Genomic DNA, 120112 nt, shown 5'->3' on the forward strand with positions numbered 1-120112 from the left:
TGCTGGGAAACAAAACAAAGACAAGCATTCATTATAATAAGCGATTCAGTCACAATCAATTGCTATTTTAATTTTTTTTTTTAAATTATACTTTTGAAAACGTCCTGCTGTAAATTGAAATAGTCTCCAAAATCTGAATTCTTTCCTTGGTTCTAAGGTGACCAGATTTCCTAGAGAGTGAACCACACCACAAGAAAAAAGATATGATAAATATGTTTACATGGATGTGTTATTTTAATGTAAATCTTGTAAAATAGGCATTTCATTGAAATTATATATATTTGCATAAATTACTTTGCAGCATCATGAATGCCCTTGTTTTGAAAAGTAGGAGTAGTTAGTGTCAATTACTACTTATTATTAGTACAAATAAGTAATGAGATATTTTTTAAAAATTATAATTTTTAAATAAAGGTTTTATTTTAAATTAGTTTTAGAATCACACTGAAATTGGGAGGAAAATGCAGATTTCCTGTGTAGACCCAAACTAGTTTCCCCTCGTATTAACATATCAACGTGTATGAGATATGTTATTAACAATTTTTTTTTTTTTTTGAGATGGAGTCTTTCTTGCTCTGTAACCCAGGTTGGAGTGCAATGGCACGATACTGGCTCATTGCACCCTCTACCTCCCATGCTTAAGCAATTCTCCTGCTTCAGCCTCCCAGGCAGCTGGGATTACAGGTGCCCACCAGCACGTGTGGCTACTTTTTTGTATTTTTAGTAGAGACGGGTTTCGCCATGTTGGCCAGGCTGGTCTGGAACTCCTGAACTCAGATTATTTACCTGTCTAAGCCTTCGAAAGTTGTGGGATGACAGGCATGAGCCACCATGTCCAGCCTACTATCAGTATATTTGCTTCGGTTAGGTATCTGTTCAGATATTTACCCAGTTTTAAAATCACGTATGTATTTTGTAAATATCTTCTCTCATCTCTCTTTTCTTTTTGTTCTCTGAATACAGTTTTGCACAGTAGAATACTTAGTTTTATGAAGTCTGTTATCAATATTTTCATGAATTGGCATTTGACGTTTTGTGTTACAAGTCAACACCAAACTCGTCATATAGATTTTCTTTTAGATTTTTTATAGTTTTGCATTTAAAATTACAGTCTCTGGACTATTTTGAGTAGGTTTTTGTTTTTCTTAATTTGTGTATATATTCATTTTATTCTACATGGCTTCCAAAGTCTTCCATCACCGTCTTTGGGAAGGAATGGCTACAGTGGGCTTCATTTTGGTTTGAATTACTAAAATTATTACATTGAGTAAACTTAATATTGAATTTTATAGGTATTTCAGGACAGCCAGGCGGGGGTGCACATCTGCTGAGAAACTGAACAAGAGTATCTGTGCTGAGCTCTGGTGCCACCAGAGGGCGCGTGAACCCACCCCTGACCAACTTCCCTCTGAGGTGCCAGAAGCAGCGAGGAGCTTCGACTTCCTCGGGGCAGCACGACGGTGGTGTCAACTAAGTCTTGTTCATTGGTGAGTAAAAAGCTTCCTTTCCACGGCCCTGAGTGCAGAGAAGAGAGTCTTTAGAGTACTCAGCAAAGGAAGAAATTCATCTAGAAAAATGAAATCCCCAAATCCCATCATTACGACTACATCCTGATACCATTGTCAATATCCAGACACAGTGGCTGCTAAGATATGTTCTCACAGTGGCCTCTAATATAATAATCACACCGTGCCCTAACATTACTATGATATCCATACCGTACCCTAACACCAATATAATATCCACACCATATTCTAACGCTAATCTGATATCCACACTGTTGCTTCTAATGCTAATGTAATACTATCCATATGGTTCCCTGATGTTAATGTAATATCTGCACTGTTCTCCAACACCAATATAATACGTACATCATGTCCTAACACTAATATCCACACTGTGCAGTAAAACTAATGTGTCCACACAGCAGCCTCTAATACTAATAAGTATAATAATATCTACTAAGTGGAGTTGGTTGACATTGAGGCTTTTATAAGGGTTCACAGCTTTGGATGAAGAGTAGCCTCTATAGTGGATTTTGGTGATGTCTCTGCTTTTCTGGCATAGTATTGATATGGCTGTTTTAAAAGTAATTTACTTTTTAATAATGTCATACTTCTAGGAAACTTCCAGTAGCAGTGCAAAATATAACCTGTTTCTTTTCTTAGAGTCCCCACCAGTTATTGCTGTACCAGATTTGCAATATCCCACAAAATACTACGGTATATTTTATCCAAAGTGTGGAAACTCTCCTAGGTTACCACCGCATAACCCCTAGATCAAGAAATCAGCATGGTTCCTACATGATAATTCAGTTCACAAACTCATTTAGCTTTTACCTCTTGCCCCGCTTGGGAGTATAATATGTTTTTTCATTCTGATCCAGTTTTCCTAACACTGTTTCCAAGACTTTCCTGCATATTTATGATCTTGACACATTTAAAGAGCATGCAAGTTTTTGTTTGAACACCTGTTTTCAGGTCTTTGGGGCATATAGCTAGGAATGGAATCACTGAGTCATACAATAAATCTACTTGCAACCATTTGAAGAAACTTCAAATTAGTTCACAGGGCTCATCCCTCACTTCTATCACATTCACAGAGAAGGCTTCCCTGATTACCTTATCCGCCACCACCACTGCACCCCTGCTCATGCTAGTGCGCATTACACCCACATCTGATTTTGCTTTCCTTTCCTTTCATTTTCTTTCTTCTTTCCTTTCCTTTCCTTTCTCCTTTCCTTTCCTTTCCTTTCTCTGGTGTTGTATTTTATAATAACACCTTATTTTATAAGGACACTAATCTCATCAGGCCAGGGCGCAACCCTATGACTTCATTTAACTTTACTGACTTCCTTAGAGACCCCATCTCTAAATACAAACACACTGTGGGGTTAGGACTTGGACATATGAATTTGTGGGAGATACCAACATTCTATCTGTAGCACATGAAAACTTTTCAGAAATGTTAAATCTTGGGATATACCATGAAACTACTGTGTCAAAAACCCTAGGATTTGGGCTCAAATATCTCTTTCAATCAGGCTTTTTGGTGTGTCTGAGTTTGAGACCCAATAAGAGTCAATACAGGAAGTGGATGGAGGGGAGATGAAAGAAGTAGATTGTCAGCAGAACGTGGAGAACTTTGAGGCTCAAGAATGCAAAGGACATTAGTCAGTGGGACACCTAGAAGGAGAGGAGCTAAATCATTTATTTTGCCAATGGTTTGTGGAAGGAAGGGGAGGAAAGAAAGGAGGACAGAAGGAAAAATGGATGAAATTAAGAGAAAGGGAAGAAAGGAGAAAGAGAGGCAGGGAATAAGAAAGGGACAGAAGGCGGCCTTTTGGAAAACGGTTTCCCAGTTCAGGTGTTTACATTCTAAATACAGTAATGGAGAAAAGGGATAAATATGATGTATATGAAAATCTATAGCTCATTCCAGGGTCAAACCAGCAAAGGAGAAAGAGAAATCAGGGTAACTTGTAGATCTGTGCAACCTCCCACTGACAAAAATGTGGACGCTCAGATAGGAAGCTGATGTGAGGCACACATTCAGTTTTATTTATTTGTGCTGATGTTAACAGGAGGACATCTAAGTGACTGTGTTTACTAAGATAGAGATATAGTTAAGAGAGCAGTCAGTTCTGAAACTACCTTCAGAAGGTGATTACTGAATCTTGTGGATTCTCTGCAAGTTTGAGGAAGGACACACAGTGAGAGAGGGTAAATAAAGTCACAGAGAAAGTGACTGTTTTAAGGAAAGCAAAGACCCAGAATGAGGGTGAAGATGAGGGCAGGCTAAATAGCAACAACATTTAAAATTTTTTGCCAGTTAGCACCTCAAAAGGCATCTCAGTCTGAGCTCTGCAGAAGGGATGTGTTTGCAACTCATTGTGAGTCCTCTGAGTGAATCACTGACTGTGCCTATGAACGGGACCAACTGGCCAAAACTGTGAATCGTGATGACCACCACTATGTTAGGCTGAACCGTTGTTAAACAGGATAGTGGTTTTCAGTACCAGCTAAAAGAATTTTAAAATGTTCACCATTTATATTATTTAAGTAATGTGCTACCATTTATAGTCATTTATACTACATTAATATACTATTTATATCACATATGCCATTAAGTAAAATAAAGTCAACATTTATATTACTGAAGCAATGTGCTATAGAAACCCTAAAGGGGTTTCCATAACATTAAATTGATGGCTCTCTAGTGCAGTCCAGAATCACCTGTAGGGCTTGTTGGGCCACAGATTGCTGGTTTCCACTCAGTTTCTTATTCAGTAGGTCTGGGCGGGGTCTGAGAATTTGCATTTATAATAAGTTCTCAGGCACAACTGATGCTGCTGGTTAGGGAACCACAATATGAGAACTATGGTTAAGCCTCATGCCACAGCATTCCTATAACAAGAGCCACCTTTGCTAATTCAGGGTAACTGCAAACTGTAACCATAGGCAACTTCTTTAGCAATATAAACCTCTAGATAAAAGAAACACTTGACAATCGTAATAGAAACATATATGGTCAATGAAATATCTTTTTTCCAAATGGGAACATGTGTCTTACAGCCTCAAAAGAATATTTTCACCTAGACTGCACTAAAATAACAAGATAAATCTGAAACTAAAACTTAAAATGGACTTTATGAACAGAAACACTTTGACACTTCAGGTAAAGGGCTACATATTTCCCTCTGTATTTTCATACCTTAGCTTTAAGATGAAATGACATTTTCATTTTACTTATAATAGGAGAACCTACGAATAGGAGAACTTAAATAACATTGTCATTTTACTTAAAATAGGACAACCTAGAAACTTGATTCCCACTTATTAGTGCAAACCAAAGGGGTTATTTCCAAATATTTTCAGTTTAGTTTTTGTTCATGTGTAATATAAATGATTTAAAAGCCAGGTTTTGGGGGAAGCTGTCATAAATATGTTTAATAGCTGCTGCCTCAGCATCCATTTTCAGACCTGACCTAAGTTGTCTGAAGCCCAGTCTCACTGTATCCCCTCCGATCTGGGTAACCCTCCCCCTCCCTGAGTGGTTGTGATGTGGTCCATTTGTTCTTCATACCACTGAGTCAGAACCCACCCATCATACAGCTGCTGATCATGATAAAACCTAATGGTCAACACCAGAGCCCTGTAAATAAGCCCAGCTCCACGTGTTCTCTTTTTTTTTTTTTAAATCACACAAGTTTATTATCTTACAGTTCTGCAGGTGAGAAGTCCAACAGGAGTCTCACTGGGCTAACATCAAGGTGCTGGCAGGGCTGTGTTCCTTTCTGGGGGCGCTAGGGGGCATCCCTTTCCTTTTCTTTCCAGCTTTTATTTTATTTTTTCTAATTGCATATTAGGTTTTGGGGTACATGTGATGAACATGCAAGATTGTTGCATAGGTACACACATGGCAGTGTGGTTTGCTGCCTTCTGTCCCCTCACCTGTATCTGTCATTTCTCCCCATGCTATCTCTTCCCACCTCCCCACCCCCCGCCCCTCCCCCATTTCCCCCCAACGGACCCCAGTGTGTAGTGCTCCCCTTCCTGTGTCCATGTGTTCTCATTGTTCAACACCCACCTATGAGTGAGAATATACGGTGTTTGATTTTCTGCTCTTGTGTCAGTTTGCGGAGAATGATGGTTTCCAGGTTCATCCATGTCCCTACAAAGGACGTGAACTCATCGTTTTTGATGGCTGCGTAATATTCCATGGTGTATATGTACCACATTTTCCCCATCCAGTCTATCATCGTTGGGCATTTGGGTTCGTTCCAGGTCTTTGCTATTGTAAACAGTGCTGCAATGAACATTCGTGTGCACGTGTCCTTGTAGTAGAATGATTTATAATCCTTTGGATATATACCCAGTAATGGGATTGCTGGATCAAATGGGATTTCTATTTTTAGGTCCTTGAGGAATCGCCACACTGTCTTCCACAATGGTTGAATTAATTTACATTCCCACCAACAGTGTAAAAGTGTTCCTATTTCTCCACATCCTCTCCAGCAACTGTTGTTTCCCAATTTTTTAATGATCGCCATTCTAACTGGTGTGAGATGGTATCTCAATGTGGTTTTGATTTGCATTTCTCTGAAGACCAGTGATGATGAGCATTTTTTCATATGTTTGTTGGCCTCCTGTATGTCTTCTTTTGTAAAGTATCTGTTCATATCCTTCGCCTATTTTTGAATAGGCTTGTTTGTTTTTTTCTTGTAGATCTGCTTTAGTTCTTTGTAAATTCTGGATATCAGCCCCTTGTCAGATGGGTAGACTGCAAAAATTTTTTCCCATTCTGTTGGTTGCCAATTCACTCTACTGACTGTTTCTTTTGCCGTGCAGAAGCTGTGGAGTTTGATTAGGTCCCATTTGTCTCTTTTGGCTTTTGTTGCCATTGCTTTTGGCGTTTTGGTCATGAAGTCCTTGCCTACACCTATGGCCTGAATGGTTTTGCCTAGATTTTCTTCTAAGGTTTTTATGGTATTAGGTCTGATGTTTAAGTCTTTAATCCATCTGGAGTTAATTTTGGTGTAGGGTGTCAGGAAGCGGTCCTGTTTCTGCTTTCTGCACATGGCTAGCCAGTTTTCCCAACACCATTTATTAAACAGGGTGTCCTTTCCCCATTGCTTGTTTTTGTCAGGTTTGTCGAAGATCAGATGGTTGTGGGTATGTTGTATTTCCTCTGAGGCCTCTGTCTGTTCCATTGGTCTATATCTCTGTTTTGGTACCAGTACCATGCTGTTTTGATTACTGTAGCCTTGTAGTATAGTTTGAAGTCCAGTAGTGTGATGCCTCCTGCTTTGTTCTTTCTGCTTAGAATTGACTTGGCTATGCAGGCTCTCTTTTGGTTCCATATGAAGTTTAAGGTGTTTTTTTCCAGTTCTGTGAAGAAGGTCATTGGTAGCTTGATGGGAATAGCATTGAATCTGTAAGTTACTTTGGGCAGTATGGCCATTTTCACGATGTTGACTCTTCCTAACCATGAACATGGAATGTTTCTCCATCTGTTTGTATCCTCTCTTATTTCGTTGAGCAATGGCTTGTAGTTCTCCTTGAAGAGGTCCTTTACATTCCTTGTTAGTTGTATTCCTAGGTACTTTATTCTCTTTGTAGCAATTGTGAATGGCAGTTCGTTCTTGATTTGGCTCTCTTGAAGTCTGTTACTGGTGTATAGGAATGCTTGTGATTTTTGCTCGTTGATTTTGTATCCTGAGACTTTGCTGAAGTTGTTTATCAGTTTCAGGAGATTTGGGGCTGAGATGATGGGGACTTCCAGATATGCAATCATGTCATCTGCAAATAGAGACAATTTGATTTCCTCCTTTCCAATTTGGATACCCTTTATTTCTTTTTCTTGCCTGATTGCTCTGGCAAGAACTTCCAGTACTATATTGAATAGGAGTGGTGAGAGCGGGCATCCTTGTCTAGTGCCAGATTTCAAAGGGAATGCTTCCAGTTTTTGCCCATTCAGTATGATATTGGCTGTTGGTTTGTCGTAAATAGCTTTTATTGTTTTGAGATACGTTCCGTCAATACCTAGTTTATTGAGATTAATAAAAAAGAAAAGAGAGAATAACCAAATTGATGCAATAAAAAACGATAAAGGGGATATCACCACAGATTCCACAGAAATCCAAACCATCATCAGAGATTATTACAAACAACTCTATGCACATAAACTAGTAAACCTGGAAGAAATGGATAAATTCCTGGACACCTGCATCCTCCCAAGCCTAAACCTGGAAGAAGCCGAAACCCTGAATAGACCAATAACATAGTCTGAAGTCGAGGCAGCAATAAAGAGCCTACCACCCAAAAAAAAAGCCCAGGTCCAGATGGGTTCACAGCTGAATTCTACCAGACATACAAAGAGGAGCTGATACCATTCCTTCTGAAACTATTTCAGACAATCCAAAAAGAGGGAATCCTTCCCAAATCATTTTACGAGACAAACATCATCCTGATACCAAAACCCGGCAGAGACTCAACAAGAAAAGAAAATTTCAGGCCAATATCCATGATGAACATAGATGCAAAAAACTTCAATAAAATACTGGCAAACCAATTGCAACAGCATATCAAAAAGCTCATCCACCATGATCAAGTAGGATTCATCCCGGGGATGCAAGGCTGGTTCAACATAGGCAAGTCCATAAACGTAATTCACCACATAAACAGAACCAAAGACAAAAACCACATGATTATCTCAGTTGATGCAGAGAAGGCTTTTGACAAAATTCAACAACCTTTATGCTAAAAACCCACGTGTTCTCTTAAATCAGCAAAGCCACACCCTCATGGGAAAGCCTGAGAACAAAGCTTCAGGCCCTCCCTCTGCTCTCTGGTTCCTCACGGCCTTCAGACTGCCCCACGGGCTCCAGATGCTCCCTGAACTTCTCCAGGATGTGTAAGTTGGAGATTTCTTCTGTTCCTGTGTTTTGGTGTTGCCTCCTCCTTGTGCCTTACCTGACTGACACCCCAGAGCCTGCCTTTCCTCCTGGCCAGGGCTCTCCTGGCGATGGGCTGGTTTCTGGCCTCCTTTAAAGAGAGACCTCAAGACCAAATTAGAGAGAAACCTAAATAAATAAATCACAACAGAAAGCTTGGTTGTTTATTTACAATTCATATTTATAACATAAAATGTGTTTATGCTAGATTTAGAGCACACTAGGCCTGTTCTAGCTCTAAATTGCACTGCTATCTTGTGCTATGCAGTTATTCCTCATTTTATTTTCCACTTGAAGTCATTGTATTTCCTCAGTTTATAAACACCTTGAATTCTTTAGCTGAAAAGACAGGGTAACTTGATAGGGCATCCCCCTTAGGAACCATAACCCCCAATGCAGAACAAATTAAATGTGCAAAACTGTGAGCACCATGTCCTGTGTTATTAAAGATAGAATATAATGCTGAAAGGCAAGAAAGTCTTTATGAAGAAGTTTAAAGGAGTAGAAGAATGGACAGATGAACTGGAAATGGAAAAATCAGTTTTCCTTTCCTTTAGGAGTAAGCCCCTTTGGAAACTAGCTGGTAAATGTCACAGTCCCTTTAGATAGCAAGGTTAGTGAATACTAAGACAACACTAGGATACAAGTGTTCATTATGCAAAGCACACCTGTAACATTTCATCTGGTCTCTCAGTGACCCTATAAGAAACAAGAGATATTTTCAGATGAGGAGATTGGGCTTCAGGGTGAAATTAGGAGACAGGTAAGACTCACATAGAGAGTCAGTGGTGGAACGGAGTTCAGATCCACATTCTTCCAACTTCAAGCACAGGGCATTTTCCACTAATCAGTTCACTAACCCAAGAAATCTAATTTTTCCAAACATTTAAAATGATGCTGTGGCCATTTGAGTAAAACCAGTTTTGTCCTATACTTCTGATTCCTCATTACCAGCCTACCATTGTTTATCTGATATGGGCAGCAGAATTAAGATGTAATGAAGTCTAACAGAACCCCTCATTATCTGTGTAGGTACAGTAGTAACAGAGATGGTGATATCATTTGAATGTTTGGCCCCTTCAAATCTCATGTTGAAATGTGATCCCCAGTGTTGGAGGTAGGACCTGCTGGGGATGGAGGTGTTGGCTCATCGGGCAGATCCTTCATGAGTGCCTTGGTGCCCTCCTCACGGTGATGGCTGAATTCCTGCTCCCTTCACTCACTGAGATCTGGTTGTTAAAGTGTGATACTGCCCCCGTCTCTCTCTTGCTTCCTCTCTCACTATGTTAGGTGCCAGCTCCCCTTTGCCTTCTGCCATGATTGTAAGCTCCCTGAGGTCTCACAAGAAGCAGATGCTGGTGCCATGCTTCTTGGACAGTCTGTACAACCATGAGTCTTATCACCCTCATTTCCCTATAAATTACCCAGCCTCGGGTATCCCTTTATTACAGCAATGCAAATTGGACCAATACAGATGAAGAGATAAAGTATTAATTTAGAAGATGTTTATATATATATATATATGTGTGTGTGTGTGTGTGTGTGTGTGTGTGTGTGTGTGTGTATATATATATATATATATATATATATATATATATATATATATGTTTAACATTCTCACTGAGACTGGGAGGTGTTAGAGACACATAATTGAAAACAAAATCTCCTCCCAACCAAGAAAACTTCTCCACGAAGGTAAAAGAGAAAGAAATACTTTTTTTTTTTTTTTTTTTTTGAGATGGAGTTTCACTCTTGTTACCCAGGCTGGAGTGCAATGGCGTGATCCCCGGCTCACCGCAACCTCCACCTCCTGGGTTCAGGCGATTCTCCTGCCTCAGCCTCCTGAGTAGCTGGGATTACAGGCATGCGCCACCATGCCCAGCTAATTTTTTGTATTTTTAGTAGAGACGGGATTTCACAATGTTGACCAAGATGGTCTCGATCTCTTGACCTTGTGATCCACCCATCTCAGCCTCCCAAAGTGCTGGGATTATAGGCGTCAGCCACCGCGCCCAGCCAGAAATACTATTATTACACTTTAATTTCTGGGGTACATGTGCAGAACGTGCAGGTTTGTTACATAGGTATCCACATGTCTTGGTGCTTTGCTGCATCTGATCCTCCCATCAACTACATTAGGTATTTCTCATGTTATCCCTTCCCAATCCCCCCACCCCTGCCTGTTCCTCCCCACCCCTCCCCCACCACCCACAAGCCCCAGTGTGTGATGTTCCCCTCCCTATGTCTATGTGTTCTCATTGTTCACCATCCACTTATATTTTAGAAAAAATTATTATGTTTTAAGTTCTGCAATACATGTGCAGATCATGTAGGCTTGTTCAATAGGTATACACATGCCATGGTGGTTGTTACTTCATCCATTGCCCCGTCATCTACATTAGGTATTTCTCCTAATGATATTCCTCCCCAATTCGCCCACCCCCTGCTATTTCTCCCCTAGCCCCTCAGCCCCTGGGCCCCAGTGTGTGATGTTCCCCCACCTGTGTCTGTGTGTTCTCATTATTCAACACCCACTTATGAGTGAGAACATGCAATGTTGGGTTTTCTGTTCTTGTGTCAGTTTGCTGAGAATGATGGTTTTCAGCTTCATCCATGTTCCAGTAAAGGACATGAAGTTATTTTTTATGGCTGCACAGTATTCCATGGTGTATATGTGACATATTTTCCTTGTCCAGTATATCTATGATGGGCATTTGGGTTAGTTCAAAGTCTTTGCTATTGTAAACAGTGCCACAATAAACATATGTGTACACGTGTCTTTATAATTGAAAGTGTTATAATCCTTTGGGTACATATACAATAATGGGATTCCTGGGTCCAACGATATTTCTATTTCTATATCCTGAAGGAATCACCACACTGTCTTCCACAATGGTTGAACAGTTTACACTCTCAACAGCAGTGTAAAAGCATTCCTGTTTCTCCATATTGTCTCCAGCATCTGTTGTCTCCAGATTTTTTAATGATTGCCATTCTAATTGGCATGAGATGGTATCTCAAAGTGGGTTTGATATGCATTTCTCTAGTTATCACTGATGATGAGCTTTTTTTTTTTCATGTTTGTTGGCTGCATGAATGTCTTCTTTTGAAAAGTGTCTCTTCATCTCTGTCATAAAATATTTTGCCCATTCTTTTGGTTGCCAGTTCACTCTAATGCTAATTTCTTTTGCTGTGCAGAAGTTCTTAAGTTTACTTAGATCTCATTTGTCTGTTTTGGCTTCTGTTGCCATTGCTTTTGCTGTTTTAGTCATGAAGTCCTTGCCTATGCTTATGTCCAGAATGGTATTGCCTAGGTTTTTTACGGTGTTAGGTCTTATGTTTAAATCTTGAATCCATCCAGAGTTGATTTTCATATAAGGTGCAAGGAAGGGATCCAGTTTCAGCTTTCTGTATATGGCTAGCCAGTTTTCCAACACCATTTGTTACATAGGGTATCCTTTCCCCATGGCTTGTTTTTGTCAGGTTTGTCAAAGATCAGACAGTTGTGGCTGTGTGGTGTTACTTTTGAGACCTCTGTTCTGTCCCATTGGTCTATATATCTGTTTTGGTACCAGTACCACGGTGTTTTTATTACTGTGGCCTTGTAGTACAGTTTGAAGTCAGGTAGTGTGATGTCTTCATAATTGTGTGCTTAGGATTGTCTTGGCTATGTAGGTTCTCTTTTGGTTCCGTATAAAGCTTAAGGTGTTTATTTTCCAATTCTGTGAAGAAAGTCATTGGTAGCTTATGGAGATAGCATTGAATATGTAAATTATGTTGGGCAGTATGGCCATTTTCACAATATCCATTATTCCTAACCATGAGCATGAAATGTTTTTATATCTGTTTCTGTCCTCTCTTATTTTCTTAAGCAGTGGTTTGTCCTTCTTTTTGAAGAGGTCCTTCACATGTTTTGTTAGTTGTATTTCTAGGTATTTTATTCTCTTTGTAGCAACTGTGAATGGGAGGTCACTCATGATTTGGCTCTCTGTGTGTCTGTTGCTGGTGAATAGGAATGCTCATAATTTTTGCACATTGATTTTGTATCCTGAGACTTTGCTGAAGTTGCTTATCAACTTAAGGAGATTTGGGCTGAGACAATGGGGTCTTTTAAATATACAATCATGTCATCTGCAAATAGAGACAATTTGACTTCCTCTTTTTCTAATTGAATAACCTTTATTTCTTTTAGCATGAAACCAGAGTGAGATGCACTTCTCAGGAAATCAGCTCAGCAGTTGCAAAAACAGGAAAAAAAAAACTCACCTTTTTATATAAAAAGCAGATACAACCTTTAACATACAAATTCTCAAGGTAAGCAATAACTTGTCCTCAAGGGGACTTTACAGTCCCATTTGTCACACACCTTTCATTTTAAATTTTCTTAGTAATTGGGGTAACCATCTCTGTTAGACAATTGGCTTTTCCAAAGAAAAAATATACTTCTTATGTCTTTATAAAAGGAGGTTGTCTTGCAACTTGGAGTAAGATACCTGCTGAACTTACCCTCCCAGCCTCCTACTGAACCTGAGAAATGGAGGTGTTATCTTCCTTGATAATTTTCAAAGTGATGATTCCCAGGCTTTCAGAAGAGCATCCTTGGATCTTAAAACTAATGAGACTAAGTTATCTTTTAAGAATATTTACATACATTTCAAAATGACAAAGATGTACAAGCTTTCTAAAATAAATGCCCTAAACAAAAGGTGCTTCTTTTCTTATTTTTAACATGGAGAATATATGAGTCAGTTAGTAATTATAGGCTTCCTAACAAAATACTACAGATTGGGTAACTTAAACAACAGATATTTATTTCCTCAATGTTCTTGAGGCCGAAAGTCCAAGATGAAGGTGCCAGTGGGGTTGGCTTTTGGTGAGACTGCTCTTCCTATCTTGGAGACAGTTACCTTTTCACTCCCTCCCATGTGGTCTTTTCCCCATGCACAGGGAGAGAGATCTCTTGTGTCTCTTTCTCCTCTTAGAAGAACACCAGTCTTATCATACTGAAGCCCAATCCTTGTCATCTCATCTAACCTTAATTAACTCTTTAAAGGCCCTCTCTTCCAATAAATTCACACTGGAGCGTAGGACTTCCACATACAAATTTAGTGTGGGGCACAATTCAGTCTTTTACATAAAGTTGAGCTTCTTATTTTTAGTTGGCCTTTGTCCTTATGGGGATAAGAAGCCAGGCTGTGTCCTTCTCATCATGGGGCATGTATTAGAAGAAGAGATGATGAAAAGCAAGTATATTTATCACTTGCAAGTAATAATCAAGGAAAGAAACAGTGATGAGTGAAGGCGTGAGCTCCTGGTTAGCCAGGCAGTAAATCAAGCATTCCTGATGACTTGGAAAGAATGGAGCTAGAAAAACCAATTCATGGAAGCAGAATCATCTAGATAGTCAGTGATATAACTAAGTTGTATGTACTATTTAGGCCATCAATCAATAATTTATCAACATTCCACTTACATATTAACTCATTTGTTTAAGCACTCAACATTTAATCACCCCTAGATTCATTGTACACATCAGTATGGCTGAAAACTACCCAGATAATTTTTTCCTTCCTGCAATCACTTACTACCACTGTAGATTTTATGAAACTATTAATTAGGTTTGAACTTAGATTTCAGTTTCAACTGTTGTCATGTTGATTTTACACAAAGAGTTATGAGGTGACATGACAGAATTCTCTTCCTACCAGTACAGTTCACAAAACCCATGAAACATTTATATGGCTTGAAGCATCATATGTGCTCAGTTTATGGTGAGAAAACAGTTATCTGCATTTCTTCCCAGTTTAAAAAACAACCATCAACTAATTGAAAAAGCATAACTCACTCAAAATAACTGAAAGACGGTCTGGATAAATTTACAAGATTATGTACATCCACAGATAGATAGTAAACTTACATCGAAAGAGTTTGGGATGAGTCTTCACTCATGAAGTACTGAGTTTCAGAACTCAGTACTTCACTCTTCTCAATTTATGGCCATTCTGTTGGTAGGGTGGATTTTCATCACTGGAAGCAGATGTTACACTGCTCCTCCCCTCAGGCAATCTGGCTTAGAGGAAGGCAAGTGAAGGCCAGATGAGACTGAGCCTGCACCCAGCTCCCCATGCCCATCCAACCCTCTGATTCTCTACCCTGTGCATCTTGAAGTCAAGTTAGGTATATTTTAGTGACTGAGTCATATTTTAAAGAGGTGAAAGAGATGATGATTCATTGTGCATTTGTTAAACCAAGTTTCAGACATGATTAATGTGGGCCCTGGACACCAAGCATGGGTGAATCATTTTAGTCTCAGGAAGACAGGTTTTGTACTGTATTCTGTATTAGGCAGAATGAGAAAGTAGAGAGATTGGAGAGTCCTAGATAAGCTGATAGAGAATGGGTAGGACCCCACTGGCACCTTCTCACCCTTCTCCTGACCAGCAGACTGCTGGTTAACCCCGACTTTGGTCTCACCTAGCTTCCCACATGGTTCATCAGTAGCAGTGGGGCACAATGCATTATCTGCTGAAACACAAAGAAAACACTGATGCATTTTACATTTATTTCCTCAAGTCAATTGAGTTTTTCCCCTAAAATACGGTCACATTATTACTTTAAATCTTGGCTTTGCCACATATTATGTGTAACATTGAGTAAGTAATTTAACTTTTCTACGTCTCATTCCCTCATCTGTAAAAGGAGGTTGACAATAGTGTCCCCTGAGGGTGGTTGGTGAGAATATTAAATAAATCAATATATGTAAACCTCCTAGAATGATGCCTAGTGCATAACAAATACTTCATAAGAAGATTCTTTATTTTATTTTATTTTCCACAAATTATTGGGGTACAGGTGGTATTTGGTTACATGAGTAAATTCTTTAGTAATGTGTGAGATCCTAGTGCACCCATCACCTGAGCAGTATACACGGCATTGTATTTGTTGCTTTTGTCCCTTGTGCCTCCCCCCCTCCACCAAGTCACCAAAGTCCACTGTGTCATTCTTAAGCCTTTGTGTACTCACAGCTTAGTTCCCGCATATCAGTAAGAACATACAATATTTGGTTTTCCATTCTTGAGTCGCTTCACTTAGAATAAGTCACCAATCTCATCTAGGTTACAGCAAATGCTGCTAATTTATTCCTTTTTTGGCTGAGTAGTATTCCATCATGTATATGTATGCCAGTTTCTTTATCCACTCATTTATTGATGGGTATTTGGGTTGTTCCCATGATTTTGCAGTTGTGAATTGTGTTGCTATAAACATGCATGTGTAAGTATCTTTTTTCAAATAATGACTTTTTTTCTGAGTAGATATTCAGTAGTGGTATTGCTTGATCAAATGGTAATTCTACTTTTAGTTCTTTAAGGAACTCCACCCTGTTTTCCGTAGTGGCTGTACTAGTTTACATTTCTTCTAGCAGTGTAGAAGTGTTCCCTAATTGCCGCAACCATGCCAACATCTACTGTTGTTGTTGTTGTTGTTGTTTTTAAATTCTTTGATTATGGCCATTCTTGCAGGAGTAAAGTGGTATTGCATTGTTGTTTTGATTTACATTTCCCACATCATTAGTGATGTTGAGCATTTTTAAAATTGTTTGCTAGCCATTTGTATGTCTTCTTTGGAGAATTGTCTATTCATGTCTTAGCCCACTTTTAGATGGGGTTGGTTGATTTTTTCTTACTGATTTGTTTGAGTTTGTTGTAGATTCTGGATATGAGTCCTTTGTCAGAAGTATATATTGTGAACATTTTCTCTCACTCTGTGAGTTAACTGTTTATTCTGCTGACTGTTATTTTTGCCATGCAAAAGCTCTTTAGTTATCTCCCAGCTATTTATCTTTGTTTATATTGCAATTGCTTTTGGGTTTTTAGTCATAAAATCTTTGCCTAAGCCAATGCCTAAAAGGGTTTTTCCAGTGTTATCTTCTGGAATTTTTATAGTTTCAGGTCTTAGGTTTAAGTCTTTAATCTGTCCTGAGTTGATTTTTGTATAAGGTGAGAGATGAGGATTCAGCTTTATTCTCCTACATGTGGCTGGCCAGTTATCCCAGCACCATTTGTTGAAAAGGGTGTCCTTTCTCCACTTTACGTTTTTGCTTGCTTTACTGAAGATCAGTTGGCTGTAAGTATTTGGGTTTATTTCTGGATTTTCTATTCTGTTCCCATTGATCTATGTGCCTGTTTTTATACCAGTACCATCTGTTTTGGTGACCATGGCCTTATAGTTTGAAATCAGAAAGTGTGATGCCTGCAGATTTGTTCCTTTTACTTAGTCATGCTTTGGCTATGTTAGCTCTTGTTTGTTTCCATATGAATTTTAGAACTGCTTTTGTTGAACTCCCGACCTCAGGTGATCCACCCGCCTTGGCCTCCAAAGTGCTCAGATTACAGGCATGAGCCACCACGCCTGGCCTTAGAACTATTTTTCTAACTCTGTGAAGAATGATGGTAAAATTTTGATAGGAATTGCATCGTGTTTGTACATTGCATGTATTTGTACATTGCAGTATGCTCATTTTTACAATATTGATTCTACCCATCCAGGACCACGTGATGTGTTTTCATTTGTTTGTTTCATCTATGTTTTCTTTCATCAGTGTTATGTAGTTTTCCTACTAGAGGTCTGTCCACCCTTTTGTTAGATATATTCCTAAGTATTTTTTTTTATTCTTCTTCTTTTTTGGCAGCAATTGTGAAAGGGTTTGAGTTCTTGATTTGGTTCTCCATCTTGTCACTGTTGGTGTATAGAAGAGGTGATTTGTGTACATTAATCTTGTATTGGGAAATTTGCTAAATTCTTTTATCAGTTCTATGAGCTTTCTGGAGGAGTCCTTTGGGTTTTCAAGGTAGATGATCATATTGTTAGCAAACAGAGTAAGTTTGACTTCCTCTTTACCTGTTTGGATGCCCTTTATTTCTTTCACTTGTCTGATTGCCCTGGCTAGGATTTCCAGTACTATCTAGAAGAGGAATGGTGAGAGTGGCCATCCATGTCTTGTTTCCATTCTCAAGGGGAATGCTTTCAACTTTTCCCCATTGAGTATTATGTTGGCTGTGGGTATGGCATAGATGGCCTTTATTAAATTAAGGTATGTCCCTGTGTACTGATTTTGCTGAGGGTTTTAATCAGAAAATGATGCTGGATTTTGTTAAATGCTTTTTCTGCATCTATTGAGATGATCATGTAATATTTGTCTTTAATTCTGTTAATGTGGTACAGCACATTTATTGACTTGCTTGTGTTACCCCATCCCTGCATCCCTGGTATGAGTCACTTGATCATGGTAGATTATCTGTTTGATATGTTGTTTGATTTGCTTAGCAAGTATTTTATTAAGAATTTTAGCATGTATCTTTATCAAGGACATTGCTCTGTAGTTTTCTTTTTAGTTGTGTCCTTTCCTGGTTTTGGTAATAGGGTGATGCTGGCTTCATAGAATGAATTAAGGAGGGTTCCTTCTTTCTCTGTCTTGTGGAATAGTGTCAAAAGGATTGCTGCCAATTCTTCTTTGAATATCTGTTAGGATTCTGTGGTGAATCACTTCTTTTTATTGTTGGTAATTTTTAAATTACCATTTCAGTCTTGCTACTTGTTATTAGTTTGTTTGGGGCATCTAATTCTTTCTGATTGAAGCTAAGATGGCTGTATTTTTCCAGGAATTCATCCATCTCTTCTAGCTTTTCTAGTTTATTTCTGTCAAGGTGTTCATAGTAGCCTTGAGTGATCTTTAGTGTTTCAGTAGTGTGAGTTGTGATATCTTCTGTTGTGCTTCTCAGTGAGGTTATTGGGATGTTTCTCTCTTCTCTTGGGTAATTTTGCTAATGGCGTATCAATTTTATTTATCTTTTCAAAGAACCAGCTTTTTGTTTCATTTATCTTTTGTGTTTTTGTTTGTTTGTTTCCATTACATTTAGTCTGGTGTTGGCTATTTCCTTTCTTCTGGGTTTGGGTTTGGTTTGTTATGTTTTTCCTCTCATTCCTTGAGGCACGACCTTAGATTGTCTGTTTGTGCTCTTTCAGACTTTTTGACGTAGGTGTTAAGGGCTATGAAGTTTTCTCTTAGCACCTCCTTAGTTGTAGCTCAGAGGTTTTGATAGGTTGTGTAATTTAAATACGTCATTGAGTTTGATAAATTTTTACATTTCTATCTCAATTTGCTTTTGGACCCAGTGCTCTTTCAGGAGCAGGTTATTTAATTTCCATGTATTTGTGTGGTGTTGAAGGTTCCTTTTGGAGTTTATTTCCAGTTTTATTCCACTGTTGGTATGATAGAGTGCTTGATATAATTTCAGTTGTCTGAAACTTCCTGAGGGTCGTTTTATGGCCTATCATATGGTCTATACTGGAGAAAGTTCCATGCATTGTTGAATAGAATGTGTATTCTGTGGTTGTTGGATGAAGCGTTCTGTATATATCTGTTAAGTCTTTTTATTCCAAGGTATAGTTTAAATCCATTGTATCTTTCTTGACTTTCTGTCTTGATGACCTGTCTAGTTCTGTCAGTGGAGTATTGAAGTCCCCCACTATTATGGTGTTGCTGTCTACCTCATTTCTTAGGTCCCTTAGTAATTGTTTTATAAATTTGGGAACAAGGTCTTTTACCATTATGTAATATCTCTCTGTCTGTTTTAACTGCTGTTGCTTTAAAGTTTGTTTTGTCTGATCTAAGAACAATTATCCCTGCTCAGTTTGGTGTCCTTTTATATGAAATGCCTTTTTCCAGCCTTTTACTTTAAGTTTCTGTGAGTCCTTATGTGTTAGGCAAGACTCCTGAAGGCAGTAGATGGTTGGTTGGTGAGTTCTTACCCATTTTGCAACTCTGTATCTTTTAAGTAGAGCATTTAGGCCATTTACATTCGATGTTAGTATTGAAATGTGAGGTATCATTGCAGTCATCATGCTCTTTGTTGCCTGCATACTTTGTGTTGTTTTGTTTTGTTTTGTTTTTGCTTTTTACCTTGTATTTTTGTTTTATTGGTTTTGTGTGATTTATGCGTTAAAGAGATTCTGTTTGCATGTGATTCCAGCATTTTGTTTCAAGATTTAGAGCTCCTTTTATAGCGGTTCTTGTAGTGGTGGTTTGGTAATGATGAATTCTGTCAGTGTGTGTTTGTCTGAAAATGACTGTATCTTTCCTTCTTGAATAATGCTTAGTTTCACTGGATGCAAAATTCTTGGCTGCTAACTGTTTTGTTTGAGGAGGCTGAAGATAGGGCACCAATCCCTTCTAACTTGTAGGGTTTATGCAGGTAAATCTGCTTTTAATCGGGTAAGTTTTGTTTTACAGGTTACCTGGTGCTTCTGTCTCACAGCTCTTAAGAGTCTTTTTTTCCTCTTAACTTTGGATATTTTGATGGCAATATGCCTAGGCAAAGACCTTTTTGTGATGAATTTCCCAGGTCTTCTTCATGCTTCTTGTATTTGCATGCCTAGGTCTCTATCTAGGCCAGGAAAGTTTTCCTCAGTTATTTCCCTAAATATGTTTTCCAAACTTTTAGAATTTTCTTCTTCCTCAGGAATACCAATTATTCTTAGGTTTAGTCATTTAACATAATCCCATAATTTGTGGAGGCTTTGTTCATAATTTCTTATTTTTTCTTTGTCTTTGTTGGTTTGGGTTAATTCAAAGTCCTTATCTTTGAGCTCTGAATTTCTCTCTTCTACTTGTTCAATTCTATGGCTGAGACTTTCCAGAGCATTTTACATTTCTAAAAGTATGAACAAAGTTTCCTGAATTTTGGATTTTTTTTTCTTTAAGCTGTCTGTTTCCTTTAATATTTCTCCATTCACTTTTTTTTTTTTTTTTTTTTTTTTTTTGAGACGGAGTTTCGCTCTTGTTACCCAGGCTGGAGTGCAATGGCATGATCTCGGCTCACCACAACCTCCGCCTCCTGGGTTCAGGCAATTCTCCTGCCTCAGCCTCCTGAGTAGCTGGGATTATAGGCATGCACCACCATGCCCAGCTAATTTTTGTATTTTTAGTAGAGACGGGGTTTCACCATGTTGACCAGGATGGTCTCGATCTGTTGACCTCGTGATCCACCCGCCTCGGCCTCCCAAAGTGCTGGGATTATGGGCTTGAGCCACTGCGCCCGGCTCCATTCACTTCTAATATCATTTTTTGGATTTTTTTCCCCACCCCCACAGGGCTTTGCCTTTTTCTGGTCCCTCCCTGAGTAGCTTAACTAACCTCCTGAATTTTTTTTCAGGGGAATCAGGGATGTCTTCTTGGGTTGAATCCATTGCTGGTGAACTAGTGTGATTTTTGTGGGGTGTTGACACGCCTTGTTTTACCATGTTACCAGGGTTGGTTTTCTGGTTCTTTCTCATTGGTCTAGGCTGTGTTAGAGGCAAGGTCTAGGGCTGAAGGCTGTTCTGATTTTTTGTCCCATGGGGTGCTCCCGTGGGGTAGTATTCTCCCCGTTCTCCTGTGGATGTGGCTTCCTGTAAGCTGACTGCAGTGATTGTTGTCTCTTCTGGATCCAGCCACCCAGTGAGTCTACCTGGTTCTGGGCTGGTACTGGGGATTGTTTGCACAGAGTCCTGTGATGTGAACCATCTATGGATCTCTCAGCTGTGGATACCAGTGCCTGTTCCGGAGGAGGTGGCGTAGGGTGCAGCGAACCCATGAGGGTTCTAAACTTTGTTGATTTAGAGGTCTATTTTTGTGCTGATTGGCCTCCTGCCAGGAGGTGGCACATCCCAGAAAGCATCAGCTGCAGTAGTGTGGAGAGAAACCATTGGTGGGTGGGGCCTTAGAACTCCCAAGATTATATGCCCTTTGTCTTTCCCTACCAGGGTGGGTAGGGAAGGACCATCATGTAGGGCAGGGCTAGGTGTGTGTGAGCTCAGACTCTCCTTGGGCAGGTCTTGCTATGGTTGCTGTGGTGGGTGGGGATGAGACTCCCAGGTCACTGGCATTGTATACCTAGGATTATGGCTGCCTCTGCTGGGTCTTGCAGGTTTTCAGGGAAGTGGGGGAAAGCTGGCAATCACAGGTCTCACCCAGCTCCCAGGAAACCTGAAGGGCCAGTCTCACTCCCACCATCCCCCTGCAGCATCCCCGAGTCTGTTTCCAGGTGAATGACGAATATGGCTGGGAAACTTGCCAGAGGGTTTCCTTCTTTCAGCTTCAGCTTCTCCATTGGGAACGTGTTCCACTTCCACAGCTGGGTCTTTCATAGTATTGGGGTGTCTCTGGGGTCCTGAGGAAGGAGTCTGTTTTCTTCAGAGGGTCTGTCAGTCATCTCAGTATTGCTGGTTTGTTCTTGGAGTCAATCCGGAGCTAAAATTCACAGTGGAAGCCTCCACATGCTGCTCTGACTGGAGCTGCCACCTACTCCTGCCTCTCGTCTGCCTTGATCCATAAGTAGATTCCTAATTATGGAATTTGTGATTATTTTAAGTTATTTAAGGCAATTGTGTTCAGATCTTATTTTGCCACTAAAACTGCCTTGGAAATACATTCTCTACCACTCATGCTAAGAGTGGTTATAGTGACGCAGTTGCATAACAGTTTCTCCAGAAATAATTCAGAATTCTCAGACAGTTTTTATTTGTCATTCTTTGGTTTATTTGGACAGATTCTGTTTTCCCATGAATTATACTTGACCTTATACAGAAATGTAACCAAATAATGGAAAAGTAATTTTCTATTCATTATACTAGTTATTTAATCTCTTAAATGATTATATAAAATAAATTTCTTCAGAGCGTAAGAAATAGTACATATAAAAATGCCTTTAAGAACTTGAAAAAAAAAGTTTTCAAGAGGAGTTTTGGTTGTCTGCTTTAGCTTGGTTTGTTTTTACTAAGCTCATTGGTAATTTCTGTCCAACACCCAGCATGACTGAGTCTAGTTGAGTTGGACAGGGTGTGTGTACTGAGTGAAGGTTAAAATCAAAAATACATGTTGAATTCCATCTCAGAGGTTATATTTACCACAAAGTTGTATATTTTTCATGGCATATAATATGCCTGTCCCAAGTGTGGGTATTCTTTCTACCAAAAGCACTACATTAAAAAGGATCATTTCTATATCCCATGCCAAACATGCCTCCCTGTGAATTTTAGATAACTCATTTCCCACAAGGGAGGTGGCTATGGAGGCCAGCTTTGTTGTTGTTAGTTTCATGGGATTTTCTTCCAGGAACTGGAATATAAAGAGTATGGCCATGATGTGAACTTAAATGATGATAAGTCCCAGGCTTGCTTTGAGGAGTTACCACTGATATGCATATGCACACACCCACGTGCAACAAAAACTTCAGAGGCCGAATGACAGCACCACCAGCTTTATGTATGACCCTGATTGGAGGCACTGCACAGGTGTGAGAACTGGGGATATTGTTTGGATGTTTTATCTTTTCCGACTCTCATGATGACATGTGATTCACCCAGTGTTGGAGGTGCGGTCTAGCGGGAGGTGTTTGTGTTATGGGAGCAGATCTCTCATGAATGGCTTGATACCCTCCCCATGGAAATGAGTGATTTATTGCTCTATTAGTTTAGCTGGTTAAGAGTCTGGGACCTCCCTCTTCTCTTGCAATGTGAAATACCGGCTTCCCCTTTGCCTTCCACTATGAATAAAAGCTCCCAGAGGTCTGACCACTAGTTGAGCAGGTGGTGGTGCCATGCTTGTATTGCCTGCAAAACTGTGAGCCAAAGAAACCTCTTTTCTGAATAAGTTTCCCAGTCTCAGATATTCCTTTACAGCAATACAAAATGGACTAACACAACTGGGAAGTCCCATCCTTGGGAAGAGCTGTCCCTAATCTTTTTGACAACAGAGACTGGTTTCCATCTTGGGCAGCTTTATCCCAAAACCAGTTGGGATGGTTTTTGGATGAAACTGTTCTACCTCAGATCATCAGGCAATAGTTAGGTTCTCATAAGGAGTGCACAAGCTAGATCCCTCACATGTGCAGTTGACAACAGAGTTTATGCTCCTGTCAGAATCTAATGCTGGCTGATGTAACAGGAGGCAGGTCTCAGGTGGTAATGCTCACTTGCCTGCTACTTACCTCCTGCTGTACAGCCCAGTTCCTAGCAGGCCGCAGGCCAGTCTCAGTCCACGGCCTGGGGGTTAGGGACCCCTGCTCAGGAAGGTAAGAGCCAAAGGCAATTGTAGTGCCAGCAAAGAATTCTACCAGGTGCATTAGGAGATGGCTTAACACCTTTGGAATCCAGGGTCTTCTGATAGAAGGACATTCTACTGAACCTGCAGGTCAAAGTTTCTGTGCATGTAAGGGGCTTATTTTAGGTAGCCCAATGGGCATGGAGAATTGTCTCTGAGATGCTGCAGAAGAGGCAAGAGAGTCACCCCTGTGTAACACATAAGAATTAGAATAAAGAATTGAATTTTGATCTTTTTCATGGACTGGTAATCTACACGACATATACTAAGAATGTAAAATATTTGAGTAAATTAATTAGTAAATACTGTATTAATGTAAGAGTTGAGACTACTAACATTAATGATAATTTTGGGTGTTAAAAAGCAAATATGTATGTATTTTATTCTGAGGGTCTAAAAATACGTTATGTCCAGCTAATAATGTAAAAGATTTTCCAATTCTACCTAATTTTGATGGAGGACAATAATGACTTTTTTTTTTCCCCAAAACGGAGGCATTAAATGTGTTCCAGGAATACAGACTTTGTCTTAATATTTTACCAATGAAATAATAGTTTGGGCTACCTAATAAAAGAATATGATGCCTTTTTTTAAAGATGTTTATGTAATAGAGGGGAGTCTAGCTTTAAGACAGGTCAAATTTGTCCATGAATATTTTATAAGACTCCTAGAATGAGTGGAAGATTTTAACCTCTAAGGTCCTTTTGTAATTCTAAAATTCTATGATATTGAAGTGGGATTTAAAAATTGAGTGAAAAGCTGTTCGTGTACAGGGAGAGTTTGAAGCTCTCCAGAGGCACATCCAGGCACAGCACATATGATTTGGGTGGATTAAAGTTCTGTTGAATCAACCTGAAGGAAGCAACACTAGTAAGGGTTGAAGTTTTCTCAAAAGAATTCAATTGATATTGATTGAGTTCAAGCACTGTGAAGTTTAAGTTGTAAAAACTGAGTCAATTTCTATTAATTTGATGTCATAACTTTTACTAAGCATTCTAAATTTTCTATCTTTTTTAAAAGAAAACCTGGGCTCTTTCCATGTCAGAAAATAGTTTAAGCAAAAAGATTAAGCTCTGAGTGTTTATATGGAAACATTCATGCACTTGTTGTCTAGCCGGCACTCAGGAAATGTTAGCTGTATTGTACTGAGGCACAAACATGTATTTGACAAGAGTTTGCTTTCCTTCAATCACTGCAGGAGTATTTGTTTTGTTTATTTCTCTACCCTGGGAACCTGGTGCTCAACAAGTATTAAATGGAAAATCGGCAATTGTGCTGTGGTAAAATATAATAATATAGTAAAATGCTATTCTAATCATATTCTACTTTCCCCACCAAATTTCCCATAATCATACATTTCAGTAATAGCTCACTTTACTTTAGCAAATATGTTCATATTCATGACAGCATCTGGTCACACCTATATAGGTAGATAAGTATTATTCTCATCTTACCAATGGGGGAAAAACAGAGGTTCAGGGAGATTAAATAATCCCATTAGTGACTAGGATACACATCTCTGCTTCAAGATTCCTTGTTCAGAACATTTCTAATAAACATGAGGGTTTAGGCCGGCTTCAGAGGTACAGATCAAGAAATGAGAAAGGCTGAACAATTTCTTCTCCATTTGATGACATTTTGCTTGCTTTTGCTTTGACTTTTTGTCTTCTATAAACCTGCAGTGTAATCTCTATTTCTTCAGTATCTACTTGAAATCATTGTTACATTTTTATGTTATTTGTGGATAAAAATTGTAAGAACTATTTTTTTCACTCCAGTAAGACTATCCAACTTTCTAAATGTAAGATTTTTCCAAAGACACTTGTGCATGATGGATCTAGGGCAGGGGGAGGAGAGTCAAAGTGATTGTTTCTATAGTAGTAAAATGTTCCAACGAATTGAAACACATCGTTGTCTACATGGTTTTTGAAATTTCCTTTAAGAAGCTTGCTTCAGTGGTTAGCTGTGCAGTGAAAAATCCTTCCCCATATATAAACAAATTTTCTCTGGGTCTGTGTGAAGCCTATTACATCATATATTTCTGGTCTGTATGGCAATGAAGGACATCTGCTTCTTTGCTTCTTGAGTAGTACTTAGAACATTAAAAAATTGCATTCTCCTCACTCGTCTTTCCTCCGACCTCTTCCAAAGAATTGAAATTAAACTTGAAGAGAATAGTAATTACCTAGGCCACTTACATTAAAGACATTAGGAAGATTAACCTCTTCTCTTGCTTTTGTAGTAATTGTTTTAAGTACTTTGTTTTTTTAGGAAGAAATTTTTTAGGTCTAAAATAGCAGGTATATGACCATTTATTAACCTCTTATTCAACCAGGTGATTTGGAACAAAGAGAACAATGGACACCATTCTTTTACTCTAGGATAGTTTATGATCTAATTTGGCAGAACACAATAAATAAGTGTGGTACAGTGAGAGAGTCATTTCATGGTAACACATATTTGTGTGAGAACGTGGCAGGTCCGGGACTGTTTTTTGATCTTACCAAAGTGAGACCTCTCTAAATTCTGCAAGAATAGTGTTGTTATCTAGGGGACACTGTGTAGAAAAGGTGTATCTAGGGAGGGATTTTAATGGAGGCATATGATTTAGGGATTAGAGGATTTTTCCATGAACATTAAAAGGTGTCACCAAAGGCAAAGATGTATGAATGAGCAACCTGTATTCAGAGTATAGGGAAGTGGGCCAGATAAGCTGAAGTCGAAGGTCCAATTTGAGAACAAGATGAACTCAGCTAGCTTATGTTAGATTATAGGGGGCCTTCGAGATTCCTTTGCCCCTGTGGTACTGTCCTATTGCTAAATGCACAATAATTGTCAGATTTTAATATTCACTGTAACTCACTTTTTTGTACCTTATTTTTCAGATATTTATTGATCAATAACATGTCTGAATTATGGATTATTCTCACAAATCAGTGTTTGGTTTCTATCTTTTCTATAAAAAATGTGTTTTACCTTTGAAAACAAGTCTTTTTTGCTCTCATTGATTCCTTTATTTTGTTTATTTATTTTATTGTACTTTAAGTTCTGGGATACACGTACAGATCTTGCAGGATTGTTGTAAAGGTACACACGTGCCATGGTGGTTTGCTGCCCCCATCACCCACATCAGGCATTTCTCCCAATGTTATGCCTACCCAGCCTCCCCACTCCCTGCTGTCCCTCCCTTAACTCTGCACCCCCCAACAGAACCCAGTGTGTGATGTTTCCCTCCTGTGCCCATGTGTGCTTATTGTTCATCACCCTCCTGTGAGTGAGAACATGTGGTGTTTGGTTTTCTGTTCTTGTGTCAGCTTGCTGAGAATGATGGTTTCCAGATTCATCCACGAACATATGTGTGCATGGGTATTTATAATAGAATGATTTATAATCCTTTGGGCATATACTCAATAATGGGATGGCTGGGTCAAAATGAATTTCTATTTCTAGATCCTTTAGGAATCGCCATACTGTTTTCCACAATGGTTAAACTAATTTACACTCCCACCAACAGTGTAAAAGTGTTCCTATTTCTCCACATCCTCTCCAGGATCTGTTGTCTCCAGATTTCTTAATGATCACCATTCTAACTGGCCTGAAATGGTATCTCAGTGTAGTTTTGATTTGCATTTCTCTAATGACCAGAGATGATGACCATTTTTTCATATATTTATTAGTCTCGTCTATGTCTTCTTTTGAAAAGTGTCTGCTTATATCCTTTGTCCACCTTTGAATAGGTTCATTTTTTCTTGTAAACCTGTTTTAGTTCTTTGTAGATTCTGGATAGCAGTCCTTTGTCAGATGGGTAGGTTGCAAAATTCCTTTCCCATTCTGTTGGTTGCCAGTTCACCCTAGTGATTGTTTCTTTTGCTATGCAGAAACTCTTCAGTTTAATTAGATCCCATTTGTCTATTTTGGCTTTTGTTGCCAGTGATTTTGGTGTTTTAGTCATGAAGTCCTGGCCTGTGCCTATGACCTAGGCTTTCTTCTAGGGTTTTTATGGTGTTAGGTCTTATGTTTAAATCTTTGATCTAACTAAAGTTAATTTTTGTATAAGGTGTAAGGAAGGGGTCCAGTTTCAGTTTTCTGCGCATGGCTAGCCAGTTTGCCCAACACCATTCATTAAACATGGAATCCTTTCCCCACTGCCTGTTTTTCTCAAGTTCGTTAAAGATCAGATGGTTGTAGATGTGTGGAATTAATTCTGAGGTCTTGGTTCTGTTCCATTGGTCTATGTCTCATTTTTGGTACAAGTACCATGCCGTTTTGATTACTGTAGCTTTGAGAATGGTTTGAAGTGAGGTAGCGTGATGCTTCCAGCTTTGTTTATTTTGCTTAGGATTGTCGTTTTGTGGGCTCTTTTTTTTTTGTTCCATATGAAGTTTAAAGTTTTTTTTTTTTTTTTTCTAGTTCTGTGAAGAAGGTCAGTGGTAGCTTGATGGGGATAGCACTGAATCTATAAATTACTTTGGAAAGTAGGGCCATTTTAACGATACCGATTTTTCCTGACCATAAGCATGGAATGTTTTTCCATCTGTTTGTGTCCTCTCTTATTTCCTTGAGTAGTTGTTTGTAATCTCCCTTGAAGAGGTCCTTCACAGCCTTTGTTAGTTGTATTCCTAGGCATTTTATTTTCTTTGTGGCAATCGTAAATGGGAATTTACTCATTATTTGGCTCTCTGTTTGTCTTTTACTGGTGTATAGGAATGCTTGTGATTTTTGTACATCGATTTTGTATTGTGAGACTTTGCTGAAGTTGCTTATCAGCTAAAGGAGATTTTGGGCTGAGACAATGGGATCTTCTAAATATACAATCATGTCATCTGCAAATAGAGACAATTTAACTTCTTTTTTTCCTAATTGAATATCCTATATGTCGTTTTCTTGCCCGATTGCTCTAGCTAGAACTTCCAATACTATGTTGAATAGAAAGGGTGAGATAGAGCACCTTTGTCTAGTGCCAGTTTTCTTCTTTTTTTTAAATTTATTTTATTTTTATTTTTTTAATTGCATTTTAGGTTTTGGGGTACATGTGAAGAACATGCAAGATTGTTGCATAGGTACACACATGGCAGTGTGGTTTTCTGCCTTCCGTCCCCTCGCCTGTATCTGTCATTTCTCCCCATGTTATCTCTTCCCACCTTCCCACCCTCCCGTCCCTCCCCCATTTTCCACCAATGGACCCCAGTGTGTGGTGCTCCCTTCCCTGTGTCCATGTGTTCTCGTTGTTCAACACCCGCCTATGAGTGAGAATATGAGGTGTTTGATTTCTGCTCTTGTGTCAGTTTGCTGAGAATGATGGTTTCCAGGTTCATCCATGTCCCTACAAAGGACGTGAACTCATCATTTTTGATGACTGCGTAATATTCCATGGTGTATATGTACCAGATTTTCCCTATCCAGTCTATCATCGTTGGGCATTTGGGTTGGTTCCAGGTCTTTGCTATTGTAAACAGTGCTGCAATGAACATTCGTGTGCACGTGTCCTTATAGTAGAATAATTTATAATCCTTTGAGTATATACCCAGTAATGGGATTGCTGGGTCAAATGAGATTTCCATCTTTAGGTCCTTGAGGAATCGCCACACTGTCTTCCACAGTGGTTGAATTAATTTACATTCCCACCAACAGTGTAAAATTGTTCCTATTTCTCCACATCCTCTCCAGTATCTGTTCTTTCCAGACTTTTTAATGATCGCCATTCTAACTGGTGTGAGATGGTATCTCAATGTGGTTTTGATTTGCATTTCTCTAATGACCAGTGATGATGAGCATTTTTTCATATGTTTGTTGGCCTCCTGTATGTCTTCTTTTGTAAAGTATCTGTTCATATCCTTTGCCCATTTTTGAATGGGCTTCTTTGTTTTTTTCTTGTAGATCTGTTTTAGTTCTTTGTAGATTCTGGATATCAGCCCCTTGTCAGATGGGTAGACTGCAAAAATTTTTTGCCCATTCTGTTGGTTGCCGATTCACTCTACTGACTGTTTCTTTTGCCATGCAGAAGCTGTGGAGTTTGATTAGGTCCCATTTGTCTATTTTGGCTTTTGTTGCCATTGCTTTGGGTGTTTTGGTCATGAAGTCCTTGCCTACGCCTATGTCCTGAATGGTTTTGCCTAGATTTTCTTCTAAGGTTTTTATGGTGTTAGGTCTGATGTTTAAGTCTTTAATCCATCTGGAGTTAATTTTGGTGTAAGGTGTCAGGAAGGAGTCCTGTTTCTGCTTTCTGCACATGGCTAGCCAGTTTTCCCAACACCATTTATTAAACAGGGAATCCTTTCCCCATTGCTTGTTTTCGTCAGGATTGTCAAAGATCAGATGGTTGTGGGTATGTTGTATTTCCTGTGAGGCCTCTGTTCTGTTCCATTGGTCTATATCTCTGTTTTGGTACCAGTACCATGCTGTTTTGATTACTGTAGCCTTGTAGTATAGTTTGAAGTCCGGTAGTGTGATGCCTCCCGCTTTGTTCTTTTTGCTTAGAATTGACTTGGCTATGCGGGCTCTCTTTTGGTTCCATATGAAGTTTAAGGTGTTTTTTTCCAATTCCGTGAAGAAGGTCATTGGTAGCTTGATGGGAATAGCATTGAATCTGTAAATTACTTTGGGCAGTATGGCCATTTTCATGATGTTGATTCTTCCTAACCATGAACATGGAATGTTTCTCCATCTGTTTGTGTCCTCTTTTATTTCGTTGAGCAGTGGCTTGTAGTTCTCCTTGAAGAGGTCCTTTACGTTCCTTGTTAGTTGTACTCCTAGGTATTTTATTCTCTTTGTAGCAGTTGTGAATGGCAGTTCGTTCTTGATTTGGCTCTCTTTAAGTCTGTTACTGGTGTATAGGAATGCTTGAGATTTTTGCACATTGATTTTGTATCCTGAGACTTTGCTGAAGTTGTTTCAGGAGATTTTGGGCTGAGATGATGGGGTCTCCTAGGTATACAATCGTGTCATCTGCAAATAGAGACAATTTTATTTCCTTTCCAATTTGGATACCCTTTATTTCTTTTTCTTCCCTGATTGCTCTGGCTAGAACTTCCAGTACTATATTGAATAGGAGTGGTGAGAGAGGGCATCCTTGTCTAGTGCCAGATTTCAAAGGGAATGCTTCCAGTTTTTGCCCATTCAGTATGATATTGGCTGTTGGTTTGTCGTAAATAGCTTTTATTGTTTTGAGATACGTTCCATCGATACCTAGTTTATTGAGGGTTTTTTAGCATAAAGCACTGTTGAATTTTGTCAAAGGCCTTCTCTGCATCAATTGAGATAATCATGTGGTTTTTGTCTTTGGTTCTGTTTATGTGGTGAATTACGTTTATGGACTTGCGTATGTTGAACCAGACTTGCATCCCCAGGATGAATCCTACTTGATCATGGTGGATGAGCTTTTTGATATGCTGCTGCAATCGGTTTGCCAGTATTTTATTGAAGATTTTTGCATCTATGTTCATCATGGATATTGGCCTGAAATTTTCTTCTCTTGTTGAGTCTCTGCCGGGTTTTGGTATCAGGATGATGTTTGTCTCATAAAATGATTTGGGAAGGATTCCCTCTTTTTGGATTGTCTGAAATAGTTTCAGAAGGAATGGTAGCAGTTCCTCTTTGTGTGTCTGGTAGAATTTGGCTGTGAATCCATCTGGACCTGGGCTTGTTTAGGGTGGTAGGCTCTTAATTGCTGCCTCGACTTCAGACCTTGTTATTGGTCTATTCAGGGTTTCGGCTTCTTCTGGGTTTAGGCTTGGGAGGATGCAGGTGTCCAGGAGTTTATCCATTTCTTCCAGGTTTACTAGTTTATGTGCATAGAATTGTTTGTAATAATCTCTGAAGATGGTTTGGATTTCTGTAGAATCTGTGGTGATATCCCCTTTATTGTTTTTTATTGCATCAATTTGGTTATTCTCTCTTTTCTTTTTTATTAATCTGGCTAGTGGTCTGTCTATTTTGTTGATCTTTTCGAAAAACCAGCTCCTGGATTTATTGATTTTTTTGAAGAGTTTTTTGTTTCTCTATTTCCTTCAGTTCTGCTCTGATCTTAGTTATTTCCTGTCTTCTGCAAGGTTTTGAGTTTTTTTTTTAATCTTGCTCCTCTAGCTCTTTCAATTTTGATGATAGGGTGTCAGTTTTAGATCACTCCTTTCTTCTCATGTGGGCACTGAATGCTATATATTTTCCTCTAGAGACTGCTTTAAATGTGTCCCAGAGATTCTGGTATGTTGTGTCTTCATTCTCATTGGTTTCAAAGAACATCTTTACTTCTGCCTTCATTTCATTGTTTATCCAGTCAGCATTCAAGAGCAAGTTGTTCAGTTTCCATGAAGCTGTGCGATTCTGAGTTAGTTTATGCATTCTGAGTTCTAACTCAATTGCACTGTGGTCTGAGAGACTATTTGCTATGATTTCCGTTCTTTTGCATTTGCCGAGGAGTGATTTATTGCCAATTATGTGATCAATTTTAGAGTAGGTGTGATGTGATGCTGAGAAGAATGTATATTCTGTGGATTTGGGGTGGAGAGTTCAGTAAATGTCTATTAGGTTTGCTTGTTCCAGGTCTGAGTTCAGGTCCTGGATATCCTTGTTGATTTTCTGTCTGGTTGATCTGTCTAATATTGACAATGGGTGTTAAAGTTTCCCACTATTATTGTGGGGGGGTCTAAGTCTCTTTGTAAGTCATTAAGAACTTGCCTTATGTATCTGGGTGCTCCTGTATTGGGTGCGTATAAATTTAGGATCATTAGCTCTTCTTGTTGCAGTGATCCTTTTACCATTATGTAATGTCCTTCTTTGTCTCTTTTGATCTTTGTTGCTTTAAAGTCTATTTTATCAGAGATGAGAATTGCAACTCCTGCCTTTTTTTGCTCTCCATTTGCTTGGTAGATCTTCCTCCATCCCTTTATTTTGAGCCTTTGTGTATCCTTGCATGTAAGATGGGTTACCTGGATACAGCACACTGATGGGTTTTGGCTTTTTATCCAATTTGCCAGTCTGTGTCTTTTGATTGTGGCATTTAGTCCATTTACATTTAGGGATAGTATTGTTACGTGTGAATTTGATGCTGTCATTTTGATGCTACCTGGCTGTTTTGTTGGTTAGTTGATGCAGATTCTTGATTGTGTTGATACTCTTTTACCATTTGGTGTGTTTTTGGAGTGGCTGGTACTGGTTGTTTCTTTATATGTGTAGAGCCTCTTTCAGGAGTTCTTGTAGAGCAGGTTTGGTGGTGATGAAATCTCTGAGTGCTTGGTTGTTCACAAAGGATTTTATTTTTCCTTCACTTATGAAGCTTAGTTTGGCTGGATAGGAGATTCTGGGTTGAAAGTTCTTTTCTTTAAGGATGTTGAATATTGGCCCCCAATCTCTTCTGGCTTGTAGAGTTTCTGCTGAGAGATCTGCTGTGAGTCTAATGGGCTTCCCTTTGTGGGTAACCCGACCTTTCTCTCTGGCTGCCCTTAGCATTTTCTCTTTCATTTCAACCCTGGTGAATCTGACGATTATGTGCCTTGGGGTTGCTCTTCTTGAGGAATATCTTTGTGGTGTTCTCTGTATTTCCTGGATTTGAATATTGGTCTGCCTTGCTAGGTTGGGGAAGTTTTCCTGGATAATATCCTGAAGAGTATTTTCCAGCTTGGATTCATTCTCTTCATCACATTCAGGTACACCTATCAGACGTAGATTGTGTCTTTTCACATAGTCCCATATTTCTTGAAGATTTTGTTCATTCTTTTTTTTTTCATTCTTTTTGCACTGGTTTCTTCCCATTTTTGTGGATTTATCCACCTGTTGTCTTTGTAGTTACTGTCTTTCAGATTGGGTCTCTGAGTGAGCTTCTAGTTCATGGATGCTGAAGTTACTTCTTTTTTTTTTTTTTTAAGCTTTCCTTCTAACAGTCTGGCCCCTCTTCTGTAGGAGTGCTGCGGTCCTCTCTGGGCCCTGCTTGCCTGGGGCTCACCTGCAGCAGCTGCAGAACAGTAAGGGTTGCTACCAATTTCCTCTTCTGCTATCTTTGTCCCAGAAGGATGCTCGCCAACTGTCAGTCCGTTCTCTCCTTTATGAGGAGAGTCTTTGGATCTATGGGGGTCAGGGAGCTACTTGATGAGACAGTTTATCTTTTATTGGGGCTTAAGTCCTGAGCTGTGAGCTCTGTTGTTTGTTCAGAGCTGCTGGGCAGGTACATTTAGGTCTGCTGCAGCTGAACTCATAAAGCACTTTTTGTTCCCAGGTGCTCTGTCCTGGGGAGTTGGGGCTTTATGAGTTTCCGTTGCACTACTGCCTTTCTTTCAGGTCTGACCCGCCCAACTAGCAGCACGCCTAGCCACTGCCTGCCTGCAGAGGCTTTGCTGAGCTGCTGTGGGCTCCACCCAGCTGCCCTGTGCTTTGCCCTGCAGTCCTGTTTATATGGGAGTAGTTAGAACTGTCTGGGCAAAGGTGGCCCCGCCTCTGTTATGGAGGACTCTGTTGTGGCAGGTTGCCTCGGCAACGGCGGGTTGCCTTGGCGATGGCAGCCTGCCTCCGTAGTGGTGGAGAGCCTCAGTAATGGCGGACACCCCTCCCCCACCGAGCCGGACTATCCCGGGTTCAGCTGTGCTTGGTTTGAAGGGCTCATCCCAGAGCGTTTCCAATTACTGTTTTTGTTTTCGTTGTTGTTGGGGGTTGGGGGCTTGGACCAACCGAGGCTGATCACCTGACTCCCTGACTCAGAGTATTTTCTTTTTTTTTTTTTTTTTTTTTCCGAGACGGAGTTTCGCTCTTGTTACCCAGGCTGGAGTGCAATGGCGCGATCTCGGCTCACCGCAACCTCCGCCTCCTGGGTTCAGGCAATTCTCCTGCCTCAGCCTCCTGAGAAGCTGGATTTACAGGCACACGCCACCATGCCCAGCTTATTTTTTGTATTTTTAGTAGAGACGGGGTTTCACCATGTTGACCAGGATGGTCTCGATCTCTTGACCTCGTGATCCACCCGCCTCGGCCTCCCAAAGTGCTGGGATTACAGGCTTGAGGAGTATTTTCTTTTAAGTTGATGTACCCCGCATTCCAGTCGCTTGTTGAAAAGGCGCCAGGATCTCCCGTGCTGCGACTCACTGAGTCGGCTCGAACTGCGGCGCCGGCTCCTGGCGGATTTTTTGCCTAGGAATCTCCTGGCCTGACTCGCTATTTCAGATGAATCGGCAACTCTGCCGTCTCAGGGCTCTGATCGTCAGCTAAGAGGGCTCCCAGATCAGTGGCTTTTGTACCGAGAACCGCTGCAATGGGGCCTGGTCACAGCAGCCGCGGGGGCCAAATCAGCCACACCGGCTGGGACTGCGCTGCTGGCGACCCCTCTGCCTGGGTATCTCCTGGTCTGTGGGCAATAAAAATTCGTCTGGAAATGCGGCGTCCACTCACCCTCTGCACTTTCACTGGGGGCTGAAGTCCTGAGCTGTTCTTAGGTGGCCATCTTCCCAGCCTTAGGCAGCCATCTTCCCAGCCTAGTGCCAGTTTTCAAAGGGAATGCTTCCAGTTTTTGCTCATTAAGTTAGATGTTGGCTGTGGGTTTGTCATAAATAACTTTTATTATTTTGAAATATGTTCCATTGATACCTAGTTTATTGAGAGGTTTTTTTTTTAGCATAAAGTGCTGTAGAAGTTTGTTGAAGGCCAGTACTATATTGAATAGGAGTGGTGAGAGAAGGCACCCTTGTCTAGTGCCAGATTTCAAAGGGACTGCTTCCAGTTTTTGCCCATTCAGTATGATATTGGCTGTTGGTTTGTTGTAAATAGCTTTTATTGTTTTGAGATACGTTCCGTCAATACCTAGTTTACTGCGGGTTTTTAGCATAAAGGGTTGTTGAATTTTGTCAAAAGCCTTCTCTGCATCAATTGAGATAATCATGTGGTTTTTGTCTTTGGTTCTGTTTATGTGGTGAATTACGTTTATGGACTTGCATATGTTGAACCAGCCTTGCATCCCCAGAATGAATCCTACTTGATCATGGTGGATGAGCTTTTTGATATGCTGTTGCAATCGGTTTGCCAGTATTTTATTGAAGATTTTTGCATCTATGTTCATCATGGATATTGGCCTGAAATTTTCTTTTCTTGTTGAGTTTCTGCCGGGTTTTGGTATCAGGATGATGTTTGTCTCATAAAATGACTTGGGAAGAATTCCCTCTTTTTGGATTGTCTGGAATCGTTTCAGAAGAAATGGTATCAGCTCCTCTTTGTATGTCTGGTAGAATTCAGCTGTGAACCCATCTGGACCTGGGCTTTTTTTGGGTGGTAGGCTCTTTATTGCTGCCTCGACTTCAGACCATGTTATTGGTCTATTCAGGGTTTCGGCTTCTTCCGGGTTTAGGCTTGGGAGGATACAGGTGTCCAGGAATGTATCCATTTCTTCCAGGTTTACTAGTTTATGTGCATAGAGTTGTTTGTAATAATCTCTGATGATGGTTTGGATTTCTGTGGAATCTGTGGTGATATCCCCTTTATCGTTTTTTATTGCATCAATTTGGTTATTCTCTCTATTCTTTTTTATTAATCTGGCTAGTGGTCTGTCTATTTTGTTGATCTTTTCAAAGAACCAGCTCCTGGATTTATTGATTTTTTGGAGTTTTTTGTGTCTCTATTTCCTTCAGTTCTGCTCTGATCTTAGTTATTTCCTGTCTTCTGCTAGGTTTTGAGTTTTTTTGATCTTGCTCCTCTAGCTCTTTCAATTTTGATGATAGGGTATCAATTTTAGATCTCTCTTTACTGGAAGTTCTAGCCAGAGCAATCAGGCAAGAAAAAGAAATAAAGGGTATCCAAATTGGAAAGGAGGAAATAAAATTGTCTCTATTTGCAGATGACATGATTGTATATCTGGAAGACCCCATCATCTCAGCCCAAAATGTCCTGAAACTGATAAACAACTTCAGCAAAGTCTCAGGATACAAAATCAACGTGCAAAAATCACAAGCATTTCTATACACCAGTAATAGACTTCAAGAGAGCCAAATCAAGAACGAACTGCCATTCACAATTGCTACAAAGAGAATAAAGTACCTAGGAATACAACTAACAAGGAACGTAAAGGACCTCTTCAAGGAGAACTACAAGCCACTGCTCAACGAAATAAGAGAGGATACAAACAGATGGAGAAACATTCCATGTTCATGGTTAGGAAGAATCAACATCGTGAAAATGGCCATACTGCCCAGAGTAATTTACAGATTCAATGCTATTCCCATCAAGCTACCAATGACCTTCTTCACAGAACTGGAAAAAAACACCTTAAACTTCATATGGAACCAAAAGAGAGCCCGCATAGCCAAGTCAATTCTAAACAAAAAGAACAAAGCGGGAGGCATCACACTACCGGACTTCAAACTATACTACAAGGCTACAGTAATCAAAACAGCATGGTACTGGTACCAAAACAGAGATATAGACCAATGGAACAGAACAGAGGCCTCAGAGGAAATACAACATACCCACAACCATCTGATCTTTGACAAACCTGACAAAAACAAGCAATGGGGAAAGGATTCCCTGTTTAATAAATGGTGTTGGGAAAACTGGCTAGCCATGTGCAGAAAGCAGAAACAGGACCCCTTCCTGACACCTTACACCAAAATTAACTCCAGATGGATTAAAGACTTAAACATCAGACCTAATACCATAAAAACCTTAGAAGAAAATCTAGGCAAAACCATTCAGGACATAGGTGTAGGCAAGGACTTCATGACCAAAACGCCAAAAGCAATGGCAACAAAAGCCAAAATAGACAAATGGGACCTAATCAAACTCCACAGCTTCTGCACGGCAAAAGAAACAGTCAGTAGAGTGAATCGGCAACCAACAGAATGGGAAAAAATTTTTGCAGTCTACCCATCTGACAAGGGGCTGATATCCAGAATTTACAAAGAACTGAAGAAGATCTACAAGAAAAAAACAAACAAGCCTATTCAAAAATGGGCGAAGGATATGAACAGATACTTTACAAAAGAAGACATACAGGAGGCCAACAAACATATGAAGGAATGCTCATCATCACTGGTCTTCAGAGAAATACAAATCAAAACCACATTGAGATACCATCTCACACCAATTAGAATGGCGATCATTAAAAAATCGGGAAACAACAGATGCTGGAGAGGATGTGGAGAAATAGGAACACTTTTACACTGTTGGTGGGAATGTAAATTAATTCAACCATTGTGGAAGACAGTGTGGCGATTCCTCAAGGACCTAAAAATAGAAATCCCATTTGACCCAGCAATCCCATTACTGGGTATATATCCAAAGGATTATAAATCATTCTACTATAAGGACACGTGCACACGAATGTTCATTGCAGCACTGTTTACAATAGCAAAGACCTGAAACCAACCCAAATGCCCAACGATGATAGACTGGATAGGGAAAATGTGGTACATATACACCATGGAATATTACGCAGCCATCAAAAACGATGAGTTCACGTCCTTTGTAGGGACATGGATGAACCTGGAAACCATCATTCTCAGCAAACTGACACAAGAGCAGAAAATCAAACACCGTATATTCTCAGTCATAGGTGGGTGTTGAACAATGAGAACACATGGACACAGGGAAGGGAGCACTACACACTGGGGTCCGTTGGGGGGAAATGGGGGAGGGGCGGGGGGTGGGGAGGTGGGAAGAGATAGCATGGGGAGAAATGACAGATACAGGTGAGGGGACAGAAGGCAGCAAACCACACTGCCAAGTGTGTACCTATGCAACAATCTTGCATGTTCATCACATGTACCCCAAAATCTAAAATGCATTAAAAAAAAAAAGAAGTTTGTTGAAGGCCTTCTCTGCATCCTTTGAGATGATGTGTTTTTTTTCTTTGTTTATGTGATGGATTACAATTATAGATTTATGTATGCTGAACCAGGCTCGCATCCCCACGGTGAAGCCTACTTGATTGTGATGGATAAGCTTCTTGATGTGCTGTTGGATTCAATTTGCCAGTATTTTATTGAAGATTTTTGCATCAATGTTCATCATGGATATTGGCCTGAATTTTTTTCTTTCAGTTGTATGTCTGCCAGGTTTTGTCTGAGGATGATGATGGTCTCATAATATATGTTAGGAAGTATTCCTTCTTTTTGTATTGTTTCGAAGCATTTTAGAAGGAGTGACATGAACTCCTCTTTGTACATCTGGTAGAATTAGCTGTGAACCCATCAGGGCCTGGACTTTCTTGGTTGGTAGGCTATTAATTGCTGCCTCAACTTCAGACCTTATTGTTGGTCTATTAAGAGATTTAACTCCTTCTTGATTTAGTCTTGGGAGGGTGTAAGTGTCCAGGAGTTTATCCATTTCTTCCAGATTTACTGGTTTATATGTATAGGGTTCTTTGTAGTAATCTCTGATGGTAGTTTGTATTTCTTTGGAATTGATGGTGATACCCTTTTTATCATTTTTTATTGCATCCATTTGAGTCTTCTCTCTTTTCTGTGCCATTAGTATGGCTATCTTGTCTATTTTGGTGATCTTTTCAAAAAACCAGCTGCTTGATTTACTGATTTCTTGGAGTTTTTCTGTGTCTCTATCTCCACTTCTGCTCTGATCTTAGTTACTTCTTGTCTTCTGCTGGGTTTTGAATTTTTTTGATCTTGCTCCTCTAGCTCTTTCCATTTTGATGATAGGGTGACGATTTTAGATCTTTCCTCATTTCCAATGTGGGTATTTATTGCTATAATTTTTCCTGTAGTCACTGCTTTAAATGTGTCTCAGAAATTTTGGTATGTCGTGTCTTCGTTCTCATTGGTTTCGAAGAACGTCTTTATTTCTACCTTCATTTCATTGTTTATCCTGTTGCTGTTCTGGAGCAAGTTGTTCAGGTTCCATGTACTTGTGTGGTTTTGAGTGACTTTCTTAATCCTGAGTTCCAATTTTATTTCACAGTGTTCTGAGAGATTTTTAGGATTTTCGTTTTTTGCATTTGCTGAGGAGCGACTTACTTCCAATTATGGGGTCAGTTTTAGACTAGGTATCATGCAGTGCTGAGAAGAATATATATTCTGTGGATTTGGGGTGGAGATTTCTGTAGATGTCTGTTAGGTCCAGATCTGCATTCGAGTCCTGGATATCCTTGTTGATTTTCTGTCTTGTTGATCTGTGAAATAGTGACAGTGTAATGTTAGTCTCCCACTATTATTGTTTGGGAGTCTAAGTCTCTTTGTGGGTCATTAAAAACACTGCATGTTCTCACGCATAGGCGGGTGTTGAACAATGAGAACACATGAACACAGGGAGGGGAGCACTACACACTGGGGTCTGTCGGGGGGAAATAGGGGAGGGACAGCAGGGGGTGGGTAGTTGGGGAGAGATAGCATGGGGAGAAATGTCAGATACAGGTGAAGGGGAGGAAGACAGCAAATCACACTGCCATGTTGTACCTATGCAACAATCTTGCATGTTCTTCACATGTACCCCAAAACCTAAAATGCTATTTAAAAAAAAGGGAGTATTCCTTCTTTTTATATTGTTTCAAAGAGTTTTAGAAGGAGTGATATGCTTTATGTATCTAGGTGCTTCTGTATTGGGTGCATACATATTTAGGATAGTTAGCTCTTCTTGCGTTGATCCTTTTATCGTTATGTAAAAGACCTTGTCTCTTTTGATCTTTGTTGGTTGAAAGTCCATTTTATCAGACCAGGATTGCAACCCCTGCTTCTTTTTGCTCTCCATTTGCTTGGTAAATCTTCTTCCATCCCTTTATTTTGTGTCTATGTGTGTATTTGCACACAAGATGGGTCTCCTGAATACAGTACAACAAAGGATCTTGACTTTTTATCCAGTTTGTCTATGTCTTTCAATGGTGCATTTAGACCATTTATATTTAACATTAATATTGATACGTGTGAATTTGATCCTGCCATTTTGTCACTGGTTGGTGGTTTTGCCCGTTAGTTGATGCCGTTTCTTCATTATGTCCTTGGTCTTTACCTTTTGATACGTTTTTGTAGTGGCTGGTAGTGGTTGTTCCTTTCCATGTTTAGTGCTTCTTTCAGGAACTCTTGTAAGGCAGGTCTAGTGGTGATAAAATCTCTCAACAGTTGCTTTTCTGTAAAGGATTTTATTTCTCCTTCACTTATGAAGCTTAGTTTGACTGGATATGAAATTCTGGGTTGAAAGTTCTTTTCTTTAAGGATGTTGAATATTGGCCCCCACTCTCTTCTGGCCTGTAGGGTTTCTGCTGAGAGATCCACTGTAAGTCTAATGGGCTTCCATTTGTTGGTGACCCAACCTTTCTCTCTAGCCCCAGTCAATCTGATAATTATGTGCCTTGGGGTTGCTCTTTTTGAGAAATATCTTTATGGTGTTCTCTGTCTTTCCAGAATTTGAATGTCAGCCTGCCTTGTGAGGTTGGGGAAGTTCTCTTGGGTAATATTCTGAAGTGTTTTCCAACTCAGATTCGTTCTCCCTGTCACCTTCAGGTAAATCGATCATGCATAGATTTGGTTTTTTCACATAATCCCATAGGTCTTGTAGTCTTTATTCATTTCTTTTCACTCTTTTTTTTTTCTAATGTGGCCTTCCCATTTTATTTCATTGAGTTGATCTTCAATTTCTGATATTCTTTCTTCCACTTTATTGATTAAACTATTAAAACTGGCGTGTGCTTTGTGAAGTTCTCCTGCTGTGTTTTTCAGCTCCATTAAGTCGTTTATGTTCTTCTCTAAGCTGGTTATTCTAGTTAGAATTTTGTCAAACCTTTTTTCAAGGTTTTAAGTTTCTTTGCATTGGATTAGAACAAGTTTCTTTAGCTCGGAGAAGATTGTTATTACCCACCTTCTGAAGCCTGCTTCTGTCAGTTCATCAAACTCATTCTCCAACATGATTTGTTCCCTTGCCTGTGAGGAGTTGTTTGCTTGTTTGTTGAGTATACTTGTCAATCAGGACATTCATACACCTATGGTTTATGATTAACTCTTTTACCTCTGCTAGGAATTAACACAGAAAATTCACATTTGATTGACAAGAATGAGAATCACGTCTCAAGAATTAAAAAATAACTGAATCCTTTATTACTAAAAGAATGCTCAAGTGGACACAGATCACTCATTCTAACTTCATCACCTATAGCACTTAGAGCCAACTTTTTGAAAATGCACAGCTAAAACAGACAGTTTTAGCTGTGTATTTTGAAAAAGTGGTGTGTTCTACAAATAAAAAGCTACTTTTGCTGTTACTTTTGTTCCCCAGGAGAAATGGGAGTACTTTTCAGGGAACACGGGAGACACATGAGTCCTTTGCAGTCCATTTGTCTGCCTCTGAAGGTGAAATGAGAGTGTGAAGCACTGTGGGAGATGGCCAATTACACAGGTAGGCTCAGTGGATAGCAGAGCTGCTGTCTTGATGATGTGGCCAAAATCATCATGAGCCATGTCTGAAAGAATTCATCACATTTCATATGAAAGCATGTTCTCTGACTGTGCTGTTTTTTCTTTTCTTTTCTTTTCTTTTTCTTTTTCTTTTTTTTTTTTTTTTTGAGACAGAGTTTCACTCTTGTTACCCAGGCTGGAGTGCAATGGCACGATCTTGGCTCACCGCAATCTCTGCCTCCTGGGTTCAGGCATTTCTCCTGCCACAGCCACCCGAGTAGCTGGGATTACAGGCATGTGCCACCATGCCCAGCTATTTTTTTTGTATTTTTAGTAGAGACAGGGTTTCACCATGTTGACCAGGATGGTCTCGATCTCTTGACCTCGTGATCCACCCGCCTCGACCTCCCAAAGTGCTGGGATTACAGGCTTGAGCCACCGCGCCCTGCCTTGTGCTGTTGTTTTTAATGAGTGTATCATTGACAATGCTGTAACCTGATAGCCCTCCCTAATTGTGCTGAATGTAAAAATTCGTTGGCTTGAGGAGGAGGCACCGTACGGGGAGAAGGAAGGAGAATGGTCCTGTGAATTGGGAAAAGGTGACTCTTCCATTAAAGCATGGATGGGTTCAAAACCCTCCTCTTACTACTGAGTGTTTGGCTGGACACTACCAGTCGTGTATCTAGGCTCTGTGTGTGTGTGTGTGTGTGTGTGTGTGTGTGTGTGTGTGTGTCTGTCTGTCTGTCTGTCTGTCTGTCTGTCTATGTCTCCAGGCCTGAGCAGCAAATTCTTCTTCCTGTGGTAGCATGTTATTCAGAAACTTGGATAACCCCTGCCCTCCTAAAAACACAATACATGTATGTTATGAGAAGTTTATGTTGATGATTGGTGAGAGGGTAGTGATTGAAACCAGCTCATTTCCCATTTACTACTGAGTTCAGGTCACCTTTGCTGAAGAGGGTTCTTGAATCTTCCTTTGTAGCAGGAACTCCTGAGTTAATCAATCCTTTTCAAGAGTTTCAGGCTGAAAGTCAAGATCTCTCAAGTTAGACCCAGTGTTAAAATTTGAAACAGGCAAATTCTCATTAGAGACAAGGGGCCAAAGAGAGTTTCGATGAAATCTAATGTCTTTTAATATTGACTTCAATCCAGTAAAGCTCTTGTTAAGCCATTTACCTGTGAAATTGAACTTCGGGCAGGCAGTGCACCCTCTGAAATTAGAGGTTGGGAGATTTGGATTTGATTTCCAGCCCTCTGCCAGTCAGTCAGCCACTAACTTTCAAGTGACAATCCTTTGGTGAGTCACTTTCTGTCTCTGTTTCTCAATTTTGGCACAGAGTATTATGTGGGCCTTAAGGCCCACTGGGAAACAATCCCTTTTCCAGCTCAGTGCCTGGTTTGTTGAGTATACTTGTCAATCTGGACTTGAATATACCTATGGTTTTGGATTAACTCTATTACCTCTGCTAGAAATTAATACAAAAAATTCACAGTGGATTTACAAGAATAAGAATCAGTTCTAAAGAATTCAAGTAAAACGGAATCCTTTATTACTAAAAGAATGCTCAACTCAAGTGGACACAGATCACTCATTTTGACTGCATTTGCTATCGAACATAGAGAAAACTTTTTCAAAATATGCAGCTAAAACTGTCCCTGCTTAAAGTGCTAGACAAGTTTTTCAAAATATTTTGAAAAAGTTGTGTGCTCTACAAATAAAAAGCCACTTCTGTTGTAACTTATTGTCCCAAGGAGAAATTGGAGCTGTTTGCAGAGAGCATAGGAGACAAATGAGTCCTTTGCAGGCCTCTTGGCTGCCTGTGAGGGTGAAATGAGAGTGTGAAGCACTTTGGAAGGTGGCCAGGCCCAAAGCTAGGCTATCAGCAAAGCAGAGCTTCTTTTTGTTGGTGTGTCCCCAGTCATCATGAGCCATGTCTGAAAGAATTAATCACATATCATATGCAAGCATACTCTCTGTTTGACTGTGCTGTTGTTTTTATTGAGAGCATCATTGACAATGCTTTAACCTGATAGCCCTGCCTATTTTTTTCTACCTAATAATGTGTGGGCTTGAGGAGGAGCCAGTGTTGGTCGAGAAGGGGGGAGGATGTACGTGTGAACTAGGCAAACGTGTATCTTCCTTTGGAGCACGGATGGGTTCAAAGCCCTCCTCATACTACTAAATATTTCACTGAACACTACCAGTTGTGTGTCTAGACTGTGTGTGTGAGTGTGTGTGTGTGTGTGTGTGTGTGTGTGTGTGTGTGTGTGTGTTTGTGTTTGTATGTGTGTCTGTCTCCAGGCCTGAGCAGCACCTCCTTCTTTCTGTGGTAGCATGATGGAATCGAATATCTTTTAATGTTGAATTCAATTCAGTAAAGCCCTTGTTAATTCATTTACTGTAAAATTGAGCCTTGTAGAGGCAGTGCACCCTCTGAAATTAGAAGTCAGGCGATTTGGATTTGATTTCCAACCCACTGCCAGTCAGTCAGACACTCACTTCCAATTGACAAGCCTTAGGTGAGTCCCTTTCTGTCTCTGTTTCTCGATTTCTGCACAGGGATTTATGTGGGCCTTAAGGCCCACTGAGAACCAATCCCTCTTCCAGCACAGTGCCTGGATTTTTGAGTACACTTGTAAATCAGGACATTCATACACCTATGATTTTTGATTAACTATTTTACCTCTGCTAGAAATTAACACAGAAAATTCACATTTGATTGACAAGAATCAGAATCATGTCTCAAGAATTAAAAAATAACCAAATCCTTTATTACTAAAAGAATGCCCAATTCAAGTGGACACAGATCACTCAAGCTAACTTCATCATCTATAGCACTTAGAGTCAACGTTTTGAAAATACACAGCTAAAATATTCAGTTTCTGCTATGTATTTTGAGAGAGTGGAGTGTTCTACAAATAAAAAGCTACTTTTGTTGTTATGTTTGTTCCCCAGGAGACATGGGAGTTCTTTTCAGAGAGCACGGGAGACACATGAGTCCTTAGCAGTCCACTTGTCTGCCTCTGAAGGTGAAATGAGTGTGAAGCGCTATGGGATGTGGCCAAGTACACAGGTAGGCTTGGTGGATTGCAGAGCTGCTGTCTTGATGATGTGGCCAAAGTCATCATGAGCCATGTCTGAAAGAATTTATCACATTTTATATGAAAGTGTGTTCTCTGACAGTGCGGTTGTTTATACTGAGAGTATCACTGACAATCCCGTAACCTGATAGCCCTGACTAATTGTGCTCTATGTAAAAATTGATCGGATTGAGGTGGAGGCACTGTAAGGGAAGAAGACAGGAGAATGGACTTGTGAATTGGGAAAATGTGTCCCATCCTTTGGAGCATGGATGGGTTCATAGCCCTCCTCTTACTACTAAGTATTTGGCTGGACACTACCAGACGTGTGTCTAGCCTGTGTGTGTGGTGTTTGTGTGCACGTGTGTGTGTTTGTGTTTCTCTGCCTCCAGGACTCAGCAGCAAATCTTTCTTCCAGTGGTAGCATTTTATTCAGAATCTTGGATAACCCCAGCCCTACTAAAAACAAAATACGAGTATGTTATAAGAAGTTTCTGTTGATGATTGATGAGAGGGTGGTGATTGAAAACAGCTCACTTCCCATTTACTACTGAGTCCAGGTCACCTTTGCCAAAGATGTTTCTTGACTCTTCCTTTGGAGCAGAAACTCCTAAGGTAATCAATGCTTTTCAAGAGTTTCAGGCTGAAAGTCAATGTCTCACAGGTTGCACCCAAAGTTAAAATTAGAACTGGGCAAACTTTCATTAGACACAAGAGGCCAAAGAAAGTTCAGATGAAATCTAATATCTTTTAGTGTTGACTTCAATCAAGTAAAGCTCTTGTTAAGCCATTTGCCTGTGAATTTGGGCCAGGGGGGACAGTACACCCTCTGGAATTTGAGGTCCAGATATTTGGCTTTGATTTCCAGCCCTGTGCCAGTCAGTGAGCCACTCACTTTCAAGTGACAAGCCTTAGGCGAGACACTTTCTGTCACTGTTTCTCGATTTCTGCACAGGGACTTATGTGGGCCGTAATGCCCACAGAGAAATGATCCCTTTTCCAGCTGAGTGCCTATTTTTTTGAGAATACTTGTCAATCTAGACTTTCATAAACCTATAGTTTTGGATTAATTCTATTACCTGTAGTGGAAATTGACACACAAAATTGACAGTAGATTGAAAAGATGAGAATCAGTTCTAAAGAAATCAGATATAACTTGATCTTTTATTACTAAAAGAATGCTCAACTTAATGGGACATAGATCACTCATTTTGACTTCATGAGCCATGGCACTCAGACAAATTTTGAAAATACACAGCTACAGCTGTCTGTGCCATAACTGCTAGACAAGTTTTTCAGAATACAGGGCTAAAACAGTCCCCGCATTAAGTGCTTTAGCTATCAGTGCTTTACCAGTTAAATTGAGGACCGTTTTAGCTGTGTATTTTGAAAAAGTTGTGTGCTCTTCAAACAAAAAGCTACTTTTGCTGTGACTTTGGGTCCAAGGGGAAATGGGAGTCCTTTTCAGTCAGCAGGGATGACACCTGAGTCCTTTGCAGTCCTCTTGTCTGCCTCTGAGGGTGAAATGAGAGTGGTCCCTGTCATCATGAGCCATATCTGAAAGAATTATTCACATTTCCTACGAGAATGGACATGTGAATTAGCGAAAGGTGTGTCTTCCTTTGGAGCATGGACAGGTTCAAAGCCCACCTCATACCAATAACTATTTGGCTGAACACTACCAGTTGTGTGTGAGGCCTGTGTGTGTGTGTTTTGTGTCACTGTGTGTGTGTGTGTGTGTGTGTGTGTGTGTCTGTGTTTCTGTCTCCATTTCTGAGCAGGAAATCCTTCTTCCTGTGGTAGCATGTTACTCAGAACCGTGGATAAACCCAGCACTCCTGAAAACACAATCCATGTATGTTTGAAGAAATTTTTCTTGATGATGAGTGAGAGGGTGTTGATTGAAACCAGCTCATTTCCCATTGACCACTGAGGCCAGATCTCTCAGGTTAGAACCAAAGTGAGAATTTGAACCAGGCACATTCTCCTTAGAGACAAGGGGCGAAAGACTGGGCCGATGGAATCTAATGTCTTTTCATGTTGACTTCAATCCAGTCAAGCTCTCGTTAAGCCATTTAAGTGTAACGTTGGGCCTGGGGGAGGCAGTGCACTCTGTGGAATTAGAGGTCCGAATTTGGATTTGATTTCCAGCCCTCTGCCAGTCAGTCAGCCATGCACTTTCTTTTTTCTTTTTTTTTTTTAATTGCATTTTAGGTTTTGGGGTACATGTGAAGAACATGCAAGATTGTTGCATAGGTACACACATGCAGTGTGGTTTGCTGTCTTCCGTCCCCTCACCTGTATCTGTCATTTCTCCCCATGCTATCTCTTCCCACCTCCCCACCCCCCGTCCCTCCCCCATTTCCCCTCAACGGACCCCAGTGTGTAGAGTTCCCCTCCCTGTGTCCATGTGTTCTCATTGTTCAACACCCACCTATGAGTGAGAATATACGGTGTTTGATTTTCTGCTCTTGTGTCAGTTTGCTGAGACTGATGGTTTCCAGGTTCATCCATGTCCCTACAAAGGATGTGAACTCATCGTTTTTGATGGCTGCGTAATATTCCATGGTGTATATGTACCACATTTTCCCTATCCAGTCTATCATCGTTGGGCATTTGGGTTGGTTCCAGGTCTTTGCTATTGTAAACAGTGCTGCCATGAACATTCGTGTGCACGTGTCCTTATAGTAGAATGATTTATAATCCTTTGGATATATACCCAGTAATGGGATTGCTGGGTCAAATGGGATTTCTATTTTTAGGTCCTTGAGGAATTGCCACACTGCCTTCCACAACGGTTGAATTAATTTACACTCCCACCAACAGTGTAAAAGTGTTCCTATTTCTCCACATCCTCTCCAGCATCTGTTTTTGCCCATTCAGTATGATATTGGCTGTTGGTTTGTCGTAAATAGCTTTTATTGTTTTGAGATACGTTCCGTCAATACCTAGTTTACTGCGGGTTTTTAGCATAAAGGGTTGTTGAATTTTGTCAAAAGCCTTCTCTGCATCAATTGAGATAATCATGTGGTTTTTGTCTTTGGTTCTGTTTATGTGGTGAATTACGTTTATGGACTTGCCTATGTTGCACCAGCCTTGCATCCCCGGGATGAATCCTACTTGATCATGGTGGATGAGCTTTTTGATATGCTGCTGCAATCGGTTTGCCAGTATTTTATTGAAGATTTCTGCATCTATGTTCATCAGGGATATTGGCCTGAAATTTTCTTTTCTTGTTGAGTCTCTGCCGGGTTTTGGTATCAGGATGATGTTTGTCTCATAAAATGATTTGGGAAGGATTCCCTCTTTTTGGATTGTCTGGAATCATTTCAGAAGGAATGGTATCAGCTCCTCTCTGTATGTCTGGTAGAATTCAGCTGTGAACCCATCTGGACCTGGGCTTTTTTTTTTGGGTGGTAGGCTCTTTATTGCTGCCTCGACTTCAGACCATGTTATTGGTCTATTCAGGGTTTCGGCTTCTTCCAGGTTTAGGCTTGGGAGGATGCAGGTGTCCAGGAATTTATCCATTTCTTCCAGGTTTACTAGTTTATGTGCATAGAGTTGTTTGTAATAATCTCTGATGATGGTTTGGATTTCTGTGGAATCTGTGGTGATATCCCCTTTATCGTTTTTTATTGCATCAATTTGGTTATTCTCTCTTTTCTTTTTTATTAATCTGGCTAGTGGTCTGTCTATTTTGTTGATCTTTTCAAAAAACCAGCTCCTGGATTTACTAATTTTTTGAAGAGTTTTTTGTGTCTCTATTTCCTTCAGTTCTGCTCTGATCTTAGTTATTTCCTGTCTTCTGCCAGGTTTTGAGTTTTTTTTTTATCTTGCTCCTCTAGCTCTTTCAATTTTGATGATAGCGTGTCAATTTTAGATCTCTCCTTTCTTCTCATGTGGGCACTCATTGCTATATATTTTCCTCTAGAGACTGCTTTAAATGTGTCCCAGAGATTCTGGTATGTTGTGTCTTCGTTCTCATTGGTTTCGAATAACATCTTTATTTCTGCCTTCATTTCATTGTTTATCCAGTCAACATTCAAGAGCAAGTTGTTCAGTTTCCATGAAGCTGTGCGGTTCTGAGTTAGTTTCTGCATTTTGAGTTCTAACTCGATTGCACTGTGGTCTGAGAGACTGTTTGTTATGATTTCTGTTCTTTTGCATTTGCCGAGGAGTGATTTATTGCCAATTATGTGGTCAATTTTAGAGTAGGTGTGATGTGGTGCTGAGAAGAATGTATATTCTGTGGATTTGGGGTGGAGAGTTCAGTAAATGTCTATTAGGTTTGCTTGTTCCAGGTCTGAGTTCAGGTCCTGGATATCCTTGTTGATTTTCTGTCTGGTTAATCTGTCTAATATTGACAATGGGGTGTTAAAGTCTCCCACTATTATTGTGTGGGAGTCTTAGTCTCTTTGTAAGTCATTAAGAACTTGCCTTATGTATCTGGGTGCTCCTGTATTGGGTGCATATATATTTAGGATCGTTAGCTCTTCTTGTTGCAGTGATCCTTTTACCATTATGTAATGTCCTTCTTTGTCTCTTTTGATCTTTGTTGCTTTAAAGTCTATTTTATCAGAGATGAGAATTGCAACTCCCGCTTTTTTTTGCTCTCCATTTGCTTGGTAGATCTTCCTCCATCCCTTTATTTTGAGCCTTTGTGTATCCTTGCATGTAAGATGGGTTACCTGGATACAGCACACTGATGGGTTTTGGCTTTTTATCCAATTTACCAGTCTGTGTGTTTTGATTGGGGCATTTAGTCCATTGACATTTAGGGATAGTATTGTTATGTGTGAATTTGATACTGTCATTTTGATGCTACCTGGCTGTTTTGTTGGTTAGTTGATGCAGATTCTTGATTGTGTTGATGCTCTTTTACCATTTGGTGTGTTTTTGGAGTGGCTGGTACTGGTTGTTTCTTTATATGTGTAGAGCCTCTTTCAGGAGTTCTTGTAGAGCAGGTTTGGTGGTGATGAAATCTCTGAGTGCTTGCTTGTTCACAAAGGATTTTATTTTTCCATCACTTATGAAGCTTAGTTTGTCTGGATAGGAGATTCTGGGTTGAAAGTTCTTTTCTTTAAGGATGTTGAATATTGGCCCCCAATCTCTTCTGGCTTGTAGGGTTTCTGCTGAGAAATCTGCTGTGAGTCTGATGGGCTTCCCTTTGTGGGTAACCCGACCTTTCTCTCTGGCTGCCCTTAGCATTTTCTCTTTCATTTCAACCCTGGTGAATCTGACGATTATGTGCCTTGGGGTTGCTCTTCTTGAGGAATATCTTTGTGGTGTTCTCTGTATTTCCTGGATTTGAATATTGGTCTGCCTTGCTAGGTTGGGGAAGTTTTCCTGGATAATATCCTGAAGAGTATTTTCCAGCTTGGATTCATTCTCTTCATCACATTCAGGTACACCTATCAGACGTAGATTGTGTCTTTTCACATAGTCCCATATTTCTTGAAGATTTTGTTCATTCCTTTTTGCACTTTTTTCTCTGTTCTTGCCTTCTCTTTTTATTTCATTGAGTTGATCTTCGACCTCTGATATCCTTTCTTCTGCTTGGTCAATTCGGCTGTTGAAGCTTGTGCATGCTTCACGAAGTTCTCGTGTTGTGTTTTTCAGCTCCATCAATTCACTTATAATCCTGTCTATGCTGTCCATTCTCGTTAGCAGTTCGTCCAATCTTTTTTCAAGGTTCCTATTTTCTTTATGTTGGGTTAGAACATTTTCTTTTAGCTCACTGTAGTTTCTTACTACCCACCTTCTGAAGTCTGATTCTGTCATTTCATCACCCTCCTTCTCCATCTAGTCTGGTTCCCTTGCTGGTGAGGAGTTGTGATCCCTTTTAGGAGGAGAGGTGTTCTGGTTTCGGGAGTTTTCATCCTTTTTGCGCTGGTTTCTTCCCATTTTTGTGGGTTTATCCACCTGTTGTCTTTGTAGTTACTGTCTTTCAGATTGGGTCTCTGAGTGAGCTTCTAGTTCATGGATGCTGAAGTTACTTCTTTTCTTTCTTTCTTTTTTTTTTTTTTTAAGCTTTCCTTCTAACAGTCTGGCCCCTCTGCTTTAGGACTGCTGAGGTCCTCTCTGGGCCCTGCTTGTCTGGGGATCACCTGCAGCAGCTGCAGAACTGTAAGGGTTGCTGCCAGTTTCCTCTTCTGCTATCTTTGTCCCAGAAGGATGCTCGCCTACTGTCAGTCTGTTCTCTCCTTTATGAGGTGCATCTTTGGATCTATGGGGGTCAGGGAGCTAGTTGAGGAGACAGTCTATCTTTTATTGGGGCTTAAGTCCTTAGTTGTGAGCTCTGTTGTTCATTCAGAGCTGCTGGGCAGGTATGTTTAGGTCTGCTGCAGCTGAACTCATAAAGCACTTTTTGTTCCCAGGTGCTCTGTCCCAGGGAGTTGGAGCTTTATGAGTTTCCGTTGCACTACTGCCTTTTTTGATTTTTCTTTCAGGTCTGACCCGCCCAGCTAGCAGCATGCCTAGCCACTGCCGGCCCGCAGGGGCTTTGCTGAGCTGCTGTGGGCTCCGCCCAGCTGCTCTGAGCTCTTTCCTGCAGTCCTGTTTATATGGGCGTAGTTAGAACTGTCTCTGCAATGGTGGCCCCGCCTCTGTTATGGCAGACTCTCTCTGTTGTGGCAGGTTGCCTCAGCAACAGTGGGTTCCCTCGGCAATGGAGGCCTGCCTCCGTAGTGGTGGAGAGTCTCAGTAATGGCGGAAGCCCCTCCCCTGCCGAGCCCGACCATCCCGGTTCAGCTGTGCTTGGTTTGAAGGGCTCAACCCAGAGGGTTTCCAATTACTGTTTTTTGTTTTCGTTGTTGTTTGGGGTGGAGGGGTGGGACCAACCGAGCCTGATCACCTGGCTCCCTGACTCAGAGTCTTTTCTTTTAAGTTGAACGACCCCGCGTTCCAGTCGCTTGTTGAAAAGGCGCCAGGATCTCACTGAGTTGGCTCTAACTGTGGCGCCAGCTCCTGGCGGATTTTTTGCCTAGGAATCTCCTGGCCTGGCTCACTATTTCAGATGAATGGGCAACTCTGCCGTCTCAGGGCTCTGATCGCCAGCTAAGAGGGCTCCCAGACCAGTGGCTTTTGTACGGAGAACCGCAGCAACAGGGTGTGGTCACAGCAGCCGCGCGGGCGGAATCAGCCCCACGGGGGCCAAAACAGCCGCACCGGCTGGGACTGCGATGCTGGCGACCCCTCTGCCTGGGTATCTCCTGGTCTGTGGGCAATAAGAGTTCGTCTGGAAATGCAGCATCCACTCACCCTCTGCACTTTCGCTGGGAGCTGAAGTCCTGAGCTGTTCTTAGGCGGCCATCTTCCCAGCATTCCGTCAGCCATGCACTTTCAAGTGACAAGCCTTAGGTGAGTCCCTTTCTGTCTCTGTTTCCCGATTTCTTCACAGGGATTTATGTGGGACTTAAGGCCCTCTGGGAAAAGATCCCTCTTCCAGCTCAGTGCCTGGTTTCTTGATTTATTTGTCATTCTGGACTTGAATACACCTATGGTTTTGGATTGACTCTGTTACCTCTGCTAGAAATTAAGACACAAAATTGACAGTTGATTGACAAGATGAGAAGCAGTTTTCAATAATTCAAATAGAACTTAATCCTTTCTTACTAAAAGAATGCTCAACTCAAGGGGACACAGATCACTCATTTTGACTTCATGAGCTATGGCACTTAGAGACAAGTTTTTGAAAATACACAGCTAAAACTGTCCATGCTTTGAATGCTAGACAAGTTTTTCAGAATACACAGCTGAAACGTTCCCCGCTTTAAGTGCTAAAGCACTTAAAGTACCTACTGTATGCCAGAGCGTGTTACAAGCACTAGGGGCACGCCCCTGAACAAAACACAAATTTCAGCCAGGTGCCGTGGCTCATCCCTGTAATCCCAGCACTTTGGTAGGCCAAGGCAGGAGGATCGCTTGAGGCCAGGAGTTTGAGACAAGCCTGGGCAACTTGGTGAAACCCTGTTTTTATTAAAAATACAAAAAAAGTAACCTGGCATGGTGGTGTGTGCCTGTGGTCCTAGCTACTCATGAGGCCAAGGTGGGAAGACCACTGGAGCCCAGGGGGTGGAGGTTTCAGTGAACCAAGATTGCAACTCTGCACTCTAGCTTGCATGACAAAGCAAGACCCTGTCTAAAAAAGAAGAAGAAGAAGAAAATGGATAAGCCAATTATAAAACCTGACAGGTCTTTGTTCAAATATGTCATCACCAAGGTCTAATTGAGCACCTTAAATTGAAAATGAATTTGTGATTTCACCAGTAGTTCTATATGAGCAAGATTTTATAATAGAAAAAGCTTTTAAATGCTATAAAATTGATACATAGCAGCAGTGTTTAAGACTTAAGTTTATAGGTTGAATACACTCCAGATTGGATATTTCTGCTGAGAAATATAATACAAATCAGTCCAAATCAGGGACAGCAGTTTGCTCAAATATTAGTTCAAAATGAAGAGCGTCTTGCTGACATCACACAGGTAATGACATTAAAATATATTTTGTAGATACTAATTGAAACAGAGACTGGGGGCCAGCCGTGGTGATTCATGCCTGTAATCCAAGTACTTTGGGAGGATTGCTTTAGGCCAAGAGTTCAAGACCAGTCTGGATAACATTGTGAGACCCTGTCTCTATAAAAAATTTAAAAGTCAGCTGAGTGTGGTGACACATGCTTGTGGTCCCAACTATTCAGATGGCTGAAGTGAATGGATAGCTTCAGCTTGGGAGGTTGAGGCTGCAGTGAGCTGTGGTTGTGCCATTGCACTCCAACCTGGGTGACAGAGTGAGACTATATATCCAAAAGAAAAAAAAAAAAAGAAAACTTACACTTAGTAAAAATTACAGCTTTGTCATTCTATATGGATAAACTTCAAATGTCTTGCAAATAAAAAAGCAAGTTACAAAAGAATGGACAGACTGAAACCATCTGTGTATAATTTTAAAACATGCAAAACAACTTATTTAGAGATGTATATGTATTAAAAATGTGAAAAATACTTGGAGGTGATAAAACAGGATAGTGGTTTCTCCTGGGTGTGGGGGGAGGGAAGAGATGCATATTGGAAGTGTGAGTCAGAGTTCTTCATATTGTTTATGCTATTGTTTTCCAAAAGTCCATAAAAATAAAGGTCTATCCATTTGATTTTATTCTGCTATTATGTAATATCTTGAAATATTTTGTAGTTGTTTTTATCAGAACTCAAAGTAACTATGTTCTCTAGAAGACATAATTTGTTCTTAAAGTGTTTATATTGTCTAAATAAAATTCTCTGGTAAAGAAAGAGTTTGTGCATAATTTTGTCTACATACTGTCCATAGTATCTTAAAACAATTTTTTATCTCTCTTTTTTGTAGATTGTAGATGTCTTTATGGAATACAATCAAATTAGCATGTGCCACATTCTTACTTGATGTGCAGAAGAAAAATCGCCCTTCTGAAGGTCCCTTGCAGATGTGGTTATTTGAGATGAACTTTATGCATGTGCCTCAAGTATGTGTTCTAATGCTTTTTAGGCATGTTTCCAACATTGCTTTAATGATTGTGCAGAGCATCTCGGATTGTTTTTCAAAGCTACTGAGATGCCTACTCCTTATATAAGAACATTTAGCTATTATATATTCTTTTGTACTTTCTTTTACCAGTTCACTATTAAACCTTAATATATAATATGGATATTGAATTACTCATAAAATGTGATGGACAATAAACTTACCTTGTTTGTGGTTTTACAGGTTGCAGATGCTATTCTAGGCAATCAGATGTTTACGCATTGTGACTGGGCTCATATTGCTCAGCTGTGTGAGAAGGCTGGCCGACTGCATCATGCATTAGAACCCTTCACTGATTCACATGATATTTAACGTGCAGTGGTTCACACCCGTCTTCTTAACCCTGAGATATTTCAGTTTCTTACCTAATGGATGGTGTTAGTTGTGATTAATAGGTACACTGAAAATGTGTTTGTGGTACTAAATATTAATAATTTCATACCTCCATAAATTTCAGCATTGTTTCATTTATTCATTCATTCATTTATTATTTCTTGTAGTGGTTAGTGAATTATTTTGGGTCCTTATCAGTAGAAGACTCCCTAGAAAGTCTCAGAGCCATGCTGTTTGCCAATATTCATCAGAATCTGAAGATCTGTGTTCAGGTGGCTTCTAAATATCATGAACAACTGTCAACTCAGTCTCTGATTGAACTTTTTGAATCTTCCAAGAGTTTTGAAGGTAATTAGGAGTTTCTGAGTTTGTAAAAAGTACTTAAGATAGCCAAGAAGAGGTATGCTTATGATCAGGCTATTGGAAATTTTTTCTTTCTAAAAATTTGGTTCTATGGGACATTTTAATTTTTTAAGTTTTATTGTTCAATAAATGTTGTTGGCCAGGCATGGTGGCTCACACCCGAAATCCGAGCACTTTGGAAGGCTGAGGTGGGCAGATCACAAGGTCAGGAGATCAAAAACATCCCGGCCAACACGGTGAAACCCCATCTCTACTAAAAATACAAAAATTAGCTGGGCATGGTAGTGTATGCCTGTAATCCCAGCTACTCTGGAGGCTGAGGCATGAGAATTGCTTGAACCTGGGAGTCAGAGGTTGCAGTGAGCCAAGATTGTGCCATTGCATTCCAGCATAGCGACAGAATGAGACTCCATCTCAAAACAAATAAAAAAATAAAATAAATAAATGTTGTCAAGGCCCTTTTATATTGAATCCTAAGGATATGCAGTGAACAATACCATCTTTTTGGATATTTTATAGATGAATTAAAGGTAGAATTTTTTTTATTGCATTTTAGGTTTTGGGGTACATGTGAAGAACATGCAAGATTGTTGCATAGGTACACACGTGGCAGTGTGGTTTTCTGCCTTCCGTCCCCTCTCCCCATGGTATCTCTTTCCACCTCCCCAGCCCCCATCCCTCCCCCATTTCCCCCCAACAGACCCCAGTGTGTAGTGCTCCCCTCCCTGTGTCCATGTGTTCTCATTGTTCAACACCCATAAACGTAATTCACCACATAAACAGACCCAAAGACAAAAACCACATGATTATCTCAATTGATGCAGAGAAGGCTTTTGACAAAATTCAACAACGCTTTATGCTAAAAACCCTCAGTAAACTAGGTATTGACGGAACGTATCTCAAAACAATAAAAGCTATTTACAACAAACCAACAGCCAATATCATACTGAATGGACAAAAACTGGAAGCATTCCCTTTGAAATCTGGCACTAGACAAGGATGCCCTCTCTCACCACTCCTATTCAATATAGTACTGGAAGTTCTAGCCAGAGCAATCAGGCAAGAAAAAGAAATAAAAGGTATTCAAATTGGAAAGGAGGAAATCAAATTGTCTCTATTTGCAGATGACATGATTGTACATCTAGAAGACCCCATCGTCTCAACCCAAAATCTCCTGAAACTGATAAACAACTTCAGCAAAGTCTCAGGATACAAAATCAACGTGCAAAAATCACAAGCATTCCTATACACCAGTAACAGACTTAAAGAGAGCCAAATCAAGAACGAACTGCCATTCACAATTGCTACAAAGAGAATAAACTACCTAGGAATACAACTAACAAGGAACGTAAAGGACCTCTTCAAGGAGAACTACAAGCCACTGCTCAACGAAATAAGAGAGGACACAAACAGATGGAGAAACATTCCATGTTCATGGTTAGGAAGAATCAACATCGTGAAAATGGCCATACTGCCCAAAGTAATTTACAGATTCAATGCTATTCCCATCAAGCTACCAATGACCTTCTTCACAGAACTGGAAAAAAACACCTTAAACTTCATATGGAACCAAAAGAGAGCCCGCATAGCCAAGTCAATTCTAAGCAAAAAGAACAAAGCGGGAGGCATCACACTACCGGACTTCAAACTATACTACAAGGCTACAGTAATCAAAACAGCATGGTACTGGTACCAAAACAGAGATATAGACCAGTGGAACAGAACAGAGGCCTCAGAGGAAATACAACATACCCACAACCATCTGATCTTTGACAAACCTGACAAAAACAAGCAATGGGGAAAGGATTCCCTGTTTAATAAATGGTGTTGGGAAAACTGGCTAGCCATGTGCAGAAAGCAGAAACAGGACCCCTTCCTGACACCTTACACCAAAATTAAAGGTAGAATTTTAAGAGAAAAATATATAGTGATGTTTAAATAGTATAAAATGAAAATACAGGGTGAGTGTTCCCATTCTGAAAATCCAAAATGTGTCAAAGTTCAAAACCTTTTGAGTTCAAAGGAAATGCTCATTGGAGCATTTCAGAAATTGGATTTTCAGATTAGGGGTTGATCAGGTAAACATAATGTGAGTATTCTAAAGTTCAAAATCTGAAACATGTCTGGTCCCAAGCATTCAGATAAGGGATACTCAATATGTACTAATGATCAGGTATAGCATTTTATGCTTATATGTCTGACTCTTATAATGGTCGGTGATTCTAGCCAAGGGCATTTTGTGGTTTGTCACTGTTTAGCAGGATTTCTCAACCTTAGAACTAAATAGACATTTACGGCTAAACAGTCATTGTAGGGAGGTATTCCCATACATGTAGACTATTTAGTAGAATATTTAGCAGCATTTCTGCTTTCTGCCCACTAGATGCCCATCGGCTCCAGTTGTGACAACCAAAAATGTCTTCAGACATTGTCAAATGTCACCTGTGAGGAAAATCACCTCAGTTGAGAACCACTGCTATACAGGGTACTAACATAATCACTGTTGGGTGACTAGGTTCAGGTCCCTAATTACCTTTCTCTCCTCTTTTTAGTAGTAGTGCTCTATTGAGAAGGGGTAAGAGATTCTACTATTTTTTTTTTAATTTTCCCAGTTTCAAAAATGTTAACTATGCACTAAATTTACTCTGTTTAGTACAGTAGACAATAGCCACATGTAGTAGCCATTGCATTGATAGTTATTAAAACAAAATTTAATATGTAGTTACTCTGTCAGTCTAGCCACATTTCAAGTGCTTAATAGCCACATGTGGTTAGTGGCTTTACATCGGAGGGCAAAGATAAGATTTTCATCATTGCAGAAAGTTCTTCTGAACAAATACCACACTAAATTCTTCCCAAATTATTTTGTATGTTTCCTATCAACTACATATTGAAAAACACCAGGTATTGGGGTCTTCATTTAAAATGTTCCATATAAGGGCACAGTGGTTTATGTCTATAAATGCCAGTGCTTTGGGAGGCTGAGGTAGGAGGATTGCTTGAGGTCACAAATTCAAGACACAGCAAGACCCCATCTTTACCAAAATTTCTTAGAAATTAGCCTTGCATCATGGCATGCACTTGTCGAGCTACTCAGGAGGTTGAAATGGGAGGATTGCTTGAGCCCAGGACTTCGAGGCTGCAATGAACTATGATCACGCCACTGTACCCCAGCCTGGGTAACAGAGACCTGTTTCAATAAAAAGAAAAAAAAAAGAAACATTGGCTTGAATTGTCCATTCTTTAGGATTAAAGTGCAAATCCATTTTACTGATCTGATCAATGAAATAATTAATATTTTTATTGAACTTTTTAAGCAACCAGTTTATATTTGGGAGTATTCAATATAAGTTTTTTAATTGCATAAATATTTTTCAGTCATTCTCAAAAGTGTTCCCATGCTTAATTATAATTACTTGTTTCTTTTAAGGTCTCTTTTAAAATTTTCTGGGATCCATTGTTAACTTTAGTCAGGACCCAGATGTGTACTTAATATGTTCAGGCAGCTTGCAGGACTGGGCAAATCAAAGTAGAAAGAATCTGTAGAGAAAGCAACTGCTGTGATCCTGAGTGAGTCATGAATTTCCTTAAGGTAAGTTGTTTTGAGTAATGTGTTTTCCGGTTGGATTCCATATCAGCAGTTCTATAGGGGTTTGGTTATAGTTCAAAAATATTTTTTTCCCTAAATGTGAAATTCTTAGCATTCTTTAAGTTATGTGCTGGATTATTTCTTCCAAACATAATGCTCTGTGGTTTCCTTTGAAATACAGAAGAAAATTGGTGAATAAGAATGACCATCTGTTTAAAAGAAGAAAAAAATAGCACTATTTCAAAGGAGATTCCTTTATTTTAATTTTGGATGGCAAAATTTTGAAAAGTGATTGTATACTTTCAATGTCATTTTAGAATCATTTAGGCTTTTGAATATTAACACAGCTTGCCCTTCATATCATTTTGAGGAGCCTCTATTGTAGACAAAGGGATCTGTTGTCTAAGAAATATATAGGTTTACCTCTTTCATTGTTTGCCCAACTCTAGAAACTAAAGTATTATTATTTGTATGTAATTCATAAATTAAAGGTACGATCAAACAAAAAAAGCTCAGCTTTGTGACACATGAAATCAGTTACAGAGAAAGTAAGGACCATCTGTGTTGCAGGGATGAGTAATGGTTGGGAGATTCTGAACTCTAGGAAATCCCTAAGGGCAGTTAATTTTGTTTAATGTTTAACATAGCTTTAGCTTTATTCTTGTAACTGCCAGTTACTTTGTGAGGGAAATAAATCTTTAAAGTTGACAGCTATCTGTAAAAGACCAGGAAAACTATAGAACACTTAGTTTACTGCTCTATCACTGCCTAGTATATGTGTGTGTGTAATATATATATACACATATACACATATATACATATATATGTAATATATATGTAATATATATGTTATATATATATATGTATATGTATATGTATACTTTGTAGAGAAAGTTCTGAAGCATTTTTTGTTTTAGAAGAATTTTAAATTACAAGTGAAACCAAAATGTTTATTGTATAACACAGTAAAAAGAGTGGGCTTTTTCTGCTCCCAAACTCATCATTTGTGCCTGTGGTTGCACTGGCAGATAGCTCCTTTGAAGAATTTACTACCTGGGCTCTAGATTAAATAGCAAAACCCTTAGAGGTTTTAGTGTAACGGAGTAGTCAAAATGTTGAAATTGCTGTACATGTTAGATTAAAAGACACACTTTTCAAAAAAGGATAGCTTTATAAAGTCTTGGCCATCAAGAATATTCTGGGTAACCTAGCTAGTATGATATGTTTAGACCAAAACTTTCTGGTGTCAAAAAAAACCCCTCCGAATGAGAAAGATTTGATACTCTATGCTTCACCAGTGTACCCATACTACTGATTCACTTCCTTAAGTATCATTACCATTTCCATTTTAAAAAAACAACTACTAGATTCTTTGGGGGGGGGCAGGAGGTGTTGGGTTTTTTTGTTGTTTTTCTTTTTAAGCTTTTAAGTTCAGGGGTGCATGAGCAGGTTTGTTATATAGGTAAACTTATGTCATGGGGATTTGCTGTATGGATTGTTTCGTCAACCAGGTATTAAAACTACCACCCATTAGTTATTTTTCCTGATTATTTCCCTCCTCCCACCTTCTGCCCTTCAGTAGGCCCGTGTGTGCTCTTCCTCTTTGTGTCCATGTGTTCTCATCATTTAGCTCCCACTTACTAGTAGGAATATGCAGCATTTGGTTTTCTGTTCCGGTGTTAATACTACCAGATTCTTACACGATTTCTTTTTGTTTTTATTGAGCCCTCGGATCTTATGCTTAAATGTAACTTCCTTAGCTTTGGATTTTAATATTTGAGTTAAATATATGGAAGGCAAATGAAATTAACTATTATTTAATTATAACATTCTTGAGTTAAAAAAAAAATCCTCTAGTAAAGGAAAAAACAATCCTCTGGGTACTAGGATGGTACTGCCTTAGGTTTGTATAGCCCATGGGATCTGATCAGATGAAGATTTCCCCTCCACACTTGTGAATTAGGTGCAAGCCTGATATAGTAGGGGTGTGGATGTGGATTATAAGCTTTTGAGTCAGTCAGACCTGATTCAAATTCTACTTAGCTATTGCTTGTTCATTCAGTATGTGTCTAGCTGTTACCTCAGGCAAGTTAATGAATGTGCCTCAGCCTCAGTTTCTTCAACCATAGGCTATGTTTGTTTACCAAGTAACTGTGTGCTATAGATGTTTAGGCAGTAACTATTACTGATAAGTGATAAGCCTTGGGAAAAAGGTGGAGTGAGCCTAAATGGGATTTCTGTTAGGCAAGTATTTATTTCTCTTTGATTTCGAGTCATACCTGACTCTTTGAAGGCCTTTACTTCCAGCCAGGATTAAAGGTAGATTTTAGAGTCTTATATTTACATAATTTGAGATGGGGGCTCAATACTGAGATGCAACTATCACATTCATCCTCTGATGCCAGTGTTGAAAATGAATATATTAGACTGTTAACCTGTAGTACATGGTTACAATGCCTCTTATCACTGTTCTTAATTTTAGAGGTACTAGCTACATGATAATTTACTGATGTTGTATGTAAACCCTGTGTCATAAGAAAAATCCTCTGACTTTGATCTTGACTATTTGAGTGCCAATTGTGTGTTAACTACCAGGAATAAAGAGACTGGTAGAACCTAACTTCTCTTTTAAGGTTTCCTGTGAGCAGGGTAAAATTGTGTCATTAGCATCATTTGGCTACTTCCCTAAGTTTGTAAACTGTAAGCTCTCTGTAGAAAGCATGTACCTGTTCATCAGACCCATGATCTGCTCCTTACTACCTTTGATCTTATTTTCTACCGTTCTTTCTTTCCTTCCTGGTTTAGCTTCAGCCACATTGGCCTGCTTGCTATTCCTGGAACTCCCCCAACCCTGTCCTGCCCAAGAGCCTTTGCTTGTTCCTTGCACTACTACTTTCTCATGACCTCCTTTACCTTCTTTGGGTTTCTGATTGAATGTTGTAAGAGAGGATGTCTCAGGTTGCTCTGTGTAAAATAGAATCCATTCCTACCCCATTTCACTTGTTTTTCTTTATAACACCACTATGAAACATTTTCTCCCACTAGAATGTAAGTTCCTTGAGAGAACGGACTCTGCTTCCCTTGTTCCCTGCTATATCTCCAGTACCTAAGCACAGAGCCTGATACTTAGGTACTCATAAATATTTGTTAAATGAACAAATATATGTTGAAGAAAACCTCTATGTTAATATAATTTCAAGTTTGATCTTAAAATCTTTAACCATTAAAACTGGGGGTTAAACATTTAGTAAGTAATTTAATATTATTAAAGTGTTAATTATGTTTCTACCATGTATAAAATCATGTGCAAACTTTAGCAATCAAGAGAATAACCTAGATTTTGTCTACTTTTTAAATCTGAAATTTTCTTTTGGAATACAGTTAGTATTCCACATAAGTGGAGTTATTTGCCACAGAAGTTTAAACACCTATGCATGAAAACAGAATAATACTAGATTATTTGTAAGTGATAAAGTACACAATATTTTATATGTGTGTAGGTAAGATGACTAGTGTGTTGATCCATACTTTTTTGATGTTCACTTAGTAGAAAAAACATGACATACTAAAATGTTTACATAGATACAGATTCCAGAAATTCTAGAAGCAGCTATTACTGCAGAGTTTCCATGTTGTCAAATAATACTTGCTTTAGATCTTTCTTATTGTTGAAAATCTGCAGCTTTACAGACATTATTTTCTAATTTAGGATGGCTAAATTAAAGATTTACCTTGGTGTTTTTTGGAACACTTCATAGAGTAGTCTTTGTGTTATTTATAATTGAACAACTAATATCCTCTAGTCTCAGGAGCCATTTTATTCTAACCTTGAAAATAATGTTCTTAGTGAGTTCTACCTGGCTTAATTCTACATCCCTAGTAGACTGTCAGAGGAATCATTTATTGAGGAATGTTTCACTGTGTATAAATGAATTCCTGATGGATGGAAACTGTTTTTTGTGCTATATCTTATGTCTGTGGAATGTAACAGGATATGTATGAGGTAAATGCCAAGTACAGCTTTACTTACCTTGTCTACAACGTCTTCTGTGTCAACCTATAAGTAGAATTGTAGTTTGGTATCTGTAATGGCAAAAGCAGTTGGTAATTTAAAGATGTCTTTTCTTTAAATGCTGGTTTTTTTGGGCATTATTCTTATGGCCACATGTGGTCACTATTATGCTGCTCCTTGTAGGCTTTGTTATAATAGAGTATTAGAGGCTGATTGTATAGATTGGATTTGGGGAGGGATAGAATATCATTAGTTTGAAACAAATGTGATCAACTTATGCCATATATTTTGACAATGCGACTAGAGTTATTAAATTGATTTCCAGTACAGTTGAAGTGTTACTACTGATGAAAGTCCAAGCGTGGTAAATTTATCATCTGAGAGCCGCTGCTGGCTCAAATATCTTAATTTGCTACTCTTGTTTTATGGTAAAGGGTGTGTATGGGAAAGACCCGAAAGACCTGGAATCTTGCTGTGTGAATGTAAGTATTGCTTTGTAAAATTTCACTGAGGCTGGGATGTACAAACTCAACTATTGGAACATTTCTTTCTTTACCAGAAGAGCCATGTTTGTATTAGCCACTCTTGTCAGTGTAGAATAGATGCTCATATTTAACATAGATTTGATACCTCAAAGAAGGAAAAAATTAAAGCTTCCTTTTGTTTGCCTTTTTTCAGGAAGAAAAGCTAACACGTCAGCTACCACTTATCCTTGTGTGTGACAGATTTGACTTTGTCCATGATTTGGTGCTCTATTTATACAGAAATCTTTCAAGTTATATAGAGATATATGTACAGAAGGTAAGTAATATGTAGGTAATTTAAAGGTATAATCTTACTATAGATTTTATTACTCATATTCTGGAAATTGTTTTGAAACAGTGCTCAATAAGAGTGGTCTGCAGCTTTTAACATGAGTTTTGTTCATTTGTTTTGAGACAGGGTCTTGCTCTGTCACCCACCCTGGAATACAGTGGCACAATCGGCCCATTCCAACCTTAAACTCCTGGGTTCAAGTAATTCTCTTGCCTTACCCTCCCAAGTATCTGGGACTGCAGATGAATACTACCATGCCCAGCTGCTTTTAATACTTTTTCCCAAGCAGAATCCTTTCTTGGATTAAAATTCTACATGCTTTCCTAGGAAGCTAATTCAGGGAAGGGGAAAAAAACATGCATGCCAAGTGTGTAAAATAGAGGAGAACTGGTATTGCTGAAAAAGTTGGGTGGCCTAGGGTCCTACTAACTTGATAGGCCCCGAGGTATCCGTATAGAAGCCCTAGACTCCAAAGCAGAGTTTTCAAACCCTCTTAAATACAGATATAAAATACTTCACCTTCTAACTGTAAAAACAGTCAGTATTGCAATAATGGGGGCCTTTTTATTAGGCAGTCTGGCATAGTCATCTTTGACTAATTTCTTTGAATTTATTTATCATATGGAACAATGCTTGGGTAACTAATTAACCAATCCAGTTGAGAGAGAGAATAAAGTATATGTGCTTTTGATACTTATTAAACCATGAAGCCTTGTTTTTAGCTGGACCTCCTGCTTAATTCCTCTGTCTAGCTGCAAATTTAAACCCTCAGTTTATTACTGAATTTAAAAACTGAACTTAATGGAAAAACAAACTGAGCTTAAAAGAGATAAATTACAGGTAATTTTAAAAAAATTCTTCTTTGCTTTTCTTATTAACATAATGACATTCTTCTGCTTTTTTCTTCTAACCACAGGTGAATCCAAGTCAACTTCCTGTGGTTACTGGAGGACTATTTGATGTTGACTGTTCTGAAGATGTCATAAAAAACTTAATTCTGGTTTTAAGAGGTCAGTTCTCCACTGACGAACTTGCTGCTGAGGCTGAAAAAAGAAACAGGTGTAGTACCATTTTAACAGGGATAAGTTAGTCTCTCTTAGCATGGTAATACATAAAAATATAGATAGCCATTTGTTCCAAAGCTACTCAATAACATGGAGAATAATTTCCTGAAGACATCAAATGTAGAGGTGGTAAACTAGCTGATAGCACCAGAAAAGAAGCTGGAAACATTATAGCTGTCATAGGAAATCTGTTAAGCTGGTTATTTTTTTGGCGTGTTTATAATAACAGCTATGTGGTTTGATTTTATATGTTTTTAATATAAACTATGTAGTAAGTCTCCTGCTTGGTTAGGTGTGATAAGAATATATTTAACAACGAATTCTTTACTGATTAAATAGTGTGGTGTTTTCAACCTGAGAAAGCTGATTTAAAAAAAAAAATGCTGTGGTGTTTGTTCAAGAATGAGGCAAGCCGGGCGCGGTGGCTCAAGCCTGTAATCCCAGCACTTTGGGAGGCTGAGGTGGGTGGATCACGAGGTCAAGAGATCGAGACCATCCTGGTCAACATGGTGAAACCCTGTCTCTACTAAAAATACAAAAAATTAGCTGGGCATGGTGGCATGTGCCTGTAATCCCAGCTACTCAGGAGGCTGAGGCAGGAGAACTGCCTGAACCCAGGAGGCGGAGGTTGCTGTGAGCCAAGATCGCGCCATTGCACTCCAGCCTGGGTAACAGGAGCAAAACTCTGTCTCAAAAAAAAAAAAAAAAAAAAAAGAATGAGGCAAAGGTTCCCCGTGCAACTCCTGAGTTACACTGACGTTTAATTTATAGTACCTTCATATGGATTTCCAATACAATATAGCATAAGTGCTTGTAAAACTCACAGACTGTGGAGTCTTTTTTTAGCTGGAAAATTCTGAGGAACTAGTGTTTGGGAAGTACTGACACCATAAATGAGGTGGGTGAGCTGGTATGCTAGTGGAAAGTTCTGCTGTTTATATGAGAAGAAATTAAGAAAGGCTGTGGGATTTAATTTTAACCTGAGTTGGTATAGGTGACCTACTAATTATATTATTACAATTTCTATTAGAATGTTTTTCTTTTTTTTCATAATCAATGCTTCAAAATAGAATGTTTCAAACATGGAAAAGTTTTGCATTTAAGGGTAATAGAGATATACAGTTAATACTGACTTAAAAGTCTGAGCCTAGTTTCAAGTGATTTTATGTCATAACAATTGAATATTTAAAAAGAGGTTCAGTTGAGTCTTAAATCTATTACCTGAAAATAATCTTATTGCATATCCAAGTAAATGGCAGTTACAGTTAGATAATTTAGTCTTTAAGTGACAAATTACATGGTGAAAAGCTAGATTCATATCTAAGTCACTAGTCTACACATGCCTTAGCTAATTTTTATTCTTTAAGTTGACATGGCATATATTGGATTGCACATGTTTAGAGGAGCTGGATTTTTACCTCTATTTATTAAAATTAAGTATCTTCTCCCTAAGGGGAGTGTTCATAAAAATTATATAAATTTGATAGCCAAAATAACAGAATAATGCTTTTTCTCTGGCTGCTGTTAATGTTTAAATCATTGGTAAAAGACGCTTGGGCCAGGCATGGTGGCATGTGACTGTAGTCCTAACTTCTAGGGAGGCTGAGGCGAGAGGATCTCTTGAGCGCAGGAAATCAGGGCTGCAGTGAGCCTTGTTCCTACCACTGCACTCCAGTGTGGGCAACATAAGACCCTGTCTTTAAAATAAAAATAAAATTAAAAATAAGAGGAGACGTGGTTATCAGGACTATCAAAACAAGCTATAGTATAGCAACATTGATCCTTGATGGAGTGTATATAGGACAGCTACAACTATTAACTCCAGAGCTTCTAAAGCTACCAGACTTTATTGCCAGTATGTATTTAGGGTTTGGCTGTAGGTAATGCTGTATGTTAATTGTGTTAAGAGCTGAAAGAACTCTCAGATAATCTGGCCTATGTAATATCACATCCCCATCCTATCCATAAATAAAATGTTCTAAATTCTAGATGTTTTATGTGTTAGAAAGAAAGGACACTGTGTGAATCTCTAAACTTTTATTCAGATATAAGCAGGTAGGTATATCATATAGCAGATAAATCTGGGAGAGTGAAAATAGCTTTATATGCCTTCTTTTTATTCTTGGGCAACTCAATCATCTTTTGAGTCTGAATTTCCCAATTTGTAATAGGATCATTGAGTGTTAAAATTAATGTAAAGCCAGGCACAGTGGCATGCACCTGTAGTGCCAGATACCCAGGAGGCTGCGGTACTAAGATCACTTGAGCCCAACGCCGTAGTGCACAATGATTGTGACTGTGAATACCCACTGCACTTCAGCCTAGGCAGTGTAGTGATACTCAGGGGGAAGGAAAAAAAGTATGTGAAAGCACATTATAGACCATAATGTATTTACATAGTTTGCATGTCAACAGTATATAATATGGTATGTGCATGGAAGGTTTTTTTCCCTTTTTCCTAGATTGAAACTACTACTTCCTTGGCTAGAGGCCAGAATACATAAGGGCTCTGAAGAACCTGCTACTCACAATGCCTCAGCCAAAATCTACATAGACAGTAATAACAACCCAGAGAGATTTCTTCGTGAAAATCCCTACTATGACAGTCACGTTGTTGGAAAGTATTATGAGAAAAGAGATCCGTATCTGGCCTGCATTGCTTATGAGCGTGGTCAATGTGATCTAGAAATTATTAATGTGAGTAATGCTGACTGAATATGTTAAAAGAAAGGCTGCATTTTTAAAATCTATTATATGGGAGTCTCAGGGTGATTTTAGGTAATATGGGACATTTGGGGATAGTGGGTGCTTTCTTAAAACTTTATTTGAAAATTGTGAATCTGAAAGTGCCCAAATAGTGGATAAAGTCTACAGACCCTTTATTTTGATTGATCTGTTAATGTTTTAACCCCACTAGCTTTATCATTTGTGTTCTCACACTTACACACAGGCACACACACACCATTCATACATGTGTCTACACACACATAAAATTGTTTAACCATGTGGGAATAAGTTGAATACATCATGGCCTTATACCCCTTCAGAATGTATGGCCTAAGAATAAGGATATTATCTTTCATTAACCACATTAAAGATACCAGCTTCAGTCAGTTTGACATTACCTTTAAAAATCTGGTATATTCTAGCTTTGTCAATTAACCAATGATGCCCTTTGTAGCAGTTTCTTCCCCTCTAGACTGACATCATATGTGGCATGCAGTTTTCATGTTTCTTTAGTCTCCTTTACTCTGGAATAGTTCTTCAGCCTTTTGTTTTTTTGACACTGGTATCTTTGTAAACAACCTTTGCTTTTTCTATTTGTAACTATTTTATCTAGGTAAAACTTAAGGCAACATCAAATTAACCATTTTAAAGTGAACAATTCAGTGTCATTCAGTACATTCACAGTGTTATATAATCACCTTTACCTAGTTCCCAGTTTTCATCCCTTCAAAAGGAAACCCTGTATTCATTAAACAATTTCTCCATATACCCCTCCCCCGAGCCCCTGGCAACTGCCAGACTATACTCTCTCTGTTCCCTACATTTCATTTAAATGTAAAGCCTCTTTTAAAAATAGAATGTGTCAGCCAGGCACAGTGGCTCACTCCTGTAATTCCAGAATTTTGGGAGGCCGAGGTGGGTGGATCACGAGGTCAAGAGATCAAGACCATCCTGGCTAACATGGTGAAACCCCATCTCTACTAAAAATACAAAAATCAAACAAGCATGGTGGTGCACACCTGTAAGATCTCAGCTGTGGCCAGGTGTGGTGGCTCACACCTGTAATCCCAGCACTTTGGAAGGCCAAGGCGGGTGGATCACCTGAGGTCAGGAATTCAAGACCAGCCTGACCAACAAGGAGAGACCCTGTCTCTAATAAAAATACAAAATTAGCTGGGCATGTCGGCACATGCCTGTAATCCCAGTTACTTGGAAAGCTGAGGCAGGAGAATTACTTGAACCCAGGAGACAGAGGTTGCGGTGAGCCGAGATTACACCACTGAACTCCAGCCTGGGCAACAAGAGCAAAACTCCATTTCCAAAAAAAATGAGTGTTCATAGCAACATTATTCCTAACAGTTGGGAAAGTGGAAACAATCAAATGTCCATCAGCTGATCAACAAAATGTGGTTTATCCATACAATGAAGTGTTATCCAACAGTAAAAAGGAATGAAGTACTGACACTGGTTATAACATGAAGGAATCTTGAAAACATACTAAGTAAAATCCAAGACACACACACAAAAACAAATATTGTATGATTCTATTACTATGAAATGTCCTTATGTGGTCTATCAGGTCACATATAATTACAGCCCACTTCCCTATCCTGGCTCATCTCTCTACAACCCCCTTCCTTCCCTATGACCACATATCCTGAGCTGCTGCCATTCTGAACTGGCCAGCACCTCTTCCCGTGTCAGGCACTAGCTCAGATATCACTTTCTCTGGAAAGCTTCCCAAACCTCCAAGTGAGGTTTTCAGGCTCTCTCAGCCCCTTAATTTTCTAGCTCTAGCCTATTGAAGTGCATGAAGCTTCATGAGGGCAGGAACCATGTTTACTCTTGTATCCTAAGTACCTAGAATAATGCCTGAGATATGGTATGTACTCAAAACATATTTTCTTTCTTTACTTTTTTTTTTTTTTGGTTGAGACAGGATCTGTCACCCAGGCTGGAGTGCAGTGATGTCATCTCAAGCTTAGTGCAACCTCTGCTCCCCAGGCTCAATCAATCCTTCTGCCTCAGCCCCTCAAGCAGGTACAACTACAGGTGTGCGCCACTGCACCTGGCGAATTGTTTTTTTCTTCTTGCATTTTTTTGTAGAGATGTTTCTCCATGTTTCCCAGGCTGGTCTTGAGCCCCTGGACTCAAGTGATCTGCTTGCCTCAGCCTCCCAAAGTGTTAGGATTACAGGAATAAGCTATCATGCCTGGCCTGCCTCAAAACATATGGGTTTTTTTGGTTTTGTTTGTTTGTTTTTTGAGAAGACGTTTCACTCTTGTTGCCCAGGCTGGAGTGCAATAGTGCAATCTTGGCTAACTGCCACCTTCACCTCCTGGGTTTGAGTGATTCTCCTGCCTCAGCCTCCCAAGTAGCTGGGATTGCAGGTACCCCCCACCACAACTGACTAATCTTTTTCTATTTTTAGGAGAGATGGGGTTTCATCATGTTGGCCAGGTTGGTCTTGAACTCCTGACCTTCAGGTGATCCACTCACCTCGGCCTCTCAAAGTTTTGGGATTTAGGCATGAGCCACTACAACCAGCCAAAACATAATTTCGAAATAAGTGAATATATGAATTTGTTCATCTATTCTACCATTCCATGGTAAGCTCTCCTGACTTATACATCGCACAACCTAGCAATGTTTGCCTAAGGCAAAGTAGTTACCCAATGGGTATTCATTATGGGCTTCAGTTTTCTCATCTGAAAAGGGGATGCTTGACCTCTTCTAATTATAAAATTATTTTTCTAAAAAGGAAAGAAGACTACAAGGGATCTTTGAAATGTATGGGAATATTTATGGAAATGAGCTCCAACTAGCAGAAAGACTGTCAATCATCACCAACTATGAAATGGAGGCAGGGTGGAGAGGGTTGAATGACAGCTCTGTCAGAAGAGGGTGGGAACTGAAAACAGTTAAAAAGAGAAAAACAGTCCTCTATGGTAGCTAATATTTTATATTTGATTACCTTATTTTTCTCAGGCAATAGTATAAATACTACTGTTGCTGAAAACGACCAATATTCAGATGTAAAAGATGCTTAATACTGTCACCTCTGTGAGGCCCTAAACCATGAGAAATTTTGAGTATGTAGATTGTTAACCACAGTGAAAGAAAAGACTACAAATGAGTAAAAAGAAAAATCGCCTTAAAATCATTACCAGTCCTCACCATGCTTTTGGAGACTCTCCCTAAGTCCTGGCTTGGAAGCCATGGTGTTTTCTGTATCTTCTTCCAAAACAGGGGAGCTTACTGATGGATCAGAAACTCCATCTGGTTTCAGGACAGCAGCTGGACTGTCAATATCTAGGGGTCAAAATAAAATAAATTTTATAAAAGGAACAAAGTATTATTTACTATTTAGCTGGGTAGATTTGGCATATGTGATCAGAATTAAGAACTACTAAATCATTTTATCTCCCCTCCTTTCTTAACATCCATAAGAACATTTCTTAAGAGAGTAGAGTTGGTGTTCTTTTTTTCTGAGACAAGATCTTACTCTGTCACCCAGGCTGGAGAGAAGTGGTGTAATCACAGCTCACTGTAGCCTCGACTTCCTGGGCTCAAGCAATCCTCCCACTTCAGCCCCCTGAGTAGCTGGAACTACAGCTAATTTTTAAATTTTCTGTAGAAACGGAGTCTTGTTATGTTGCCCAGCCTAGTCTCAAACACCTGGCCTCAAGTGATCTGCCTGCCTTGGCCTCCCAAAGTGTTGAGATCATACACATAAGCCACCACACCTAGCCTGGTGTCCATTCCATTAACATGCTCTGTTACTAAGGTAATACGTACCTGAGGATATCCTTCAGAAACTTAAAAATAAGACCAAGAAAACAAAGTAGTATTCCATAGTACAGATCCTGTCCAAGGCAATAGCTCAGGTGGCTTTATTTAAAGGCTCTTATAATCTTATTATTCCTCTGCCTCTTCACCATCTCAGATGGTCCTTTGAACCATCTATGGAAGAATGAATGCTCTCTACCTATTCCTGGTTTCATGATTCACCTCTGCCATGATTTAACATTCAAAGTTCCTCAAATAGGTCATTCTAAACTCATTCATCTGGCATCTAGAAAACATTTCTGGCTGGGTGCAGTGCCTCACACTTGTAATCCCAGCACTTTGGAAGGCCAAGATGGGTGGATCACCTGAGGTCAGGAGTTCGAGACCAGCCTGGCCAACATGGTGAAACCCCATCTCTACTAAAAATATAAAAACATTAGCCAGGTGTGGTGGTGGGCACCTGTAATCCCAGCTACTCAGGAGGTTGAGGCAGGAGAATTGTTTGAAACTGGGAGAAGGAGGCTGCAGCAGGCCAAGATCATGCCACTGCACTCCAGCAGGTGACAAAAGCAAAACTCTGTCTCAAAAAAAAAAAGAAAAAAGAAAACAGTTCTAAAATGGACACAAATGTTAAGGCATCTTCCACTGATTACATCATTTATGTTATTCTCTTAAAAGACCCCAAATATGATTATAAAGATTTAAGAAGGTACCCAGTAATGGTACTAATATTATCCCTTTGGTCCATCTGATAATTCTCCCACCTTCTAGGTTTGTGAAAATTTTACCCCAGCAGGAAGTGATGCTGCCTAAATACCATGTGAGATGACATTGCTGTTGGGATGTTTCACCAAAGTAATCTGCTCCTTTTTGGCCCTTGGCTTTGCTGGACATAGCCTGGTATACGGATTGGGTTGCCAGTCTGGATTGGGTTGAATCATAAATGGCTCAAGGTGCTTTTTCCTTTGCCTCTTCTCAAGTAGTAGTCTCTGGGAAAAAAGTGATTTGACACACAACCAGAAAAGTTTTGACAAGACCTAGTCACTTCCAACATTTACAGTTTGTTTTTCACTGATCCTCATAAAATGTCCTGTAAATTATTTTTTCTTCACTTAAGAAATGGGAAAACTGAGGCACAGAGAAGAGTAAGGATTCAACCCTTTCATTTAACAAATACTTTTGAACACCTAACACCTATAAAGATCTACTTAAAATTGTACAATGTATTTTTTTCTTTAGAAAGACTCTCACACTTTTGCCCAGGCTGGAGTGCAGTGGCACCATCAGAGCTCACTGCAGCCTTGACCTCCAAGACATACCCGATCCTTCCACCTCAACCTCTTGAACACAGCTGGGACTACAGGTGTGTGCTACCATGCCCAGCTAATTTTAGTATTTTTTGTAGAGACCAGTTTCCCCATATTGCCCAGGCTGGTCTCAAACTCCTGAGCTCAAGCAGTATGACCACTTTGGCCTCTCAAAGTATTGAGATTACAGGCATGAGCCACCACATTGCCCCCACACAATGCATTTCTAACCAAGGTGAGGCCATGATCCAAGTCTGTTGAAGATGTATGGTAATCATCATAGCATTATCCAAGTTCAAAACATATAAACACACATGCTTGGGGGTGGGCAAACACAGCAAGGGTGATTTTTTGAGGTGGTAGACTAAGGCATGATTATTTTCTCTTTTCTGTTTTTTTTTTCAAAGTTTTCTTTTATAACTGGAGATAAAATATTCTCTAAAACTTAAATTATTTCCATGTTTTAAGCAGTCAAAGAGCAGTGAGTTTGGCATTCTTGTTTATCTTGCATAATTAGAAATCAAATTTTGGTCAAAGATGAAAAGAAGAAAATGACAGTTGGAACATATCAAATAGAAACTGGTCAACTCTATGAATAAAAGCAAGATAAAGACTATAGTAGCAAGACAAGTCAGGAAAAAAGCATGAGAGACCATGACAGAAAAAAAGAATGAAATGGAAAGGCAGGTACTAGCACATAGTACAGGTACCTCTTGACAAACAAGGGCTTACAGGCATTGCCACTGTGCCCAGCCTGTCCTTGTCTTTACATACCTTTTTTTTTTCATTACAATCCATGATGTCAGTATGATACTCCACAGATGAAGAAACAGAGTCCCAGAGAATTCAGTGACTTGTCCAAGTCACATAGTGTAAGTGGTAGAGCTGGTAAGAAACTTGGGATTTTTATATTTTTTGTAGAGATGGAGTTCACATGTAAGGAAAATATTTTCTATAGAAAAGGAGTTTTCTGCTTGTGGTGTAGAAAAGAGAGGCCAAAGAACTAGAATTTGATAGAGTTTATCTGGTTTGTCCAAGAAAGAAAAATATCTCTTTTTTTTTGGAGATGGAGTCTCGCTCTATTGCCCAGGCTAGAGTGCACTGGCCTGATCTTGGCTCACTGCAACCTCTGCCTCCTGGGTTCAAGCAATTTTCCTGCCTCAGCCTCCAAAGTAGCTGGGATTACAGGCACGTGCCATCATGCCTAGCTAATTTTTATATTTTTGGTAGAGATGTGGTTTCACCATATTGGCCAGGCTGGTCTCCAACTCCTGACCGCATTCTCTGATTCCTTGCTCACCAGTCAGCCCTATAATTTGCAGCTTAACATCTTCGTATTTCCAGGAAAAGAGTATCACGAACAGTAGAGATGAATACACACTGAAGGAGTAGAGCTCCCCTTGTAAATTAATAACTTGGGATTCTGGTTTTATAACTTACTGTTGTGAGTTTAGTGTGAATTTGTGCCAAAGGACCTGGTTATAGTTAGGTTCACTGACAAACTAAGCTCTCAGACTTGTAAAGGGCAGACTAGACCCCTGACCACAGTGATCCTGCCAAGGTATCTGGAGAAAGCTCTATCTACTTCATTTAGATCAATGACTTGAGAAAAAAACAGCTGTAGACTCAAACTGTAATTAGGGCCACAGCTACTATACCTCAGTATTGAATAGATCATACTACTGTCCAAGTTTACAGATAAGAAAAATGTCATTAAATATATATGTGCAAGCTGCCATCTTGGTGAAAACTGTCATGCAGTTTGGACAAGAGAGAAGTTCTACTTGTGTTTGAATGTAACAATGTCAATTCTTCATTTATATTTTACTTCCCTGGAAGCTAAGAGTGCTTTAAACAAGTCTACATAAAGGAAGGACTTATTACCAAGAAATGTAAGTCAGGGAGACAGGAAGAAAGCCAAAGTTGATGGTTAGATGCCCTAAAAGCAATCAAAATACACTGCCTTCATGATTTTAAGTGTCATATAGACTAAAATTTAATCACCTTTAAATTTCCTAATTATCTTGGAAATTGACAGTAAAAGAACCTATCTTCCCAAGAATTTAGTAGTATGTGTTACTATTATTGGCTGGGGGCAAAATATTGAATGGTGATATCAAAATAAAAAATAAGAAAATAAAGGAGATTAGATAGGAGGAAATTTCCATGAAATAAATTTATCCAATAAAATAATAAAGCTCTGGCCTGCTCAATGATTCATACCTGCAATCCCAGCACTTTGGGAGGCCAAGGTGGGCGGATCACGAGATCAAGAGATCAAGACCATCCTGGCCAACACAGTGAAACCCCAACTCCACTAAAATACAAAAATTAGCTGGGCGTGGTGGTGCATGCCTGTAGTCCCAGCTACTCGGGAGGCTGAGGCAGGAGAATTGCTTGAACCCGGGAGGTGAAGGTTGCAATGAGCCAAGATCATACCACTGCACTCCAGCCTGGTGCCTGGCAACAGAGTGAGACTCTGTCTCAAAAAAAAAAAAAAGAAAGAAAAAGAAAAAGAAATACAATGTAAACATTCTTTTAATTCCTCAGAAAGAAACCTGGGAAACTTTTGGTGATTGGAAATCCAAGGCCCATCTTGTTGCTGACATCTTGAAAGCCCTTTGGTTTTCCCATAGCCCAGAGCCTTGGTTCAGTAACCACTAACTCCACCCACTACTTCACAGGTAACCACCCAAACCGTCTCCTTTCCAGTATTCTTACCACGGCCCTACCAAGGCTTCAGAGCATCATGGTTAGTGTAGTTGGCCACCTATTTTAAAAAAGGAGACTCTGCTCACCTGATAATCCAGATTAGCCTGTCGCATCTTCATCATTTCCTCACGGGAGACACTGTTAAAAAAATAAAGCAGTATATAAAGGGAAAAATCGTTGTCAATTTGAGTCCGAGTCTCGCTGCTCAGACTAGAGTGCAGTGGTGTGATCTCTGCTCAATGCAACCTCTGCCTCCCAGGTTCAAGTGAATCTCCTGCTTCAGCCTCCTGAGTAGCTGGGATTACAGGCACCCAGCACTGTGCCTGTGTTTTTGTATTTATAGTAGAGACAGGGATTCAACATGTTGGCCAGGCTGGTCTCGAACTCCTGACCTCAGGTGATTCACCCACCTCAGCCTCCCAAAGTACTGGGATTACAGGTGTGAACCACCATGGTCAGCCTGTATGTACTCTTTTGGGCTATTTGGAACCAATCAATTCTGCCTCATAGAAGGCATCAGCTTCTAGAGGCTGCCCACACTGAATGCAGAAGGACTTGTCACCCTTAACACCACACTTATTCCAGAGGACCTGAGGAGGCTGATATATCCCAAGGATAGGAAAAAGATGAAAACACAGACCCCATAAATGCAGGGATTTTTTTTTTAAACACTGTCTTAAGCATTATGCTCTGAACACAGTGGTAAGCATTTTTCATGGTATTTTATTTATCCTTTAAAACGCCCTATGAACCAGTTATCATTATTTTTCACACTTTGAAGATGAAGAAACAGACATGAAGAGCCATGTGTAAGGTTAAACAGCAGAAACAGACCCCAGTTCTGGTCTCCTTCTGACATGTAAATTACATCTGAAAAATCAAATATATTTATTTCTTTTTTTTGGAGTTAGTCCTAAGACTAAGAAAATCACACTGTATATAGCATCTTACTAGAACCTTAAGATCTGAGCATTTCATTTAACTCACTCAAGTCTGTCATTAATAACATTTATCATGCCAGTCACCAAAGAAGAGGATTTTAAGTGTGGATAAACAGATGACATTTATTGCCACTGAGAGACAGATCTGCTTGAAGAAAGAAAAAAACAACAAAAATGGAATAAAACCAGTCTTCAGCTGACAAACTAACTCCTTCTGAACATTTAAAAACTCTCTCTGGGCCAGGTGTGGTGGCATACTCCTATAATTCCAACAATTTTGGAGGCCAAGGTGGGAGGATCATCACAAGGCCAGGAGTTCAAGAACAGCTTGGTCAAGATGGTAAAACCCTGTCTCTACTGAAGATACAAAAAATTAGCTGGATGTTGCACACCTGTAATCAGTTATTCAGGAGGCTGAGGCAGGAGAATCATTTGAACCTGGGAGGCAGAGGTTGCAGTGAGCTGAGATTGTGCCATTGCACTCCAGCCCGGGCAACAGGGAGAGACTCCATCTCAAAAAAAATTCTCTCTGAAGGCTTTTCTATTTTTGAGAATTTGCTAATTTAAGACTTTATTTTGTGACTCATCATTCTTAGAAAGTGTAAAGTATGAAATAAAGCAGAAATGGTCCTCAATTATTTGCATGATAAATGTTTACTGGGAACTTAGTGCCAGAAAAACTGGAACTACAAGGTGCCATTTATATCAAAGCATTTATCTATGGCTTAATGGTGTGCCACTGTATTCTTACATTTTAGAAGGTTCTATGAATCTTACTAATGCACAGCAACTTGGAATTTGCATGCTGTCTCAAAGATTCTTCTTCATCACTTGTGAGGCAGATTTAACCACTCTCAGACACAGACGTGGAGGTGCTTTCTGATTTTCTGACATGCCCCTCTATTAATTCACTCATGACCTTTATGTTTACAAAACAAACAAATGGCTGGGCATGGCAGCTCACACCTGTAATCCCAGTACTTGGAGAGGCCAAGGTGCGCAGATCACAAGTTCAGGAGATTGAATCCATCCTGGCCAACATGGTGAAACCCCATCTCTACTAAAAAATATAAAAAGTAGTTGGGTGTGGTGGTGTGTGCCTGTAGTCCCAGCTACTTGGGAGGCTAAGGCAGGAGAAGTGCTTGAACCCAGGAGGCAGAAGTTGCAGTGAGCAGAGATTGCACCACTGCACTTCAGCCTGGTGACAGAGTGAGACTCCATCTCAAAAACAAACAAACACAAAACACTGGGTAGTCAATAAATCATCTCTTTTCTCCCAGCTCCAAAGAGGAAAAAATAAACAAAAATGTTAGATACAATAGCCTCTGGCCTTGACTTTGTAGCCCCCTTGTTTCACCTAGATATTCCTGTTTCCTTTAATGTTTTTTATCTACAGTCACATACTTTTAAATGCCCAATTTAAAAATCCATCATTAATGTAGTACCAAAAGAAAACAAGATAAAACAAAAATAGAGTACTAGACTATTACAGGTATTCAGTGTGTATAAATATAAATTTTTTATTTATTTATTTTTTAAAATTAATTTATTTACTTTAGGTGCATACTATATCTGGCATTTCTCCCCATGTTATCCCTCCCCATCCTCCCCTCCCTTCCCATCCCCTGCTGTCTCTCCCTACCCCCCTCAACTGCCCCCAGTGTGTGATGCTCCTCTCCCTGAGTCCACATGTTCTTGTTGTTCAACACCCACCTATGAGTGAGAACATACGGTGTTTGGCTTTCTGTTCTTATTATTAGTTCGCTGAGAATGATGGTTTCCAGATTCATCCAAGTCCCTACAAAGGACACAAACTTGTTTTTTATGGCTGCATAGTATTCCATGGTGTACATGTATCACATTTTCTTTGTCCAATCTATCATTTATGGGCGTTTGGGTTGATTCTATGGAAGTCTAGTATTTCTTTTTTTTTTTTTGGGGGGGGGACAGTTTCCAGTTGACACTCAGAAACAGGTTATTCAGTTTCCAAGTGGTTATGCGGGTTTGTGTGTGTTTCTTGATCCTGAGTCCTATTCTGACTGCGCTGTGGTCTGATAGCCTGTTTGTTATGATTTCTGTTCTTTTGCATTTGCTGAGGGGTGATTTGCTTCCAATGATATGGTCAATTTTAGAGTATGTGCAATTCGGTGCTGAGAAAAATGTATATTCTGTGGATTTGGGGTGGAGTGTTCTATATATGTGTATTAGGTCCACTTGGTCCAGCTCTGCATTCAAGTCCTGGATATCCTTGTTAATTTTCTGCTCATTTATCTAATATTGACAGTGGAGTGTTGAAGTCTCCCACTATTATTGTGTGGGAGTCTAAATCTTGTTTTAGGTCATTAAGAACTTGCTTCATGTATCAGGGTGCTCCTGTGTTGGGGACATATGTATCTAGGGTACTTAACTCTTCCTGTTGGATTGATTCTTTGACCATAATGTAGTGTCCTTCTTTGTCTCTTTTGATCTTTGTTGAAGTCCATTTTATCAGAGACTAGGATTACAACCCCTGCTTTTTTTTGTTCTCCATTTGCTTCGTAAATCTTCTTCTATCCCTTTATTTTGAGTCTATGTGTGTCTTTGTATGTGAGATGGGTTTCCTGAATACAGCACACCGATGGGTTCTGACTTTTTATCCAGTTTGCCAGTCTGTGTCTTTTGATTGGAGCATTTAGGCCATTTACTTTCAATGTTAATATTGCTATATGTGATTTGATTCTGCCATTTTGTTACTGACTGGTTTTCTTTCCCATTAGTTGCCTCATTTTCTTCATTGCATTTTTGGTCTTTGCCAACTGGTTTGCTTTTGCAGTGACTGGTACTTGTTCCTTTCCATGCTTAGTGTTTCTCTCAGGAGCTCTCGTAGGGCAGGTCTGGTGGCGACAAAATCTCTCAATAATTCCTTGTCCGTAAAGGATTTTATTTCTCCTTCACTTACAAAGCTTAGTTTGGCTGGATATGAGATTCTGGGTTGAAAGTTCTTTTCTTTAAGGATGTTGAATATTGGCCTCCACTCTCTTCTGGCTTGTAGGTTTTCTGCAGAGAGATCTGCTGTGAGTCTGATGGGCTTCCCTCTGTGGGTGACCTGGCTTTTCTCTCTGGCTGCCCTTAGCATTTTTTCCTTCATTTCAACCCTGGTGAATCTGACAATTATGTGCCTTGGGGTTGCTCTTCTTGAGGAATATCTTTGGGGAGTTCTCTGTATTTCTTGAATTTGAAATTTGGACTGCCTTGCTAGACTTGGGAAGTTCTCCTGGATAATATCCTGGAACATGTTTTCCAGCTTGGATTCATTCTCCCCGTCATATTCAGGTATACCGATCAAGCGTAGATTAGGTCTTTTCACATAATCCCATATTACTTGGAGGCTTTGTTCATTTCTTTTCACCCTTTTTTCTCTTATCTTGCCTTCTCTTTTTATTTCATTGAGTTGATCTTCAATCTCTGATATCCTTTCTTCTCCTTGATCGATCTGGCTATTAGAACTTGTGTTTACTTCACGTAGTTCTTGTGCTGTGTTTTTCAACTCCATCAAGTCGTCTATGTTCTTCTCTATGCTGGTTATTCCAATTAGCATTTTGTCTAACTTTTTTCAAGGTTTTTGATTGCTTTGCTTTGAGTTAGAACATGTTCCTTTAGCTCAGAAATGTTTCTCACTAGCCACCTTCTGAAACCTTTTTCTGTCAATTTGTCGCACTCCTTGGTCAAGTTGTGACTCTGTGCTGTTGAGGAGTTGTGATGCCTTGAAGGAGAAGAGGTGTTCTGGTCTTTGATGATGGTTTCATCTTTTTTGTGCTGTTTTTTTCCCATCTTTGTGGATTTACCTGGCTGTGGTGTCAGGGAGCTGCTTGATGAGGTTGCTTGTCTGCCCAGGAAGGCCAGGTTTCTGTAGTTCTCTAACATCACATTCCTATATAAATTCCGCTGTGCAGGGTCCAGGCATTGCCACTCCTCCAGAGAGAATTCTATGGCCATATTCCTAAATGTCAATGGTTCCATTTCTAGGCTTCCAGAGGGTCCCGGCGTCTTAGCTGCGGCTCGCCCAATTTCTGCAGGTCGCAAGGCCACAGAGGCTGGGCCTCTAGGAGGAGACTACACAGAGCAGGGAAAGGGAGACCTAGACCTCCAGCTGTAGGGAGACACCAAATTTTTGTTTTTTTGAGACAAGAGTCTTGCCCTACCGCCCAGGTAGAGTGCAATGCTGTGAACTCGGCTCACTGCAACCTGTACCTTCCAGGTTCAAGCCATTTTCATGCCTCGGACTCCCGAGTAGCTAGAACTACAGGTTCTCACCATCAAACCCAGCTAATTTTTGTATTTTTAGTAGAGATGGTGTTTTGCCATGTCGGCCAGGCTCGTCTCAAACTCCTGACCTCAAGTGATTCACCCACCTCAGCCTCCCAAAGTTCTGGAATTACAGGCATGAGCCACCGTGCCTGGCCATGTATCAGTATAAATTTTTTAAGGTTCTATATAAAATGACTAAGACAAACATTTATGGATATTATACAGCAAAAGGAGAACTTGGAAAAAAATTATATTGTTATAGACTAGTATTTTTTTTTAATTAAAAAAAATTTTGGCTGGGTATGGTGGCTTACACCTGTAATCCCAGTACTTTGGGAGGCTGAGGCAGGTGGATTGCCTGAGCTCAGGAGTTCGAGACCAGCCTGGCCAACAGGGTGAAACCCCGTCTCTACTGAAAATACACAGAATTAGCCAGATGTGGTAGTGTGTGCCTGTAATCCCATCTACTCGAGAGGCTGAGGCAGGAGGATCGTGTGAACCCAGGAGCAGAGGTTGCAGTGAGCCGAGATCATGCCACTTGCACTCCAGCCCAGGCAACAGAGCCAGACCTTGTCTCAAAAAAAAATTTTTTTTCTCCATCATGAACTAGTATTTTCAAACAGCTGCTGCTATGAATGTGCACTCTGTTCTCAACACTAAGCCAAAGGTGTGATGATTCTGGCTTGGGGGCAAACAAATCATTCCCTTCTCACCCATGCTAAAACTTCTTGAAAAATGCTAAGTTCTGACATACAACTAAATTTTTCAAATGTTTCTGTTATAGACTTATATTTAACTAAAATTTCTAGTCTAACATGGAATATCATCTTGCTAAAATTACATTTTTCTGAGTTAATTTTTTTTTTTTTTTGAGACAGTCTTTGTCACCCAGGCTGGAGTGCAGATGTGTGATCTTAGCTCACTGCAACCTCCACCTCTCGGGTTCAAGCAATTCTCCTGCGTCAGCCTCCCAAGTAGCTGGGATTACAGGCACTAGTTGTGGAGATGGGATTTCGCCGTGGTGGCCAGGTTGGTCTCGAACTTTTGACCTCAGGTGATCCGGCCACCTCGGCCTCCCAAAGTGCTGGGATTGCAGGTATGAGCCACCATCCCAGCCTGAGTTAATGCTCTCTTTTCCTTCATTTTAACTTAGTCATTGAATAGCAAGCCTAACTATAACCACGTCTGGTTAATAAATCAACACAAAACAGAAAGAATTCCTACAGGAAAAAAAAAAAAGTGGAATACCTGTTTTTCCTCTTATTTTTCTCAACAAGAGAGATCCAAGATGGCTGATCACTAGCAGCTCGGGATTGTAGCTCCCACTGAAAGCGCAAAGAAGGAGAGGACGCCACACCTTCACATGAATTCTTGTTGCTCACGCACCAGGAGATTCCCAGCGGAGGAGCCCCACGGGTCGCCAGAGCGACTCTTGTGACCGGCGAGGCGGTTTTGCCGGCGCCTCGGAGCGTCGGTTCTCGGTGCAGAGTCGGAAAAGCACCCTCAATCTTAACGCCGCTGATTTAGTCGGTGCAGTGGGTTGCTCAGATTTCGGCGCTGAGAATCAGTAAGTTGGACGTCCACTCAGGAACCCAATTACAAAGACGGTAATTATAAAGACCACAGATGGATAAATCTACAACGAAGGGAAGAAAACGGTCAAAAAAGGCTGAGAATACCCAAGATCAGAACGCCTCTTCCTCAGCAGGGGATCCCAGTTCCTCATCAGCAACGAAACAAGGCTTGATGGAGAACGAGTGTGTTCCAATTACAGAAGCAGGCTTCAAAACGTGGATAATAAGATACTTCTGTGAATTAAAAGAACTTGTTATAACACAATCTAAAGAAACTAAGAACTTTGAAAAAAGGTTTGACGAAATGTCAACAAGAATACAAAATTTAGAGAGGAAAATAAGTGAATTGATGGAGCTGAAAAACACAATACGAGAACTACGTGAAGTATGCACAAGTTTTAACAGCCGAATTGATCAAGCAGAAGAAAGGATATCAGAGGTCGAAGATCAACTCAATGAAATAAAACAAGAAGACAAGACGAGAGAAAAAAGGATAAAAAGGAACGAGCAAAGTCTCCAAGAAATATGGGACTATGTGAAAAGACCTAATCTACGCTTGATAGGTGTACCTGAATGTGACGAAGAGAATGAATCCAAGCTGGAAAATACGCTTCAGGACATTATTCAGGAAAATTTTCCCAGCCTAGTAAGGCAGGATAATATTCAACTCCAGGTAATACAGAGAACACCACAGAGATATTCCTCAACAAGAGCAACCCCAAGGCACATAATCGTCAGATTCACCAGGGTTGAAATGAAGGAGAAAATACTAAGGGCAGCCAGAGAGAAAGGTCAGGTTACCCACAAAGGGAAGCCTATCAGACTTACAGCAGATCTCTCAGCAGAAACCCTACAAGCCAGAAGAGAGTGGGGGCCAATATTCAACATCCTTAAAGAAAAGAACTTTCAACCCAGAATTTCACATCCAGCCAAGCTAAGCTTCACATGTGAAGGAAAAATAAAGTTTTTTGTGAATAAGCAAGCACTCAGAGATTTCATCACCACCAGCCCTGCTTTGCAAGAGCTTCTGAAAGAACCACTACACATATGAAAGGAACAAACAGTATCAGCCTTTCTAAAAAAATTATCAAAAAGAGCATCAATATAATGAAGAATTTACATCAACTAATGGACAAAATAGCCAGCTAATGATAGTATTAAACTCACATATATTATTATTAATTCTAAATTTAAATTGACTAAATCCCCCAATCCAAAGACAGGCAATTTGAATGAAAAACTAAGACCCATCAGTGTGCTGCATCCAGATCCATCTCACATTCAAGGATGCACAAAGACTCTAAACAAGGGATGGAGAGGGATTTACCAACCGAACAGAGAGCTAAAATAAATGAATAAAGGGCAGAGGTTACAATAGAGCAACGGAGATCAGAAGAAGCAAAGAAGGACATTATATAATGATAAAAGGATCAATGCAACAACAAGAAGAGCTAAAGATCCTAAATGTATACGCACCCAATACAGGAATACCTAGACATACAGGACTTATAAAGAGACTTGGACTCCCACATAATAATAGTGGGAGACTTCAACATTAATATTAGACAGATCAATGAGACAGAAAATTAACAATGATATTCAGGTCTTGAACTCAGATCTGGAACAAGTAGATGTGATTAACATTTATAGAACTCTCCACTTTGAATATACAAAATATATACTCTTATCAGTACTACATCATATCAATTTAGAAGTTTAAATGAAATCTTGGTTGGCTCCTTGTTTGTTATTCTCTTCCCTCATTTTCTTTCATGTCTCCATTATTAAGGACAATTATAAGCATACCCATATTTAGACTGCATTCTAGCCTGGGCAATACGGCAATACCCCATCCTCTCTCCCTCTTCCTCTTTCTCTTTCTTCCTCTTCTTTAAAAAAAAAAAAAAAAAAAATACAAAATCAGCCGGGTGTGGTGGCTTGTGCCTGTGGTCCCAGCTAATTAGGAGGCTGTAGCAGGAGAACGGCTTGACCAGCCTGGCCAACATGGTGAAACTCCATCTCTACTAAAAATACAAAAATTAGCCAGACATGGTGGTGCACATCTGTGGTCCCAGCCACTCAGAAGCCTAAGGCATAAGAATCGCTTGAACCCAGGAGGTGGAAGTTGCAGTGAGCTGAGATCACGCCTCTGCACTCTAGTCTGGATGACAGAGCGAGACTGTCGCCAATAAGAAAATAAAACAAAGTGCTCATCTGATTAGACCAGGCACACCCAGAATAATTCCCTTGTGATCAACTAGGGACCTTAATGACATCTGCAAAACGCCTTCAACTTTGCTATATTCTATTAGGAGAGGAGATCTCATTCTGTCATGCAGCCTCAACCTCAACCTCCCAGGCTCAAGCAATCCTCCCACCTCAGCCTCCTAAGTGGCTGGGACCGCGGGTGTGTGCCATCATGCCTGGCTAATTTTCTTTTCTTTTTAGTAGAGACAAGGTCTCACTATGTTGCCCAGGCTTGTCTCAAAAAAAAAAAAAAAAAAAAAAAAAAAATTAGAGGGCCGGGCGCAGTGGCTCAAGCCTGTAATCCCAGCACTTTGGGAGGCCGAGGCGGGTGGATCACGAGGTCAAGAGATCGAGACCATCCTGGTCAACATGATGAAACCCCGTCTCTACTAAAAATACAAAAATTAGCTGGGCATGGTGGTGCATGCCTGTAATCCCAGCTACTCAGGAGGCTGAGGCAGGAGAATTGCCTGAACCCAGGAGGCGGAGGTTGTGGTGAGCCGAGATCATGCCATTGCACTCCAGCCTGGGTAACAAGAGTGAAACTCCGTCTCAAAAAAAAAAAAAAAAAAAAGATAAATCTAGGTGAAGGGCATAGGTTTATCAGCTGTGCTTTCCTGTGACTTTTCAGCAAATTTAAATTTTTTCAAAATAAAAAGAAAAAATATATGCATTTTGGTAATTTTTTTTCATAGTTGTGGACTGACTACCCTTAAAAATAACACTGCCACTGGATGCAGTGCCTCACACCTGTAATTTTAGCACTTTGGGAGGCTGTGTGGGCAGATCACTTGAGGTGAGTAGTTCAAGACCAGCCTGACCAACATGGTGAAACCCCATCTCTATTAAAAATACAAAAATTAGCCAGGCATGGTGGCCCACGCCTGCAGTCCCAGCTACTTGAGAGGCTAAGGCAGGAGAATCGCAAGAGGTGAAGATTGTAGAGAGCTGAAATCACACCGTTACACTCCAGCCTGGGTGACAAAGCAAGACTCCATCTCAAAAAAAAAAACAAAAAAATCTCATTGCCCTTTATTCTACCACCTAAATCAGGCGTCACCAAACTACGGCCTGCAGGCCGTATGCGGCCCCCTGAAGCCATTTATCCGCCCCCCTGCCGCACTTCAAGAAGGGGCACCTCTTTCATTGGTGGTCAGTGAGAGGAGCACAGTATGTGGTGGCCCTCCAATGGTCTGAGGGACAGTGAACTGGCACCCTGTGTAAAAAGTTTGGGGATGCCTGACCTAAATAATGCACACACAGTTATTTCTAGGGAATGAGGACAGTATGAATAATGAATAAATTTGCTCAAGGTAAGTAACAGAGAAACTTTGAGCCTACTTTAAAACATTACTCGTTCCATTGCTAGTCTAGTGCTATACTCAACAGACCAGGCTGCCAAGTACTTCGAAGAACTGAATAATGTTATTAATGACCCATGAGAATCTATGATTATGCAACACTCTCAACATTCCTATCAACTTCTCTCAGTCTGTTAAGAGTAAATTTTTGAGCTGTCAGTAACACAAAATCCAACAGCACTAAACAATCAGTGTTTCTTGCTGCTTCCTACATTGTGCTAGATAAGGATGCTGTAATCAGCACTCAACTGCAATTTGGCCAGTGATGCAGGAGGCTAAACAGGCTCCTTCTGTGGTACTAGAGAAAGTAAACACCATCCTTGCCAGAAAAGCAGCAGGATAAGACTTGCATATATAAAGGCTTGAGCAACCAGTTGCTTTTCCTGATAGTAACTTGAGTGAAGGCTTCCTTTGGACTTAGAAATTAGATTATAGTTATCTTCTTTCATTAAATTAATGCAGTAAGTGCCAGTGTGCATTGATAAGGAAGACAACTTTGCAATTTATTTTAGAGAAATTCATAATTGTAAATATTTAGTAATTTGCTGCATAAAGTTAAATATAATTTAAAAAAATTTGGTTCAATTTAACAGAAATAATTGTAGTATGTGTGACTAGGAATTATTGCAAAGATATTACACAGGAAAGATGAAGGAAATAAAAAGTTTACCTCAAGAAAACAGCTACAAAAAACAATTTTTTATTCTTAAATCTAGTTATGCATGCTTAATTAAAGATTGACTAATATCCTTTAGGAGAAAAATTGTAGGTACAATTATGACTTTTACTTAAATTCACATACTTAAAAATCAGCAAGGTGGACTTCATCAAAATGAAAAACTTTTGTTCTGCAAAGATACTGTTATGAAAATTAGAAGGCAAGCCACAAACTAGGGAAAATATTTGCAAAACATATATCCAACAAAAATTTTATAATCTAAAGGAGTCTTACAGATTAATTAAGACTAACAACCTAACTAAAACTTACAGCTAGGCCTGGTAGTTCACACCTGTAATCTCAGCACTTTGAGAGGCCTGGAGTTGGAGATCAGCCTGGCCAGCATGGTGAAATCCCATCTCTACTGAAAATACAAAAAATTAGCTGGGCGTGGTTGGGCATACCTGGTTTCCCAGCTACTCTGGAGGCTGAGGCAGGAGAATCAATTGAACTCAGGAGGTGGAGGCTGCAGTGAGCTGAGATTTCATGACTGTACTTCCAACCTGGGCAACAGAGCGAAACTGTCTCAAAAAATAAAATAAAAATTGGGCAAAAGCCTAGGCCACATAGGGAGGCACTGTCTCTACCAAAAAAAAAAAAAAAAAAAAAAAAAAATTAGCCAGGTGTGTGGTAGAATGATCCTGTGGTCCCAGCTACTTGGGAAAATGGGGCAGAAAGATTGTCTGAGCCAGGAAGGTCAAAGCTCCAGTAAGTCATATTTGTGCCACTGCACTCCAGCCTGGGGAACAGAGTGAGATCCTGTCTTTAAAAAAAGGTGGAGGGGCAGGGCAAAAGATTCACAAAATAACTTTTACGAATGGGCAATAAGCATATGAAAAGATATTCAATATGATTAGTCTTTAGGTAAATGTATATTGAAACCACAACATGGCCAGGCACAGTGATTCACACCTGTAATTCAAGCACTTTAGGAGGTGGGAGGATCACTTGAGCCCAGGAGCTCACCACCAGCCTGGGCAACATGGTGAACTGCCTCTAGAAAAAAAGTAAAAATAAAAATTATCTGGACTTGGCAGTGCATGCCTTTAGTCCCAGCTACTTGGAAGGCTGAGTTGGGAGGATTTTTTGAGCCCAGGAGGTTGAGCTAGCATCATACCACCAAACTCCAGCCTGGGTAAGAGAGTAAGACATTCATGAAAAATAAATAAATAAACAAACAAATAAATAAATAAATAAATAACTGTAAGTGGAAAAAGTTATCTGTGATGTCTAGAGGAATAGAAGAATTCCAGAAGGATATATACAAACTATCCACAATAATTACTTCAAAGGTAGGGTGTCAAAAAACAAAAGTATTATTCAAAACATGTTTTTTAATTTAAAAAAGTATTTTATTAACTATATCAGGACATTGGCTGACAAGGGTAGCAGAAGAGGAAAACTTACCACTCCCTTTAGGTTTTACTTTTGTAATTTCATAGACCCAGTCACCAGTCATTATTCCCTTTCAGTTTATGGACATTTAAATTTCGCACTAATAATCTGTTATTGACATATTGATGTTTATACAGGTTACCGTTATACAGGAAACATTTCCAATCCAAGTGCTTCTAACAGTCTAAGAAAGTGCTTTTATGCTCTGAGTAAAATTGGGGAGAAAGGAGGAAAATATAGTCCAGAGACCATCTACAGAACAACATATCTTTAGAGCCCAAGTTTTTGTTTTTTTGTTTTGTTTTGTTTTGTTTTTTTGAGATGGAGTCTCACTCAGTCACCCAGGATGGAATGCAATGGCATGATCTTGGCTCGCTACCACCCACTCCTCCCAGGTCCAAGTGATTCTCCTGCCTTAGCCTCCCCAGTAGCTGGTACCACAGGCATGTGCTACCATGTCCCACTATTTTTTTTTTTTTTTTTTTTTTTTGTATTTTTAGTAGAGACAGGATTTTACCATGTTGGCCAGGCTAGTCTCGAACTTCTGACCTCAGGTGATTGGCCCACCTCAACCTCCTAATCATGCTGTGATTACAAGCATGAGCCACTATGCCCATCTCCAAGTTTTATATTGAAAATTAAATTTTGGGTTTTGTTCCATAATGGAACGGGTTCCATTTTAATATAAAAATAACCCTCACTGCTCTCTTAAGTAATATTCATAGTTTGAGTAACTATGACCTTCCAGGAAAAAAATACTTTTATGATTTAGCACAGGGGTGGCAAACTACAGCCTGTGGGCCAAATCTGGCCTGCTGTCAGTTTTCATATTGTCTGTGAGCTAAGAATGAATTCCACATTTTTGTTTGTTTGTTTTGAGACGGAGTTTTGCTCTTGTCATCCAAGCTGGAGTGCAATGGCATCATCTCGGATCACCAAAACCTCTGTCTCCCAGGTTAAAGCAATCCTCCTGCCTCAGCCTCCTGAGTAGCTGGGATTACAGGCATGCACCACCACAACAGCTTATTTTGTATTTTTAGTAGAGACTGGGTTTTGTCATGTTGGTCAGGCTTGTCTCAAACTCCTGACCTCAGGTTATCTACCCCACCTCGACCTCCCAAAGTGCTGAGATTACAGGTGTAAGCCATCAAGACTGGCCTATGAATTTCACATTTTTAAAAGGATAAAAATATCTGAAGAAAAATATTTTGAGACATGTAAAAATTATATTAAATTCAAATTCTAACCAGGTGCAGTGACTCATGCCTGTCATCCTAGCACTTTGGAAGGCCTAAATGGGCAGAATGCTTGAGGCCAGGAGTTTGAGACCAGCCTGAGCAACATAGTGAGACCCTGTCTCTACAAAAAGTTTAAGAATTAGCTGGGCGTGGTGGTGCACACCTGTAGTCCCAGCTACTCAGGAGGCTGAGGCAGGAGGATTGCTTGAACCCAGGAGTTTGAGGTTGTTGTGGGCTATGATTGCACCACTGCACTCAGCTTGGACAACACAGTGAAACTCTGTCTCAAAAAAAAATTTATCAACTATGTAGGAAGTAATAAATAAAAAAAAATCTTCAAATTCCAGTGTCTATAAATTCCTATTGAAACAGACACATTCATTCACTTACCTATTACCTATGGCTGCTTTTGTGTTGCAACAGCCAAACTGAGTAACGAATAACTGGGACAGAGACTGTATGGCCCACAAAACCAAAAATATTTGGTCTAGATCTTTACAGAAAAGAACTATTGGCCAGGGGTGGTGGGGCATGGTGCATGCCTATAGTCCCTGCTGCTAGGGAGGCTGAGGTGGGAAGATGGCTTAAGTCTAGGAATTCAAGACCAGCTTGGGCAACAAAGCAAGACCCCTGTCTGAAAAAAAAAAAAGAAAAGAAAAGGTTAGCTGACCCCTGGCTTGGCCTATATTAGTTCAAACTAATTGTAAGTCCCCATTTTTTTTTTCCTTTTTTGAGATGGGGTCGCCAGGCTGGAGTGCAGTAGTGCAATCTCGGCTCACTGCAACCTCTGCCTCCTGGGTTCAAGCAATTCTTCCGCCATGGCCTCCCGAGTAGCTGGGACTACAGGTGCATGCCACCAAGCCTGGCTAATTTTTGTATTTTTAGTAGAGGCAGGGTTTCACCATATTGGCCAGGATGGTCTTAATCTCTTGACCTCGTGATCCACCCACCTTAGCCTCCCAAAGTGCTGGGATCACAGTCATGAGCCACCACACCTGGCATTAAGTCCCCATTTAGAGATGTGTGCTGTGTGGTTACAGCACAGTTCCCAGTGCAACTTAACCTAGTAAAGCCTCAAGTTTCCTAATTTACAAAGTGAGGACACTGACACTTAACTCACAAGGTAATTGTGAAGATTAAATGAAACTTGGCTCAAGGTAAGCATTCAAACTGCAACTGCTATCATTTTTTTTTTTTTTTTTTTTTTGAGACAGTTTCCACTCTTGTTGCCCAGACTGGAGTGCAATGGCGCCATCTTGGCTCACTACAACCTTTGTCTCCAGATTCAAGTGATTCTAGTGCCTCTGCCTCCCAAATAGCTGGGATCACAGGCATGTGCCACCGTACCCAGCTAATTTTGTATTTTTAGTAGAGATGGGGTTTTACTTTGTTGGCCAGGTTGATCTTGAACCCCTAACCTCAGGTGATTCACCGGCCTTGGTCTTCCAAAGTGCTGGGATTACAGGCATGAGCCAACATGGCAGCCTAGATTTTTTTTTTTTTTTTTTTTTTTTTTTAAAGAGACAGGGTCTTGGGCCAGGCAGAGTGGCTCATGCCTGTCCAGCATTTTGGGAGGCCAAGGTGCAAGAATCCTTTGAGGCCAGAGTTCAAGACTAGCCTGGGCATTATAGCAAGATCCTATTTCTTGAGAGAGAACACGAACGAGCACAACGGACCAACAGACGGACATGGGGTCTCAATATGTTGCCCAGACTGGTCTTGAGCTACTGGCCTCAAGCCGTCTTCTTCCTCCTGCCTCAGCCTCCCTAAGTGCTAGGATTATAGGCATAAATCAACATGCTTGGGAAGATTATTTTTGTTTTTGAGATAGAGTCTTGCTCTGTCGCCAGGCTGGAGTACAGTGGCACAATCTCAGCTCACTGCAATCTCCACCTCCTGGGTTCAGGCTATTCTCCTGCCTCAGCCTCCCAAGTATCTGAGACTACAGGCACGTGCTACCAAGCCCAGCTAATTTTTGTATTTTTAGTAGAGATGGGTTTTACCATGTTGGCCAGAATAGTCTTGATCTCTTGAGCTTGTGATCTGCCCACCTCAGCCTCCCAAAGTGCTGGGATTACAGGCGTGAGCCACTGTGCCCGGCCTTCAATACTTTTTTTTTTTTTTGAGACAGAGTTTTGCTCTTGTTACCCAGGCTGGAGTGCAATGGTGTGGTCTTGGCTCACTGCAACCTCCACCTCCTGGGTTCAGGCGATTCTCCTGCCTCAGCCTCCTGAGTAGCTGGGATTACAGGCACGCACCACCATGCGCAGCTAATTTTTTGTATTTTTAGTAGAAACGGGGTTTCACCATGTTGACCAGGATGGTCTCGATCTCTTGACCTTGTGATCCACCTGCCTTGGCCTCCCAGAGTGCTGGGATTACAGGCATGAGCCACCGCGCCCAGCCAATACTTTTTAATACTACAAATGAATGTATTACCTTAAGCATCACTTCAGTGAGAAGACTAATGATTTCATCAGAATACTTTATAACCTTTCAAAAACTTCTGCATAATCTTTCGAATGCTGGAAACCCAGACATTTCTAAGAACTCCCCCTGTATTAAAAAAAATCTTTAGGCTGGGTGTGGTGGCTCACACCTGTAACCCCAGCACTTTGGGAGGCCGAGGCGGGTGCATCACCTGAGATCAGGAGTTTGAGACCACTCTGGCCAACATGGTGAAAACCCATCGCTACTAAAAATACAAAAATTAGTCAGGCATGGTGGCAGGCACCTGTAATCCTGGCTACTCGGGAGGCTGAGGCAGGGAGAATTGCTTGAACCCAGGAAGTGGAGGTTACCATGAGCTGAAAATGTGCCACTGCACTCCAGCCTGGCAACAGAGCAAGACTCCGTTTCAAAAAAATAAAAAATATTTGAAAGTCAAAAGTTGTATTGTTACTGAAACACTGTTAAAATATGTTGTCACTCTGCTAGTTGCACTTAAGTACAGTTCCACTTAGTGAGTACTTAATACTGCATGCCAGGAATGGCATTAAATATCTATTATTTAATTCTCACAATAACCTTTACAAAGTAGGCACTATAATCTTATTTTACAGAGAGATATGAAACTCACAGATGCTCTAAATGAATTTGGGGAGAAAGGAGGTGAACTCCTTTCATATGAGTTTCATGTCTCTCTGTAAAATGAGATTATAATACCTACCTTGTAGATTTATTGAAGTTTCTTCCTGCAAAGCTAAATAGTAATAACTTTATTTTTCCAAAGCATATTTCAGAAGTATTTTGGGCCAGGTGTTGTGGTTCATGCCTGTAATTCCTAACCCTTTGGGAGGCCGAGGCAGGCGGATCACCTGAAATCAGGAGTTGGAGCCCAGCCTGCCCAACATGAAGAAACCCAGTCTCTATAAAAATAATAAATAATAAATAAATATTTCTTGTTTTCTTGTTACAGATTTTCTACACATCACAGGATTTTTTTTTTTTTTTTTTTTTTTTTTTTTGAGATGAAGTCTCGCTCTAGCACCATGCTGGAGTGCAGTGGCACGATCCAGCTCACTGCAAGTTCCATTTTCTGGTTTCAAGAAATTCTCCTGCCTCAGCCTCCCAAGTAGCTGGGACAACAGGCACGCCCCACCACGCCGGGCTAATTTTTTTTGTACTTTAGTAGACACGGGGTTTTGCCGTGTTGCCCAGGCTGGTCTCAAGCTCCTGAGCTCAGGCAATCAGCCCATCTCAGCCTCTCAAAGTGCTGGGATTACAGCACCACGCACGGCCAATTTTTTATTTTTATTTTTTGGAAATGGGGGGTGGGGGCCGGACACGGTGGCTCATGCTTATAATCCCAGCACTTTAGGAGGCCGAGGCGGGTGGATCATGAGGTCAAGAGATTGAAACCATCCTGGTCAACATGGTGAAACCCGATCTCTACTAAAAATAAAATTCAGTGTTACCCGTCCAAAGCAGCGGCGTTGGAACAAGTTACTAAACATCACCCGCAATCTCCCACTCTGCCTCCCGCGAAGGGCTGGGTCCCCCTCTCGGCTGTGACACCATCGGGCATATAAGCGGAGTGAGGCCAGCACGTCTCCCCCAAGAGAAACCCGAGGCCCAGAGGAGCCGAGGGAGCCCAACACGAAAACTACAGAAGTTCCTGAGCAGGGACCTGAACCAAGGTCTCTGCCCACGGCGCAGGCTGTAGAGACACAGCTCCACTTGAGAAAGGGGTCCCCACACGCGAGTGGGACAAGGGGCCAGTTGAACCCAGTCCCTCCGCGGGTCGCCAAGTCCCCAGTCCCGCCCTCTCCCCGCAGGACTCCCTGAGAGGACCTCAGCCTTCTGGCTTCGCCCCTCTGCCTCACTCAGGAGGAGACCTGCCACGGCGCTACCTGACCTGTCGTCGCTGGAAGACTCCATGCCTGCCTGGAAGAAGCGCCCACCATGACCTACACACTCTTCGCCTCCATCGCTAGAGCGGCGAGGCTGGCACGCCGCCCCGTCCCGCCTCCTGGCAACCTCACCGCACTGTCACCGCCGCCGATTGGTCCGTGTGATCGCGGCTCCTGTCTCATTGGCTACTGCCGGCCCAACGGCACCGGAGGGTTGCTAAGGGGTGGGAGGTGCGTGGGAGTTAAACGCGCCTGTGCGGGGCGAGGGGACCCGCATGAGGGCTCGGTCTGCTGGAGCGCCCCGCAGGCCGGGACTGAAGGTGGAGGGATGTGCTCGCCTTGGCTGTGCCCGCCGAGCGGTCAGCGGGGGAGTCTGGTCAGTGGAGTCGCCCCACCAACTGCCATGCACGCAACGGCTCCCTGCAACCCCACCGTTTTTACGGAGCCCACCCAGAGCTCTTCCCAAGGTCTGCCCTGTGAGGATGTCCAGACCTCTGCTGCCTCCCATTCCAGCCCCTGCCCTGATACCGGAGGCCTTCGTGGACCCACTCTGGTACCCTCTCCAGCGGTCACTCCCAGTGATTCCACTGCCTCAGCCTCCCAAGGAGCTGAGATTACAGGTGCACACCACCATGCCGGGCTCTATTTTTAGTATACTGGGTTTTGCGTGTTGGCCAGGCTGTTTTTGAACTCCTGACCTCAGGTGATCCACCTGCCTCACGTCCCAAAGTTCTGGGATTACAGGAGTGAGCCACTGCACCCAGTCATATGGTCCTTTTAAAAAAATTGTTGGCCAGGTGTGGTGGCTCACACCTATAATCCCAGAACTTTGGGAGGCCAAGGCAGGTGGATCACAAAGTGAAGAGATCAAGACCATCCTGGTCAACATGGTGAAACACCGTCTCTACTAAAAATACAAAAGTTAGCTGAGCATGGTGGCGCACACTACTCAGGAGGCTGAGGCAGGAGAATTGCTTGAACTCAGGAGGCAGAGGTTGCGGTGAGCTGAGATCACACCATTGCAGTTCAGCCTGGGTAACAAGAGCAAAACTTTGTCTCGAAAAGAAAGAAAGAAAGAAAGAAATGCTTGATGACTCCATTTAGTGAATTCAGTGAGCTAGTGTGTTGGAAGACAGATGGCAGTGGAATGATAATCTATGAATGGTAATAGCAAAATTAAAACCTCTGAATTAGTCTGTTTTCACACTGTTATATAGAAATACCTGAGAATGGATCATCTATAAGAAAAAGTGGTTTAGCTGGCTCATGGCTTCACAGGTTGTACAGGAAGAATGCCTAGGAAGGCCTCAGGAAATTTACAATCATAGTGGAAGATAAAGTAAAAGCAGGCACATCTTCACATGGCCAGAGCAGGAGGAAGAGAGAGAGGCCAGGTGCGACATGCTTTTAAGCAACCAGATCTGATGAGCACTCACTCAGTATTAGGAGAGCAGAACTGAGGGGGAATTGCCCCTATGATTCAATTACCTCCCACCAGGCTCCACCTTTGATATTGGTGGTTACCATTTGACATGAGAATTGGGTGAGGACACAGATCTAAACCATATCAACCTCTGTTTTCACATTGGGAGCTTTGTCGTGAAGGGAAAGAGTGCTTTAGCTCTATGGAACATAGGTAAGAATCTCTGTCAATATTGCAGTGATTTGATCATGTTTATATTAGATCCTGTTGATGGGTGAACTGATAAACTAGGTGATGGAAGACAGTATCAGGACAAATGGTAAGGAGAGGAAAGTAGAGCTCAAGTAGGAGATTTGGCCTCGGAGAAAGTGACCACCTTCCCTTGAGATACTGAGGGGTCATATGAGACTGATTAATTCATATAGACTCCTTTTTTTTTTTTACGTGAGGAGATAATGAAGGTGATGTTATTCATATTGTCATATTGCATGGTAATCTTTGCTATCACTGCCAAATAGGAATGTTTGGCAGAGTGTAATAAGAATAGTGGGCTTGATGAAATATTACATTTGGACACAATTGGAAAAGCAGAAGAAGCTATCAATAATATGTAGATGATGTTTAGCACAACACATTTTCCGACCATGGTAAACAGTTGTTGCTTCTCTGATCCTATACCATTAATTATTAATTCAATGTAAATTTACTGATGACCAGGAAGGTGAAAATGAGTAGTTCTTGTAGATTTCATCAAAATTAAAAACCAAGGTAAATGGCACCTTGTGTGCCCTCTGTAGATTTTTCCATAATTGACTTGCCATTTAATCTGGCTCTCCATGTCATTTTTAAAACTATAAATTTGAAATTTGTTTAACTTTCACAAGTTCTTTTGAGTTAATGAGGGAGGAATACTTCATAAATTCTAATTGGGGAATTAAAGATTCCTATAGTTTTATATTATGTCGTTTGTGAGTTAAGCAGACTTTAATCCATCCAATAATTTTCTAATTTCCACAGAGAAAAATCTTAGAACCTTTAATGAACTAGAAGCCTCTATATTATCTCATACCCATCTGGCCCTTACATCCTCGAATTCAAATCCTATTACTCTCTTCCAGTGGCATGCTCAAACCACTGGAACAAGCTCTCATTCCAACTGTGTACATCTCATTCCAACTCCAAATTCTGAAGTATTATGTCAGTAGCTTGAAAATTATTTGTGGTGTGAATATTTACACAATAGAAATGATCAATTACCGAGAAGCATGGCTTTTTAATTTTTTAGAGTCTCTTTACTGTCACACTACTGTCTTCTAAAATTAGGATTTTGCATTTGCTTTCTCTTTTCTAGGAATGGTCATTCCCAGAAATCTACAAGTCTCATCCTAATACAAAGTTTAGGTCTTACCCATATGTCAGGAACTCAAGAAAGCTTTCACCATTTATAATTATAATGTTTTAAGGTTTCTCTGCATCCAACCCTGTCAAACACACACACATATACATGCAAAACCACACACACACTCACACACACACGCACACACACACATTCCATATCCCATTTTTTTACCATCCATGTTCCATTTTTTGCTTTATTTCTCATCCTCTCCATGTATATATCATCCTATGTTTTACTATACTTTTTTCTTACTTGCTTTATCGCTTGCCCCAACCAATGTGAAATGTTTATGTAACAATAAAACTGACACACTAAAGTCATTTAGCAAACATTACACGTATGATGTTTAATTGATTTTTAAAAATATATCTTCCAACATTCTATTGTATATTTTCTCTAGTTTTTGTTGTTTCTGTTACTATGATGCAGTAAAATCAGTATAATAGTTCATGTACCATAAAATACACTAGAAAAAGAGAAAGGCTTTTTTTATTTATGTAAAATATAGTAACTCAAAACTATTTAAGGTCATGTAGGTATTTAAAAATTCGTTATATCATTAAAAATCAATTATTCCCTTGCTTATTCTTATTGAGGTGGTATGCAGTTTTATCAATAGCATATGGAACAAGGCCAGTATGTTGTGACTGTGTTTGTTGGTGCACATTTGTGAAAGCTGTCTGAGGTCAGCAGTGATGAGTTTGCAATACTATGATGCAATTACCAAATAAATTTATGGCAAGATGGTTATTGTCATGGATCCATATAAAGTAATATCCTTGGAGTACTATTATAACTGTGAACATACAAACAGATATTTAAAGTATGCTTTTTTTACTAGCATCCATTTTCCTGAACTGTATTATTTTTTCTTCCCGTGACCATGAATTATAAACACAAATTCACCTGATGAAAATTTTTTGCTTTCATCAGTAATAATGAATTGAATCATTGTCATTTAATACTTGAATAAATTTTTAAGACAAATAATAAGGGAAAATATCTGTGCATAATTGAATTATCTTCCAAAATCTGATACTGTTAACATAAGTAAATGCATAGAATAAAAATTAAAATATGAAAGCAGTAAATATGCCCAACCAACATGAGCAAGGAAAATGAAAAAGAAGCGTGAAGGTAAAGAAGCCACTCTGATTCCAAAGTAAAATCTCTCTCCAAAGAATCAATTGAATTCTGCTTTAACCTATATTTATATTTGTGACATTCACAGATAAAAATGAGTTGAACTACATTAACATATGAAATTTACGATGGGGTGTTCTATTCATAAAATACCTAAATTATTATTGTTTTCTAGTCTGTCAGCATTATGCCCCCTTATCCAGTCTATATTGAACTAAACTGCCACAGCTATTTTAAATACACACACACACACACGCACACCCCTGATTTTCTAGATTTTTAGCTCCATTACGTTCTTAGGACATAATCAGCTCTGAATGAATAACGGAGCTCACAGCTCAGGATCAGATAAACTCTAGTAGCACTCTGTACTGTTGCGTGTATAAGGAAACAGACACACTAAAACCTTGTTGGTGGAAGTACATACCGATAAAATGTTAATGGAGAACAATTTGGAAATGTGGGAGATGATGTATGTACATGTAAGTATTATGTACTTCAGCACTGATATAACAGGAAGAGTGGTGGGGACTCCTAAAGCATGTTACATTCAGTGAATGGAGTGAATGCTCTACAGCCATCGCAAAGAATGAGGCAGTCCCGTCAGTACCGAGATGAAGTGATCTTTTAGATACCCAGAGCAGCAGATCTTTTTCCTTGTTGGCTTCACTGCTGGTAGAATCATCTTTGGTAAGGTAATGCAGAACATCTAATCCAAGAATATGACCTCCCATAAATACCGAAGAATTCAAAGCTACCGATTGGGGAGAGAGCTTTTATATAAAGCAGTGTTAAAATCTACAAATTACCTAGAAAACAGAACATCCTGCAGAAAACTCAAACTAAAAACATCCAAAATGGAATTCTTTACTGCACTTGCACGCTAACCTGTCTCATCATCCTACCTAATCGGCTTCTTTTCCTCCTCAGACAACCCCAGAGAGCTCAGACATCCTTAAACTCCCTGTAAGCTCATGATGTTAAAAAAACAGCCAGAGGGTGATTAACTCATGAATCCCCAAGTGTGTTCGCAGATCATCCACAGGAACCAAAAAGCAGTGAACTTTTCCAAGTGCACAGAAACAGAAGCAGAAAGCAAGTGATTTAATCAAGACACCACAGAGATTCAAGGTAAGCATCTACTTACCACGTGAATGAGTGTTTGTCTCATTTTGATCTCTGTCTTAACCAACTATACAAAATTCCTATGAACTGAGAAAAGATTTCTTATACTCCTTTGTGAAATCAGAGGTATTAGATTAACTGAATCCATAACTGCTAAACTATGAAACACAACTAAAGGCTAAATTATGAAGCTTCAGTTTTATATCAGGCAACCTCCTGACATAAACACACTCTAGATAAAAAATAAAGCTCAACAACATACACACATCTGCAGAAAATTACACAGAACATCAACACACAGAAAGGTGGGCCTGCTTCCTATCCACAACACTGTCAAGCTTGCTCTGGTAAATGAAAGCCAGGAAGCTCATCCCTGAACAGGATGAAGGGGGATGAATACAAGAACGAGGAAGCCCTTCCATGAAGAGAGTTTGGAGTGTGTCTCTGTGTGTATATGTACTCACATTTTTAGTCTCCTAGGTGTGTGAAGGACAAATAAATCTTGGGGCCCCTAAATCACTAAGCTAAAGGGAAAAACCAAGCTGGGAACTGCTTAGGGACAACCTGCCTGTCACTGAGATAGATGCATAGCTGATTGCCTCCTTTGGAAAGGCTAATCAAAAACTCAAAGAATGCAAGCATTCCCCTCTCTCACCTATCTGTGACCCAGAAGCTCCTTCCAGCTTCAAGTCTCCTTCAAGTTGTTCTGCCTTTCCAGACACAACCATTGTACTTCTTACATATGTTGGCTGATGTCTCACGTCTCCCTAAAATATGTAAAACTAAGCTGCGTCCCGATCACCCTGGGCACATGTCATCAGGACTTCCTGAGGCTGTCTCAAGAGCGCACATCTTCAAACTTGGCAAAGTAAACTTTCCAAATTAACTGAAACTTGTCTCAAATTTTCAGGGTGACAAATAATACCAGCAAATCAGTAGACCCGCTGAAGGGAAAAAGAAGGTAGTCTAACTTCATTATGACTACAAAAATGAATCTGGTATATCCATACAATAGGATATTACTTAGCAAATAAAAGGAAAAGAACTACTGACACAAAAAACACCACAGATGAATCTCGAAATAATCACATTGAATGAAAAAAGCCAGAAAAAAAAGAATACCTACTGTATGATTCTATTTATATGTTAGAAAATGAAAACTAATCTACAGTTGCAAAAAGCTTATCAGTGGTTGCCTGTGGATCAGAGGCAGGAGGGAGACAGTACTGAAGGGTACAAGGAAACCGTTGGGATGACAAGTACGTCTACTATCTCTAGTAGTGACAGCTCTATGGCTGAATACCTGTGTGAAAACATCTAACTTTACACTTCTAATATGTGCAGCTTGGGTGTCACTTGACTCCTCAATAAAGCTGTCTAAAATTTCTTGATAAAAATAAGTTCACATTGACCACCAGTCGGGATTAACTGAAACCTTATAAAATGAAGATTATTTTCACTTTCAGAAGGATATCTGATCGCAGTTACATATCATGCTTTGTGGACAAGCAATTTCTGAATAAATACAGATGTCAAATACTTAAATGTCTCTATTTCTTCCCATTCATCCTTTTCATGATTTAAAAGGAGCTAAAGCATTTAATAAAAAATTCCCATCACTTCAAGTTTCTTAGAGAGACTCTGAAATTCAACAAACATTTAACTTTTTGGAAAAGACGGGACCTTAAACACCATCCTGTCTAACTTTCTCAATTTAAGGAAGTAAACTTAGCCCCTCCCCTTATAGGGAGTTCATCCAGTCTAATGGCTTTGAAGTCAGCTTTATGTTGCTGACACCAACATTTGTCATTTTAATCTTGACCTCCCCATTGAACTACAGACATTTATTCCACTGCCCACTAAATCACGTCACTTCACTATCTCATAAGTATATAAAACCAATTGTGGCCAAAATGTGTCTTCTGATTCCCCTCACCACCAACTTCTCCAATTTTCCCCATCTTAGTAATTGAACCCTCACACATTCAGTTGTTCAACTAAAACCTAGAAATCAACTCTTGACTACTCATCTCCTGCCTTCCACATAGAATCCACACTTAAGTTCTTAGCTCTGTCTGCAAAATATATTGCCAAAGCTGGCCCAGGCTCTATCTACACAGCTACTATGTCTTTTTACCCAGACAACAGCTCTGAAAGGTCCCCATGTCTTCTTCTGCCTCTACCAGTCAGTCACTACACAGTAGCCATAGTAACGAGGCCATCAATCCCCAGACCTAGAACACTCTACAGACTTGCTGCCGTCATTCAAGTGACATCCTTATTCTGCCCTAAAAGATCAAGGCCCTTTCCACCTCTTTAGCCTCATCTACGACTATTTCTTCTCTGGATACATCCCAACATTTCATACTGACTGTCTCCGACACACTAAACTTATTTCCACCCCAAAGCCAACGCTTTCCCACCTCCATACCTGGAATGCACACATATACTTCACCATTCATATCTCAACTCAAATAACATCTTCAAAAGCTTCCCAGACCTCACAATCTACAGAAGCATCCTCTGGTGAGAAGCTGGTGGTGAGGGGGATGAATCAGGAGCCCTTTGGCCACAATAAGTTTAGAAATGTATTAGGCATTCAAGTGAATATTTAATTCACTTATCATAGACCCCACTTTACTGATGTTACGGTACTTATCACTATCGAAAATTATCTTGTAAAGTTCTTTATTTATTATATATGCTAATAAAATTCATTCATTCATTTATTCATTCATTCATTCCTGCTATGCCTATCAGAAGCATTACCCAAATAAGAACTGTGATCTTTTCTTATTTCACTTGAAAGCATTCATTTCTGGGTGCCTGGTACTACTGGTTAAAAAGTACCCATGTGCATTTTTTTTTTTTTTTTTCTGAAACGGAGTTTCGCTCTTGTTACCCAGGCTGGAGTGCAATGGCGCGATCTCGGCTCACCGCAACCTCCGCCTCCTGGGCTCAGGCAATTCTCCTGCCTCAGCCTCCTAAGTAGCTGGGATTACAGGCACGCGCCACCATGCCCAGCTAATTTTTTGTATTTTTAGTAGAGACGGGGTTTCACTATGTTGACCAGGATGGTCTCGATCTCTTGACCTCGTGATCCACCCACCTCGGCCTCCCAAAGTGCTGGGATTACAGGCTTGAGCCACCGCGCCCGGCCGCATTTTTTTTTTAAGTCTATTTTAGTTCTTTTTTAATTCCCAAGTGTGACAATTGGGTTTCCACACTCAAACCTGCGTGTGAACCTTTCTACAACATCAGCACATTACCAGTCTGACATTTAAAAATAAAGGTCAATTTCAACTGTCCTATCAATTTTACAAGATTCCAAATCTTTTTCCTTAAACCTTTTTACATCAGTACACTACCTGTCTGATGTTTAAAAGTAAATTTAAAGGCCGTGCGTGGTGGCTCAAGCCTGTAATCCCAGCACTTTGGGAGGCCGAGGCGGGTGGATCACGAGGTCAAGAGATCGAGACCATCCTGGTCAACATGGTGAAACCCCGTCTCTACCAAAAATACAAAAAATTAGCTGGGCATGGTGGTGCGTGCCTATAATCCCAGCTACTCAGGAGGCTGAGGCAGGAGAATTGCCTGAACCCAGCAGGCGGAGGTTGCGGTGAGCCGAGATCGTGCCATTGGGTCCAGCCTGAGTAACAAGAGTGAAACTCCGTCTCTAAAAAAAAAAAAAAAGAAAAAAAGAAAAGAAAAAAGAAAAGTTAAGGCTTATGTTGTATTAATTAAATATTCTCGAGACTTGCTCAAATGGAAAACAACTGTAAATATATACTCATGTGTTGCTTAATAATGGGGGTACATTCTTAAAAATGCATCATTAGGCAATTCACTGTGGACATCACAGTGGACTTATACAAACCTAGACAGTCTAGCCTACTACACATGTGCCTAGATGGTACAGTCTATTACTCCTAGGTTACAGACCTATATAGCGGCTTACTGTAATGAATACTATAGTATGTGTGTATCTAAACATAGAAAAGATACTGTAAAAATACAGCATAGCCGGGCGCGGTGGCTCAAGCCTGTAATCCCAGCACTTTGGGAGGCCGAGGCGGGTGGATCACGAGGTCGAGAGATCGAGACCATCCTGGTCAACATAGTGAAACCCCGTCTCTACTAAAAATAGAAAAAACTAGCTGGGCGTGGTGGCGCCTGCCTGTAATCCCAGCTACTTAGGAGGCTGAGGCAGGAGAATTGCCTGAGCCCAGGAGGCGGAGGTTGCGGTGAGCCGAGATCGCGCCATTGCACTCCAGCCTGGGTAACAAGCGAAACTCCGTCTCAAAAAAAAAAAAAAAAAAAAAAAACAGCATAAAAGATAAAAAATGGTATACATATATAGGGCACTCACCATGAATGGAGACTGCAGGACTAAAAGTTGCTACACTTTTACAGGGACTGGCTGCACAGTGAGTTTTTTTACAACAGCATCACCACAAAAACATGAGTCATTAAGAAATTTTGAATACTACAGCTTCCCTAGGCAATGGGAATTTTTCAGCTCCCTTATAATCCGTGGGACCAAAATCATATATGAGCTCTGACGACCTCATTGGCACTATGCAGTACATAACTGTACTACACAAATTAGGTGTAGTATATACGTGGCTGTACAAATTTATAGCAGTCCCAAGCTACAAACTCAAGACCTTCAGCTAAACAAAAAAAGACATTTCAAAAAGTTTTAAGTCCTGTCTCCTTCCCATGGTTCTCCTGATTATTTCAGTACTGAAAAGAACTTTCTCTGGTTGCTGAGATGTCTAAATGAGTTCATTAGTATGAAATCACTTCTAAAAAGTTATAAGCATTATGTAAATTAAAAGGTATTATTAGCATAACAAAGAAAATATTTTGGCATGAGAGGGAGGGGTAAGCCTATAGCAGACGCGGGGTTCAGAGAAAGGAAAGAAAGACTGAAGAGAAAGAGAATGTGAACACACGCTGGTCTCCCTAAAAGAAATGTAAATGTATATGGGTATCTCCCTTGATCCTCATCAGCAGTATGTTTTTTTGTTTTTTGTTTTTTTTTTTCAGACACCTACCCTGCATTTGCTGATACACTGGCAGCAGCCTGTTTAAATCAGAGTGTGACATGTTACACTGCATGTCAGGGTGGTAAACAGCGATGATCTTCCACACGGCTGAGAAGATGAAAAACACTAAATTCTGATCAATTGATTAATAAACAGAGAATAGTGTTTTCTTCAAATACACGATTAATTTCACTACCAATACTTTATTCGCAGGATACACATTATAACTGCTGTTAAAGATAGGTGGGGATGACCGCAATAAGAGATTTCAACAGAAGGCAGAATTATCTATTTTTTTCTATTTTTTTTTTTTATTTGACACTCGTTCCACATAAGTTTATTTAAAAGAGTAAAGTGCAAGGCAGCCTGTACCCTAATGTCATGTTTCCAGCTTGCTGCTAGGAAAAGCAGTCTGGGTAAGAGAGAATCTGTAGTATAAGTGAAATCCCCTAAGACTAAACATGCGCACATTCCAGCTAAGGACAGTGAACCAATATCCCCTGCAAAGTGCAAACACTTACTTCTCGGTTAAGTATGCTACAAACAATTGTAAGCAAAATTTCCAAAGTCAACTACCTTTAGCTTGGGGCTAGAGCAATTACTTAACTCTACCTTCCACAGCTGGCATCAACAAGTTCCTTAAATCTTAAGCTACTTCCAAGCTTTCTTGCTGAATAAAAATGGCGCTGCTTTTCCCATCACAATATTGTTGATTTCTCCGTAATCCTTAGAGCCTTTAACCATCAAACGCAATTGGCCTCATTTAAATGCCACCCTTCCCTGAACACTGCCAAGTGCTTTTTTGAGGGTTGGGCCAGGAGGTAAGGGTGGCCGCTTCCATCTACAAGGCTGCAACTTTCTCAGCTAGAATCCTGGGGATAACTCCCTCTCACTTTTCTTCATAACCTCTGCCTTCCCCAAAACTGTTGCCTATGTCTCCCTCAAACCACACTCCAATGCAAACTGTCCCCAAAGTGCAGCAGCACTTAAGCTTCTCTGTGCCCCTCGCACCCATCAGCGCCATCTCTAATGCACCGTTCACACCTAGACCCACGCATCACCCTTTCCGGGGGTCGTTCAAAGCCACCTGCCAGGCAGGCACCACCACGCCAGCCTCTCCGAAACACAGCCTGTGCACCCGAAGGAACCCAACCGCTGAGTCCAGCCCCGCTGCAGCGGAGGGCAGGGACCAGCACGCACACCCTCAAGTCTACATAAAGGCCCTACCCGGGGCTGTCACCGGCACCAACGCTGGGACCACCACCGCCCTGGGCGGCCGATGGGGGTCTGGGAGGCACACCGGAGAGGCAGGGAGGAGGCCGGTGGGAGCAGAGGTCACCGGGACAGGCTTGCCTACCCCTCCCTTCCAGGGGCAGCGGGTCCCAGTCCCCACCCCTCTCCCAGGGCCCCGGTCTGGCAGCACCACGGCCGCATTGGGCGGCGAAGGCGTGTGGCCGACGCCTGGGTGCCTTGCGGTACCTGAACCCACCTGGTCAAGTGGCCGCTGCACCGCGTTGCTGAGGGGCCGCGGCAGGGTGGAGTCCGTGGTCCTGGCGGTGCTGGAGGGCGACAGAAAGGCTTAGACTAGGGACTGCTCTCAACTTTGCGCCCTGCCGCTGCCTGCGAGCGCTGCCAGTTACCGCTTCCCCGCCTCCGACTTCCAGCAACTCCCAACGCAGCTTCCCCACCTTGTGCACGCAGGCGCCGCCGGCGGCCCACGGCACCATCACGGCGTGGGACCCCGACGCGGCAGCCAATCAGAGAGCGCCGGCCGCACAGCGCCCGTGCCTCGTGCCCAGGGGCGGGGCGAAGGGAGGAGGTTCAGGTGACGGCTGTAGCCTGAGGGCGCCTCGCGGGTGTGGTGGGATGCCTTTCCGGGGTGGGGCTTTAGAAGGGCGTCTTAGCCCCCTCAGCCATCCCTTTGTCCTCCCTGGAATGTTACGGCCATCCACCTCTCTCTAGGAGGGACAGCAGGCAACGTAGGGGTGGGCAGTGGCCCCAACACAAAGGAGCAAAGTGAGGGACGTCCCAAGCATTGCTGGGGACATTGGGGACCAAGCTTGGGCCTTGGAGGAGGAGGACAGTGAACCAAACGTAGGTGAAAAGCCCTGTCTTCAAAACTGCTGTGTAAAAGCCCAAAGCTGGGAACAATCCCGTGGTCTGACCCTTTCAGTCCCCCTCCAGCCTCACCTGGGCCTTCCAGGTGGTAGGTGTTCCTGGGTCGGAGGCCTGTGGTCGCAGTGAGACCAACTCACCTTTGTTATGTTAAAGTTTAGTTCTTTGGTCGCCAGCCGCTCTTATTGAACGTCCTGCCTTCCTCCTCAAAGGGTCAGTTTCTAAGCATCTCTTCACCCCCTGAGCACAGTCACGCTCAGACTTTTGAATGCATGTCCGCATACCTTCTGGGTGTTGAGGGAGGGTGATATATACGTATAATTCATTTGCCCCAAACTTCATAAAAGTTATCCATTTGAGCTCTTTGAAAATGCAACATCAACTTTTGTTCAGCAGACTTTTAGAAGAGGAATGGCACAGGAGGGTTCCTAATTTCCCTTGGGAGCTCAAGACTTAAGGGTTTGGCAGTTTGTAATTCGGGTAAAAATAGTGTTTACTGGGAGTTTAACCGCATGTTTTAATACTTTTCGTAGAATAGCTCAATAATCCTCACAATTACGCTGTGAGATAGATACTATTATACACCATCTTTCAAATAAATTGAGGCACAGAAAAGTTATCTAAGTCACTATCTAAAATTATCTTGTAAAGTTCTTTACTTATTATATATGATAATAAAATTCACTCATTCATTTATTCATTCATTCATTCTTGCTATGCCTATCAGAAGCATTAGCTCAAATAAGAACTGTGATCTTTTCTTATTTCACTTGAAAGCATTCACATCCGGGTGCCTGGTACTACTGGTTAAAAAGTGCCCATGTGCATTTTTTTTTTTAAGCCTATTTTAATTCTTTTTGAATTCCTAAGTGTGATGATTGGGTTTCCACACTCAAACTTGAGTGTGAACCTTTTTACAACATCAGCACATTACCAGGCTGATGTTTAAAAATTAAGGTCAATTTCAACTGTGCTATTAATTTTACAAGATTCCAAATCTCCTTCCTTAAACCTTTTTACATCAGTACATTACCTGTGTGATGTTTAAAAATAAATTTCAATTTCACCTGTCCTATTAATTTTACAAGTCTTCTAATTATGCTTCTAAAAGATTGAATAATTCAACTACTGGCCTGCCTCATTATTATGAGTTTTCTATTTGATATAGTATCAACTTATCAATTTATATGAATGTTGTTGATTTTGAGATTGCATGGCCTGTCATCATAATAGTACACTTTTTGATAAGGATAAGGTTAATATAAAATGTATTTACTTTTTTTTTTTTTGAGATGGAGTTTCGTTCTTGTTACACAGGCGGGAGTCCAATGGCGTGATCTCGGCTCACTGCAACCTTCGCCTCCTGGGTTCAGGCAATTCTCCTGTCTCAGCCTCCTGAGTAGCTGGGATCACAGGCATGCGCCACCATGCCCAGCTAATTTTTTTTTTTTTTTTTTTTTTTTTTTTTTTTTTTTTTTGTATTTTTGTAGAGACGGTGTTTCACCATGTTGACCAGGATGGTCTTGATCTCTTGACTTCGTGATCCACCCGCCTCGGCCTCCCAAAGTGCTGGGATTACAGGCTTGAGCCACCGCGCCCGGCCAAGTATTTACTTTTAATGATTAAATTGAGATCTCTAATATCTTACCTTTGGGATACTTAGCAAATAGTCACTTACATAATATACTATCTAAATGCACCAATTTAAACATTTTTAATTCCTTTATTATTATTATTATTTTTTTTTTTTTAGAATTTCAAAGCTTTCAGACACTGCTACCAAAAAAATCACAATAGATTTTTTACCTGGTTGTTACACATTATAAATGATCTATAGTAAATTATTAATCACTGGGATGTACATTTTATAAAGACAGAGATATTTATCCAGTTTGTTCACTGTATCCCCCAGCACTTATTCCTGGCACATTATCAGCTTAAAATAATATGTGTTGTCAAATACCTGCAAGCTCCCGTTTTATCTTATGGAGATCACCATATTACTTCCACATTTAGAGCATACTGCTGATATGTGTAATCTCTTCTTGCTATTGCTTGATGCCATGAAAATATTAAGGATGATCTTAACAGCAATTCTAAATCACAAGTTCTTGACTTTCAAGTTATGCAGTGATGTGTGGCAAATGGGTGGCAAAAGATCAACATAGATTTTTGCATAAGGTGTGATCAACATAGATTCTCTTACGTTATGCTGAGGAGGCACGACTCAATATGGAGTCTGGATACACAGACTGCTCTAGGGTTAGGGAGAAAGCCACCGATAGAAGACCGTCTGTCTGTGCATGAGAGTATCAAATTTTATACTGATGCCAGCGTGAATGTTAACTAGAGCTACAGGGCTGTTAACGAACGTTGCCATAATAAAGTAGTTAGAAGCAACCATTGTGAATCATAAAAAAGCAGCTCAGTTTTTGGTGTGCTGCAAGGAATTTATACTAATGAAAATTAAAATAGTCAAGTTCATGAACAATCATTCATGAATAATCAAGATTATTCCTAAGACATTACTCTTGCCCTCACATTTCTAAGCAAAGAGCAGCAGAGATAAAACTAGTTTGCTGGGAACTACATATAACACAGTGAACACAGGTGGGAATGTGTGTCGTATGAATGCCACCTATCATGTCAAAGTAGGCTGACGCTGCAGATCTGAAGCAAGCAGCTCTCTATCACCTAACAAATCCTAAATACAAATCCCTGTTCCATCTTCAACCAAGTAACCTCTGGCATTTATAACCTGTTTCTTAATATGAAAATAAGAATAATCTCTGTTGCCGGGCGCGGTGGCTCAAGCCTGTAATCCCAGCACTTTGGGAGGCCGAGGCGGGTGGATCACGAGGTCGAGAGATCGAGACCATCCTGGTCAACATGGTGAAACCCCATCTCTACTAAAAATACAAAAAATTAGCTGGGCATGGTGGCACGTGCCTGTAATCCCAGCTACTCAGGAGGCTGAGGCAGGAGAATTGCCTGAACCCAGGAGGCGGAGGTTGTGGTGAGCCGAGATCACGCCATTGCACTCCAGCCTGGGTAACAAGAGCGAAACTCCGTCTCAAAAAAAAAAAAAAAAAAAAAAAAAAAAAAAGAATAATCTCTGTCTAGATTTGTTAATAATAAAATTTATAAAGAAAAAGAAAAGTAAACATATACTTCTGATCCTTTGATCAGCATGGCTGGACTGGCAGGACTGAGGAGGAGCAGGTTCAGAACCCACTGGGAAAGATCCTTTGATCAGCATACCTGGCTGGCTGGACTGAGGAGGAACAGGTTCAGAACCCACTGGGAAATCTTCAATACAAGCTAAGATGACAAGTAAACAGGCCATTATTTTACAAACAAAACCGCCTTTTATAAAATATGCATTATACCACCTCACACCCACCAAGATGCCTACAATCAAAAAGATAGTAATGGTTGACAAGAATGTAAAAAAACTGGAACCCTCACACATTGCTGGTGAGAGTGTAAAACGATACAGTCACTTTGGAAGACAGTTCCTCAAAATGTTAGGTATAGTTATCATATGCGCTGGCAATTCCACTCCTAGATATACACACAGAAGAAGTAAAAACAAATCTACACAAAAGCTTCTACACAAATGTTCACAGCAGCATTATTCATAATTGCAAAAACATGAAAGCAACCCAATGCCATCAACAACAGACAAATAAAATGTGGTATATTCATATAATGGAATAATATTTGGCAATTAATAAAAAATGCATGATGATATGCGATGATATATAAACCTTGAAAATATGCTAATGAAAGAAGTCAGACACAAAAGACCACAAGTCGTCTGATTGCACTTACATAAAATGTCTAGAATAGGCAAATCTATAGACAGAAAGTAGATGAGTGGTTGCTTAAGGCTGAGAGGTTTGAGAAAAATAGGGAGTGACTGTGAATGGGTACAAAGTTTTTTTGTGTGATGGAAATGTTACAGATAGACAGTGGTGATAGCTGTACAACTGTGAATATATTAAAACCATTGAACTGTACACTTTAAATGGGCGAGTTCTATGGTATGTGAACTATATCTTGATAAAGCTATTAAAATATATTGTGCATTATCTTTAAATAATTATAGCTTTCAACCATCAAATGACATGTCTTATCAAGATGAAGTATGGACATGTTGTCACCCCAACAGCTACTTTCCATATAGTTCACAAAGTCCTCTCACAGCCCCCAGTCCCCATGACCAAGAATATTCCCCAGGGCGTTACCACCAGAGCTCCCAGAGAAGATGCTTTCTCTTCCTAGGATCACCGGTGGAGCTGGTTTCCACTGGGGCTGCTCCTGTGACAAGAGAGAATGGGCCAACACCCTAAGAAAAGCAGAATGAGAGAGGGAGTGGGGCAGTGGGATAAAGAAAGAGGGGAAAGAGGAAGGTGAGAAAGGAGGAGACACAGAGAGGAAGAGCACAGTAATTATTGTTGGAGCATCTGCATCTAGCTGTGCTGGCTAAAGTGGGTTTCTGTAATTTGCTTTTAGGAGAGTCTTAATATGTTACTTCACTACAAACTCTTTCCCTACTTAACTGATAAACTTTCTAAGGATATATACACAGGTAAAACTAAATCGTGGGGCTTTTTTTTTTTTTTTTTTTTTTTTTGAGACAGAGTTTCGCTCTTGTTACCCAGGCTGGAGTGCAATGGCGCGATCTCGGCTCACCGCAACCTCTGCCTGCTGGGTTCAGGCAATTCTCCTGCCTCAGCCTCCTGAGTAGCTGGCACGCGCCACCATGCCCAGCTAATGTTTTGTATTTTTAGTAGAGATGGGGTTTCACTATATTGACCAGGATGGTCTCGATCTCTTGACCTCGTGATCCACCTGCCTCGGCCTCTCAAGGTGCTGGGATTACAGGCTTGAGCCACTGCACCCGGCCTAATCCTGGGGTTTTTGTTTAATGAAAAGACATATGGAACATTGGAAAAAGCACACATAGCTCAGTGATTAAATGAAGTCAGACAGACTTAGATTCAAATGTGAGTCCCAGGCTTGCCTAAGTGACCTTGGGTACACACAATTTAACTTCCCCAAACCTTAGTTGCCACTTCTGTAAAATGGGAGCCCTAGGTTTGGTTTTCTTACAGACAGGCCACTGTCCACAATAAATGAAATAACTCATCACAGGGTCTCAATACAGTACCTGGCATATGAAAACACAACAATATGACCCACCATTATTAGTGGTAAACTCATGATTTATCACAGATATATTTAGAGCATTAAAAAAAAGCATTGTTTGAAAGCAAAGATAATATGAGTAAGACTAGTAGGTAAGAGCCAGAGAAAACTGTATCATGCTTCACAAAAAAATACTTCTTATTCATTTGGAAAGCATTATTTTTAAGACATGTTAGAGGGCTGGGCGCAGTGGCTCACGCCTGTAATCCCAACACTTTGGGAGGCCGAGGCGGGTGGATCACGAGGTCAAGACATCGAGACCATCCTGGTCAACATGGCGAAACCCCGTCTCTACTAAAAATTTAAAAAAAAAATTAGCTGGGCATGGTGGCCTGTGCCTGTAATTCCAGCTACTCAGGAGGCTGAGGCAGGAGAATTGCCTGAACCTAGGAGGTGAAGGTTGCGGTGAGCCGCGATCATGCCATTGCACTCCAGCCTGGGTAACAAGAGTGAAACTCTGTCTCAAAAAAGAAAAAAAAAAAAAAAAAAAAAGACATGTTAGAAACTAAACCCAGTAATGGTAAACACGACAGCTAGAACCAAAAATGCTAATTCATAAAAATCAATTCTGTTTCTTAGCTAACCTTGCCCAATACATACTTTGGTCAGAGTTATTTCTTCTTAGCCTTCAGTCTGCAATCATTTTTGGAAACCACTCCCCACTTGCAAATAGACAGCTTTAGACAACTATTTAGATTGCTAAGCTTTCTGTTCTACCACACTGCAAATTATTGTGTCCACATGAGAGAATTCCCTCCACTCATTTACTGCCCATAGATATCACTAAATTGGCACAGACACAAGTCCTCTCCAAAAGTGACCTTGTGATCACCTAGTTCTGAGTTTATTCATTCATTCAACAAAGACTTAATGAGAACCTACTATGTGCAAGGTACTGTACTAGGTACCAGAGATGCAGAGAATAAAAGAGATACCTCTTCTCTGTGTTCTCATGAGGACCTGTTGCCTCCTCATCACAACACCGACCACACTGATTACTGATTTCCTAATTACTTCTCTGCAACCCCTACAGAGACTCTAAGCAACCTGAGGTCAGGGACCATAGCAAATCTGATTTGCATGGTATCACATGATTTTGAATAATATGTCATGAAAAAAATTGAAATAGAATGAGGTGATAGCACAATATAGCCACGGTATCGCTATTTGTATGTTCAGAGACTCATGCAGAGCAAACTCTGAAGTGTGTAGAGACACAGACTTTATAGGTCACTGAGTCCCCATCAGTAGTGAATATAGCCTGCCCCCTGAGATCTCGGCTACATCTAGAGCTTGATCCAAACTATATGATACAGAAATAAAATTACATAATACAAATATAAAATGTGCATTTATTTTTATAAATATATGTATTAGATTATCTTTTCATTGAAAATATGTCTATACAAAGTAAAGAAGAATAAAACTGCACATAGATTAGCTAAAATGGAATTTCTTAGATGAAATGCACCAATTCCAGAAAAAACACAAACTACAACAACTCATCCAATATGAATTTAAATAGCCCTGTAACTGTTAGGAAAACCGGCTTTGTAATTTAAAATCCCATAAACATCTCTAGGATGGTGAGGTGCTGTGGCTCACAACTGTAATTCCAGCACTTTGGGAGGCCGAGGCAGGTGGATCACCTGAGGTCAGGAATTCAAGACCACTCTGGCAAACATGGTGAAACCCTTCTCTACTCAAAACACAAAATATAGGCCGGGCGCGGTGGCTCAAGCCTGTAATCCCAGCACTTTGGGAGGCCGAGGCGGGTGGATCACGAGGTCGAAAGATCGAGACCATCCTGGTCAACATGGTGAAACCCTGTCTCTACTAAAAATACAAAAAATTAGCTGGGCATGGTGGCGCGTGCCTGTAATCCCAGCTACTCAGGAGGCTGAGGCAGGAGAATTGCCTGAGCCCAGGAGGCGGAGGTTGCGGTGAGCCGAGATCGCGCCATTGCACTCCAGCCTGGGTAACAAGAGCGAAACTCCGTCTCAAAAAAAAAAAAAAAAAAAAAACAAAAAACACAAAATATTAGCTAGGCGTGGTAGCGGGTGCCTGAAATCCCAGCTACTCAGGAGGCTGAGGCAGGAGAATCCTTGAACCCAGGAGGTAGAGGCTGCAATAAGCCAAGGTCGTGCCATTGCACTCCAGCGTGAGCAACAAGAGCAAAACTCCATCCCCAACTCCCCCACCAAAACAAAAACAAAAATAAAAAAACCTGGTCCAGATGGTTTTACTGAAGAATTCTATCAAATTTTTTAGAAAGAATTAACACTGGTTTTATACAATCCCTCCCAGAAAATAGAAGAGGAAGGAATACATCTCAATTCAATAAAGGGAGTGGTCTAGACGTAAGGAGACTAAGGAGAGTTTAGGACCAAATGCAACCTGTAATTCCAAACTAGATCCTGTTGTTAAACAGACTTTGATGAGATAACCAGTAAAGCTTGAATAAAGTTGAAGATGTGATGATAGAAATGTATTAATTTTCTAATTTTGATGGTCATTTTGATATTACACAGAAGAATGTCCTTAGGAAATGCCACTAAAATATTTGGAAGCAATGGGTCATCAAGTCAGCAACTTATCAGCAAATGGTTCTGTTAAAGCAAATGTTATCTGAATTGTACTGATAACCTTCCTGTAAATTTAATCTTGTCTTAAAACAAAGGAAAAATATTTCTTAAAAATATAGGAGGCTATCTTTATGATCTCAGGATACAGAAGAATTTCCTAAACTAGGTATAAAAACACTGCAAATATGAATGTTATAAATTCAGTCACATGAAGATTAAGAACTTTATAAATGGAACATTATTCAGCTTTTCAACAGAAAAGAAATTCTGGCTTTTATGAGTCATATAACATATATCATGTGACAACATAGATGAACACTGAAGATGTGCTAACTCAGATATGCCACTCACAAAAAGACAAATGCTGTAAGTAATAGTCAAATTCATAGAAACAAAAGGCCAGCTGCTGGGCCTGGGGGAAATAGAGAGTTGATTAATTAATATGCAGTTTCAGTTCCATAAGATGAAAAAGTGGAGATCTAGTACTCAATGTTGTGAATACACTCATCACTACTGAACTACCCACTTAAAGATGGTTAAGATGGCAAATTTCATGCTTATTACCACATACATATATACGTTTGTGGCTAACACTTGAAGAAAGAAAGGAAATGGTTAACACAATATTGCAGAAGTCTCTCTTCTCTGGGATGTGATCTGAAAACGGCACATGGGGAACTTAAAAAAAAAAATTCCTTAAGTTCAAGCACAAGTGGTTTTCATCATCCTCTAAAAGGATAAGCTCTTGCAAATCTAATTTTTAAAATCAACTCCCCAGGAAAGGGAAGATAAGCCAGTACAAAAGCTCTAAAAATAAATAAAGAACTAAAGGACAGGGAAGGCAAAAGGAAGGAATCATGAATTCTCTCAGTATTATTAACTTTAAAGTATATTTTCTCAATAATAAAGGATCAATTTCTGTACAACAATTTGAAGTTTTAAGTGGTACAGGTCAAACTAGATGTACTTTATGTAACTACCAAATATCTTTCTAAAATATGGAGCCAAATAATATCAATCCCTCAGCCTCCCTATATTGCTCACCACAACAAGAGGAGTCAGACAGACAGGACAGTGGCAGTCCTCAGTTGTCTGAACAAGGGGAAGCAGAAAGAGGCACTGAGGGCTAGTGTTCTGCCTGGAGAAAGCAGAAGCTGGCGGCTACACAGTATACAGTTTGTTCAGAGGCCTCCCACTTCCAACTGGTTTCCCGCTAAGAAGAAAAAAAAAGGTAAGGCTCAAAAACATACCCATATGCCTCCTTATGGGGAGGGGGAGAAATTAAAATGTCTAATTCTTCTTCTCAATAGCTGTAAAACATGCAAATGAAATTCTAAATTTTCTTCTGTCAACTGGCTATATCAGCTGGGACTCAGGTCAGATACAGACAGGTCACTGATTCTGACTGAAAATCACCTATATTTTACTCTTATTTTTATTAGCAATGCTTTCAGGAAAAAAAAATTTTTTTGATTAAAATTTTTCTCATCATTCTACTCAAAGTACCATAGATTCTTTATTCTATCAAATGAAATTCTTACTCTGAAAATACAATGGAATTCTTTAAAGATAAAATGTGCAACCTCCAAATAGAATCTTGAGTCTTGAGTCCTGCCCTATTCCCTGAACTTCAGATTCACATCTTCAATGTTCTTCACATTTCTACTTCAAAGTCTAGCCAGCATCTGAAACTTAACACAGTCGAAAGGAGTACCTTTCATATCCACCCTGTCTCATATTCCAACAGCCATTTCTCTTCCAGGCTGGTGTAAAAGGCTGTCACACTTGCCTTCCACTGAGCTGTTAACACTTAAACTGTCCATGGGCAGCAAAGCTGAAAGCACCGATTGTAACACTCCTTCTGGGGCCTCAGAGCCTGAACAGAGTTTTGCTCCTCCTGGCACCCAAAAGCACTCACCCCAGCTCCTGCACACGGTTACCAGCATGTTCCCTCCCATGACAGGTTGAGCACAGGGGGTTCTAGTGAGTGGAGTCTGCCCCTGCCAGTGCCTAGGTGGCCAGCTACTTCCAGCACCCACATCCCAGTTCCCGCCAGCAAAGGGTTCAGGGAAATTATCCTGCCTCACTATCTCAGTCAGGTGACCAAATCAACATCAACAGTGATCAGTCACATTGAAAGTACACACCCTTTCCTTTGTATGATGTGATGAAAAGGACACTTCACCTTTTCGGTCTTCCTCCCAGGCATCCATAAACCCAGACGTATTATGGGAGACACATTTGATAAATCCCACTTGAGGGACATTCTACAAAATATGTGACCAGTAGTCCTCAAACCTGACAAGGTCACCAAAAAAGAAAGGAAAGTCTGAGAAACTGCCACAGTCTAAAAGAAGCTAAGGAGACACAAAGAGTAAATGTAATGTGGTAACCTGCATAAGATCCAGGAACACAAAAAGGACCTTGTTATAAACTGAGTGTTTGTGGCCTCCCCAGAATCCTCGTATGTTGAAGCTTTAACTGTGAATGTAATAGTATCTGGAGCTAGGGTGTTTGGGAGGTAATCAGCATTAGATGAAATCATGAGGGCAGGGCCCTGGTCTGATGGGATTAGTGCTCTTATAAAGAGACACAGAGAGCTTGTTCTTTCTCTCTTCTGGTGAGAACACACCTAGGAAAGGGGACTGTGCCGTGTGCAAGTGAGGAAGAGACTCCTCACTGGAACCCAACTGTCCTGGGAGGCAGAGGTTGCAGTGAGCTGAGATGGCTCCACTGCACTTTAGCCTGACGCCACTCTGTCTCAAAGAAAAAAAAAAAAAAAAAGGGTATTTGTTGCTCTTTGAAAGGAAATAGATCATAATGACCACAGGGTCTGCATATGTGGAGAGCAGTAACTGTCATACATTTAGGCCAGGCGTCCCCAAACTGCGGCCCCCTGAGGCCATTTATCGGACACTCCCGTCGCACTTCAGGAAGGGGCACCTCTTTCATTGGTGGTCAGTGAGAGGAGCACAGTATGTGGCGGCCCTCCAAGGTCTGAGGGACAGTGAACTGGCCCCCTGTGTAAAAAGTTTGGGGATGCCTGGTCTAAGACATTGCTGTACACCACTATTGACTTTATAAAGACTTTACACTTAGGCTACACTGAAAAGTTCTTCTTTCTTCTGTTAACCTTGGCTTACTGTAACTTTTTTTATTTTACAAAATTTTAAACTCTTCTATAATTGCACTTAGCTTCAAACACACATTGTACATCTGTACAAAAATATTCTTTTCTTATATCCTAATTCTATAAGCTTTGTTCTATTTTTAATTTTAAAACCTTTTGTTAAAAGCAAAGACACAAACACCCACTAGCCTAGGCCTACACAAGGTCCAGATCATGCACATCATTGTCTTCCACCTCCAATCTCATCCCACTGAAAGGTTTTCAGGGGCAATAACACGCATGTAGCTGTCACCTGCTATTATAACAGTGCCTTCTTCTGAAATATTTCCTGAAAGACCAGATTCAGGCTGTTCTATAGGTAACTTTTCTTTTTAATCAACAGAAGTACACACTAAAACAATGATAAAATGGGTAGAAAATACACAAACCAATAATGTATTTAACATTATCAAGTATTATGTACTGTATATAATTGCATATGCTACACTTTTACAGGGATTGGCTGCACAGTGAGTTTGTTTACACCAGCATCACAAAAACATGAGTCACTAAGAAATTTTGAATACTACAGCTTCACTGGGCAATGGGAATTTTTCAGCTCCCTTATAATCCGTGGGACCAAAATCATATATGAACTCTGATGAACTCACTGGCACTATGCAGTACATAACTGTACTACACAAATTAGGTGTAGTATATACGTGGCTGTACAAATTTATAGTAGTCCCAAGCTACAAACTCAAGACCTTCAGCTAAACAAAGAAAGACATGTCAAAAAGTTTTAAGTCCTGTCTCCTTCCCATGATTCTCCTGATTATTTCAGTACTGAAAAGAACTTTCTCTGGTTGCTGAGATGTTTAAATGAGTTCATTACTATGAAATCACTTTTAAAAAGTTATAAGCAGGCCAGGCGCGGTGGCTCAAGCCTGTAATCCCAGCACTTTGGGAGGCCGAGGCGGGTGGATCGCGAGGTCAAGAAATCGAGACCATCCTGGTCAACATGGTGAAACCCCGTCTCTACTAAAAATGCAAAAAATTAGCTGGGCATGGTGGTGTGTGCCTGTAATCCCAGCTACTCAGGAGGCTGAGGCAGGAGAATTGCTTGAACCCAGGAGGCGGAGGTTGCGGTGAGCCGAGATCGCGCCATTGCACTCCAGCCTGGGTAACAAGAGCGAAACTCCGTCTCAAAAAAAAAAAAAAGTTATAAGCATTATATAAATTAAAAGGTATTACTAGCATAACAACGAAAATATTTTGGCATGGGAAGGAGGGGTAAGCCTATAGCAGACATGGGGTTCAGACAAAGAAAAGAAAGGAGGAAGAGAAAGAGAGAATGTGAACACTTGCCGGTCTCCCTAAAAGAAATGTAATAAATGTATATGGCTGTCTCCCTTGCTCCTCATCAGCAATATGTTTTTTTTACAGACACCTACACTGCATTTGCTGATACACTGGCAGCAGCCTGTTTAAATCAGAGTGTGACATGTTACACTGCATGTCAGGTGGAAAACAGAGATGATCTTCCACACGGCTGAGAAGATGAAAAACACTAAATTCTGATCAATTTATTAATAAACAGAGAATAGCATTTTCTTCAAATACACGATTAATGTCACTACCAACACTTTATTCGCAAGACACATTTTAACTGCTGTTAAAGATAGGTGGGGATGACCGCAATAAGAGATTTCAACAGAAGGCAGAATTATCTATTTTTTTCTATTTTTTTTTATTTGACACTCGTTCCACATAAGTTTATTTAAAAGAGTAAAGCGCAAGGCAGCCTGTACCCTAATGTCAGGTTTCCAGCTTGCTGCTAGGAAAAGCAGTCTGGGTAAGAGAGAATCTGTATTATAAATAAAATCCCCTAAGACTAAACAACAGGCGCACATTCCAGCAAAGGAACGTGAACCAGTATCCCTTGCAAAGTGCAAACACTTACTTCTAGGTTAAGTACGCTACAAATAATTGTAAGGGAAATTTCCAAAGTCAATTACCTTTTGCTTGGGGCTAGAGCAATCACCTAACTCTACCTCCCACAGCCGGCATCAACAGCTTCCTTAAATCTTATGCTGAATTCTCCCAACAAAATATTTCCAAGCTTTCTTTGCTGAATAAAAATGGCGCTGCTTTTCCCATCACAATATTGTTGATTTCTCCGTAATCCTTAGGCCCTTTAACCATCAAACTCAACTGGCCTCATTTAAATGCCACCCTTCCCTGAACACTGCCAAGTGCTTTTTTGAGGGTTGGGCCAGGAGGTAAAGGTAGAAGGCTGCTTCTATCTACAAGGCTGCAACTTTCTCGGCTAGAATCCTGGGGATAACTCCCTCTCACTTTTCTTCATAACCTCTGCCTTCCCCAAAACTGTTGCCTTTGTCTCCCTTAAACCACACTCCAATGCAAACTGTCCCCAAAGTGCAGCAGCACTTAAGCTTCTCTGTGGCCCTCGCAACCATCGACGCCATCTCTAATGCACCATTCACTTCTAGACCCATGCATCAGCCTTTCCGGGGGTCGTTCAGAGCCACCCGCCTGGCAGGCACCACCACGCCGGCCTCTCTGGAGCACAGCCTTCCGCTTCGTCTACATCCCAGTCTGTGCACCCTAAGGAACGCAACCGCCAAGTCCCAGCCCCGCTAATGTGGAGGGCAGGGAGGAGCACGCACACCCTCAAGTCTACATGAAGACCCTCCCCGGGGCTGTCACTGGCACCAACGCCCGGACCACCCCGGCCCTGGACGGCGAATGGGGGTCTGGGGCGCACGCCACGGAGGCACAAAGGAGGCCGGCAGGAGAGAGAAGTCACTGGGACAGGCTTGTCTTCCCCTCCCTTCCAGGGGTGGCAGGCCCCAGTCCCTACCCCCCTCCCAAGCCCCCCGTCTGGCGGCACCATGGCAGCAAGGGGCGGCGAGGGCGCGTGCCCGACGCCTGGGTGCCTTGCGGTACCTGAACCCAACTGGTCTAGTGGCAGCTGCACCGCCTCGCAGGAGCCGCGGCAGGGTGGAGTCCGTGGTACTGGCGGTGCCGGAGGGCGACGGAAAGGCTTAGACTAGGGACTGCTCTCAACTTTGCACCCGGCTGCCACCCGCTGCGAGTGACCGCTCCTCTGCCTCCGACTTCCAGCAACTCCCACCGCAGGTTCCCCACCTTGTGCAGGCAGGCAACCACGGCCGCCCACCGCACAATCGCGGAGTGGAACCCTGACGCGGCAGCCAATCAGAGAGCGCTGGCGGCACCACACCCTTCCCCCCGTGCGGAGGGCTGGGGCAAAGGGAGGAGGCTCCCGCTAAGCCTGTAGCCTGAGGGCGCCTCGCGGATGTAATGGGATGCCTTTCCGAGGTGGGACTTTAAAAGGGCGTCTTTGCCCCCTCACCCCTCCCTTTGTCCTCCCTGAAATGTCACTGGCCATCCACCTCTCTCTAGGAGAGACAGTAGGCAACCTATGGTTCGGCAGTGGCCCCAAAAAAAGGAGCGAAGTGAGGAATGTCCCAAGCATTGCTGGGGACAATGGGACCCAGCTTGGGCCTGGGAGGAGGGGGACGGTAAACCAAACCTAGCCGAAAAGC

At 40.6% G+C, this 120112-nt stretch overlaps 1 protein-coding gene and 2 pseudogenes across 8 annotated transcripts; 2 read left to right on the top strand and 1 right to left on the bottom strand.

The window, feature by feature from the left end:
• Positions 1-50276: 50276 nt before the first annotated feature.
• On the bottom strand, positions 50277-105268 carry LOC141581435 (tubby-related protein 3-like). 8 transcript variants are annotated; one of them, XR_012514041.1, is made up of 6 exons: positions 81722-82905; positions 75332-75383; positions 72044-72215; positions 70615-70749; positions 52977-53117; positions 52443-52501 (listed from the first exon to the last, which is right to left on the bottom strand). XR_012514041.1 is itself a non-coding variant. In XM_074386794.1 (5 exons), the coding sequence occupies exons 2-5, from the start codon at positions 75365-75367 to the stop codon at positions 52446-52448; spliced, it is 402 nt and encodes a 133-aa protein (XP_074242895.1). In that variant the 5' UTR covers positions 75368-75383; positions 104989-105268; the 3' UTR covers positions 50277-52445. The 8 variants fall into 8 exon arrangements, 7 of the variants coding, with proteins under 7 accessions (XP_074242895.1, XP_074242896.1, XP_074242894.1 ...); XM_074386794.1 differs by lacking the exons at positions 52977-53117; positions 81722-82905 and adding an exon at positions 104989-105268 and having other exon boundaries at positions 50277-52504; XM_074386795.1 differs by lacking the exon at positions 52977-53117 and having other exon boundaries at positions 50277-52501.
• LOC120362460 (small nucleolar RNA U13) lies at positions 101634-101727 on the top strand (annotated as a pseudogene).
• A 1196-nt stretch (positions 105269-106464) lies between the features above and the next one.
• LOC120362458 (small nucleolar RNA U13) lies at positions 106465-106558 on the top strand (annotated as a pseudogene).
• Positions 106559-120112: the final 13554 nt, after the last annotated feature.

This window comes from Saimiri boliviensis, chromosome 15 (genome assembly GCF_048565385.1).
Source record: "Saimiri boliviensis isolate mSaiBol1 chromosome 15, mSaiBol1.pri, whole genome shotgun sequence".
NCBI classification, from domain to species: domain Eukaryota; kingdom Metazoa; phylum Chordata; class Mammalia; order Primates; family Cebidae; genus Saimiri; species Saimiri boliviensis.

Coding starts and splice junctions, on each gene's coding strand:
- LOC141581435 (XM_074386794.1), bottom strand. CDS start 75,367: ATGATGAAGATGCGACAGGCTAATCTGGATTATCAG. Junction 72,216..75,331: donor AGGCTAATCTGGATTATCAG/GTGAGCAGAGTC, acceptor CTTTTTTCCCAG/AGACTACTACTTGAGAAGAG. Junction 52,505..70,614: donor GGAGAGTCTCCAAAAGCATG/GTGAGGACTGGT, acceptor CTTAATTTCTAG/CAGAGGTAACAGAGTCAATC.